At 35.6% G+C, this 114910-nt stretch overlaps 12 protein-coding genes across 24 annotated transcripts; 4 read left to right on the top strand and 8 right to left on the bottom strand.

Moving 5' to 3' along the window:
• Positions 1-4327: 4327 nt before the first annotated feature.
• LOC122277219 (cardiolipin synthase (CMP-forming), mitochondrial) lies at positions 4328-9195 on the bottom strand. Of its 3 annotated transcripts, none has more exons than XM_043087146.1 (8): positions 8599-9193; positions 7233-7299; positions 7065-7139; positions 6886-6937; positions 5821-5906; positions 5629-5703; positions 4859-4953; positions 4328-4776 (listed from the first exon to the last, which is right to left on the bottom strand). In XM_043087146.1, the coding sequence occupies exons 1-8, from the start codon at positions 9099-9101 to the stop codon at positions 4683-4685; spliced, it is 1047 nt and encodes a 348-aa protein (XP_042943080.1). In that variant the 5' UTR covers positions 9102-9193; the 3' UTR covers positions 4328-4682. The 3 variants fall into 3 exon arrangements, 2 of the variants coding, with proteins under 2 accessions (XP_042943080.1, XP_042943081.1); XR_006228958.1 differs by lacking the exon at positions 4328-4776 and adding an exon at positions 5418-5505 and having other exon boundaries at positions 4907-4953; positions 8599-9195; XM_043087147.1 differs by lacking the exon at positions 4328-4776 and adding an exon at positions 5418-5554 and having other exon boundaries at positions 4907-4953; positions 8599-9195.
• Positions 9196-9496: 301 nt separating this feature from the next.
• Positions 9497-12095, top strand: LOC122275091 (probable serine/threonine-protein kinase PBL23). Of its 2 annotated transcripts, none has more exons than XM_043084039.1 (5): positions 9497-10062; positions 10311-10492; positions 10604-10793; positions 10902-11281; positions 11585-12095. In XM_043084039.1, exons 1-5 carry the CDS (start codon positions 9900-9902, stop codon positions 11834-11836), a joined length of 1167 nt encoding a protein of 388 aa, XP_042939973.1. In that variant the 5' UTR covers positions 9497-9899; the 3' UTR covers positions 11837-12095. The 2 variants fall into 2 exon arrangements, with proteins under 2 accessions (XP_042939973.1, XP_042939972.1); XM_043084038.1 differs by having other exon boundaries at positions 9507-10062; positions 10890-11281.
• Positions 12096-12640: 545 nt separating this feature from the next.
• Positions 12641-12970, bottom strand: LOC122276778. Its single transcript, XM_043086684.1, has one exon. The coding sequence runs from the start codon at positions 12968-12970 to the stop codon at positions 12641-12643; it is 330 nt and encodes a 109-aa protein (XP_042942618.1).
• Positions 12971-14474: 1504 nt separating this feature from the next.
• Positions 14475-30769, bottom strand: LOC122275811 (phospholipase A I-like). 2 transcript variants are annotated; one of them, XM_043085080.1, is made up of 18 exons: positions 29855-30764; positions 26875-27022; positions 26682-26760; positions 26400-26553; positions 26090-26299; positions 25750-25995; positions 25497-25659; positions 25069-25329; positions 24777-24898; positions 19187-19348; positions 18849-19041; positions 18568-18704; positions 17984-18122; positions 17106-17312; positions 16533-17004; positions 16222-16438; positions 15840-15929; positions 14475-15218 (listed from the first exon to the last, which is right to left on the bottom strand). In XM_043085080.1, the coding sequence occupies exons 1-18, from the start codon at positions 30395-30397 to the stop codon at positions 14775-14777; spliced, it is 3987 nt and encodes a 1328-aa protein (XP_042941014.1). In that variant the 5' UTR covers positions 30398-30764; the 3' UTR covers positions 14475-14774. The 2 variants fall into 2 exon arrangements, with proteins under 2 accessions (XP_042941014.1, XP_042941015.1); XM_043085081.1 differs by having other exon boundaries at positions 15052-15218; positions 15815-15929; positions 29855-30769.
• Positions 30770-41295: 10526 nt separating this feature from the next.
• On the bottom strand, positions 41296-43262 carry LOC122277569 (cytochrome P450 77A1). Its single transcript, XM_043087599.1, has one exon. It carries the CDS (start codon positions 43209-43211, stop codon positions 41679-41681), a length of 1533 nt encoding a protein of 510 aa, XP_042943533.1. The 5' UTR covers positions 43212-43262; the 3' UTR covers positions 41296-41678.
• An 11077-nt stretch (positions 43263-54339) lies between these two features.
• LOC122276461 (RNA pseudouridine synthase 6, chloroplastic) lies at positions 54340-60076 on the top strand. 4 transcript variants are annotated; one of them, XM_043086203.1, is made up of 9 exons: positions 54340-54725; positions 55237-55365; positions 55485-55739; positions 55816-55897; positions 56230-56345; positions 56454-56508; positions 56761-56872; positions 57824-57993; positions 58518-58655. In XM_043086203.1, the coding sequence occupies exons 1-9, from the start codon at positions 54496-54498 to the stop codon at positions 58602-58604; spliced, it is 1236 nt and encodes a 411-aa protein (XP_042942137.1). In that variant the 5' UTR covers positions 54340-54495; the 3' UTR covers positions 58605-58655. The 4 variants fall into 4 exon arrangements, with proteins under 4 accessions (XP_042942137.1, XP_042942139.1, XP_042942136.1 ...); XM_043086205.1 differs by lacking the exon at positions 58518-58655 and adding an exon at positions 59623-60076 and having other exon boundaries at positions 54341-54725; XM_043086202.1 differs by having other exon boundaries at positions 54344-54725; positions 58613-59371.
• On the bottom strand, positions 59720-65494 carry LOC122276460 (beta-glucosidase 46). 3 transcript variants are annotated; one of them, XM_043086201.1, is made up of 13 exons: positions 65172-65492; positions 64960-65059; positions 64794-64852; positions 63226-63301; positions 63048-63122; positions 62817-62904; positions 61906-62158; positions 61507-61622; positions 61171-61426; positions 60996-61098; positions 60799-60907; positions 60404-60614; positions 59720-59849 (listed from the first exon to the last, which is right to left on the bottom strand). In XM_043086201.1, the coding sequence occupies exons 1-13, from the start codon at positions 65325-65327 to the stop codon at positions 59844-59846; spliced, it is 1608 nt and encodes a 535-aa protein (XP_042942135.1). In that variant the 5' UTR covers positions 65328-65492; the 3' UTR covers positions 59720-59843. The 3 variants fall into 3 exon arrangements, with proteins under 3 accessions (XP_042942135.1, XP_042942133.1, XP_042942134.1); XM_043086199.1 differs by having other exon boundaries at positions 59727-59860; positions 65172-65494; XM_043086200.1 differs by having other exon boundaries at positions 59727-59860; positions 64993-65059.
• A 4157-nt stretch (positions 65495-69651) lies between these two features.
• On the bottom strand, positions 69652-70700 carry LOC122276777 (glutathione S-transferase T3-like). The gene is made up of 2 exons (XM_043086682.1): positions 70272-70700; positions 69652-70194 (listed from the first exon to the last, which is right to left on the bottom strand). Exons 1-2 carry the CDS (start codon positions 70698-70700, stop codon positions 69652-69654), a joined length of 972 nt encoding a protein of 323 aa, XP_042942616.1.
• A 4556-nt stretch (positions 70701-75256) lies between these two features.
• LOC122276444 (probable LRR receptor-like serine/threonine-protein kinase At3g47570) lies at positions 75257-79207 on the top strand. Of its 2 annotated transcripts, XM_043086166.1 has the most exons (3): positions 75257-77251; positions 77339-78283; positions 78587-79207. In XM_043086166.1, exons 1-3 carry the CDS (start codon positions 75598-75600, stop codon positions 79054-79056), a joined length of 3069 nt encoding a protein of 1022 aa, XP_042942100.1. In that variant the 5' UTR covers positions 75257-75597; the 3' UTR covers positions 79057-79207. The 2 variants fall into 2 exon arrangements, with proteins under 2 accessions (XP_042942100.1, XP_042942099.1); XM_043086165.1 differs by having other exon boundaries at positions 75258-78283.
• Positions 79208-79708: 501 nt separating this feature from the next.
• On the bottom strand, positions 79709-83154 carry LOC122276445 (glucose-6-phosphate/phosphate translocator 2, chloroplastic-like). Its single transcript, XM_043086167.1, has 5 exons — positions 82325-83154; positions 81816-82041; positions 81497-81719; positions 80476-80689; positions 79709-80070 (listed from the first exon to the last, which is right to left on the bottom strand). The coding sequence occupies exons 1-5, from the start codon at positions 82838-82840 to the stop codon at positions 80059-80061; spliced, it is 1191 nt and encodes a 396-aa protein (XP_042942101.1). The 5' UTR covers positions 82841-83154; the 3' UTR covers positions 79709-80058.
• A 6137-nt stretch (positions 83155-89291) lies between these two features.
• Positions 89292-95954, top strand: LOC122275815 (polyadenylation and cleavage factor homolog 4-like). Of its 3 annotated transcripts, none has more exons than XM_043085087.1 (7): positions 89293-89826; positions 91132-91233; positions 91328-91582; positions 92407-93198; positions 93744-94709; positions 94875-95423; positions 95725-95954. In XM_043085087.1, the coding sequence occupies exons 1-7, from the start codon at positions 89479-89481 to the stop codon at positions 95770-95772; spliced, it is 3060 nt and encodes a 1019-aa protein (XP_042941021.1). In that variant the 5' UTR covers positions 89293-89478; the 3' UTR covers positions 95773-95954. The 3 variants fall into 3 exon arrangements, with proteins under 3 accessions (XP_042941022.1, XP_042941021.1, XP_042941019.1); XM_043085085.1 differs by having other exon boundaries at positions 93741-94709; XM_043085088.1 differs by lacking the exon at positions 95725-95954 and having other exon boundaries at positions 89292-89826; positions 93741-94709; positions 94885-95095.
• Positions 95955-97180: 1226 nt separating this feature from the next.
• On the bottom strand, positions 97181-100101 carry LOC122275374 (tryptophan synthase beta chain 1-like). Its single transcript, XM_043084400.1, has 5 exons — positions 99609-100101; positions 98700-99056; positions 98155-98588; positions 97725-97819; positions 97181-97635 (listed from the first exon to the last, which is right to left on the bottom strand). The coding sequence occupies exons 1-5, from the start codon at positions 99993-99995 to the stop codon at positions 97463-97465; spliced, it is 1446 nt and encodes a 481-aa protein (XP_042940334.1). The 5' UTR covers positions 99996-100101; the 3' UTR covers positions 97181-97462.
• Between the last annotated feature and the right edge of the window lie 14809 nt (positions 100102-114910).

Below are 114910 nucleotides of genomic sequence, written 5' to 3'. Positions count from 1 at the left end.
AACAAACGGTGTTAATTTTAACGGAAAAACAAGAAAAACCGTTAAAACAAGATTTTCCGTTTCATACACACTTTTTATATATAGAAGATGTTCACTCTATTTAATATTTTAAATATTAAATTTAAATATATTACATAATTAATTTAAAATTATGCTACATATAAATATAAATCACGTGTTAGCATATCCCTTATAGTAGAATTTATTATAATTAAAAAAATTAAAATATTGATTAGTTTTTAGTATAATTGATGAACAAAACTTGCACATTAGTAATATATTGAGTGTGAAAAAAATAAAATTTTTAAATAAATTTTTATAATTTTTTTAAAAAATAATTTAAATTGTATAACTAAATTTAAGATTCACTTAAAAAAATAATAATTTGAACGGTTGTCCCTAGTCTAAATTAGTTTTGAGTGCTCGACTCGAGACCGTGGCTTTAAAGGGAGGGTGGGGATTGGGAAATGCGGTGATTTGAGTGTCACGTGTTGCAAGCGAGAAGATGCCGTAGGAGATTACTCCACTGGGGCCGACACACAACACAGCTCCAATAAGAGGGCAGCACTAGGAGGAGGAGTACTATTATGACGGTAAGGTGACAGGAAGCTTCTTCAATGGATGACGTCAATGCCAGGACGGTTAGTCGGTCGTGTGGGGTCTGTGGTATGTTTGTTCAATGTTCACGATTGAATTTGAGTCAGATCGATCAGACGACGTATGCACTGTTCATAATAACTTCCTTTTTAAATGTTTTTTTTCTTAATTTTTATTTATTGGTCGGCAAATTTATAAAATACAAACAACAACGTCACCATATTTAATGGCTTAATGTTAAAAAAACTGATGCATCTCCGCAAAAAAAATAAATAAATAAATAAAAAATAAAATAAAATATTTAACTGTAATTTTATAATATAACACTAATAGATTAAATATTATAATACAATATTCAAGTGGGCATTGTTTCATATACCGAATCCATTTATGGAAAAGTTCAACATGAGTGGTGAGAGATATAGGCTTTATTAACCATAATTGTCGGCATGCATATATAGTTTGGTAATTCTACTTTGAGAAGATCGGTTTAGGAAGGACAGATATGGTTAATGTTGTAGTCCCTAATTTCCTAAGTAGCAACTACCGCTCCGCCCACGCCGCACGTGCTTGTAAAAAGGGCCGCTTCCTCTCATTTTGACATGAAGCAGTAGCACGCACTATACTTGGTTTGACAATCCTTTAACTTCTTTTGATGAGTATAGTTGATGTGTAAAATTTTCACATCAGCATTTTGTTGTGTGCGTAAAAAGTAGGCTTATAAGTAGCTTTTTTCATCTAATTATATATTATGAGTACTGCTATAATTATAAATAAATTATATAAAAAATAATTTCATAAATTAATATAATTTTATATAATTTTTTAGATATATTTTATAATAAAAATAATTTTATAATTTGATGAAATACATCATGTCACGTTAATTTGTAAAAACAATTTTATATAATTTATTTATGATTCATAAATTTTTCGTAGACTATTTGTTAATAGAAGAGAATAAATTTATGAAGAAACGAATGTCACTTCCTTTAATCCTTATTCCTTTATATTTATACTTTCCTTAAACTCACTATCAATTGTGGAAAGGTCGTGGGATTTCAATCCCAAATAATAAATATTTGATGTGGTTTTATGTAATCTTTTAGATATATTTTAAAATAAAAATAATTTTATATTTTAAAATAAAAATAATTTTATAAAATATAAAATAATTTTACAATTTGATAAAATATATCATATTATATCAATTTATAAAATTATTTTTATATATCGGTTAATATATTTTTCATATACTGCATGTTTATGGAAGAGGACAAATTTCTAGAAAAGCGAATGTCACTTCCATCAATACTTATTTCTTTATATCTTTATGTCCCTTAAAATCATTTGTCAATTGTGGAAAAGTCGTGGGATTTCAGTCCCAAGTATTACGTACGTAAGGTGGATTAATGGCCACTAGTTTAGAGAAAGAACGAATATTAGTGGAATCAGAACAGTAGTGTTTTCAATCGCACGTTTGGAGAAATGAAAATCCAACATTGTCCGGCTTCTGAGAGTCCGCGTGCCGCTCCATTCCTTGATCCTCGTCCTTTGATTATAAGAAAAATGAGTTTTTATAATTATTATTTTAAGATCAAAATGACTATTTTGAATAAAAATTTATTTATTTTTAAATCCTTTATTCATATTATCGTCAGAAATAATCATTTTAATTATAAAATAATGATAACAAAAATTTATTTTTCTTATAATAATATATAATTCATTAGACCGTCAATTCATTCAACATTATATTATTTTTTAACGTAACGGGGAAACTAGCAACTAGCAAGGTTTGAAATGCTGGCAGTAGTGGCATCCGCATGAATATCAACAAATATCTAATTGTCAAATATATCATCTCACAACCGTGCTTCCCATTCCATATCCAGAATATTTGGCGGCTTTGACTTTGAGACTAAAACTAACTAATTTTTTAAAAATTATTAAGAATCATATTTATTTAAAAAAATGGTTAAAAGTAAGATTACTAATTAATTAAGTTTGTCAAACTGTAATTTTTTTTTATTATAAAGTAAATATAACGCCACACGTCGATTTACATCAACGTATGTTTTTGTAAGATTCTAAAATAACACTTATCAATTATTAAATATCCTATGGTGACTGGTGAGGCTTTAGGGTTCGAGTGTTTTAGATGGGTGAGGGAGGGGAAAGAGATCTGGCGAGTTTTTTTTTTTTTCCTTTCCATGGGTTTTTTATTGTGTGCTGTAGACCCATTGCATGTTAGCCTCATGGGTGGGCTACGTGGCAGGAAGATATTAGAGGCTGTTTTCAGCCCTTGAGCGGCATGATTGGTAGGAAGATATTCTCTAATAAAATACATCAGATACGCTCGTAGAGTGAGTTGATTGATGCCCAAGTCAGTGGACTGGTAATCCTTAAGTCTTTTGAAGACGGAATACAGTCTATCCAAATTGTTCTCTTGGAGCAAATGACATTGGAGCAGCATATCTAATATGGAGAAACTTTCCAGTATTTTGGTGTTGACAAGATCATATCCCTATAGTGGCCCTGACCCATAGAAGAAAGTGACATTCTGAGCTTAGTGCTCTGTGTACTCTCAGCGACAAAGGTGTTCATGTTATATCTAAGATCACTACTCAGTTGGATGAGAGAGAAAGGTAGTCTCGCTAGCTGCTTCTTTCTATTTTTGCATCTCGATCATTGTTAATGGATTATGTATATATAAAGAATATTTTTTATGAATGTAAGATAAATTTAGATTTTAGATATTCCATTATATAAGTCTCTACATTGGAATAGCTATTTTTTTTATTATATAATAATAAAATAATATGAGATGAATTTGACTTTGACTATTCACATTAAATTATCCATTTATTCATTACATAGTAATGAGTAATTAATAATTACAAAAATATTTAATTTTTTTAATTATTAATTTATTTTATTTTATCATATTTTATTATTCTACCTATTATATGTTAATTAGTAATTATATTCTAATTAAATTATCTAGATATTTGTAGATGTAGGTGGGAAGAAGAGAGAGAGTTATAAAAAATAATAAAATATATATTTGCCCATTCAACGGTGACCATCAAATTTGTCTTTCCATTTACATATACTGTACCTCAAACTCAAATAATTTGAGTTTGCCTATCCTATTGTGAAACGCTTTTCATCTCTAATGGCTAAAACGTACACTATTTTTACAAATCCATAATCCGGTAAGAATCCTCTTATATACATCTTTCCCATGCATCAGGGTTACGCCCGTTTTGCTTTTCAATTGGGTCTCAAGAGTCGATACTCGAGGATAAATGTAAAAGTCCGGAAGCTTATTGAAAGCGCACAAGCGATTATGCGAATCGAAGAGTAAAGCTAGTCAAGAATTAACATTAACGTTTAATTCATTTAACACGACATCGACCCAGTTGGCTACAAATAAATATTAACAAGCACCTTAAGCCTAAGGATTGCCTGCAATCGGCTTCAATCATGGCAGGAGAATTGAAGCCGATTTCATTTTTATAAGTACAAAACACTAGTGCTGAGATGACGAAATGCAGCAGACAAACACTCTTTCAGTTGATCCCCAGATATTCTAGGTAGCTTGGGAACCGTACTCATTTGCTAGTAATCATTGAAAAGAACCATCCCATCAGCAAGATTTAAGAGACTCGAAACGGACGTCCTGTTTATCATCAAAGGTTCAGATTGATTGTAGTGGTCTGCGACATCAAGCAATTCGAAATTCACCTTTTTTAGAACAAGTCCGAGTCAAATGGCAATTACTGGAGGAACTTCTTTTTACACTGTTTCAAACTCTTAGGCTTTGAAATCTTTAAGAACTTTCTAAACAGAGAAGAAAACCCTGTATCTTTTATTATCACTCTTTTCATACAATGCCGAGTACATAATTTACACGCACATATTTCTTTGTTGGCAATGAGAATTGAGCTCCCCCTCCAAACACTCCCAGCTCCCACAGATGCTGCTACCGTTACTTCGTCCTATCTTTAAATTGTGCTGCCCATTGAAAGATTGCAGGACCAATGGGTGTTCATCAGTTCTTTACAACGCAGAGATCCATACTAAGATTTCCTACTGATCATGGCAGATCTGTTCCGCATGTGTTGCGCTCCATATGCTGCAGTGGAAGCCAATGTTGTTGAAGCCACTAACCAACTGCATCAAATTGAATGGACATAATGTCATCAGATTATCAAAAGAATCAAAATTCAGCGCGCCAGAATGGAGGCTGAACTACCTCAAATACGTGATATATGTTTGAGTATCTTCGGTTCCAAACTCAGGTTGAAGAAGAGCTCCAGCCACTAAAACCAACTGGAGCACTGTATTAACCTGTCACGATTGGGATTACTCGTTAAGCAACCTGAACGAACTCTTTAACAAAATTAGCCTAGCCTACTCTGTGAATTATCTTTTCCTCCAATCTATGAAGCCACCAGCACAGAGGTGATCTCTTAAAATGGTTTATGACATTTCATACTTTACTAAATATTTTCTTTTTCATTGGCACTGGATGTCCAGGAACAACGTCCCGACTAATCCCGAGGATGCACAGGCTCTTGGTAAGGCGTTTCCCGCAAGTACACCTCAAGTAATTCAAAGAGAAAATCTCCTAATCAAAAATTGTTTGCACCCAAGGGAATTTGAACCTTAGACCTAGGGGGAGCGGCCCAAGGCCTTTACCACTTGAGCCAACCCCTAGGGGTTACTTTACTAAATATTTCATTCATAACAAAGAAAAAGAAGCAGATTATTCATCCAAGAATGGGAAAAAAAAAAAGGTTAAAGAACTTCACCGAATAACCTATTTCCTGTCTGATTGTCAATTTCAAAAAGATTTTTTGAATGGTTGTCTCACTGTCCATTTTGTGACCCGTTGTCTAACTGTCCATTTCAAAAAGATCATCATCATAAACCCCCTTTGACCTTTGACCTAACCAATTTACACATACCATATTATTACTACCCATCCAGCACATAAGTAGATTGATGAAAGTCGATGCGTACCTTGCTAATAAAGAGAGGCTCGACCTTTTGGGGACGGGAACCATCAAGGTTGAAGAAATCAAACCAACTTTTCCACTAAATGAGGAAGAAATTAAACAACATCCATCAAGATTTCAATTAAATTACTAACAGGACTGTCAACTGGAGTAATATAAGTAGTACTAAAACAAAGTTCAAGTTAGGCTATATTACCTCCCAACCAAAGTTATTGCCTCTTTGATATACTGCACCACCGATGAGAAAAACATCTCGCAACACAACAAGTCCAACAAGTCCAGCTTCACAATCCAAAAACCAAATAAGATTCATTTTCCCCAAAACATTTAAATGATATATTGTGGGTTAATGATAATAAGTCCAGATTCTCTGTGAATTCCTATTATAAGGTTTTAAATAGTCATTGTAATAAAACATACCCCTGGAAATGCATTTGGAAAGCTAGAGTGCCCAGTAAAGTTGCATTTTTCTGCTGGTTGGTGTCGCTGGAGAAAGCTTTAACTACTGATAATTTGAGGAAAAGGGGTTTATATGTGATGGATTGGTGCTTCATGTATAAAAAAGATGGTGAATCTGTTAACCACCTGTTTCTTCATTGTGAAATGGTGACTGTTTTGTGGAATGAGTTATTCGCAAGGGTAGGCATTGCTTGGGTGATGCCTTTTCATGTGGTGGATTTCTTGGCTAGTTGGGAAGGTGCTGCAGGTTATGGAGGCAATAAAGCTGAGTGGAGGATGATTCCTTCGTGTTTGTTTTGGTGTTTACGGCTTGAGAGAAACTGGAGGTGCTTCCAAGATTGTGAACGCACTATGGGGGAATTTAGGGATTTTTTCTTTAGCACTTTAAATTTTTGGGTGAACAATCTAGTGAGGGATATGAATATTTGTAATGCAGTTCTTTAATTTTGTTTTGCTTTAGTTTTTATTTAGGTGTATTTTCTTGTACACTTCCTATGTACTTGGGCTATGCCTATTTACTTGGAATAAAATTTCTTATTACCTATCACAAAAAACATTTAAATGATATATTTGCATTCAAATCATTCTTATTATAAGTGCACATGTATACTGCCATCTGACATCCATTAAAACCAATCATTTTTCATAGTAAGACAACATTGTTGTCGTAGCCTAATATAACATGTTCAAATACAAGGGCAAGACCATATGCTTATACAGGCACTTTTGACTACATTTTTTTCAGCAATGTGCTTTTTCTTTTCCGGGCCAGAAGGGTCAGGGAATTTCCGAAATTACTTACGGTGCAGAAGATCCTTATGTACCATTGCCAAAGCAACACATCCAATAAGAACCTGTATTAAGAAAGCAATAATAAATAGACAATATTCAGCCACAAGGAAGGTTAATGAACCAAAGACAACCCCCAAGGAGCAAACAGCCAAAACCATCAAGCTCAGAAGAAAAGGCTTGGAATTTTACCTTGTCAGCGAGGGGATCAAGGTAGGAACCTACTACAGAATCAATTCTCATCTTCCTGGCCACGTATCCATCTAGCTGCATGATGGATGAAGAAAATGAAAAGCATTTAACCTCTCATTTTTGTAAAATTGGGTTGTCTTCCATCAAATAATAAGAGGCGTGCCATACCCAGTCAGTTGCCCCTGAGATAGCCAATCCCACCATTGCCGCAGAATACCACTCATTCGTGATCATCCTGCACAAAGATTGGAAATCACAATTACAGTACAATACAATTAAAAGTATAAATATAAGTTTTTAAGGATAAGGAAAAGGAAAAGGAAGGATTGAGGACACAAGCACCATACTTAAATTAAAATATGTTACATATATAAAAACTAATTAACTCACGATCTGAACAAACTAAAATCCTAAAGTTGTCAGGATGGGCAAAGATGCTGAAGACTGAAGAGAAAGCACACTGCAACTCAGAGACAGAGTAGGCAAAGGACTCACAAAGTACACAATGGAAGATCCTAGCTAGAAAGAACTGTCTATCCTTCAACTTCAGGGCATCCAAAGGACCAAAATTAGCAAGATAGGAGAAGACCGATCAAAATTTGGGTTAACCACGTTCGAGAAAATAAAAACTGAAAATTGCTGCAGTTTGTAACAAAGTCCTCAACAATTTTTTTTTTTTTTTGATGAATAAGACAAAGTCCTCAACAATTGTACTATTCTTTTCTCAACTTCCCCATTCAAGACCTTACATAACCACAAATTTCACATAACGCAAGTTAGGCCAAGTCAAGAAAGAGCTAGTAACCATTGTATCACCTTCCTCCTTGAACACACATCACACGCTACTTTTAAAATTGGCCGTAATACCCTATATAATAAGGGTAGGTAGTTAATGCATTATTTGAGAATTAGAAGTTCTTGCTCTTTATAAAGTTTCAATATGGCTCCAATTGTATCACTGGCGAGTCCTTTTGGAATATATATTATGTGGTTTGAGTATTCCATTGGGGCTTTACAAATAGCATTAGATTCTATTCCAACAAGAAATGTGGGATTTGAGTATTGCCACCTATGAAGGACAAGCCCGACAAGGACTACGTGAATTTAAGGGGAGATTGTGATTTCCATAAAAGTACGTAATAAATAAGATCTCACATTACTTGCGAATAAGGTTTCAATTGGGCTCCAATTATTTCATTGATTAGTCAATCAATGTCATTTTGAAGTATAGGCCATATTGGAGCCTTACAATGACTCTTGATAAAGTAATGGCCAATATGATCCTCTATCTCTCTCCGCTTTGATCTTACACTATTAAAAGTCGTGAAAGAAAATGCAAATTTTCTAATTTGTTCAGTTGTGCGCCCCCCAATATTTTGTTTAAAAGAAACTCACTAAATCAAAATGAAAGTTTTCTAATTTGTTCAGTTCTGGACCCAACTTCGTTGCCCAAGTTGAACCTTTTTAAGAGCTTAAGCTACACGAGCCAAACAGAGCATCAGAGAGAAAAAAAAAAAAAAAAAAAAAAACGCACCATCCAAGCACTGGACCGGATAACAACCGACTCATGGAGATCAAATTCGGCAAGTTCACGAAACTCTCCACAAAAGCGTCAGCATGCTCCTTGGACGGTTCGACCCGATCCAACACTGCCTGCCCGGGCGAGGCGGACCCGAGGCCCAACTTGATGGGAAAAGCGGTCCTACTTCTGAGAAGATTAAGGTTCAAGTTGAGGGCCTGGACCCTGCGCAAAACGACAGCGTTTCCCTGGAGGTAGAGAGGCGTAGCGGACTGGGAGAGTTTCCAGGGAGGGAAAGAAAGGAAGAGAGGGCCATGAAAGGGCGTGATCCATTTGGAGAGAGGGGAGAGGAAGCGAGAGGGAGTCGAAGAAGGCAAGCGAAAAAGAGGGTGAGAGAGAGAGTGCGAGAGAGGGAAATACGGGAGCGGGATTGTGGAGGCGGCGGCGGTGGCAGTGAGGAAAGTTCTGAATCTCTTGTTGTTTTTTATTAGGGCTTTGAAGGACCTGAAAACCACCATGTTTGTAGTAGCATTTCTCGTTTTAGGGTTTTGCTGGGGGAGCAATGTCACCTGCAACGTGACTTCCTACAGTCCCTACAATATCTCCAACTGCCACAAAAGCCACTCGCCACGTGTTTATGTAGCTGACTTGGCAAATTTTGTAAAGAGTAATCCATTATCTTAATTTTGATTATTTTTTTATGATATCAAATGATAAAAAAATAATAAATTTATTATTTAATTAGAAATTATTATTTATTATATTTTATTTTATTTATAAACTTATTATTTAATACATTAAATGATAAGAAAAAAAAATTATGAATAGATATTTTTCTTTACAGAAAACTTACGTCAATGTAAGACTGGAGGAACGAGGTGAAGTCGATTTCGGGCCAGGCCGGGGTTTGAGTCAGGAGCTGAGCCTAGCCCGAGAATTGAATATTGATGTCGGGCCAGAGATCGCTGAAATGAGCATGGGCTCTCAGCTCTCTTGGTAACTGAAGAAACAAAAAAAAAGAAAAAGAAAAAAAGAAAAGAAAAGATAGTGATAGTTGGTTACTCTACCAAAACAGCCTAACCACTTAAGTCTAAATTAAGCAGAACTTAAGCGAGTGGATTGGCTCTGGTAACCAAACTGTTATATTGTCTCCCGACAAAACCTCAAAAGACATGTTCCTTTTCCCCCATTAATGTCTTCGGTTTCTCCAAATGCCATAACAGCAAGTATAATATCCGGAGTCATGTTGTCTCTTTTAGTTGTGTACGTGCATGTATCAGTTGGGGTTTGAAAACGAAGTCAGTTCCTGAGGAGTTATGAAGGAGTTTGCAGATCAAAAGGGTTTGCAGGAGATGAACTGCGTGTCGTGCTGCAGATCGCATCGACCCGAAGTTTCTTGGAAAAAGAGAAACAATCGATATGATGCTAACGGCCGGCACACATTTGCCTCCGTTGTTGCCAACTTCTCTATGAAATCAGGTATTGTCCAAGACTTTTAGTACTAACTTTTTACATTAATATTACGTACATATATACGTCATTGCATTTTAAATGATTATTCAATTTTTCTCTGCATTAAACTAATAATTAAATACATGGTACGTACTTTCATTAGATCTTGCAGTTGCTTCGAATTGTTTCGGCTGAATTATTGATTTGAATCGTACTGCTTAAGAATCCTATTCAGATAAGATTACACTTGCATTCCCATTTTTATCTACTCGCAGGAAGCAGCAAGTATAGGAGTCTGGCTGAAGAGATACTAAACGTCGGACATGCAAAGATTTCTGCACGGATTTTCACGTTTTATGAATTGGCTGCTTCAACTGACAACTTCAATCCCGGTAGTCTTTTGGGCGAAGGTGGATTTGGGAGGGTGTACAAAGGATACATAGAGAGCATTGATAAGGTCTCCGATCTTTCTCTCTCTCTCTCTGACATACACTCCCGTCCTTGTGCATGCAAGCGCATCCTCCCAAAATTACATCTGCAATTTCATGCTTTGATTTATTGTGTTCAGGTTGTGGCTGTCAAGCAACTTGACAGGAAAGGATTGCAAGGAACTAGAGAATTCTTTGCGGAGGTTCTTATGTTAAGTCTGGCTCGTCACCCAAATCTTGTTAACTTGGTTGGCTATTGTGCAGATGGCGATCAAAGAATGTTGGTTTATGAATTCATGGCCAATGGGTCTTTGGATAATCACCTTCTAGGTATTCCCAAGCATGGCTTTAATTCATTTAATTGAATCAGGGGGCTTCATGACCAATCTTGTGGAACAATACCAATTAATTGATCTAATTCCACAGATTTATCTCCAGATGAAGAGCCTTTAGATTGGTACACCAGGATGAGAATCGCTGAAGGAGCAGCTAAAGGACTAGAATACTTGCATGACTTTGCCAAACCACCGGTGATTTATCGCGACTTTAAAGCATCTAACATACTATTAGATGAGGAATTCAAGCCAAAGCTCTCTGATTTCGGACTTGCTAAGATAGGTCCAACAGGAGGCAAGGACCATGTATCTACAAGGGTGATGGGGACATATGGTTACTGCGCACCTGAGTATGCTTCAACAGGTCAACTGACTACAAAGTCTGATGTTTATAGTTTTGGAGTTGTGTTTCTGGAATTAATCACAGGTAGAAGATCTATTGATACTGCAAGACACACTGAGGAGCAGAACCTTGTGACTTGGGTACGTTCATAAGCAGAATTTGAATCCACAAAACTTTTTGGTACTACTTATCTACTTGTGTAGACAACTAACATCTTTCCTCGCTGGCTGGTTAGAATTAAATTCTTTCCCATTGAAACTGAAGGAAAAAATTCCTCCCAATCGATAACTGTGTAGTATTCATCTGCTAGACCTTTTTCTTCTCTCTTTTTTTCCCCCGAATGACAAATAGGATGTTAAGTTCCTTGCAGTTTGTTAGATTTTTGAGGTACGCAGTTTTTTGTTGAATAACAACTCAATAAAATCTTAATTTTCATCTTGCAGGCACAGCCACTTTTTAGTGACAGAAAAAAGTATATATTAATGGCCGACCCACTGCTAAGAGGAAGGTACCCGGTAAAGGGCCTCTATCAAGCTCTAGCAGTTGCTGCAATGTGTCTACAAAAGGAAGCTGACACCCGACCTTTGATTGGTGATGTTGTAACCGCTCTTGAGTATCTATCCAAGCCGAGGAATGATGAGAAATGTGCTAGGGATTCATTAAAACAAAACAGAACTAAAATAAGCCTCTACTAGGATGCGGACACCTGACCTTTGATGGGTGATATTGTAACCGCTCTTGAGAATCTAACAAAGCCTATAAATGATGGGAGAAGTTGCTACGAATTCAGCAAAATAAAATGGAACTGCAATAGACCTCTACTTCTGTTTGTCTTTTCTTTTTTTCTTTTCTGGTACATGAAAACATTGTACGAATCAAATAAGTTATAATAGTTTCAGTCCTAGTACAGATCAAGTGAAAATTCATTCCTGCATGGGATGAGAGGTTCACAGACTTAACAGCTTTTTGCTATAGCTCACAATCTCTCTGAACGCCATATCAATAGAATCAAGCAATCTAGATTTGATTCAATTCTTTTTCATTGTGTTGGAAAATTGTGCTGATCCTTGGCGGGAAATTCAGACACAGTAACATTGTGGGCAATTAAAGCTTTTGAGTCATTGCAAGCTTTCATCCATATAGGAATTACCAGGATAGTTGTTGATTTCGCACACCACAATCTCCAAGAGAAAACAAGAAACTCCAGCATTTGGTACCATACCACTCCAAGAAAGCACAATCTTTGAAGATTATTATCAGATTTAGCCATCAGCCTTGGAGCATCAGAAACAGCATGATGTTCAAAAGGCTGCTTAATGGATCCTTACGCTCACTCTGACACCATCATTCAAAAAGATTGCACCTAACATAAGTGGAACTGATGAGAGTGATATAATCCTAGAAGGTCTGGATTAAAAACATAGGAAAAAAGAAAAGAAACGATAAACATAGACAAAAAGCATTGTTTAGCCATAGAACAAAAGCTTAGGAAGCATCATCTAGACATGCAAGTCATTCTTGAGGATTTTGTAATTGTAACCGGGGATTCTGTTCAGCCGATTGCTTTCTGCAACTTCAACAACCGAGCACATCCTTGGCAGGATTGCATTAGTGCCTCTCCGCTTCTTCCTTCTCCATGTCATAATCAAGAACCAGAAACTTGGCCTGGAATGGCCACTGGTGGAAGCCACGTTCACAATCTGCCCTTGAGGCTTTCGGGAGCTTCCATATCGATCTATCTCGAGGTTTCTGAAATATTCAATTTCCTTTCTAACAAGTGATCCTACAGTGCCTCGTGTGCCTATTGCAACTGGAGCAATTGCAGCCATTTTCTCAGGGAATTGAGTGGTAGTGGTGGGGCCTTGATATTGCATGCTGTAAGGTTTATAGACTATAGAGGCTTGTGGATGAAGAAAGTTGGGTCCTGGGTCTTTATCAGATTGGGAATTGCTTTGAATTTTGTTGGGGGCTGGAGCATCTCTACTTTAGCCACTCAAACATGCACTCATTCAAATGCTTTTATGTCAAAGTGGACAGCATGAAATCTTGCATAATTGAAGTTCTATATAGGGACATTTTCATCATAGCCACCTTGTGTTTGCAATGAAAGCATGACTTTTTCCCGGGTAAATTCTTTAACCCTTTTGACTACTTTAGGCTGCATACTTTTGTTAATGATCGATCTTTCTTTTTCTTTTCTTTTTATCTTTTTTTTTAGGTACGGACGCGGCAAGTTTTCTGAATTTTTATTAGGAAAATGCTAAACTCCTCCGATTTTCTAAAGTTTTCTGAATTTTCTAAACTTTTTTTGGTGCCGATGCAATTTTTTTTTTTTTTACTTCGTGATTAAAGAAAAATTTTTTTATTGATATTGTAAATTTTTAAAAAAATTATATTTAAAAGTGTTAAAAAAAAATACATATTAAAAACATAATAAAAATATATATTAAAATGAACTAACGGTAGATCCGGAGCGGTGGCTGTAAAGTCTCCCTTTTTATTAATGTCTGCCAAAGCCCAAAGCTATGTATGGACAAAATAGAAATACCTCGTGCTTTTAATTTTTCGGTCATCATCTTTGTTAGGTTAAACGTCTTGCCCTTTCCATTTCGCTATCTTGCCCGAGTGCTTTTTAGGTATGGGGTCATTCTCTTGCTGAATATCTCTATTTCATTCTTTTGCTTTTTGATTATTTAGTATCAAAATGTATGGAAAGAGCATCTTTTTTTTTTTTTTCTTTTTTTTTTCTTTAATATGGAAAGTGGACTGTGTGGTTGTTTGAGTAAAGACCACTTTTCTTCCACGTTACGTGGGTGCTCCTCATACTGGCAATTGATCGAACTCATTCAGTGCAGTGAAGCGACATAAATGATTTAAGATTTTCTTTGCTTTAAAAATAGAATAATTTTCTTCTTAGTTGATAGAGTTGAATAGTATTGAAAAAGTATTTTGCTGAATGGTTTATTCATCCACTTATTGATAATGCTTAAGCATCTCAATTTAAGAATGTTTACACACCCCACTTTGGGTAGGCCAGATTGCATCTTTAAGGTCAATTTCAATGGGACCATCTAAGACAAAGGAAACCATTGGGTATATTATTTTTTATCATCATCAGGTCAACTACTCTCATTCTCTGATATTAACAGCTTCTATTTCAAATAGCAAATGTACGAGGAACTGCACTTGAGAATATTTCATCATTGGATAATTCATAATTACAAACCTGTAAAAACTACTTTTATTTGGGAGAATATGAGTGAATTATTACTATTGTAGCCATTTCTTTCCTTGTAAAATCAAATCACATTGCAACACTCGAATAATGACAACTAAAGACAAAAAGATCAAAGGCTCTCTCATAAAATTGAGTCAAAGAAAGAACAGCGCTTGGGGAAATTCAAAGTTCAAACCCATGTCTGTACCATTCAAAATGTAGACAGCTATATTCGTGTTCATGAAATCAGTTACAAACAACAATTTTTATAAGCCAGCCTCAAAATTGGATGTTCTCTCTTATTTTCTTATATACCTCTAAAATATGCTCCCCTAAGCCGGTTTTCATTTTTGCTTGATTTATTTTTTGTTGACTACGAGTTTGATTTTTATGCATGGTGTTTATTTAACAACCAGCTATATACTGGGGAGATGGCAAGAATACCTTAACCTTCGATGTGTGGCCAGAGCATGTTGCAGAGCAACATCTACGCTCTTACCATCCCGGAACAATGAGTCATATAATTCACAGACAAACCGCGACAATTCATCCTCATCTTCATCCCAAAAAGCTGTCAAACGGTCCACGCTTTTCTCAGGGTCGCTATCTTCCCAATCACTCACTGGACTGGCAGGTTCAACTTCTTCATCTTCTGCCTCTTCCTCTCCAATCTCAAACTTCCCATTTTCAAAAGTATCGAACTCCCCTGATCCATGAAAGTTTGTCAGCTGCATTTCAGGGGGTTCAGCTGAAGAACATAAAACAGCTTTGGCACCAGAGTCAAGAAAGGCCTTGATCAGCGTTGGGTTTAGCCCATATGTCCCCGTGCAAATTATGATCCTATCCCTCCAAGCTCCAACCTACAATTATTCCAGAAAAGGCATCGGTAGCTACATCAACAAAAAGATAATATTAATGCAACATTGGCACTGCTACATTAAAAGAGTACAAGCTCCAACAACTAGCCAACTCAGCCTTAAAGGAGCTATGCTTTGTCTGGGCAGAAGGGAGTGCCCAGAAAGATTATAATCAACATACAGGGAAAAGAATAAACTTATTATCTTTTTTATGACAAGGAATCCCAGAAACTGTGCAAACACAACATATCTTTTACCCAGTTAAACCCCATACCCATGTAACGCATCCCCATCGCACAGATCGGGAAAATCATCGGCTTTTCAATGATGATAAGCGACCCCTGGAAATTGTTTGCACTCAAAGGTTTGAACCTTAGACCTAGAGGGGCATAGCCAAGACCAAGGCCCTTACCAAATTTTTTTAGCCCTTTCCACTTGGAGACAACTCCTAGGGGTTAAAAGAATAAATTAATTCTTAAAATCAACATCTTTGTATTGCATATTGGTGCTTGCCAAGAAGTACATGATGCTTCAATCAATAGAAGAACGGTACCTTTGAAAGCTCAACAAGATTTTGAAGAAAAGGGCAAAGTATTTACATGTGAGTGAAAGCCAAGAACATACCATCCAACGAACATCATCAGGAGTTAAGTGCATAGAAGGGACTGTTCTACGAAACATATATGCCCCAATTTCTTGGTCATCTTCCATGACCTTCAAAAAATATCAAACAACGATTAGACCAAGTTCAGTAATTTGATAACTTCCTACTAGCAATAAAAGAAAGGGAAGTGCTACAACCGCAATGAGATCCCACAAAAGCAAATCCAAAAACTGATATGGCTTCATATGATACGTTAGATCTACTTTATAATAAAAATAGTTTTATAATATAATGTACCACATTAAACCACATTACTTTGTGGGTTTACTTTATGCGGAATCTCTTTGTGGCTAAAGCATTTCTCTAAAAGAAAATATTAGAAAAACACTAAAGGGCACATACTTGGGTTTGGCATCCTACATAACGGTGGACGATGCCTCCAATTTGGAAGTATGGTCTTAATGCAACCAAATCAGAAACAGTTGAAATATTGCTAAGAAGTGATGTCTCCTGTTTGCTACGTCTCCGCATCACAGAAAACAAGCTCAATTTAACACTTTGCAAAAATTTATCTGCTAGCTCTCCAGGTTCAGCAACCACAAATACATCGTTCTGCCAACTAAAGCAACAAGTAGCCAGTAGGTTAGGAATAATAGACAGATGCAAAATCAACTTGCACAAAATTGAAACCGAAGTAACAGGGGCACATTTACCTTAATATAGAGCCAATAGAATCATTTTGAAGGGACAAATGTATTATGCCCACTTGCGGCGAGTTCTGTAATTTCTTGTGCAGTGATTGTACAGGTAAAGAAAGCTGTCTAGGCCCTGGAGGAGACTTTGGCGGCGATGCAGCTGCCTTTCCAGATTGGCCATCTAAGCTTAAAGGTGGGACCATATCAATTCGGCCAACCCTCTGAGGGCCAAAATCAGGACTGTATAGAAGTGGGCTCGATGGGAAGCTTCCAGTGAACAGCGGTGATGTAAAAGGTGTTGGGAATGTTGTTGCTGGCACTGTGTTCACAAACCCTGAAATCCCTTGGATGAGGGACAGCCGTATTCCAGTACGGGAACAAAACGACTCTAGTGCTCGTGCATGGTGCACAGTTCTTCTTGAATCTGGACTGTGTGAAGCTTCGACAAGGAGTACATTACGCCTCCAACCCAGAGAAGGTCCATTCACATCTAGCACAGCAGAAGACCGGAAGAACTTTAAGTTCTAGAGAAAAAGTTCCTAAAAAGATCAGTTTCAACTGACCCAACTACAAAAATAGTATCGCCAGTACCTACACTTGACCCCTTTGCCTTGGGGTAATGCTGAACTCTCAAACTCTCTGACCACCTCTCATCATTTTGGTAAGGAAGAAGTAGTCTCTCACAGACATTCTTGAAGGCCTGGGAATTAGTTTGGATGTATTCCTCAACTGCAGCTTCCAACTTCAGCCAGACAGCTGGATCAGTCTCATCCAGTTCCATATCACAGCGTTCATCAACTGCAATGGTAGACCAAGTCCAATAATGATTTGAGAATCAGAAATTTCAGTAAAAGGCTATTCAAGGATAGTAATAAAACAAATAAGAAAATCTTTTACATCCATGAACAGGCTGCATAACGGTGGCCATGAGTATTTGACAGCTCGAGCTCAGCTCAGCCAAAATTAAGGGAGCTCAAGCTCAGCTCCAACTGGAATCAAAGCCATAAAATTCTAGATCATGTTGGCTCAGCATACACTAACTAGAATCACTAGCTTCTATGGCTCCTCTCATTAAACAAGTTAGAATGCTCAAAAAGGATCACAGTGAATCCGAAAGTCAATTCTCAGCTGCTGAGCTCTAATATTCTATAAAGTCTGAGAATTCAGATGATATAAAAGACAGCACCAACATGAGTTTTTTCTTGTTGTCTTTTCATGCAAATTCAAATTCAATGGATTAATCAATCAGCAATACCATGGCAGCATAGTGAGCTTGCCAAAACAAACCCTGAAGCACAAGTGGTAAATAATTATCATTTCATGGAGGCTCACAAACCAACTCAGATATGGCTCAAGCTTGGTTTATTCAATAATGGCCAAGTGAACTGAGGCTTCCAGGCAAGTTTATCCCATTTACAAACCCACCCCTTTCTTTGAAATTATACAGAATCCCAACATAAGCAATGTACCAGGATTAAACCGAAAATACTGTATTTCAGGAAGCATAGGCAGCAATGCGCTTAGAGCTTCCTCTACCCGATCTACAGAGCATGCACTCTCAATCAACACTTGTCCAGTATCCAGATAACGCCAACCACCTTTCCGCACCTGCAACAGCCGGGATATATGAATTAATAAGATAAAGCAAGTCTCACAGAAGGCTAGCGACAATAATAAATATTTAAAGATCAGAATAAACTAGTATCAACAATTTTTTTGTTACAGTACTCTGAAAACAAAAATATTTTAAAAAGCATAGTACTTCTGAGATGGCATAATTGTATAACGGTCCTCACCTGGAAAGGTTTCTCTTGTATCTTTTCCTTTTTCTTTTGTTTTTTATTTAAAAAATCAGGAGTGTTAAGAGTTCAAGCACTTTCATTTGGCAATGACCATGATGTTCGGGTGTTTTATATGTGCTAGGTGCAGATGAAAATGAAGCTTCAATAAGAATGGAGTTCTAATATAACAAATTTTCTCTAGCCCTTATTTTTTTTAAAGCATAAAAAATAAAAATAAAAAATAAAAAAATGAAGAAAAAGTGAGCAGTTACCTTTGTGGGGACAGAACCACACCCAATGGAAACTAAGCAGTCAATTCTTGTGTCAGGCCAAAGAAGTTGTGCTTCTCTTATGGCAAAAATAGTAGGATTGTTTGCCACTATTGCACCATCTTGCCAGCGTAGTACATCTACAGAAATTAGCAGGAAAAAATGATACAATCAAAAGAAAATTGACAATAAAAGTGAAAATTTCCAATGCACTAGTCATGAAAGGAATGGTGGCAAAATAGCCAAATGATGAGTAAAGTAAAACAATTAAAAAGAAAGAATACCATCTGAGAAATCATCAAGATAATATGGAGCAGCAGAAGATGCTCTTATAGCTTGCCATACTTCATGCTTACAACTTCCAATAAAAGCACTGCGCTTATAGCCAACTTGAGCATCCATAGCAGGCATCACTTGCATAGAAGTTCCTGAACTTTCAGAGATTGCGATAGGCACCTCTAGTGTTCCAGCCGGGTACTGCAATTTAGGATGGAAAAAATAGATGATTCAGAGAGATTACCAAAAACAAGGCCACCTAGAGATGCAACATAATTCCCAGCTACCGCCAATATTAAAGTAATAGTTGATCCAAATGGAATAAAACGGGGACTCTTAAGTATACCTGATAATTACGAAAAATGAAAGGCTGAGCTGGTGCAACATTCACTAAGGTAGCTACAACAAAAACTTTGGGAATGTTTTTCACTGCAGACTCTATTAGAAGGTCTCCATCATCATCAGCACACATTTCCTGTAACAACCTCTGGAACTGATCTGCACTGTGCTGCAAGATAAAGTTTTATGGTGTCTTTTTCAAAGGTCTAAGGGGTAATATAAACACTTAACATAAAAAAAGCATAAATTTTAAAATATAATAAGTGGAACTGTTTCAAATAATGAATTTGATTCATCTAATAAAATTATAAAATCTGGAGAATCAATGTGATTCACTAAAGAAAAAATAATCAGAGTTGTAACACTGCAAATTATTTAGAGAGTCAGCAACTTAAAGAACTTTTTTTTTTTTTTTTTCTTTAAAGTCTATTCTCTTACACCTTCCCACCCCAAAAGAGAGAAAAACCCAGTCAAAGCATTCTGAAAGATACTAAGCATGTTTGCCTAACAAAAATCTTGAGAATTTTGAGATTTGTTTTGTTTCTGTGTTTGTAAAGTAATGAGGCGCATTGAAACAGGTTTGGAATAACTGTTTTGTGAAACGTGTGTTTTTTGAAGTTTGTGAAAGTTGTGGGGCCCACTAAAAGTAGAAAATTTATGCTTTTTTTTTCCTTTTTTGGTTTTTTGTTGAAGTGTTTTGATTATTTTGGGTTTTTGTTATTCACTAGTTTTTCTCTCTTAAACTTTTTCTCTCCATACATGTGCGAAAAAGTTGTTTTTTTGTTTCGCCGTTGAGGATGGTGGTGGTTAGTTTAACTGCTGTGTCTATGTCGACAGTGGTTTAGATGGGCCTCGAAATAGAGCTTGTTATTGAATCAAAACTTTTTGCAGTCGTGAGAGAAGGGGGACTGATACATATCATTGAGAGAGGTAGGAGGTTCAAGCAGTAGCTTTTATTGGGGCTGGGCACTGCACAATGGCTTGAAAGAACTATGGAGGATTGTGCGAAAGATGAAAGGAATGACTTTTATACGTCAATAAGGGAGGGTTACCAGAGTGTCATAGCTCAGCGATGTTCGAATAACCACGGTAGATTCTTGGAAGTGGCAGTTTACGGTGATGGGGGGGGCCATCAAAACTTTATTCTTATTCCTGAAGAGGAAGGGGGTAGGGGGTAGAGAAGAATGAAGGAGGTGCTGTTGGAGGTTACCCAGACGAACAAAAACCAAGTGGGGTCTGTTGGTGTCAAGCAGAGGAAGCCATGGAAAGAAACAGAGGGGGGTCGGAAATTGTACAAGGAAGCTCTAGCTTCGGCAAGAGGTGGAGGAGGGACTAGTAAGGGGTACTCTAACTGTAATGTGCATCAAGACCCTCGCGGTCATTCTCGGGGGAGAGATTATGGCAGAGACGTGTACTGCATGTTGAGGGAGGTGAAAAAGCAGTTGGGGCATTTGCAAAGGGAGATGGCGAAGGCGGTGAGAAGTGTCGGGGCTTAGAAGGAAAGGGATGAAACAGTGCGTGCTGAGGGAGGAAACGGTGCGTATAAAGGGCCTTTAAAGGCTTCAAATAGTGGGCTGGGCCAACAGGCCCATGGGGTCTCAAATGGGTATAAAACGGGGAATGGGTTCTTTAAGGATCCTAACTTTTTTTTTATAAGTTCTTTAAGGATCCAAACTGCAACGGAGGTCGGGTTGGTGGCACAGGAGAAGCTGTATACGTCGTCAGAGATGGTAGAGGTTCTTCCACCACCACCGTGCGTCAGTCTACCTTCGAGGAATGGACAGAAACCGCTGATGGTTTGTTTGGGGGGGGGGGGGGGGGGGGGGAGTTGATGGTTCGGCAAGTCTCTCTGAGATGCACAGTGAAGATGAGGTGGAGGAAATTAGCAAGGAGAACCCTGTTTTGGGTGTTGAAGACTCAGTCAGTGATGATCTCTTCCTCTCAGACGAGGAGAACCCTGTAGGGGAAGTGGGTTTTGTGCTCGGGGATGAGCACTTGGAGGAACAGCTGGAGTTCAGAATACAGAACCCGATACCTTTGAACTATTTGTTTCCAGATAAGTCAAGTGTCTCAGATTGGGTGTTTAACACGGTAAAGGACATACAGGAAATTGTGGGTTTGAAGTGTGAAGGATATGAAGAGCAATTCATGACGTTACTCACTACCACTGAAGCGGGTCACCAACAATATAGGAAAAATGACTCAAAGAAACAGCATGAACGAAGTAGGTTAACCTAGTCCATGAACTCTAAAGGTAGTACTAGCAGGGACAGGTCTAAGGGCAAGGGTTTGGCCTATCCCAAATGAATCCAAAAATTGTCTCATGGAATGTCTGTGGATTAAATGAGGCCAATAAGCGTCGACAAATAAGAAACTTGCTGCGAGGGTGGAAGGCGGACATCGTTTGTTTATAGGAGACGAAGCTGAAAGTAATTACTACAAAAATTGTACAAAGCATATGGAGTTGTGTACATGTGGATTGGGTATATTTGGTAGCTGATGGGACCTCAGGAGGTGTATTGGTGATGTGGGATCAACGAGTGGTGGAGAAACGAGAGGAGTTCATTAAGCTATTCACAGTAGCAGGCTCTTTCAGGAGTGTCAGATGGTTATTTGTGGGCTTTTGCAAGCGTTTATGGTCCTAATTTAGACACTGATCGTAGATTATTGTGGGATGAACTAGTTGGAGTACACAATTGGTGGGATGTTCCTTGATGCATTGATGGAGATTTTAATGTAACAAGATTTCCCAGTGAGTGCTTTGGTAATAGAAAAATGCGACCAACAATGTCAGATTTCTCGAAATGCATTTTCAAGTTGAATTTAGAAGATTTACCAATGGCGGGGGGTACATGCATGTGGGTGAATAATCAAATGTGATCTCGATTAGATAGATTCTTAATATCCCCGAAGCGGAAAATTCACTTTCAGGAGGTTTGGCAGAAGAGATTGTCTCGGCTATATTCAGACCATTGACCTATCATGTTGGATTGTGGGGGGATTCAAAGAAGACGCTGATATTTTAAATTCGAAAACATGTGCTTGAAATCAGAAGGTTTTGTGGATAGGGTCCAACTTTGGTAGTCATTCTACCAGATTCAGGGTACTCCTAGCTTCACTTTTACGGGCAAATTGAAAGTTTTAAAACAAGATTTGAAGTTTTGGAATAGTCAGTCTTTTGGCGACATTGGGGAACACAAGGAAAGTAAGTTAAGGGAGATTCATGAGCTAGAAATGTTACAAGAGTCCAGGACTTTTTAACACATGAAGAATTAGTCTAAAAGCTAGTGCTGGTTGCAGATCTTGAAAGGATCATTCTACTAGAAGAGATTTCGTGGCGACAAAAGTCTTGAGCATTATGGTTGAAGAAATGAGACCGAAACACTAAGTTTTTCACAGCGTAGCAAACTCTTACAGGAGATCCAATAATATTGAGATGCTGAAGATTGATGGGGCTAATTGTAAGGATGAGCATGTGATTAACAATCATGTAGTTGGTTTTTTCGAACAACTACTAACTGAGCAGGAGGGTTGGTGGCCTAAGCCTAATGGTTTGCTTTTTTATTCTATTGGGCCTATAGATGGTATCCGTTTGGAGAGGCCTTTTGAGGAGGCTGAGATTTCTGATGTAGTGAGGAAAATGGTTAAGATAAGGCTTCGGGTCCTTATGGATTTTCTATGGATTTCTTTCAAACATGTTGGGATGTTTTAAAGGTTCATCTAATGAAGGCGTTCCAGGAATTTCATTCGGTTGGAAAATTTGAGAAAAGCCTAAGCGCTACTTTCTTGCTTTGATACCAAAGAAGGTTGGAGCTGCAGAGACTAAGATAGTAGATTGAAAATGAATGTCTGGATGGTAGATTGAAAGCTGGCAAGGCAGGGATTATAAGTTAGACATGGAGAAGGCGTATGACCACGTTAACTGGGATTTCCTTCTCGACCTTCTAGGAGGTGTGGCTTTGGAGAGAAATGGCGATCTTGGATCCGTTGGTGTATATCTTCGGTGAAATTCTCAGTTCTGATAAATGGAAGTCTAACAGGTTTTTTCAATAGCACACGCGGTCTAAGACAAGGAGATCCGTTGTCCCCTTTACCCTTTATTATTGTAATAGAGGTTTTGAGCAGAATGACTTCAACCCTGGTTGCCAATGGGCGGATGATTGCTTTCTCGATTAGATCCCCAAGAGGGGGTTTAATTAATATTTCTCATTTATTGTTTGCAGATGGCACTCTAATCTTTTGTGAGGCTGACCATAATCAGGTTCAATTATTGAAGGCTCTCCTACTTTGTTTTGAAGCAGCTTCGGGGTTGAAAGTGAACTTGGACAAATAAAAAATGTTGCCTATTGTAGGGATATAACACCTCAGACAGTTGGCTAATACTCTGGGGTGTAAAACTGCCTCACTCCCTATGTCATATCTTGGCCTGCCGTTAGGGGCCGCCTCGAGAGCAGCTTCTGCGTGGGATACAGTGATTGAGAAAGTAGAACATCGTTTAGCAGGCTAGAAGAGAATGTACCTGTCAAAAGGAGGTAGGATTACCCTGATAAAGAGTACATTATCTAACCTACCGACCTATTTCTTGTCCTTGTTCCCTATTCCAGCAAGCATGGCGCTCTGTATTGAGAAACTACAGCAGGATTTATTGTGGGGTGGAATAGGTGAGGAATTTAAATTCCACTTAGACAGGTGGGCAAAGGTTTATAGTCCTCTCTCTAATAGGTGAGGAATTTAAATTCCACCTAGCAAGTGTGGCGCCCCTCAAAGCAGATTTTTTTGTGTGGACCACTTCCTTAGGTAAGATCCTCACAACGGATAATTTGAGAAAACGAAAGGTGATCATTGCAAATTGGTGTTGCATGTGTAGGAATAGGAGTGAATCGGTGGACTATCTTCTACTACATTGTGACGTGGCTAGAGGGTTATGGAACGAGGTATTTAGTAGACTAGACTTGGATTGGGTTATGCCTGAGAAAGTAGTGGCGGTTTTGGCTAGTTGGACAGATCTAAGAGGCAATCAACAGATCAAAGCTGTATGGAAGATGATTCCTATATGCATCATGTGGTGTGTGGCAAGCGCGCAATGATCTGATGTTCGAGGACAAAGAGAGATCGAGGGAGGAACTTATAGCTTTTTTTTAAAAAAACTCTTTGTACTTGGGCCACAGCCGTTATTGTTAATGGCCAAGATTTCCATGATTTCCTTATATCTATGTTCCCTGCGTAGTTCGGGCATTCTTTGTACTTCACATGGCTTTGCCTATTCTTTTATTAATACACTTTTATTTCTTATCCAAAAAAAAAAATATTTTGGGTTTTTGTGAAAGTGGCAAGTTCTACTATATGATTGGATGAAAATTAGGCTAAAGAGACGAAAATTATTTTGGGGGTTTACAACATATTTGCATTGAAAGTTGAAGGTAAATGAAAAAGAAAAAAAAAATTGTTGGCAAGATTATAATTAATTTTCTTTCAAGAACTCTTACCTATGCACGCCTCCACATAAAAATAATGTCATAATGTTCATGAGAAAAAAAGGCATATTGAAAGAAAATATCAAGCAAATAAAGCACAAATGAGAGAAGAATAACACGTACTTTTGATCCATGTACAACCACTCTAAAACTCTGTGATGAACTCTTATAAAGCTGATCCAACTTTTCTCTCCAAGTCGCAGCTTCATTGTCCTTTGGCACAGAATCAGCAAAGACAAGTTTTCCTAAGATTCCATAAATTCAAAATGAAATAAACAAGTTTGCCTAAGATTCCATAAATCTAGAATGAAATAAACAAGTTCAAGATTCCATAAATTCAGAAGGAAATAAATAACTTGAAAAAAAAAAAAAAAAAAACTTTATACGTACTCCTTTCTGAATTTAGTATACTCACCAAGATTTTTGTATATTTCCTCACACTGTTCCAAGGTCATTAGCTTGATACCAAGGGCAACAGCTAGCATGCCACCAGTTGATGTTCCACAAATAAGGTCAAACATCTCATGTATCCGCTTTCCAGTTCCCTTCTCAATTTCTTTGAGGATCTGTACAGTTGCCATACCCTTCATGCCACCTCCATCCATGGAGAGTATGCGCAGTCCTTGCTTTGCCACCGGTCTCCCTTTTATCGAGCGCCGTAGATTTTCATTCTCCCCTGAACAGACACAAAATGAACACACCTATCAGGTTAAACAAACTAAAAAACAGAGATGATATAGATGCAAGAACAGGCAAAGCAAGGTACAGAGCATAGATGATATAGATGCAAGAACAGGTGAAGAATTTCCAAAGTACAGAGCATATTAGATAAAAGAAACGGACCAAGAATTGCTAATGCACGAGCTGCAGCTTTATTCACACGTGATTCAGGTGCAACTGTCAAGCGCAAGAGAAGTTCCCGCAAACTTTCAGAAGTAACCAGAATACGGCGATTCTCCAAACAGAATGCCAAATTCCCAACAGCTAACAAAGCTAACCTTTGTATCTAAAGATAAACCTCAAGTATTAGTTGACCATGAGATAGAATTCAAGCAAGTAAACCCAATCTATTATGAGAAGTAAACAGAGAGCTTGCCTCCGGGTTTTTATGGGCACATAACAATTTTAACGACTTCAATACATCCTTACTCAACATCTTCTGAGCTACAGTGCCAGATGCAAAAGCTAACTTTGCCACAACTTGCAATACAGATATTACTTCTTCCTGACCGATAGATTTCAGCACTGTTTCAATGGGTTGCATGATGTCAGCTTTTATCAACTGCATTGCAACAGAAACATCAGCAGCAAGAGATGAAAGAGCAGAGCATGCCTGTTCAACCTGTAAAGACGTAAGAATTATTAAGACAATGCCAAAAAGAGGAATATAAACAAATGAAATTTTAGTTGCAATTGCAAGAATTACCAAAACATACCACATGATGGTTGTCACTACTAATCATACTTATAAGCTGCCGCACTGCATTCTCATCTTTTCCAACAACTACACGGTTTCCTTGGTCTTGCATTATCTTTGCTAGTGCAGATGCTAGTAGAGGGTGATGACAAGAAGAAAAACGGAATATAAGAGAGAAGAAGGCACTTAGCTTATGTCTAGATGCAACAAAATAAGAACCGTTTTCCATCTGCAATTAACAAAGGAGGTAAATATGTTCAACTTGATATGTTATCTACACTTGAAAGATAAAGCCAAAAGACCTCCATTAGAGCTGTATTCATTAATACCTCTATTTGAACATGCACTGATCTTAAATTTTCATCTGCTTCAATTCTGATATTTGCAAGAGACAAATGGCGAAGTTTGTGCAATGGCAAAATCTCAGGAAGGAATTCAAGAGGATTACCAAAAAGCCTTAGAACCCGTAACTCAGCCATTGCCCTACCGTAGAAGAAAAAGTAACATAATTGAACATTAGCCCGGATAAAAGTTCTAGGCTTCTACAACTTTTCAGACCAGAAAGTAGAACAGAGTGTGAACTGAATCATGCTGATTTTATATAAAATGACCTGAAGTCAAGGAGTGGCCGAACAAGCTTGTTATGTTCCAATGATAGTTCCACTAGTTCAACGCACTGTCTTAGCTCGACTGCTCACATTCCAACAAAAAATGCACTATCTGAGGTCAATTTTTTTGTTCTAAGTGGAAATTTACATAATTAAACAAGTCAATAACAGATATACAAAATAATTTCACGCATACCAGGTACAGAAACCAGCATGTTGTAATCAACCCTAAGTGCTTTTAAACTTTTCAGCTCACCGAGCTCTGATGGCAGAAGTGTAAGTTTGTTGTTATCAAGGTATAGCTTCTCAAGATGTGGCAAGCGACTTATCTCTACCGGGAATACCTGTCAATAAATAGTTAGTAATATGCTCAACTCATTGTTTTTAGAAATATGCTCAACTCAAATAACCAAGTCCCAGGAAAACATAGAGTTTGACCTCTGTATTGAGACACATGAAGATTCAGACTTATCTCAAAATAAACAACCCAAAGTTATCTCAAAGGACAACACAACTGACATACAAAACAGAGAAGATAAAGGAACTGATGATAAGATCAAATGACTCAAATTTGTATTTCAAATGTAATCTATCTCTGTAACAAACCTTTGTAATCAAAACTCAATAAATTCAATGTACAGCTCCCAAAGATTGTCATGGGAAGCATATTCAAACTAAACTTCTTTATCAAGAGCCTCTTGAACACCGTCTCTCATGTCAACTAGTGGTTCTCTCTCTTCCTCTCCCATCAACCCGACTCACCAAATCACTCTCAAACTAAATCGAGATAATTACCTCCCCTAGAAAGCTCAGCTCCTACCACATCTTTGTGGCCCGAAGCTATTTGGCTATTTTCATAGCAGCAAACCTCAGCCACCTCAATTCCTTCCCCCCACCTCATCTTCTCCTCAGCCCACTCCTAGTCCTGCCTATGATTTGAACCAAGATCAACTCATACTCAGCACTCTCATTTCCTCTCTTGTTGAACCTCTTCTTACTCAAATATTTGGCCTGCAAACCTCTTGAGAGGTGTGACTTGCCTTAGAAAAGATGTTCTCATCAGCTTCTCATGCTAGAATCATGCACACCCTATACAAGTTAGCCACCTTAAAGAAAGGAAGTATCTCTATTCAAGACTACTTTCAAAAAGCTAAAAATCATGTTGATATTCTCTCAAGCATCAGTCATCAACTTAGTGAGTCCAAAGTCATTTCCTCTATTCTTGCTGGTCTTCCCACTGATTATGATTCTCTTATCACTTCAGTCAACACAAGATTAGAACTTATGTCCTTGGATGAACTATTTTGAAATCTGTTAACTCATGAACTGAGGCTTGAACAGCTTGCTGCTTCTCAAGATCCCAGCATACCATCTGTCAACATGTCCACTCGAGGCTCCTCTTCCACAGGTCGTGACAATTCCTCATCCTGCCGTGGCTCATTTTCTGGTAATCATCACAGAGGACAGGGGCGTGGTCACAGCTCCAACAACAACACCAACTCTCCCAGGCCCTTCTGTCAAATCTGCATGAAAGCTGGACACACAGCTACAAAATGTTGGCATTGATTTGATCAGGGATTTCAAACACCAGCTCCTTCGAATACTATACAAGCTTACACTGCTACAAATCAAACCTCCACTGATCAAGTATGGTACCCTGACATCAGCACTACAGATCGCATAACTTCCCATCTCAGCAATCTCAACTTGCATACTGATGATTACAATGGACAGGATCAGATGCTTGTTGGAAATGGCCAAGGTTTGAAAATTCATCATATTGGTTTCTCTATCTTTTACTCCTCTTCCAAATCTTTCTTTCTTCACATTGTCTTACATGTTCCTCATATTAAGAAAAACTTACTCAATATTTATCAATTCACAAAAGATTATCATGTCTACTTCGAATTTCACCCTTCATTTTTCTATGTTAAGGATCTATCCTTGGGTGCTATCCTCCTCCAAGGCAAGAGTGACAATGGTCTCTACCCATTGCACAATCTCTCCAGAATTTCCTCTCAGTCTGCTGCTTTCTTGGGTGCTAAAGTTCCAATCACTCATGGCACTCACGGCTGGGTCATCCATCCATGCATATTGTCAACCAGATTATCAATAATCATGCTTTAGCTGTGTCCAATAAAAGTTGCAGCAATGTTTTTCATACTTGTCAACTTGGAAAAAGTCATCGTTTACCATTTTATTTATCTCCTTCCATATCTAGAGGTCCTTTAGATTTATTACTTATTTATGTATAGGGTCCTTCCCCAACCCTTTTTATCAATGGTAATCGATATTATCTATGTTTTGTCGATGATTTTTCCAAGTATAATTGGTTATTTCCCATGGCTTCCAAATCTGACATCCACTCCTTATTTCTTAAATTTAAGGCCAATGTTGAAAATATCTTTGGCCGTCCTATCAAGCCATTACAATCTGATTGGGGAGGAGAATTTCGAAACCCTTTTCTTCTATCTCATGGCATTATTCACCGCATCACTTGATCACATATTCATCAACAAAATGGCTCCCTTGAAAGAAAGCATTGCCACCTTGTTGAAACCGGACTCCCTCTCCTTGCAAATGGCTCTGTTCCACAATCTCATTGAGATGATGCCTTCCTTGCTAACTAAACTTCTTTACTCTGCAACATTTGCGAGCTTTAGTTTGAACATATACTTCTCTAAAAGATGAGTCAGTGTTTTATTCAGCTACAATTACCAGCAGCACATTTAATTATTGATATTAGTTAGAATGGCAACATTGCTCAATAACTGTAGGGCAAGACAAGATCTAGCACCTGCAAAAAAATAGGAACTTGGAAGAACTATAGAATCCCATTCTCTACTTGAGACCACATATTGCCTCTTGCACGACGGCCATATGCCAATTGACTAAAAGAGGGAAATAATAGATTCTGTTATTGTGTCATCTTAAAAAACTCCGCCTTCCACGCATTTCAAAGTATATCAAAGAAAACTGCCTAGAAAAAAATATAATACATTTCACAAAGTGTGTTGGTTTCGCTTTGCTCACGTAGCCCAAAAAATGAAAAGATATTGAATCATAACAAGTACAATCAATGATGAGAGACATAAAAAGAAGAACGAAGATCCATCATCCCACTTATGAAAAAGCAGTATTCTAGACAATTCCAGAGGAAAAAAATAAAGGCTCACCGACAAGCTACAGCCGCACAGACTGAGCACAGTGACGCTCTTCCAATGCTCGCCGCAGGAGACACTGTCGGCCACCCCCGGAGTCTGCGGGGCGAGATTCGACCTTAGCAAGCGCGTCAATACCCCGGTCCCATCGCTCTGCTGGCCCGACCCGGCCGACTTGGTCATCGTCACGACCCGCAGAGGCTCTCTCCGCTTCAACACCCTCATCTCCAAGCATACATTTTCCGCCGCCTCCGTCTCCGCCTCCTGGGGCCTCAGCTCCACCTCCACCATGTCCTGCGGCATCGGCAGCGCCACCATGAGCTGCGACTGGAGCCTCAAAACCACTTGATCCTCGTCGTCCCCGGCAGACCAATCCAATTCGATCCGAAAGCCCAACTCCTGGTCCTGAGATACGATCGACGCCAGAGACGACGAAGAAGAGCTCGACGAAGATGCCGAAGACGTACGGCCAGACGTCTCCCCGGGCTCTTCATTACCGTAATTCAGCCTGAGGTGGAAGATCTCAGAGGATCGCTTCCAGCCCAATCCCCAAGACATTGTGAACTGGATCGGAAATTAGGGTTCCAAGGCGATCTGATCGGACGGTCGCGAACGGAGATGAAGTGGCATTTCGGATATACTAGCATAAGATCAAGATGATCAATTCTATTATTGAAACAAAAAATGGGATCCAAGATTACGAGTAATGAATGGGTATTAGGGTTAGGGATTAGAGAGGAAATGGATGAGGTTAATGGCGGGAGAGAGAAGCCAGTGCTGAAGTTTACAGAGAGAAGAAACGGAAAACGAAAACAAACTTGCAGGTCTTTCCGTCGTTTTGGGCTGCAGGGAGGGCGTCGTACTTGTTGCGCTCGTTATTAATTCAGACGGATTTTATCTTATCTGTGGAATACAAAAGAAAATCAGAATTTTTTAAAAGCTTTTCTTTCTGAATTTCAATCCAAATGTAAAGAAAGACTGATTGATTAAATTTTGCAAAAAGAATGAAATTAAATTAGAGAAATTTAGAACATAAAAATAAAAACATTTTAAACGATGAGATATTATTTTCAAGAGGACTGATATATTTACTATTATTTTTACAATTATTTTCTTATTGACATCGGTGCCTAGAAATTTCTCAACTAATATGGAGATGTATAGTCCCTCTCGGCAATTGCCGAATTTTTTGTAACTGTATAGCGGATAATTTAAATAGAAAATCTTCCAGTCGGATAATTTTAGAAATTATTTACATTTAAAAAGATTTAAACTTTAGATTGGGAGAGCATATTTCCAAATTTAAGACATTTACTGTTTAAGTCAACTCTTATGAATTTCTTTCATATAACTATATTTTAAAATAAAAATATTTATATAAAATAATGTTATTTTCATAAATTATTTTATAAAACTAATCTTCATTTAAAACATAATTATAAAATTATCGGACTGGAAGATTATAAAATTATAATTATAAAATTATAAATTATCATTTTCCTATTCTCAATAAATAACTTTTGCTCTGTGTTAATCACACAAGTCTTATGACTAATTATCGTAAAAGCCGCGCCATAAAGCACTAAACACGCTTTTCTCCATACATTTCATGTTCCCTAGTAGTCAGTACCTCATGAAGTCCATACTGCCGTAAACAGAATAAGGTAATGCATTGGTACTGATTTATTTTGTTTGATCCTGTCTAGAGTTTGAAAAATGCGGGATAGGTATCCGGATTTTATATGCGTCGTAACATGTATTAATTAGATAGATATTCAGACGATATTATAAATTCGAATGCGAATCTAGATATCCTAATCCATAGATAGGTTTACACTCTTGAAATAAAATTATTCCTATAAACCATATCTTAATTTCCTACTAAATTGGGTGATTGGTATCGTTTTTGGAATTGGCTCATTCTTTCCAAGTAATTATTATGAGAAAGATTATCAAAATGTGCTTTGAAAAAGACCACCGAGGCAAAGATGGATGATCAAAAACACAAAAAGAGGTAGGATATGCATCTAAATGCCCACCCTGCATAAAATATAGTTGATGGAGTACATTGGTATCCAAAATATTCTAATAATAGGACTAAACCGTTCACATTGCTATAGATGACTGAGTTAAAAATAAATCACAAAATTGAAACGTACGTGGTGAAAAGTACAGACACAAGAGGTCCCAATAAGAAAACAAGAATGGGCTGAAAGATACAACACGAGTTTGATTCACTGAGCTAGGCCCGATCGGCTGTCTACAACATATGATCGATATCTGTGCCTACCTAAGGTTTGGGCCTTCAAGGGTAACAAACCAACAGGAAAAATGAACTCCTAAGTTGAGAGCCCCATTAAATTCCAGGGCAGGGCTTGCTCCTCGACAAGTTAGCCTTCACTACCAAACAAGTTCAAGGAGCGCAGCTTTGGGTTATTTCTTATCTTTTCATTCATTGCATGTTTTTTTAATCAAATGTAAGGTATCAACTTTAAATATACAAATATTATATAAATTTTTTGTAAAAATATGGGTCTCATCAAGAAAAAGTTCATAGTGGAGTCCACATTTTTATAAAAGGTTTACATAAAATTTATACATTTAAAACTTGTATATATCATTTCTCTTTATCGAATTATCTTTCAGATGTAATCTCTCCCTCTCTCTCACATAAGCGATCAAATATTTTCTCCACTGCATGGAGACAACTATAGTTTTGTCGGGGAAGTTCACATGAACACCAATACTTGCCCTCTCTTTTTTAAAGCAAGATGAGAAATCCATGATTAAAAATTTGGATAGATGATGGGATCGCTTTAATGAACAAGGGAGTTATAAGAAGATTAGTCCATTACCGGGGTTGTGAGATCAGAAGAAAATGGTGTTGGAGGTAAAATGTTTGAAATAGAAATACTTCTCATAATACTGCGGGAGTTTGACTGCCTAGCAAGATTGTGTACGAGAGAAAATGGTATTGGATGTAAAATGTTTGAAATAGAAATACTTCTCATAATATTGCTTGACTAGCTGGCAAGATTGTGTATAAGATGACACTTTTTATAGATTTTGAAAAAAGAAATGATATTTGCAGTTTTAGAACATGCAAGTTCTGTACATTCTCTTTGAAAAAAGTATGTAAATCTGAGACTCATATGAAAAAAGTTATTCTTTTAATAATAGACTCTACTTTAATTTTCTTTAAAGAAAGTGTGAGAAATTTATACATTCTATAACTATATTTAACATTACTCTTTTGTAAATAAGAGAGATTATTCAAGACATTATGACGTATATGTGTTGAATGGCCGCAGTGACAACATCTAGTAAATGTCCTTAATTTTAATATAATGTTGTTAATTCATTCCTCATGCTAGGATATTCTAATGCATGGTTGGGAGTGCTGCTTTTTTTGGGGATCGAATCTCAGACTCATGTGAAAAAAGTATACTCTAAAAGTATACAAGTTTTAGAGTATGCAAGTTCCATACATTCTCTTTGAAAAAAGTATGTAAATCTGAGACTCATATGAAAAAGTTATTCTTTTAATAATGGACCATACTTTAATTTTCTCTAAAGAAAGTGTGAGAAACTTACACACTTTATAACTATATTTAACATTACTCTTTTGTAAATAAGAGAGATCATTCAAGACATTATGACGTATATGTGTTGCATGGCTGCAGTGACAACATCTAGTAAATGTCCTTAATTTTAATATAATGTTGTTAATTCGTTACTTATGCTAGGATATTCTAATGCATGGTTGGGAGTAGGCCTGCACATTGGCCTACCCAACTACTGTTTTGGCCCGACCCAACTTTGCCCGCAAGAATTGTCACTAAAAGCTAACTCGACCTGGGTCGGGTCAAAATTAACGAATTTTTTATTATTATTATTTTTTCCCCCAGAATCACTGCCCTTCGTTTAATCATTTGAGGACTTTCATCAAAACACCAACTGTGCATCCATTTTCTCACTTCTAGCATTTTGTTTAATTTCTTCTTCACCATTTACATTACAAATAGACTGTAATACATTAAAAGGGAAGATTTCTAACCATAAATAAATAAATAAATAATACTGAAGAAGATTAAAAAAAAAAAGAGTCTACTACTGCACATAAAAAAAATACCAAAAAATTTATGGTTCATTTTTTAGACCAAAGAGAAACATAAGCACAGATAGCATTCCAGAGTACGAACGAAACCCACTTTTCAAAAACAAAACAACACTTCTTATGTGGAAGAAGAAATGGACCCAAAGTTCGACAGTCACATTCCTGGAAAACAATATTGCACCAAAAACACAGTAACCCACAAATTTATATTTGGTATATCATCATGTTAAACATCAAACTTTTCATGAATGCCATCTTGAATCCATTATTTATTTCAAATATGATTAATATTCTTATTTCCGTTGATGTACCTTTTGATGCTCACGGTCATCCTCTTCTTTATTGTCGTCTTCATCAGACGGAGGAGAAGGGTTGAGACGAGCTGCATCCTTGGCCCACCGAATCAACTTCTCCTTTTCATCGTCATCATATGATGATATGGGACCCACAAAATTACAGAAATAACGTTGGTAGAAGATGAAGAAGACGATGACGAAAACAAAAAACCCTTGAAAGTAACGAATCTAGTAAAGAGCTCATCACCCAAAACGGCCTTCAATTCCTCATCCTCCGCACCAGCAGAAGCAACTGATAGAGTCAATTTCTGGGATTGAGACAGAGATATAGGGAGGGATGGTTGGGATTTGAGGGATTGGAAACAATGCTCGAGATCGGTGTGGAGGTAGTCGAGAGGTACGCAGGAGACATGTGGGAGTCAAGAGAGATCAAGCTTAAGAAGCAACTCGTCCTACGCTGCTTGAAGTAGCTCTTCAACCTTCTTCTCCTCTTCGTTTATAATTACTGTCCTCTTAACTCTTCTCCGTCTTTCTTCCTTCTGTTGGGTGTTGGGTCAAGAAATATTAGGAATAAAATCGTGTTTAGTTGGTTTCGACGGGTTCAACTTTGTTTCAACCCAATGTGCATATTTTGACCCGACGACTCGTCTTCAACAGGTTGTTCGGACGAATCAGGCCTAGACCCTACATGCACAGGCCTAGTTGGGAGTGCTACTTTTCTTCGAAATAGAATCACCATATAATTCTCAATCCTCTTGTAACAACAATTTTTTATTTAACTTTTAGAAAAACTTATCGCCTCTCCATAACGATTACTTACGTAGTTTTTTTTTTTTTTCCTCTCCCATAAATGAAGAAATTTATAAGCTCAACTCATATCATAAAATTAGTTCAACAAAAGAGGTTTGCACATAGTTTATAAACATATCTAAGATCTTGTCCACAAGTAATGTGAGATTTCTTCCTTAACACTCTCCCTCATGTGCAGGCCAGTATTTTTACTGATCTTTGTCACAGAATAAGTAGTGTGGGCCGCCATTCGCCCTGTGGCTGGCTCTGATACCATGAAAACATTTATGAATCTAATTCATATCATAAAACCGTTCAACAAGAAAGATTTACACATAGTTTATAAACATATCTAAGACTTTATCTATAGACAATGTAAGAGTTATTTCTCAGCAAAACAATCGAGGGATCATGAATATATACGCGATGGCGTGCGCCTTTGTGTGAACCAAATTGCTGGGAAGTGATGGGAATGGTGCTAGACTGCTAGTGAGTAGTGATATTTATGGATAAGAACTAAAGCATATACGTACTGTTCCATATTAAGTAAGAACATGATGTTATGTGAAATATTTAGGGGTTGTATAGATTGAGAAACCATCTCATCTTATTATTTACAAATTTTTTTTAAATTTTCACACAAACTATAAAAAAAAAATTCAATTTTTTCAAATCTCAATTTAACTTTTTCAAATCTCAAAATATTAATAATATTAAAAAATAGTATTCAAATAATATTTTATTCAACTTTCAACTAAAACTATTTCATCTCATCTCAAATTTCATGGAGAGTACTACATGATGATATTAATTACATCTTTTGGCTAATTTAAAAATGCAATGTATTAGTTTTAATAGTAGTATATATTTTGTGTAAATGTAAAATGTTTTGTTAATTAGTTATCGGATGGAAAATATATACCTTTCCATTCTTGTCACTCAAAAAAAAATGTGTTTTTTTTATTTACAAGCCGTTGTTGGGTAAAATATGTACTGTATGACAAGCCATTAATTGCATAACCTATTATAGACTTGTAACATTAACTTCTACCATAAATTACTTCACCTACCCAACGTGCCATTTGCCTTAGCCTCTCCATTATTCAAACCTACATTTCTTTTTGGTTTTCAACTGCGTCCACTAGATCTCTGACAAATTCAATCCATGCATGGTCCTGCCATATCAGATTGGTATGCATGTTAAGGCCACGTTTGTTTATCCAAACTTAATTTATTTCATCTCATCTCATTATTATTAAAAAAAATCTATGATCTGATTTGATCTAGTTTTGATATGAACAAAAAATTTTGATCTATCATTTTTTTGGACCGGACATCCCTAAGGACCAGTCCGGTCCAGTCAGTCCAACCCTTTTAAAAAAAAAAAATTGATTAATAAAAAAATTATTTAAAATACTAAATTAAAATTAAGTGACTTATTTAATAAGAATTACATAATAAATTATACAATTATTAATATATACTAATACTATATATTATAGTTATATATTAAAGAATATAATATTTATGTGATATTATGATATATATAATTAATTTATATAATTATTTATATAAATAATATATTTTTTTTTTAATTTTTTCATTCGATCCGATCCGGAAAGAAAAATCCCTGAAATGCGAGCCGGATAGAATGAATTCGATCCTTCCATTTTTAGAGCAGATCGGACCAACCAATTCAGTCCAGTCCGATCTAGTCGGTTTATCCGATCCAGACTGGTCGATACTCTATCCTAATTATTATAACTTTTTCAAATCTCTATATAAAATAATAAACAATTCAATTTGTTTAAATCAGAAAATAAAATTAATATTAAAAAATTATATTAAAATAATATTTTATTTAATTTTTAATAAAATATTCTATTTTATCTCATCACATAGCGCCACTGCAATCCCGAAGCCTTACACCGTACAAAAACGCTTCCAGCAAAAGCAAACTTTGAGAAAAGATCATAAATCATCGTGGCCTCCTCTGATGAGATTCCCAGAGATGACGGTGAGGAGGATTTTTCAAACGGGTCTTCTCCCTTCAATGGGGTTATAGGGCTAACCGGCTAAGAGCAAGTAAAGGAGATTTGGGGAAGAACCAAGTAGACTGAGGTGTGGGAGATGTATATTAGATCCTTCTTTGTCCCTAATGATCCGTGACGTACGTGTCTCTTAAATCGGGTTCGCCACGGAAGGGTGTGTGGTACTGTGCGACCATTAAAAGACCATACTCCAAATAGGTTTTTTTCCAAGTACATGTACTTTTTCCCCCTACGGCATATTGATAATTATATGTTAAGCATGCAACTGTAGTAAAATAGTATCTCTATTTTAAATTTGAGAGATACTTTAGTTATAAAAAAAATTCATAATAATTAATATGATTTAATGTGTTATATGATGATTAGATTATAAAATTATTTTTATTATAAAATAGATCAAACAAATTATTTAAAATTATGTAAATTTATATTTATGAGATTTTTTGTAACTGTAATAGAGTGGTACTTCTCTACAAACAGCTGCAGCAGTGAGCAATATTAGTTTCCCTTGCTGGTATTAAATAGGCAGATGAAGCCGATCCAGTACTGTGCTCTATGAACATGCAAAATTTATAAAGAACAAAGCACAGCTGGGGTCTATTCCTGAGGGAAATAATTACGGGAGCCTTTAATTTATTACGTGTTCTTTATGTACAGTGCTCTAGGCAGCTATCTAGTTTCAGTAGCTTGTTCGAGAACTTCTCACTTGTAAGAGGATTCCCATCCACGTGTAAAATATTTTACTTAGGTAGAGATAGCGTAAGAATATAATAAATTTATAAATTTATATAATTATTTTTATTATAAAATAAATTTAATAATTAATTAAGTAAAGTAACGTTAATTTATAATTTTTTTATATAATAACTGTACGTCTTTAGTACTTTTCTATAATCATTTATAATGATTTAGCCGATCAGTTTGAATTCTCATCGAAATTAATAATGATCGAGACAGATTAAGGTCCTGTTTAATTGTTAGATTGTACTAAGATGAATTTAATTCAGTTTAATTTTAAATAGAATTTAACGTTTAAATATGTAATTTTTAAATTATTAAATTTATATCAATTTAATATCTATTTATACCTATTTATACGTAAAATTTATAATATATTTTAATTTTTTATAAATAATATTAAACTCATCTTAATATTTAAATATATATAAATTTATTTTAAATAAATTTTATAAAATTTATTTTACCATCTCAATTTATTATTATTCATTAAAAAAAAATTAAGTTTAGCTCGATTCAACTTATCATTTAAACGTAGCCCAATAAATGCAAATCGCGCCATAAGTAATAGCCATTCATTCAGATAATTAATTGACCAGGTGATCGGCCTATTTAATTAGAATCGGGGTGGGTGTAAGCGTGCAAGGGTGTAATAAAAGCATTTTGTGATGGTTGGTGGAATTAATAGCCTTCGAACGGCCACCGCGCGCGCGTGCATCGATCCCAAATTATTTTTATACCTATATCATCAATAACTCAATAGGCATGAGATCGACAAGACCTGCGGCCTGCACCTTAATTAGCAATTATCATTTCACAATTACGTTAGTTTGATAGTGATTTCATGTCGCGATCAAAGAGTATATACTTATGATAACTTACCAAAAAAGTGCTGATCAAGAAGTATATATAAAACTCGGTCGGCCTTCCCAAGTTCCAAACCCGTCTCGATCGTCCGTGCATGCGTAACGAATGATCATTTGGTCATGTTAAAATACATGAATGGATGATCGATCAGCTTCAAATATATACGTATTATATACGTACATATATATTGATACATGATCATTCTATATCATAGATAGCTATATATCATGATGCTTATAAATTGTCTTCTCAATCCTATTTGAAACAAAGCATTAATTAATATGCATGCAAATATATCCAAAAGGCTTATCCAAAAACATGCAAATATGATTGCTTTCACGCGGCCATTCACATGCATGGAAGAAGGCCGCGTACATCCATCCATGGATCGAAGCTGCCACCGCGGTTCCTTTTATGGTTTTAACTTCTAGTTTGCTTGGTTGATTGGAGGGGATTAATGCCAATTTGTGCACTCAACATGTTTTTTACTTTTTCCTTTCTTTTTTTGTTTTGTTTTGTTTTGTTTTGTTTATAGAGGCCGTAAGTGAGAAAACACGTTGGCCTATATCCGTGGCTACATATATATATATATATATATGTATGTTAAAAACCTCCCTAAGTGTGAATGCATAAATTACATAGTTGCTGCACATGCACCGTCTTACAACATCGAATGTTGAAACTTGTACATATATGTTGATTTTCAACTAAAGCTGCTGCAGCTGGAAGTTAGCCATCAATTACGGTTGATTGTTGGCAACTTATTTAGGAGAACTTATCCTATAAGTAGAAGAGTTCTGATATGTAAATTGAGTGAGGGAAAAATAGAGAGAAAGAGAGGACGTGAGAGAATTTATTGAATGTTGTAATCTCGTGCAAACTCAGTAAAAGAGGCTACAGTAGACGTAAGCAATTTGCTGAACTACTTAAATATCCGCTTGTGTGATTTTGGACAGGCCAGAAGCACAACAATTAGTATTAGAGCTTTGGTTTACGCTGTCTAGAAATTAAGTTGATCGAAATCAACTTTTGACAACTCCAGAGTGTTTCTCGCGTCAAGACAAATCCGTTGCCACAAACGGAATTGAAAACGAATGTCAGAAGAGCTCACACGCACTCCAAGAAGCCGGAGAGTGAGTCCACGCGACTCACTCGCGGCTGGAGGTTGAAGACAACTGAACCACTCTCCCACGCGTCGCCAGAGGTTGAAGATGCGTGACTCACATGCCCACGTGCCCTAGAGGCACTCAGCGCGTGTAAGACGCGACACAAACATCTGATGTAGCGCGTGTATCTCACGCGCCGGATGATCAGAACCGTTTGTTTTTCTAGATCCATTTTAAGCTTAATTTAAGCTATTTGTAATCCGATTTCAACGATAAAATAGTACTTTCTAACTATTTGAATCATTCTAGACTCATCCGTATGGTTAGAATTTTAAAAAATTTTGTCTAAATTTTCTAAATTCAAATTGAATGATCTGGAAGAGATAGGAATTCTGGAAATGCCAATAGCTCTAGGCGTCGGTTCACAGTGTCAAATGCTAAGTTTAAAGTTGAAAAGTTCGATAGAACTAGCAACTTTGGCATGTGGCAGTGTGAAGTCATGGATGTTTTGATCTAATAAAAGTTAGATATTGCATTTGAGCACATTCAATAGTGGAAGTCTCTCATGTCAAAGAGTGAGGTGTATTCATTTAAAAAATGAATCAATTTGTAAACAGCAAGGTATAGCACACTTGATGGATAGAGTAATTGTTAAAAACCACCCTAAATGTGAATGCATAGATTACACAGTTGCTACACATGTACCGCCCTACAACACCAAATGTTGAAACTTGCACATATATATTAATTTTCAACTAAAGCTGCTACAACTGGAGATTAACCATCAATTATAGCTGATTGTTAGCAACTTGTTTAGGAAAACTAGTTCTAATATGTAAATGGAGTGAAGAAAAAACAGAGAGAAAGAGAGGACGTGAGAGAATTTATTGAGTGTTATAATCTAGTATAAACTCAGTAAAAAAGATTCTAGTAAACGTAACCAATTTGCTGAATTATTTAAATATTATCTTGTGTGATTTTAGATAAGCCAGAAGCGCAACAATATATATTTATATATGGACGGCCATGCATGTAGTACTTTTCATTTCTAAAAAGTTCTTTCAACTATATTATATATATTTTTTTAATACTCAACCAATCACATCAATAAAATATATCAAAAAATATATAAAAATAATTATATATTATATTACTCGTTATAATCTTAAGGCAACAGTACAACTAATGCATGCGGAAAAGTATTTCTCCAGCGCTGTTTCTTTTGAGACGAGTGGTGAAGCACTGAAGATCAATCGCCTCGTCCAGAAATTAAACCCAATTATACGAGACTTTTTTGTATTCTTCAACGAACGAACGAGCAAGAACCCATGATATAATGAACACATTAATTAAATCTTTCTGATCAGAATGTCGACGTTGTACGTACGATTCCCAATTACACCGACAATTAACTCAGGATCCTCACCTAACATTTGGTAGACCAACAAGAAAATTAAGGTACGTGCATGCATAAATATATATATATATAATATAGTCTCCACAAAAGCATACCATGCATTTGTAATTATGATCGATCTTGAAATGAGCTAATAATAAACTTCGATCTACAGTGTATAGTGGTAATTTTAGGGACAAACACTCAATATTAATGCTCTTTTCCCTTCCTGATCTCATTTATAGAGAGAGAGAGAGAGAAGCAATAATTAACTAGCTAGTCTAGTCGATCTCTTTCTTAATTTTTGGCTAAGTAAATGCATGCCCACGACTAGCTTAATTCCGAAAAGCTTATTCATGCACACAAGATGCTAATTAGAGGGCCAGGCGCTAGCACTAAACCCTGGTCTGGCCATGGCCACCAAACAACATTATCCTATATCAAACAATAGCAGCTAAAATGCAAGCTTAATTAACCTTTCACACCCTAGGCAAGATCATAGCCTTGAGAGGGTCCTTCATCACCACAGTAAAAGCAAAAGTTTCTGTCGGGTCGGGTGGGGCTCCGGGAACAGGCAGCCACTTGAAAGCATGCACCATCCTAGCCAGCAGCAGATTCACATGCAGCGTACCCAGCGTCATCGCCGGACAAATCCTCCTCCCTGCACCGAATGGCACCATCCTCACGCCCCTCGTTCCGGTCACGTCCACGTCAACCCCATCACCGTCTAAGAACCTCTCCGGTCGAAACTCGTCCGGATCTTTCCACATACTCGGATCCTCTGTCAGCCATGCTGTGTAGAATTCCACGCTCGCGTCCGCCGGGATCGTGTAACCGCCGAGCTTGGTCTCCTTTGTCGCCGCGTGCGATAGCACGAAATGGCTCGGTGGGTGCCGCCTGAACGTTTCTTTGACCACTGCCCCGAGATAACTCATCTTCTCTACGTCACTCTCGGTTACCACCCCGTCTCTCCCAACATGTTCAACTATTTCCTCGTATAGCTTCTCTTGTATCTTTTGGTTCAGAACCAAGCGAAGCAGCGCCCACTCCGCAGTCGTAGCGCTGGTGTCTGTCCCGGCATTGATTGCTTCAGAGCACAACGTCACAAGCTCTTCTTCTCCTAACTTGCCTCGACCCGGCACTTCCAAATCAAAAAGCGAGTCTATATAGGCAGCTCCAATGGGGCTTGCCATCTCCGGGCCACCATCACCACTAGGTTTTCCACCACTCTTCACGAAAGCCCTTCTCCTCCTTACCAGTGGAACCAAACACTCCAGCTGTTTCTTTCTCAGCTCTTTAGCGTATTTCAGGTGCTTGCGGAACAACGGAGTGAACACGGGCAAGAAGTCCGGAAGCTTTGGTAGGGTCACCAACATTACTTCCTTTAGTATGCTTTCGATTTTTTTAATCTCATCTTCGGAGATTTTCGCGCCAAAGCAAAGACATATTAGGACGCTGCATATGGTGAGCCTGCAGTTGCTCATCACCTCCACGAAGCCTTGCTCTGAAGCCTCTCTCTGGAGCCTTTTCTCGTGGTTTTCGAGCGCCCATTTCCTTATCCAACTGCACTGCTTTATTCTCATCGGGTTTATTAGCTCGGTCACGAAATTTCTGCGTAATGTCCTCCAGAGAGGCCCATACTCGGCAGAGTTGATGGCGCATTTACCGACGCTGAAAAATAGACGGATCGGCGAGTCAGCCGGCCTGCTGGCAAATTCCGGGCCTCTCTGTACTAGGGCTTCGTGGATGAGCTCGGAGCTGGTGACTATCACGAGCGTGCGTTGGCCCATTTGCATGGTGAAGATTGGGCCATATTTCTCACGTAAATCACGCACGACAAAGATGAATGGACGGCGTTGGAGGACGACTTGGCCGAGGTTACCCAGAATCGGCCAGCCCGGCGGGCCGGGCGGTAGGTTTTTGGACCCACCACCAGTGACGGACCAGTACGTCCACCAGAAACGGAGAAAGATTAGACCTAAGAAGATGACAAAGAGATCCAAGAACTCCATTCTTAGAGGAGAGAAAAGGAGGAAGTTAATGATCTGGTATATAGAATAAGGTGGCGAAGGGAGGGATAGTATTATATAGATCAGGGAGAAGTGGGCTGGGTGGTTGTGTGTGAATGAGTTTGGTGTACGAAAACAGCTTGTCGTATTGAATTTTAAATCAGATGCATTGATTACTTTGAAATCAAATATGCACCAGTCATTTATGGGACTGTTTGATGCTGAGATTGCGTTGCTGTACACGATTATTTAGATCTTTGTTTTTTTTTTTTTTTTTTTTTTTGCGAACTCATGTTGTGATGGAAACTTCACAGAGTTTTGGAATCGAGAATGCTAAATGTATTTAAAAAAATTTATAAAAAATTTATTTCTTAACATATCAATTATTAATATATTAAAAATTATAAAATTTAAAATTATTTTAAAAGGATTGATAAAATAAATTTTATAAATAAAAATGTAAACACATGTAACAATCCTCTTCTAAAATTCAGAAAAGAAAGAAATGTTTTGATCCATATTTATGGGGCCGTGAAGAACTAAGAATGGAGATGGCCGGACAGGTGGCTCGAGGTGGGGTTGGTTGTGGTTGAGATTCAATTATAGCGTAGCGGGCCTATTAAGAGCTAGGTGGGTAAAATATATATAGAAAGAAGAAAAAAAAGTGAGAAATATTCTCATACCTACTGAGGTGTAGAATATTAATGGCGGAGTCACGATATTAATAAATAACGTCGTACACCTTGTATTGACACAAATAATTTGAGTGAAAATATATTTACAAGTATAATTATATATTAATTTATATATTAATATAATATAATTAATTAAAAAATAAATTTTATTAAAAATAATATTAATTTAAATTTTAAACATAAATAAATCAATATTAATATACAAATTAATACGTAATTATACTTATATATAACAAATCTCGTAATTTTAACTCTTATTTTCTTCTTTCTTCCCTCCTCCCTCTCGTCTAATTTTCTTCTTTTCTTTTCTTTTTTAGTTAAAGTTTCTTAAGCCATTTATTTTTCAGACAAACGAAAAGTTTTACCGAACGACACTACATGTGAACCACACGCGTAGTCTAAAATGGGTGCATGAAAACTATGTGTCACTGTTAAGATGTTTTTTTGTCATCACGCACGGTATTTTTGAATTCACTCTCGGTTATTTTAAACCTCACCGACCGTCATATTTTTAGAGTGGCGCATGAGCAGATTGGTATATGACTTTCACCTACCTTCACAATTATTTTATTTGTAATTTTTTTTCTTTAAGATTAAAAATATAGATTTATATTTTTTTAAAATGTAATTCATTTTTTCATGTATTTTTAATTTTTATTTTATTTTTTATTTTAGAAAAAAATACATAATTTCTTGAATTTTTATTTATAGAATGTGTCTTTTAGACTTTTGTCGATAAAATATGTCCTCTACTCTATTTTAGACAGAGTATGTGGTTGTTAACTTTATATTAGATAGAATTGTATTGTCTCTCAGATGGTAGTTTATAGAAATTTATAATATGGACTAGACCGACCATATCAGTCACAGTTATGTACTATGAAGTTATTAATATTATAGTTAACTTGTAATATATGTTTTAAGTCAAAACTGTAATGTCCATTATTATTAATGAATGCATTATGTTTTATTAAAAAAATAGTTTTAACTCAATAATTCTGAACTTAATTTCATCATCGTCAAGTTTCATATCCATCCATCCTTCCAAGGTCCGATCTCGAACATAAATAAATCATGAATATAATTTATATCTTTGCAGATACAAATATTAAAAATGATGTCAGGACCCAAAGGAAGCATTGATTTGTAACATTTAATGACTTCTACGTGCATACAATTTGTGGAAAGGCCACTACAAGAAAAATAGGCAATTGCGACCAATTTATAACAACGAAAAGAATATTAGCAACTAATTTTAGTTGCTAATATTCTTTTCGTTATTATAAATTGATCACAATTGCCTGTTTTTTTTTATAGTGGACACAAGTAATGGTGGAAATTTGTCTATTTTGCTTGCACACTGTACCTTTAGATGCATTCTGCCATTCAAGCAGAACTATATATGTACACAAAAAAGTGATGAGAAATATCGTTTAAATTACATTTTGTGCAAATTGCGCCCCTAGCCTGTCATTAATTTATATTTCTTGAGAGTTTATAACGTTTCATGCGGCCAACACAGAGATATTTATGAATATTGCTAGCTGATTCGATTCGGGGCGTGAGCCAGTGATCATCTGTTTCGTTGATTGCAGTTTAGAATTGTTTGAATGATTATCCTTAAATATAATCGATATCAAAGTCATTCTATTAATGTCATTATTAGACAAAGTGAGCCGATATGATCATATGTGCTGCCCAAGTCATATTGTTAGTCATATTTTGTAACAGCCGCTAGAAATTTAATTGTGAAATTTCTATTAATTTTAAGAACCTCGTAAAAATCTCATAAGTTTTCACGAATCCATTAATCGTATAGGTTTTTGTCTAACTACATAGGTAGTGTTATTATTTACTATAGTATCAGAAGTGTGTTTTTTATTATTGGAGATAGTTAGAAGTGTCAAAATGTATTATGGTTTGTGCCATTAGACTCGGAGGGTTATTTAAAGTCTTATGGCGCAATAACATTTTCTCATATTTTCGGACAAAATGTCTGTTCAAAACTGTAGATATTATTGGATAAAAAGAAATATCTTGAGATAATTTTCATGAATATTATTGGATAAAAATATTTTGAATTGATTTTTATAGATATTATTAGATAAAAATATCTTAAGTTGATTTTTGTAGATACTATTGGATAGAATATTATGAGATAATCTTTTATAGATATTTTGGGTAGGAGAAAACTACACTCAACTCTCAACTCTAGCCTCATCTCTTCCATATCTCATCCATAAATATCTCCAGCCACCTCTCCCCACGAAATTATCTTCATTTACACTTTCCATTGAAAGAATATCAAATACTCTCTCTCGGACAGCTTTTAGAAGGTCTTTTGCATGCCCATTTCGAAGCTGTTATAAGTGTTTTATTATAAATTATCCTTCATATAAGTTGTTCTTTTTTTAGTTTAGTTTACATGGATATCTTATTTGCCACATTTGAAGATCATTTGGTCAGTCAAATATTGTGTAAACTATAGAAAGGTCATTCTGGAAGATAAACTGAAAAATATGTTATAGTTTGGAGTTTTTGACCAAGCTAATGGATAGATATTGGTCCGAAATTTTTATGGAGTATTGTTAACATGTTTATATGACTATTGGTTGAGGATTTTTGCATGATTAAAGGTTTTGATGAAAGATTTTTTTAGATTTAGAAACTTAGAAACTGGAAGAGGAAAAACAGTTTCTGTTTTGAGAAAGTTTAACTCTTTGGCGATCTAAACCTATTCTAATGACTTTGATAATTTTATTGGAGGATCCTAAACATCTTATATACATGTCATATTATTATTTTGAAGATATTTGATGTTAGTTTCAAAGATATGAAATTTTATGCAAAGAGATATTCAGATAAGCCAAAGTGTGGATATTCTTGGCTAAATTTATGTTTTGGTTAATTTCTAACCATGTGATCTTGAATTAGAAGCTTATATATGTTTTAGGACATCTTTTTAAACCATGTAATGGTTTGGTTTGAAGATCATATATTTATAAGTCATAGATCAAGAGATTTATCAAAACTAGTTGAGAAAAAAGTTTCTGTTTTTGGACTAAGTGTAAAACCAAAAACTCCAAATGTTATTTTGTGATTTTGGTGACTTTAGTTTGATGATTAAAGCATAGTTGATGTTAGGATGATATTATGAATATGTTAGAAGTAAGATTTGATTTTTGAAATTCTTGGAGATGTTTTGATTTAAGGTCAAAACTTGTGATTCAAGTGTTTGGATCTTTTTACAAAAAAGTTTGGTGTTAATTATTAGCTTTTTCTAAATAGATGTTTTAAGTATGGTCTTGAACTTAGGATTGGAAGATGTTTGTTGCAAAATTTTGGTTTAAGCATGAGTTTTGAAATTGGAAGGATTTGCAACAAAAATCAAGGAAAATGGCATATGGATGTTTCGGTCATAGTGTGTTCTTCATAGTTGTGTTTTGTTTTAAATTTTTCTAAATTGATATTTAAGTTTAGGACAAAATTTACATAAGGAATGTAAATTTTGGAAACTTTTGGAGTTAGTATGCAAAATCCTTAAGTTATGGGTAAAACGGTCATTTTCCCACACGTAGAGAGTAAAATGAAAATTTTACTCTTTAAGTTAGTATTTTCCATATTTTAAATTATTAGTGATTTAGTTCTAATTTTTAGAATCACTAATTACAGTTCCTCGTGATCGCACTTGAAGTTTTATAAGAAACGCGGAGATCAAGGTAAGTTAGCTTTTAACTTACTAGCAGTCTACTAAGTATGTGTGCTAAGTAAAGGAACTACAGTGTATGTATGTATATTATCATATATGTCATGCCATGCCGGGTTATCACATAATTGTCTATTATACAGAATTTATTTTGTCATCAATTTTTATCTGTTACATAATATATTCTGTCATGTATTACTGTACATTACAAGTATGTCATGTTAAATATGTTGTCTATTATATATTATGTCATGTTACGAAATGTTTTTATCTCAAGTTGGTCATGTATTTCAAGTTATGTTCAAACCATGTTATGTTACGTCAGGGCTCCAGTCCTTTCGTTTTCCAGTCACATTTCATCTTGAGTACATTCAGTTTGTATAGAATACATAGGGCCACAACAACTGTGGAGTATGTATTTAACTGCATTGTGATGTGTAGAATACATGGGGTCACAACAACTGTGGAGTATGTATTTACATGTAGAATACATGGGACCACAACAACTGTGGAGTATGTATTTTTCATGTTAAGTCAAGTTTGCGTAGAATACATGGGGGCACAACAACTGTGGAGTATGTATTTACACGTAGAATACATGGGGCCACAACAACTGTGGATTATGTATTTTTCATGTTAATTTAAGTTTCAGAGCAAGTTCATACTAAATCAAGTTTCAGATCAAGTTCATGTCAAGTCAAGTTCAGTTCATGTTTCAATTTAAGTTATATCAATTATGCTATGTTGTACGCTAAGTTATGCTTTAATTATTTATGAATTTGATTATGCATTTATGCTTTTACTGTCATGCATGCATCATTAGCTTGTGTGGAAGTTTTTTGTTAACTTACTGAGATTTGTAATCAAATCTCACTTTAGTAGTCTCAACTACCATTCCCCCCGAATGGTAGATCTTGTTACAGGACCTGAATGAGAATCAGGAGCTGATCAACTAGACACAGTTGACTAAGCGACGGTGCGACGTCAATGTTAATATAGTAGTTAACATAAATTACTACTTGTACAATGGAGTTACATCTTTAGTATTTTTTGGATCATAATCATTTTGGACTAGTGTTGTGATCTACTCAATGAGTCTTTATGTATGAAATATGTTTTAAGCATTTGGGATATTTTCAATTTGGTGCATAGTATTGCTAAAGAAAAAAAATTATCCGCTGCGAATATTGCATAATGTTAGATGCATATTAGAAACATTACATCTTATATGTCATGAACGGGAACAGATAACTTTATATTATATGTCTCGATATTTCAAATATTCGTTTGATTCCAAATAAAATTTGGGCGCGTTCCATATTTTATGTTATATCCATGCCGAGCCAATTGCTTAATACTCCTAGTAACTTATATATTGATATAGACAGTAGGACTTGACACACAGGGCTTCACCTTTTAACGAATTCTTTCTGATCATCTAAATATTTACACGAAAGATCTAATCCAACGACATGCATTATATATATATATATATGGCGAACCCGGCCGGCAACGTACGGGAGTACTTTCTCAAGTTACGTTGACATGTGTATGATTTCCGTCACGGGGATCGTGCATTGCTCTCGGTCCTTTCACGGGGTAATTGGCAGTACGATCTATTGCAGAAGCAAAGTCGACCTCGTGCACCACAGGCCATGAATAATTGGTTCGCTTCCCGTGACATTAATATTTGATGCTATCGATCTAGTATCTACCCATGCATGTTAGTCAAAATTGTTAGGAATGTTACACAATCTTTTAATATTATATATTTTATTTTTTTAATTTTTTAATATTTTTTTAAAATTTATTTTTTTAAATTAATTTAATTTTTTTATTTATAATTTATATATTAAATATTTGATAAAAGATAAAATAATAAAAATTAAAAAAAAATATAAAGTGTGGAATATTGAAAAGTTTTAAGATTTTTTCTTAAAATAAAACCGAATATTTTCCTGCAGCAACGTACTGATCATCCTGGGTTCAATCAAGTAGCCAGTACTGCGCGCGACACGGTTGGGAAAATGAGCTAGAAATTTACGAAGCCTTGACTTTAAGCTGACACGGGCGAAGAAGTCATGCGTTTACATGGTAGAAACTTCTCCAAGTGGTGTTCAGAAAACTTTTTCCTGAGCTGAGCAGTACTCTGAGATTTGCATCCACGTGTTGCTGACAGTGGTGCAAATTAGTCCCAAACCACGGCCATGGACCACTGCGTATACAGAGTCAAGAGTCAAGAGGTTCATGAATGGTACTCTGCATTCTGCATCCACTCTGTACTCTGTATGCTTAAAAACACATTCAGCTACTAAAAAATTAAGATTTAGGGGGATAAACATGAGTCAAAGGAGCTGAATCCTGACATAAAATTAAGTACGGTTTATGAGAGATAAGGATACCATGGTTTCACGAATCCCATTGATCTATTTTCTGTCTGATTAATAAATTAGGAAGATGAGTAATTAAAATTGTGTGTAAATAGTGATGCTATTTTAAATATTTTGTAAATAATAATAAAAATATTAAATAATAAACAAAATAATAAAAAATGAATAATTAATAATAATAAAATATTCTCAACTACCCTTATCAGCCCTAAGTCTATACTATTGGAAAAAGTGTTATTAATAATCCAATAGCTACCACTACATCTCTTGAGGGATATTACCAGAATTTTCATGGTAGAAGGTAATTTTTTATTTTTTTAAATATTTTATTTTAAAATAAAATTTATAACATTATTAGAAAATATTTCTTTAATTATTAAATAAAAAAATTAAAAAAAATTCAGAATACAATTTAGACCCCGAGTTCGAGACCAAAGCATTTCTCTAATCAAATACCGTTTTTACATGTCAGAGGCAGCCTGAAAGCATTTACTAATTACTTTAATTTATCTTTTTCTTTGGAAACTTTACTACTACAGTCATCGATCCAGTTTTGCTGTGCTCACTTTTTTTTTTTTTTGCCCTTTTAAAAAAAATAATTCGATACCCTAGGGCTATGCTTCTATGGACCACAAGCCCTACTATATAGACTGCATTTATTGTGGTTTTGCCAGCTTGAGACCCCTTCTCGAAGAACTCTGGACTGCCACATTAATGTTGCCGGTGAGCGTTACAGTACGGTCCCCCTGGCCATCAGTCCAGCTTTCAGATCAGGTAAATTATTATTTTATTAATAATATTATATACAATTTTTTATATATTTTATTAATATAATTAATTCGATTAACTTTTTATAATAGCAACCAATTTTATATACCCATACTCAGCTATTCATTGCATGTGTTTTTTAAAATTACAATAATACCATTGCTAATGATCATCTTTTTGACGTGACAAGGACAATGAGTTTTATTCTTGTTCGAACTAGATTTGACAATGACTTAATTATAAGTCAAACACAAATTATTAGTGTTACCGAATTGAGAGAGAAAAAAAATAATAATACCACGTGATCTGTCTTTAGGTGTCCTGACATTTTCTTTTATTTCAAGATACTGTTTACAAGGAACCTACCCTAAAATGTATTAATTCACATGTTTAATCTATAAATTCATGTCGCTGTTATTAAAAGAATAATGCTATAAGCCTATAATATATTTATCTTAAAGTTTATTATTTTTAATTATATATATTATGCATTAATATGTTTTTAGTATTTTTTTCCCTATTAACCATTTAAAATATTATGCTATATCATTTAGGATGACAACAATTTAATTATTTTGTAACGCTCAAGCCTCAACCTCTTTATTTAATCACATCTTTATAATATGAAAAATATTTAGTTCATTAAAACATCTCTTTAAAGTAAAATTACAAACCAATGTAATCTAGTATAGTACATGAGATTATATAGTTTTTTGGTTATTGTACAGTAAATCTAACTTATAACATGATCTTCATTTTTTTAAAATCTTCTTGTAAACCCAGTATTTCTAGTTCACTCATCTTTAGGCTCTCTCGTTTTGATCCCAACGATATTAAGTATTTATTTTTTATGGAAGCTGTTAGAGACACAAAAGGATCTCACGTACTGATGTAGCATACAATCAGTGTATCATATGTCTTTTATTTTTTTCCTCTCTTCCCATGTGTTTCCCTCCTCCCCTTTTGCTCTCTCTTTCTCTCCCATTTCCCTCATCGCTGGCTCAGATTCCGACCACCACAATCGACCATGCAAGCCGTCAGCTCAAACCAAAGCCAAGGTGGGGAGAGGGCATGGGGCAGGTTAGGGGGGGGGGGGAATTAAAAAAATGGAGGACGAGACAGCGAGGTAGTCCTAGCCCATGAGGTGGTCCCTGAACACCATGGCCAGTGTGGGGAGAAGATAGGGGGCAAGCATGGAACAAGGGGAGAAAAAAAGAGAAACAAAAAAATTAGAAGGACATGTGGTACATAAGTAATATGTTACATTAGTGTGTGGGATTCCTTTGTGGAAATTCTTTGTATCTATAATTTTTTTCATTTTGGATAAGTTATTTATGAGTTTGTTCGGTGTTTCTCCTTTTTCTTCCATGACTTTTATTTTATTTTATTTTTAAATATTTCCAACTTTTGATTTTAAATTCTCTCTTTTGCCTTCAACACATGCTTAGTACTTGCCCATGGTCATGAAAAATGGAAAAGAATAACTTTTCACTGGTGTTTCCTATAAGCTGGATTTATTGGAAGCCAATAGAGTAATTCCACGTAAGAGTTACAATTTCAAACTTATTCGCCACGCTGCAGGGGGTTTACTCTCTCCTTCCTTATCGAACTCGAACTCCCCTTCCCTCCCCTCCCAAACTCTTCTCTCTCTTGAACTCTCTCTTACCTTCCCTTTGTCTCCTTTTGTCTCTCTCCTTCCCTATCCTTCACAAAAACCTTAACCGTGACTTGGTAAGAGGCGCCGTGATGAATATGAGCGCAACCTATAGGAATCCAATTGCCACCCGCAACAGATCAAGAGGGCATTCTTCAACCTATGCATGCAATATATCAAATTTTAGGATTTAGAGAATGACGATGTTGATAATCCAATGGTAGGTTTGGATTAGATTTAGAACTAGCTTTGACTTGGGTTTTAAATTTATTGGTGCAATCTTCAATTTTCTTCACTGCTTAATTCTTAGCAACTAGACTTGAGATGGGGGATCATAAATATTGAATAAGTTTGAAAAGATTGAATCCCAACTGAACCAAACAAACCAACCACTGATCTCCATGCCACCAAACAATTATCAATGTTGAATTCTATAGTTGTGTCTATGTGTGTATGAAGAATCTGCGGATGTGGAGTTGTCATTGCGATTCGCATCAAACACTGAGAACCAAGCAACCAAACAAAATTAAGAAAATGCATCAAACACTGAGAACCAAGCAACCAAATAGAATTAAGAAAATGCCTGGCTAGCTAATTGTTCACTAATTTATTGATTTGTCATGCTGCTCTCCATGTAGATCAGTTGCAAGAGTCTCCTCTATGCTTCTACGAAAGATATAAAGCAATTTTTTTTGGAACCCTATTATTGATTTGACGAAATTAACATTGCATTTTCTGCAAATTTTTTAGTCTTCCTCTAAAAGAAGTCCTTTAGTTCCAACACCCTCAAGTGATCAGCTAAAAGCACAAAGGCGAAAGAGAGGGAATGAGAGAGACAAAGGGGGGGGGGGGGGGGAGAGAGAGAGAGAGAGAGAGATTTGATCCGTTGCTATGCGTCGAAACCCAATTCTTGAAGAATCCCTTATGTGGCAGCTCCCTATTCGTCTTCGATAACACCTCCTTATAGGACACATCAGCCCAAGGTGTTCTAAAAGTGGAAACACAAGCCTTCATGAGCTAGGGCAGTTAAATTAAAAAAAAATAAAAAAAATAAAAATAAAAATAAAAATAAAACTATCTAAAAGTTGTAAATCGGACCAGTGCATACTAATTCCTACTTAGTAAAATTAGTTGAGACCCGGTCCAATTTTGGTTTTGAAATTTAGAACAGAGACTCGAATCAAAACCGGATCGTACATATATATAATATTTTTCATTTTTATATTATATATAAAATACTTTTTTATATGATCTTCTATATTACATTATATGTATTACATGTTAAATTGCTAATTAATATAACATGATATTTTAAAATCTTATTATTCATATCTATTAATCTTGTAACATAAAATTAATCTTATAAAGCTTAATATAATATTTGATTATGATGTAACATAAATTAATCTTATAATTTTTAATATGACATGTTAACTTTGATATAACATATAAATTTTAATTTTATACCATTAAATTAATATAACATTAATATAACATAAAATGAGGGAAATGAGTCAATCACTTACTAAAATTTTGTTGAAGTATGATTTTATTTATCCATAAAACCGAAAAAATCGAAAGTTTTGATTTTTGTGGTGAACTCGATTTTTAAGTTTTTAAATTGATATGTACTAGTTTGGTTGTAAAAAATATTTAAAATTGAACTGAATCGGACTGATGAGACCCCCCTAACTTCAGCACATGTAGCAACCATGGTGCTTCTTTCCCCTCCTCATGCGTGAAGGGTGACCATCGTTTTGTGGGCCGTGAAGACATCTCTCCTGCGGCCCAAATCTACTCTGTTGGGGAGAGTTTCGATTGTCACGCTTGGTGGGAGAAGATTCCTCAAACGACCCGGCCTACATTTTCCTATTATTTTTTAAGGGCTTCTCTTCTCCCACTTTCTTAAAAGAACTAGTTTAACGAATCGGCCTAATATCTTCCGAATGCCGTTCTGATCCATTCTTCGCGGAAGCCCTTACTCATATAAACCCGCCCGTATCCTAAAACCTGACACCGACCAAAATCTCCGGCTCCGCTAATACCTCACCTCAACTCGCACAGGACCCCGAAGATGGGCTCCGCGAGTTTTGCTTCAATCCTAGCCAATGGCTGCCGGAGTTTCAGTTTGCCTATGGCTCTTGCGCGCACGTTAGCAACCTCCCACGCTGCTTTCGTTAAGCACTACGACAACAAGAACGTGACGGCTTGGTCTTCGTCTTCTGGGTGTTCACAAAGCAACGGCAGGGTGTTTGCATGTGCATCCTCAAGTTCCGGCGTTACCACCGCAGCTGCCGTTAAATGGTACTCAGGATGTCACAATTGACTGATCGTATATTCTTGAACTAAAATTGGCTTACTATTTTTCGGCTGCAATCAATTTTACTTGCCGTCGATTGGTTGCTAATAAAACTGAGGAAAGCACAAGAATATGAAGTTTTTAGTGTTATACATAACTTATACGGTTTCTTTCTTAACGGACAGTTCAAATTTTCCATAACTACTGCTTAAATTTGTTGACTGTCAAAGATTGGCTTTTTGCTGGTTGAAATTATATTTTCAATCAAGTTATTTGCAAGTTTTTCCGGCACCCCCTTTTTTTTGGTGAGAAAAGGCTTGAGAAATGAAGTCTTTAATCTTGTTTTTATTTCGCCACACCATCTACTGTTTGATGTTTTTTTAATGAACCTTCTTGGTCTTATTTTTCTTTTTGATCTTCATAAGTTTGATTTTTACTTACTTTTAAGGATTTTTACTTGCTTTTAAGTGCCTGTTTATTAGATTCCCGACTCTAAGACGTAAGTTTTTGTTTAAGCTACCCTGAATATGATCGGTTGCTTCCGTGTCCCTCACATAATGGCCCCCCAAGAGTTGAACATTTGGTTGTTTCGGAAGGAGGGCCTGTTCAGGAATATATCTGTAAAGCTCTGGATCTTCCTCCTCTGTAAGTGCTGCTCTGATTTCTTTTCATTACTTTGGAATTGACGTAATGTTGTAAGCCTTTTCATTGCGTGTTACTAATCCGGATGAAGTAATAAATAGAGACAATTTCATTCTTTGAAGGTTTGTTGCAGATCTCATCCATTTTGGAGCTGTATATTATGCCCTTGTATGTCCGAAGCCTCCTCCAAGTGCTACCTCTGAGCAAATAAGAATATTTGAAGAAGTAACAGCACCATCAGTACTGAGAAAGAGAGCTTCCATCAAAGGGAAAACAATACGAGAAGCACAAAAAACTTTTAGGATAACTCATATACACCAGTTCGTTGAAGCTGGAACATACTTGCGAGTGCATGTGCATCCAAAACGCTTCCCAAGGTTGAGCATAATGTTTGGCAGAATGTACTATCATTTTTGCTTGCATGATACTGGTTGACATTTGAATCATCATCAGGTGCTATGAAATTGACTGGAAATCAAGGATCATAGCTGTGGCCGAGTCCTATGTGGTTTTGGACAAACCTGCTGGAACATCAGTATGTGACCAATCCATTAATTTTTCAATTTTTTTTTGTCACTTCGCCTTAGTTTTGCCTCAAGAATGGATCTCCTTTAGCATTATTTGTATGACGGGAAATCCTTGAACTGAATAGTTACAATATAATTCTATACTTTTGGTTTTGGCCTCTCTCCCAAATAAAATGAAATCTAAGACAATGAATAGTCGAAGTTTGTTAATTCTAGTGCTCATTATCATTGATATGACGTTTCTGTATGTTTGTGATTAGTTAATTGATTGCTTAAGGCTTTTATGATTTTATGTGAATTTTACTTATCAAAGAAATGATTCTATGTTAATTTTTATCAGGTGGGAGGAACAACAGACAATATTGAAGAAAGTTGTGCAACCTTTGCCACTCGTGCCTTGGGTTTAACAACCCCTTTGTTGACTACCCACCAGATTGATAATTGCACGGAGGGCTGGTAGTTGCATATTATAGTATATATTTACAATAGACCTTATTTTCCTTTTTTTCTATGCACTTATTTTCCTGATTTGCTAATAAGTAATGGCTTGTAATTTACTTGCAGTGTTTTGTTAGCAAGGACTAAGGATTATTGCTCAGTTTTTCATGGTAAAATCAGAGTAAGTTATATAATATCTTTTTAAGGTTTAAACTGGACTCTAGTAGTCCTACTCATCGGAGCCTCCAAGTACCCTGGAGCTGCAAAGGGCCCCTCAAGTGGTGTGCCCCGCTCTGTGAGGGTGCCCTCCTCACAGAGTAAATCTACAAACGGAATTCATTTCTATTTTCTATACACGGTATCTCTAATTGACATTTATTTGCTTTTCTTCTTAGGGTGTTATTCTGAACTATGTGATTCTTCCTGTCGCCAGGAGAAAAAGGTGAAGAAGCTGTATCTGGCTCTTGCTGCTGCATCTGTACCAATTGGAGTAATTACCCACTACATGCGTCCAATAAACATGGCTCCAAGACTCATTTCAGAAGGTAGTCATCTCAGTCAAGCATCAAAGTGGTCATAGGAAATTGGTTCAAACCTTTGATCAGTTGCATTATGTTATCTCAAATGCGCATTAATCACATAACCTTTTGATGCTATAGTATCCAAGAGGCATGCAAAGACATGGATTCAAAGTTACAATTTTCTTTATTCTCGTCTCTGGCAGATGTTTCCAAACCAGTTGAAATGAACAAGATGAAGAAAGAAATAAAAAAATCTTCATATTTTCTTATATTTTCATAGCAGTGTTTTGCTCAAATGGCACTTTTAATCTCATGAAAACTACTCTTGGTTTGAGCCAGAAAGTTAAAGAAATATATCTTTTTTTTGATGAATGGTTAAAGAAATATATCTTGTGAGCTACCACACATAATTTAGACGATGAAGTTATTTTATCTGCTTTTCTGAGCTGTGTAATGAATGAGAATAGTAGTCTAGTTGCTTGTATCCGCAGAAAAAGGAAATGCTCCCAAAAGGAATCTGCAGATTATATCAATTGGTTGGACCGTAGTCTAAGCGTTTCACTTAATTGGCGAGGTCAAGGATGGCCTAGCTGTGCCAATGAAAAGAATATAAGAATCATTTAATTCCTTCGTGCATGATTATATTAATTGGTTGGACCATAGGCTAAGTGTTTTACTTCATTGGTGAGGTCAAGGATGGCCTGGCTGTGCCAATGAATAGAAGAAGAATCGACTCCTTCATGCATGCTCCACCTTCACACTCTTGTAACATGTTCACTCATTTTGGGAGGATACTTCCTGCGCAAACTCCAGTTTCTGATACATTTTTTTTTTTTTTTCCTTTCAGTAACTGTTTTGGGAAGTCCATTCTTAAATCAATTATTTCTGCAGCTTGTATGGTTAAGAAAGTGTTCTATGACGTTCTATATGGGTTTATATGGTGTGGATTGATCCCAAAAAGTTTATGGCATGCAGATTTTATCAAAGGATGGAACTTTTGTCAACTTGAGGTCTTGGAATGTAAAGAGGTTCCGTGGCCAAATGCTTTCATTGAAAAGCAATATTGCATTGAAGATTGTGGCTGGCCCTCCAAAGATATTGCATATGAGTGTAAAATCAACCTTCTGACTGGCCGGACCCATCAGGTTTTTCACCTGTCTCTTTCGTTTCTAATTTGATTAGCATTTTTTGCATCAATCCTTTGGACTCCATGACATTTTAGAAATAACTAGTAGTTTTTGCTTAATCAAAATTTCCCATCTCCTGTGGAGACAACAGGTAATTATTGCCTCTGCAAATTTCCTGCACTCCCAGACATATGTTTCTTTTAGTGTTGCTTTGCTAAAAGTACCCTTTGATTTGAAAGGAAAAGTTCAAACTTACCTCAAAAGCAGAAATTTTCATGGACTATAGGATTTGAGATTCAGGGGATATCGTCCAAAGACTTTTAAATTCAGTATTTTGATTAAGCTTTTGAATGAATTGAGTCAGAATATCTGATGGCGTCCACACGGAAAAGTTAATTCATGTTGGTAGACCAGCTGTTCTAGAACTTTGTTTTTGTCAATTTTATAGTTCTTTGGTTCAAATAAAGAAGCTATTGAAAAGTCAATATTGAGCAGAATTTATGGCAGTTATATTTATTTACGAATAGCTTTGTTGGTATTAGATGCTATCAAAGAGAGGGGTGTGGAAAGGATCATTTGATAATACATGCGAGAAGATTAGATCTACTACCATGAAAATAACAGACTGAATATGCAGATTCGAGCACAACTGGCTTCCTATGGTGCACCATTAGTTGGTGACTCAATGTACATGCCAGCTGCAATTGCGGAGATGAATAATCCTGGGCTTAATCCATTTGGAAAATACAAGAAACATTATACAAGTGAGACAGATGAAGCAATGGCTGTTATGGAATGGATTTCACGACATGGAAAGGAACCAAAGGTTGCAATTGGTCTTCAAGCATGTCAGATCTCGTGGGATGCCGGTGAACTCATTTATAAGGCTGGGTCTCCTTGGTGGAGACATGAAATAGTTTAGAATAGGTACTTGGTGATGAGGTTCAACTGCAGGGCTCAGTAATTTTCTTCAGATAATGGAGGTCCATGTTCCTTGTCACGGATTATTGAAAGCATGACTCAATCAAATGAAGGATGAAAACCGAAATGGTCCCTGTTGTGGTGTTCACTTCATCTCATGAGATGACTTTTGGTAGGATTGTAAGGAGAAACGAGAACTTGGTTAGTTTTCCTCTAAAAACAGTTGACATTGCAGTAAGATAGTGACATTATTAGGGAGAACATCTGCTTTTCTTATCGCCTCTCCTCCCCCCCCTTTCCCCGGCAACATTTTATTTTTATCAAGAGTGGGATTCTTTTTGTGTGCTCGCCCGAACATTTTTACACCCAATTTCATCTGAGGCTTTATGGACATGGTCAAATGTAGGAACTTGGTTTTAAGATGCACATACCATTATCGGTGTATTAATTGATGAAAGTTTTGTGTTGGGTCAAATGCCATCGCCTATGGAATTATACTCTCTCTCTCTCTCTCTCTCTCTCTCTCTATATATATATATATATGTGAGTGTGTGACTTCGATTAATTTCTATCCTTTCCCCAGCAGTGTCTGCAATGGAGGTTGGGTATAATTTCCTTCTCCACTTGCCCTCATTGTAGACTATTATTTATTGACAAGCTTTTCCATTTTCTTCCAAGTTAAATACGTCAAGAATAATGTCACCTTATGCTTTGTTTATTGTTCAGAACATGAATACAAAGTAGTGTCAATATTGGCGCTGTTGCTGATTTTGTCCTGGCATTAAGACCTTATGCTAAGCGATGAACTGCTTGTACTGACTTGCTGAGAATATTGGAGTTCTCTTTAGTTTGGCATAATCAACACGAATCACGATGAAGTCCAAACCTTATTGTGTATCCAAACGTCCACTGCAAGTTGACAAGCAAGGACCAGGCAAGGTACACCCTCACATCTGCTCCTTTTCTAGTATCAGAGAGAGGAAACAAGAAAGACGATAAAAAGGCATGTGTTCGTCGTTCTCACTTCTCTTGTATCAAGAGCAGGCACTCTCACTATGAAATGATGCATTGCCAACCCGAAGTACATCTAATTTTATCTAAAAAAGACTCGAGAGAATATGGTATCAATGTAAAATGACCATTACTTGTCGAAGTGGAAATGTGGCATGCACTTGATCTCTTTGAGGAACGTTGTTGAAATCTAAACTGAATGAGTGAGTGGCACATTGGCTAGTAATACAAAACTGAGTGGGTGTTGTAGTATACTTGGGTCCAAGCACACATGTATGGCTTTCCCAACAATATATTTGCCTAAAAACTTTTTTGTGCACTTTGACATGCAATGGTTTCATGACAAAAACTAGATATAGCAGTAACCAAATTTACAGCAGTTGCCCACAAGCCCAAAACTTAAGATACAGAAAATCAGGGTGCTATTTCTGGTGAAATTAAACTTGAAAATTGTACAAATTTAGTTGCTATTTATTCAGATGCCCCATCTACTTACCTTTTTCTTGATTAGAACTGAGCGAGCACTAGCATTTTGTGCCTTATGGTTAGCAATGAACTCTTTATACCAAGTCGCTGATAGTCTTGGAGTTCTCTTGAGAGTTGCATAATCTACATGGTGAAGCCCAAACTGAAGAGTATATCCAGATGTCCACTCAAAGTTGTCAAGCAAGGACCAAGCAAAATACCCCCTTACATCTGCTCCTTTCCTGATCATATTTACCAAATCCAATACAAATCTATTGAATAAGTGAAGATATTCAGTCCCAAGTATTACTAATGTGGGATTCCTTAACAGTAAGCACCTCGTAATTGTTGTTAGAAGTTGATAGACAATTCAAGGCATAAAGGGAAGTAAAACCTCTAGTGCTAGCAATAGTTGTCTTTTAATACCTCATAGCTTTTGCTAGAGCTTCTAAGTAGCTGTTCATGTACTCCACTCTCTTGACATCATGAAGTAAAATTTCCATGGTGGAATTGGGATTCTCATTCTCGCCAAACCCTACAAGATCCTCTAGATTTATGTTAAAAGCTTCTCAAACACACGGAGGAAATTACTGAAGAAGCTTCAACGTTGGTTTTGCACTCACCATTTTCTGTTATAAACATTGGAATGTTGTTATATCTCTCTTTTATGTACGTCACTATCTTTTCCATTCCTTGAGGATAGACAAATATCCAGTCAGCTGCAGTCTGTGTTAGTACGAAGTCTTAGTAATTTGGGAAAACGGAAGTTTGGTGGTGTTGATAATGGAAATTACATACCGGCTCTCCAATGAAGATGCCGTTCTTTTGAGCAGTTCGTAGAGCAAAACCTTCCGTTTTAGAAGCTCCTGGTCCCGGTTCACAAGGAGAAAATATGCAGTCTTTTACGTAGAAACTGGTGTAGTGATTAATGCCAATGAAGTCCAATCCATTCTTCAGCTTCTCCAAATCGTGCTTGGAAAATGTAGGCAAATCAGATCGAAGAATTTCACGCATTTCCAAGGGATATTTCCCGTGTATAATTGGGTCTAAGAACCTGCATTGAACTCTTAGATTAAGTTAGAGCTTGCCTCTACGGACGATTGTGGATATCAGTTATAGATATGAATTGGTTACCAGTTCATGTAGAAAGATTGAGCTCTCCCAGCTGCTACCTTGTCTTCTAAGGAGTTGCTGATGGGTTCGTACCATAAAGCATTCATCACAATTCCAATGCTACCTCCTTGCTTTTTCTGGATGTTGAATGGGAAACATCAGTGTAGAATACTCGAGGTAGCGTTTCATTAGGGAAATGGTCGGTTTACAAATGAATGTTACAAAAGTAAACTTATAAATTGAAGTAGTTTGACGTGGTATATCACATCGAGTTATATCAATTTGTAAATTTCCTTCAGTAAGATTATTTTATAGACGTATCACTTCTCTTTTATTAATCAAATCTGCTTTATTTACAAAGTTGACAGAAATCATCCTTAAGCAGTAGGTTTTAGGACGTGATGACATTGAATTATATACCTGGTATTTGGTTCGGTAAATATCAACAGCAGCAGCATGGGATAGGATCATGTTATGGGCCGCAATGAAAGGCTCTTTCTCTGAATCCCCACTGCTACAATTCCCGAATGGGTGGGAGCAACGAGATGGTGGGTAAATCCCTGATCTGTAACCACGAATCGCTACTACATTCGGCTCATTGAAAGTGACCCAATACTTAACCCGGTCCCCGAAGAATCTGAAACATACATCTGCATAATATTTGAAATCCTCCCTGTAAAAATAAAACTGACATGTTATCCCTCTAATATTCGTTGATTGCCAGATGGTACACTCGTCTAATTATGAGCATTAAGATGGATAAAATATAGGTTACAGTAGATGACTTAATACGATTTTAATGATTGAATTTAGATAGAGATACGGTTGAGATTGCAACTCTTTGATAGTTAGATGGTGCAACTTGTTGAGTGGTCTTGGACCTATCTCAATCTTAAAGTTAGTTCAAGAGGTGAGGTTTTCTCACACTTATAAACTGACTATCAGCCCATTCCACAATCGATGTTGGACAACCCTAATAAGCTTCCCCTCACACATTGGGCCTGGGTCGGAGTAATGATAACCAATTTCTTTTGCAGACAGTTGAGTCAAGATTATTGGTAAATTTAGGGTCTAATATCATTGTTGGATAGTCTTGGGCCTCTTTCAATCCCAAAAGTTAGCTCAAGAGTTAAAATTTTTCCTCACACTTGTAAACTAACTACCAGCCTCTTTTACAACTGATGTGGGACAACACCAACACAACTGACACAGTTTAAGGTGCTAAGTGTAAGTACTTGGTAACTGAACATGAAAGTGTATTTTTCTCTAACATGAGACACATATGGCCTAAAACTATTTTAGGAATAAATTCAGAAAATATTTCCACTTACTGCACTTTGGAATTCAGCCAAGATCCATATATATCTTCCATTTCCTGAGGGATGTCGTAGTGAGTCAATGTCACAAAGGGTTGGATGCCTGAAACCAGAAAAACGAGAAGGAAAAGAAAATATTAAGGAGAGGAAATCAGGAAACATATGTTTTCCAATGTAATCACAACGAAACCATCAAGTAAAAATGAGTTGGATGAGCGTTATACAAATGTTGCAAGTTGAACTGACCTTTACGCAGAAGAGTGTTTATTAAGTCGTTATAATGCTTGATGCCAGCTCTATTCACATTTCCAAATCTTCCGTCTGGTTCAAAGATAAGAATGGAGTGAGTGAGAGGTGGAAATACAAATACCAACCTCTGCAATCAAGTTAGAAGGATATCCCTTTGAATGATTGAAAAACTTACTTGGAAGAATTCTTGCCCATGATATAGAGAAACGATAGCTGTTGACTCCTATATAATCCATGAGATCTACATCTTCCTGTTTACTCACATCATAGCAAACCAAGTTGATCAGATTTTCTATAACATTTTCTACTTTGATTTTTTTTTTTTTAAAAAAAAACATTTTGTAGCCTGAACTACTGCGAGTCTGCGACATGTTCAATCTGTATCCTTAACTATTGGCACCCTAAACCACCAAATCGTGGTGATCTTAACACCCAGATTTTAATCAATGTTCAAGTAGCTAAAGTTTGATTGCTAAGGTTGTCAATTGCCGGTTTTGATTCTTCATATATCAATAAACCAAAAGCCATAACACAAATATTTGGCAAGTCCCATTATAATATGGTAAGGCCTTCTCCTAATGGCAAGACAAGACAGGACAAGACTATCCGATCACCTCAAAATGCTTTTTTTTTTGCATTAAGAAAAATATTTCTAACAGTTACGGAATTTTTTTTTTTTTAAATACATTTCTTAACAATTAAAAAAATAGTTGTGAGAATGGCTCGGTAGACCATCGGTCATTTTTCATTCTAAAGTAGTCCATTAGATGGTGAGAATGGTTCGCTTTATTCCTTGTTATATTAAGGTACTGATGGTAGTCTAATCGAAACAACGACGGATGCTGAATTGTCTTGGCTGCAATAATGCTACTTTAGATTTACATGTCATCATGGCGTAAAGAAGTTTCCAGCTCTTTCAAAACACGCAATTCATAGATTGTTATCATTGCATCCTTTTCTATTAGCCGACCCCTCTAATCTCCTGGAGATTGGCAATTGACATCACTTCATAATACGCAATTGCAGGAGAAAACCGCCCTTATTGGCTCAAAGTCAATAAGGTATTGATAGCTACCAGAAGCAACCAAAAACGGACCTCTGATTGGAAGAAATTATATAAGATATATATATATATATATATTTATACAGTATCATATTTTGTTTTATTTAGATAGTTAAAATATTTCATTTCATCATTATAAATTTTTTAAATTTTTATATAAAATATAATAAATTTTTTAACTCTTTTTAAATCTTAAAATAATAAATAATATTAAAAATAATATTATAATAATATTTTATTTAACTATTAAATTTTATTTCAACTCACTATACAAAAGACATAAAATTACGTGACAATGACACTTGTGGTTTATAACTTATCAATTGACTATTCTTAGCTATGCACTTTGAGAGGTTGATCAGGTCCACATTTCAACAGTTTAGTACTTCATTTATTTGAAAAGACTCAGATGTATTAGCCCCAGCACTCTGCAGTTAGCACCAATATCACAAATATGTACATTTATCTAACTCATGATTTTGTGATTGGTTGCAATGAATTCAAGTCTAACTCCGATTGGTCTTGTGCTTGAATTGAGTTCTAAGTTTTAAGGACACCTTTCTCATCTCTCTTGCGTTATCTATAGATAAGAACGAATTGGATTACTAATAATTGCCAACAGAAAGAAAGTAAAAGAGGAAGCTCATGAAGATTAATTCTCAACGTGTCAACTTAATTACCGGGTACCGATGGTAATGATCATCAGCAACATCTCCATTACTTCCATCCTCTATGTTACCTGCAACAAACAACTCAAACCACAAGAGGAAAAGATTAGGGACAGGGGAAGAAAGCTGGAAAGACGGGGGAGGGTGAAGGGCATCAGAGCAGCAAGACATATGCTACCAGGCCTTTTTTTTTTTTTTTTTAATATGCTACCAGGCTTATGAGTGAAAACATCCCAGTTGTTGAGGCCTTTGCCATCACTTAAGACAGCACCTTCAAACTGCAAATGAAATAGAACATAACAATATGTTGGTAACCAAAACAGTCTTGATTCTCTAGTGTGCTTAAATGAACTTGAGAGAGAAGGGAGTGAAACTGAAAGGCAAGGAAACCTGATAAGAAGAAGAAGCTGTTCCGAAGAGGAAGTTGCTTTGGAGTGGACATGAATCTGCACTTCCTTTTAGAGAGATGGGGTCACACGAAACCATTAGAATTGAAAAGCAAGTCTTGAACACAAAGAAAGCACGCAACAATAACGATAGCTCCATTACAAGAAGTGTCCTCTGCTCCTGATAGAATGGAACCTTTAGAGAAATTATGAAGTTTAAGGCTTGCGAAGGTGAAGATTTTTGTAGTTTAAATGCGAAGTGTCATGGTTGGAATCTAAACCAGTAGCAGAAGAAAGACTTTCTAATAATTGATAGCAACCTATCATCAATGATCGAATGCATGACTGTTGGAAATATTTTCAAAATAATTAATTAATGAGAACTGCTATAGATATGAAGAAATTACACAAAGTAAACTCACAAACTGATATGGTTTTATAAAATCCATTAGAACTACTTTATAATAAAAGTTACTTTATAATTTGACGTATCACATCAAACCACATCAGTTTGTGAGTTTATTTTTGTGTAATCACTTTGTGGTTAAAGTATTTCCTTTAATTATATATTATATTTATTAGTAATAGTAGTTTGTGATTGATTTTGAAAGTTGTGAATTATTTTGAAAAGAGAGAATTAAGGAAAGTTTATAAGCAATAGGTATGACTATAATAATTTGGGTGTACTGTTCGGGTCATTGTTGGTAAGTGGTATTGAGCACTACTATATCTACCTTGATGATAGATATTGGAGCCACACCTCTGTCAAAGAGAATTTTAATTATGATGAATGTTACTTATCATTCTACAGTATATATTTTAAAATAATTATTTTATTTTATTTTATTCTTATTAAATTAATTGAGTTGTTTTACTTATCACCCATATACTACATATTTATTATATAAAAAAAATTAAAATAAATATAATATGTGAAGATGATAAGTAAAATTATTATTTAATTATTTATAGAAAGAATGGCCCTACCATGGGCCTGGGCGTGATCAACCCAACCAGCACGAGAGCGCACAGCCCGGTTGGCCCAAGGAAGCAGAGCAATTGTGGTTTGCAATTAGTAGGAGTGCTACCCGCACCATACGGTGCGGGGTAGTCCCCTCCCCGCACCCCGCCCCACATAGTGCAGGGGTGGGATTTTCCTCCCCGTCACCTGCCCCCGCATCCCCGGGGCGGGGTACCCCGCCCAGCTAAGAGGGATGCCTTATTTTCACTTCAAATATTAATTATATTTTATTATTTTAAAAAATTATTTATAGATGTAAAAGTGATAAAAAATATATTTTTAGATCTAAATTGTAAATTTAAATTTTGTAAATATGACTATAATTTAAAAATGATGTAATTTTTAAATTTGCTAATGTATATTTTGTGTAAGTTGTAGTGTAGTAGTTTTTAAATTATATAGTTTTTAAATTTGCTAATGCATAATTTGTGAACAAGTTTAACAAATTATAATATATATATACACAATTTGTAAAATATAAATATATTTATATATAAACATATATTTATGTTTTTGTATATATAAATATTTATGTTTATATATATATAGGTGAGGGCGGGGCCGGGTTGGGCCCTCCCCGCCCCCCGCCCCCGCTAGGGGGACTAGATGCCCCGCCCCGGCCCATGCGGGGCGGTGTACCCCGCCCCGTCATGTGGGGGCGGGGCGAACGGAGGCAGGGTAGCGGGGTGCGGGGCCCTGCTGCCCACCCCTAGCAATTAGAAGGCAAAAGTCGCACTTGTTGGATCTCAAATGTAACAACCCGCTAGAAATTCAATTGTGAAATTTCTATTAACTTTAGGAATCTCGTGAAAACCCATAAGTTTTCACGAATCCATTAATCGTATAGGTTTTTGTCTAATTACATAGTTAGTGTTATTATTTACTATGGTATCAGAAGTGTGTTTTTGATTATTGGAGATAGTTAGAAATGTCAAAATGTATTATGGTTTGTGCCATTAGACTCGGAGGGTTATTTAAAGTCTTATAGTGCAATAACATTTTTTCATATTTTTGGACAAAACGTCTGTTCAAAACTGTAGATATTATTGGATAAAAAGAAATATCTTGAGGTAATTTTCATGAATATTATTGGGTAAAAATATTTTGAGTTGATTTTTATAGATATTATTAGATAAAAATATCTTAAGTTGATTTTTTGTAGATACTATTGGATAGAATATTATGAGATAATCTTTTATAGATATTTTGGGTAGGAGAAAACTATACTCAACTCTCAACTCCAGCCTCACCTCTTCTATATCTCATCCATAAGTATTTCCAGCCACCTCTCCCCACGAAATTATTTTCATTTATACTTTCCATTGAAAAAATATCAAACACTCTCTCTCGGACAGCTTTTAGGAGGTCTTTTGTACACACATTTCAAAGTTTTTGTAAGTGTTTTATCATAAAGTCTCCTTCATATTTTGAAGGCAAATTCACTTATAATTCATGTGCATACTGTTATTGATAGAGATGAATATTATTTTAAGGAAAGTAATATTGTAACGTGCCTTGAAATGAACTTTTCTCTCATTATTTTTTATTTTGCAACCCCTTTGCACTAACAAAGACATGCATGCACCTTCAGTTCTGGTTAGGGGTGGAGGGCAGGTCACCCTTCCGCCCCAGGCATGGTGCATGCGAGTAGCTTAAGTTTATAATTCTAAGCGGGCGGGTTTTGGGTAGGGTACCCATCTACTTGGTTGTTACTCCGCCCACCCGCATGCCTACCATTAAAGCATAAAATCTAGCGGCCATGATCGCGGGTCGCTCGAATTAGATCTACGTTTTCCATTTGTTTTTTGTCTTTCATGTTCTCGACCTAGATCTGAATTTTCAACGAGGGTCGGCCACCATTGTGGGTCTTGATTAGTGATCATTGGGTCTTCTATGGATTCCTTCGAGGCCCATAAAGCCGTTGGTCTACAAATTAAGGTTCGAAAAAACAACTCGATTCAAACTGATTTGATCGAATTTCCATCGCTTGGAATTGAACCCATTTTAGTACATTGATTTGAACAATTCAAAACTGTATTTCTTTTTTTATTATGTTTGAGAAATGAGTTTTATTTTATTTATTTATTTTTATTGAAATATGATAAAATCAAACATATATTAACTTTTTCATCCTTATACTCAATAAAAAAGAAGGGTAGAAAAAATTGAAAAATAGAATATGAAGTTCTTTATTTTATTTTATTTAGTTGCACCGTTAAAATTAGAATATGAATAAATACATACTTATTGAAATCATTGACATTCATATCATAATTTTATTATCATATTTAAAATCTTTTATACAGGATAAATGTTTAAATTACATTATGTATATTTTAAAATCTTTTAACGAGGCATTTTTCGATTTTTAAGTTGATTCTTATTATTTTTAGATCCGTATTCTATGGGTTCAACGAAAACCGAGCAACCATGTCTACGACTTTAGGGAAGGCCGCAAACAGCAAGTCTTCGAGTTCTTCAATGGAGCTGGAGGACTAGATGATCAGCTCATCAAACGGTCGACAATGCAGCACTTAAGATTAGTCACCAGCTACTCCTACAGCGAACCAGGGCAGAAAAAACAAATTGAATACCTACTCTATTTATTTATTTAATTTTTCATATTTTTATGATCGCCAAAACTATAAAACCCAATTGCTGTTCGAAGGCATCCGTTGTTAGAGAGAAAAACCGGAAAGAAGAATCCATTACTATTTCCCAACGTTTCTATGTCTCCAAACAAGATCAATGAAGCTATGTTCATTACCCTTTGCATATTTGCATGTCTTTCTACTCCTTTCTTTAACCATATCATGCTTACAATCGATCACAACTACTACTACTGCTCCGACAAACGAGAGTGATCGTTTAGCTCTGATCAAAATCAAAGACTTGATAAACATGACCTTCGTAACATTTTGAGCTCCTGGAGTGAATCTCTCCCCTTCTACAACTGGTACGGAGTTTCTTGCAGCCATGAGCATCAACGGGTCTCTGCCTTGCTCCTACAAGGCTCTGCTTTGAGCGGATCCATATCACCTTAGGCTATTGCCAAGTCTAAAATTTAGCTAGAATATTGTGTTTTAGCTATAATATGGACTTCTAGCTAAATTAGTCCACATTGGACTAGCTATCCCCAAGTCTAAAAAATAATATAATAATATTTTTTTTATAATATTACCAAAACAGACCATTATAACCAAAATAGTCCACTATTACCAAAACAATCCAAATAATTAGAAATACAGTCCACTAAAACAGTCCAAAACAGTCCAAAAATTATCAAAATAGTCCACTATTACCAAAACAGTCCACAATCCTACCAAAACAGTCTAGAAATTTACAAAACAGCCCATTAATCAGTAGATTAATTTAGTTGCTACCCAGCCACATGTTTATCTAGCCTACATGTGGCTGGGCAGCCACTAATAATCTAAAAAAAAAAAAATCAAAGCTACCAACATTAGACACCTCCATAAGGTGTCGAAGGAGATGTAGATGTACCCTCGATTTTCTTCCTCCATTCCTCTAAAATTTTCCGTTGAATATAGCCAAAATATTCTTGTTGAACGGCATTCAGGCTACTAAGATCTAGCAACATCATCTTTGCCTCGAATTTCTTCTTTTTTAGTTCAAACACTGCCGATCTTTCTAGGTCTGCCTTCAGGGTCGCATTTCTACGCTCTTCCATGGTCGTCGCTCTATCCTCAGTCATTTTAGCTAAGGTAGTTTTGATCTCACCATCGTTGCCTTCCATGGACTTCCGCTTCCTCTCCCTTTCTTTCTCAGCTTTTTTGCCTGTAGGTCTTTCAACAAGAACCTCTATGTTTTCCTCAGCATGGTCAACATCAATAACACCGAGAACTTTTTCAGGTGACATTCTCTTCTTACCAAGGGTGGAGATGTGTTGCTGCCATTTCGGTTGGTGTCTTAAAAGACACCAACAATGCTCCATTGTGAAATTACTCCCTACTATCTCTTTGTACAACACCTTCGCTTTCTCAATCTATAAAAGTGAAAGAAATATTTGTTAATTCACAAGTCTATTACAAATTAAATGAAAATAAGTTTTAGGGTACATACCTTGTCTTGCTCCGTTGCACCACTTGGGTGCAATGACTCTACTTGTGCTATATATGCACAAAATTTATTTGTCAATTTTTGAATCGTGGACCACCGATTCATCAAAGAGCCCTCAGAACGGTTGGCAATGTTCGGTTTTTTATATTCATGATAAAATGTGGTAATTCTTTCCCACATTTGAGTGGACTTTTGATCAGTACTCCTTATCGCATCGATGCTAATGTTGAGCCAAGCTGAGACGAGGAGGTTATTCTCTTTAACAGTGAAAGACGCACCTCGTTGAACTTTTTTTGAAAGATGCCTCTTTTCACCGTCAATTGAAGTTGCTTGGACAACATTATCATGTTGCGTTGGAGTGCTATTATAACCTCCTCCTCCACTTTGTAATAGAGTGGTGAAGAATGGGTCATCATCAAAATGTGTGTCCATTCTTGAAGAATATTAAATTTTCAAGGAGTCAGACAAGTTTCCCAATAGTCAAGTCCAATATAAAACCCTCAACATCATATTGTTGAGAATTATAAAGCATCTCAACATCATATTGCATTATCTCAGTCCATATATCATTTAACTCAACATCATTTGATAGAAACCGAAAGAGAACAGCCCAGGCGAAAACCAAAGGAGAATTAAACAATTGATACAACCAAGGAATTAGCAATAAATAATTATTAAGTGGTGCCAGCTAATTTAGTTTGCAAACCAACTGAAAAAGCACATGCATTGAAAGAGAATAAGAATAACAGTTCATGTAGCCAATAGTTCAAGAACCTTGGTCCATTCAAATAAAAGGTGTCTCTATCGGATCCTCTGCATCCATTCCTTGGGTTAATTCAAAAAATATTTTTACTTTCTAATCCTGAAGTTCTAAAGGACTTCTTTGATTGGACTTACTTTTAAGTCAAAAACTTTTTTCCACTGAAGAGAGATATGAGAAGATCCTAGAGATGCAAAGGGTTTAGAATTTTTCATTTATCTAAGGCGTCCAGATGCATTAGATTGGACTAGGAGATATTTAAGGTAGTTTTGTATTTCTACAATTACTTTAGATTCTAATAATACCTTGGTAATGTGTTGTCTGGTTATAATGAGGTCAATTAATTTTACATTTTGATGCAGTTTTATTAAAATAGTGAATTTATTACAACTGGGGCTTCAGAAAATGTCTCTGTAGTTGTTCCGAAAAGCTAAACAACAAAACTTGCTGCCACTAAACAATGAAACTTCCTTGGATTTGATAGTAAACAAAGCCCATTTGAGAAGAAGAGAGTATTAAAAAATGGTTTTACCTTCTACAAAAAATTAAACTAAATAGCTTCTTTTGATATTTATTACTCAGATTATTGAAATGTTCCCTCAGTTCAACAGATGCAGAAATCAACAACTTGGCAAAAAGCTGTTTCATTTATTCATCCAAAAGAAAGGAAGGAAGATTTCATCAATTTGAATGAACCATAAGTATTAAACACACACATATATATGCAGTCCAAAGTGATGCAGTTTTAGCAACAATGTGTTAATAAAATAGTGATGCAGTTTTATTAACAATGAATTAACACAGTGATGCAGTTTTATTAAAACTGTATATTAACACAGTGATGCAGTTTAATTAAGAATGAATTAACACAAAAATCACCATTGTACATGCCACAATGTACAATACAATCTGGAGGTCGCATGAGAGAAAGTAGAATAAAACATTGTATTCCACAATGTTTGATGGAGCACATGCCAACTCCAAGAAAATAAACACAGAAATCACCCAAGTGTTCAAAACCTCAAAAAAAATTTATTGGCAAGGTTTTATACAATATAACAATACATATATCTATGTAAGTCAGAACCCCAAAACACTACAACTATAAAGTCCAATAATTTAAGAAAACCATAAAACACTACAACTAGAAGATCCAACCTCACCCTCTAGTTCTGCACTTTTGTAACTGTAAGCCAACCCCATTACCAAACACCAACAAGAGAGGACACAGAAGAAACCCTTTTAAGGCCCTAGGCTTGGACACCACCATGAGTTCATTTCCCCAACTACAGACCAACAATTGAAGAACACATTGAAGGAAAAAAATAGACAAACAACATTCCACAATAGACAAACAATATGCCAAAACAGATCAAAAAATGCAATACCATTTCAATCGATTCAATACGTAGATATCAATGTGGAGACCATAACATTTCAGGGAAAAAAATGTAATACACCAAACAGCAAACAATGAATCATCTTTAATATCATTTCATCCTCAAAAAAAAAAAAAAAACAAATAATTTACCGAAACAGATGCTACCGGTACACTGCAGATTTGTGAAGGAAGAAGAACCGTTTCAGTTCGTGGAGCAAGAAGAACCGTTTCAGTTCGTGGAGCAAGCCTATTTCAGAAAAATTAGTCTGACCTTGCAACACAAAGGAGATAAAATCAATCAATGAAGAGAAAATTATAACGACGACAAGAGAGAAGAAGAAGAGAAGAGAGGGGAAGAGAGACTTACACGGAGACGACGGCAACCGCTGGAGAAGGCGACCGCTAGAGAGATTTAGGGCTACGGGCTGAAGAACGGCTACGAGATGAAGAAGATGGGAGTTTGGGACAGAAAGAAAGGAAAGAATGGCAAGGAATTTGGGATACCCAACGAGAAACCGAGGGAAATGGATGGGGGCAGGTAGTAAAAAACCAATAAAATATAATTTACTCTTTACACAGTGTCTCGCCAAACATGGAGAGGGCTGAAGCTTCACTGTAGCAGTTATGTCAAACCTTTGAGTTTTAGCTAGGCTGTTGCAGATGAATTTCTGCAAATTTGTGCTTCATTTTGGACTTGCTCTTACATTGGCAACTTAAGCTTTCTCATGAGGATCGACTTCCAACACAACTTCTTAGAGCATTGACAATGGCTAGCAAGTCCATAATTTAGTTAGAATGTCAACAAATCTATCTAAAATAGATTTTTGGATAGATTAGTCCATATTAGACTAGTTATCTTGAAGTTTAAATAATAATAAAATATTATATATTTTAATGATATAATTTTTTTTTTATATTTTATAAATATACTTAATATATTATTTAATAACTTTATTAAATAAATTATTATTTAACTATTTAACTTCAAATTATAGAGACATATTCAAGTAGGTGTAAATCGCATATGAAGGGAAATAGGTGAAGGAAAGATGATCATCAATACATATTCATGAGATTTCAAAAATTGAGGGGTAGCATTGTATAGTTTATATTTTCCTGATGATTAATACATATTCATGATTTTCATTCCTTTTACCAAATCCTCCTTCCCAAACCAAACAGGCCCCATATGAAACCAGTCTCTATTTATGCTCTATTTACATATTCATAGAGGCATGAACCAACTGTCAAAAAACCTAACTGAACTCCTACTTTGTAACTTTAAACATTGACAAAGTCGAAACTGCAAATTAATTCAAGAGAGGTGTAAAAAATAGATCAATTTACTCGTGTATGTCTCCACTTTTTCACTGCCATTTCAGGACTGTTAGGTCTACCAGCACGAGTTCATGCCAACAACTATAGACCAAGAATTTCCCAACACATTGAAGAAAAATAAAAGAGCCAAACAACAGTCCATTTACAACAATGTCAAGCAAAAACCCCAAACAACATGATCAAGCAACGTCAAACACATCTCAGAAGAAACCAAGCACTTCCAGATTACACTATGCCACCAATTTCTCGCCCAAACGCAGGAAAAAATATAAGCAATGTGGACTACCGTATACGATTTCATCTTAAAAAAAAAATTAAAAAAAAAAATTCTATTACCCAAACAAGGGCGACGGTAGTGTCGGATTCGTGGGTCTTCGAACTGCCGGCGTGAATGGTGGAGCAAACCGATGCCTTCCAATCGTGGAGCAAGCCGATGTTCGATCAAGTGATTCGAGCTAGCTGGGCAAAATAGGGCACGAAAAAATACTCAGTAAATCGGAGAAGAGGGAGAGAAGAGCGAGGAAGAGAAACTTACCGTCGAGTCGTCGACAGCTCAGAGACGATGGCATCTGCTGGAGAAGGCAACCAGTGAATTTGATTCGTGGCTGCTGGACGAAGAAGGCCTAATGGGGGGAGAGCTTCGTTTGGGAGAAGCTACAGAGGAAATATTGTGATTTTGGGGGAAAACGATAAATCGAGGGAAAGAAGATAAAGCCGGTACGAGAAAAATAATAAACTCTACAATGGATTCGGTACAGTAGCTCTTCAAGTCTGACGAGGACCCAACAGTTACTGTAGCGTTTATGTCAAACTTTTAAAGTTTGACTAGTCCATTATAGATGATTATTGTATAAATACTGGCTATTTTAGACTTGCATATGACAATGGCCTCGATATGGCAATGGCCTCGATGCTCTTACAAGGAGAAATTCATCTCATACATGTTGCGTTCCTATTGGTCGGTGTGAAAATAAGCATTACACGTTCTGAGCTTTTCTTTGCCCAAAAAATACGATGTTCAATTTATTGAATCACCAGACTCGAGGCATTTTCCAATTCTAAATTCGATTCGTAGTGCATGTTTGAGATTATGATAAGAAATATATAATTTATAGTTTTAAGATTTATAGTTTGTAATTTAAATAATAAATTCTATATTTGAAAAGTTATTTATTGTTTGATAAATATATATTTAAAGTATTTTTAAAATTAGTTCTATTAATTTTTAAAAATATACAATTATCTGCAAGAATTTTTCAATAAAAGTTTTAATTTAATACTTAAAAAAAAAAAAAAAAGTAAACTTTCAACTTTTTGAGATGATTTTTATAAATTTATACAACATATTATTTTTTCTTAAAATTAACTTTTAACTTTTTAAAGTGATTAAAATACACTTTTATAAATTAATAAAATATATCATTTTTTCATTAAAAAATACTTTTAAACGAATAAAAACACTTTTTCAACTTTCAAACCCTATCTAAAACAGGCTGTCAAACCCGAACATGCTCTTATTGTTAGATCCGCATTCTCCGACTGGTTCAACGAAAACGGAGAAACCACGTCCTCTTACGACTCTAGGGAAGACGGCAAGCGCAAACAGCGTCCTCAAGCTCTTCAATGGAGCCTGGAGGACTAGATGATCCGCTTATCAAACGGTTGACAATGCAGGGGGAAAACAAATTGAATACCTACTCGATTTATTTATTTAATTTTTCATATTTTATATACAAAACCCAATTGCTGTTTACTTTGAAGATCACAAAGGCATCCGTTGATAGAGAGAGAATCTGTAAGAAGAATCCATTAATATTTCCCAGCGTTTCTGTTTCTCCTAACAAATATCAATGAAGCTTTGTTCATTACCCTCTGCATATTTGCACGTCATTCTACTTCTCTCTTTAACCATACCGTGCTTACAACCGATCACAACTGCTACTGCCGCTCCGACAAACGAGAGTGATCGTTTAGCTCTGGTCAAACTCAAAGAATTGATAAACAGTGACCCTCTTAACATTTTGAGCTCCTGGAGTGAGTCGCTCCACTTCTGCAACTGGTACGGAGTTTCTTGCGGCCATAAGCATCCAAGGGTCACCGCCTTGCTCCTACAAGGCCGTGCTTTGAGCGGATCCATATCTCCTTACATTGGCAACCTCAGCTTTCTTAGGAGGATCGACTTCCAAGACAACTTTTTACAAGGAGAAATTCCAAAAGAAGTAACTCTTTTGTCTCGACTGCAATATCTTTATCTTAGGAATAACTCGTTCACAGGGGAAATTCCAAGAAACTTGACCAATTGCCCAGAACTCAGAGTCATGGATTTGGAAGAGAATAAACTAACAGGGAGCATTCCTGTTGAGCTAGCTTCTTTGAGGAGGCTCGAGACGCTTATAATTCGCTTAAATCAGTTGACAGGAGGCATCCCACGTTCTCTGGGAAATATCTCTTCACTCCAACAACTCTCTATCGCAGACAATAATTTCTGGGGAAATATTCCCGATGAAATTGGCCGTTTGCCGAGGTTGTCTCTCTTCATAGTTGCAGCCAATAATCTGACCGGTACGATCCCTTATTCCCTATACAATAGATCAACTTTGAGTAACATCCAAACCGCACGTAACCGACTTACTGGCACACTTCCGGCCAATATAGGTCTCACCCTCCCAAATCTCCAAATTTTGTCCTTCTCTACAAATAATTTCTCAGGTCCAATCCCAGTTTCACTATCAAATGCTTCTCGACTTGAAGTACTTATCCTCTCCCGGAACAATTTTGTGGGACAAGTTCCAGCTCAGTTTGGAAACCTCCTACATCTCCAAGACCTTCGTGTTTCTGGAAATAATCTAGGAAGTAACTCTGCTATGGATTTGGATTTCATAACATCTTTGGGAAACTGCACCAAACTGCAATTTCTCTATTTTGGTGATAACATTTTTGGAGGTAGTTTAGCCAACTCTATAAGAAATTTCTCGATGCAACTCATGGAACTGTATATGGCTGGAAATCAGATATCAGGAATTATTCCTGCAGCATTAGATAATCTCATCAATTTATACATCCTAGACATGTCGCAAAACTTGTTCGAAGGCACCATTCCTACTTTTTTTGGGAAGTTTCAAAAGCTGCAAGGATTGCATTTGGATGGAAACAGATTGTCAGGACAAATACCGTCCTCTATTGGCTACCTCACTGGATTAGTCCAACTTAACTTATCAAGAAACAAATTGGAAGGAAGCATTCCATCGAGTCTTGCAGACTGCAAGAGCTTGGAGGAGTTGGATATTGCAGAAAATAACCTTAGTGGAGCCATACCCAAAGACATTATGTCTTCCCAGTTACTAGTACTCAACTTATCACAGAACTCATTATCTGGCATCCTGCCTGTGGAAATAAGTAATTCAAAAAACATTTACGGATTGGATGTCTCTAAAAACAAACTTTCTGCTGATATTCCTAATACTCTTGGAGATTGCTTGAGCCTGGAGTATCTTTACTTGCAGGGTAATTCATTTCTAGGAGCCTTACCTCAATCTCTGACTTCTTTGAAAGGCCTTAAGTATTTAGATCTTTCACAAAACAATTTTTCAGGACAAATTCCTAAAGATCTACAGAAACTACCAGTTTTGGTACATTTGAATCTTTCTTTCAATAATTTGGAGGGCGAGGTACCGACTGAAGGAATCTTCCATAGTGCAACGGCAATATCATTGACAGGAAATCAAAAGCTTTGTGGAGGTATTCCTGAATTGCATCTGCAAGCATGTGGCATCAAAACTAAAAAGCAAGGAAAATCCCATGTTTTCAAATTAACTCTCAAAATTGTTACCGGGTCTTTATGTTTCCTTCTGTTTTCATCCTTGCTTTATTATCTTTATCGGAGGAGAAAATTAGAAAAGAAATCATCTTCTGTACCCTCAAAAACTGACCTGCTTTCAAATGTTTCGTACATGGAGCTTTATCAGTTGACTGGCGGATTCTCTCCCAGCAACTTAATTGGATCCGGTAGTTTCGGTTCTGTATATAAAGGAGTTCTTCATCATGAAGGGACGATGGTTGCTGTCAAGGTCTTGAACCTTCATCAAAAAGGAGCTTCTGAAAGTTTCTTGTCCGAATGCAATGTGCTAAGAAATATACGACATCGGAACCTTGTTAAGGTTCTAACATGTTGCTCCAGTGTAGACCACAAGGGTGATGAATTTAAAGCCCTTGTTTTCAAATTCATGTCAAATGGAAGCTTAGAGAAGTGGCTGCATCCAGATACAGTCAGTGAAAATCAATCTAGAAACTTGAGCTTTCTTCAAAGACTAGACATCGCAATTGATGTCGCTTTTGCACTGCATTATCTGCATGACCACTGTGAAACACCAATTATTCATTGTGACTTAAAGCCAAGCAATGTTCTTCTTGACAATGACATGGTTGCTTATATTAGTGATTTTGGTTCGGCAAGGCTTCTCTCTCCAAAAAATGACCTTTCTCAATACCAAACCGGCACAATTGGAATAAAGGGTTCTATTGGCTACGCTGCTCCAGGTAAACATGTATTTAGATCTTAGATTTTCCTTGCTGGATCCTGTGTCTATTTTTATCAATAAATATATAGAAGAGAGAGCTTTTGGTTTGTGAAACTTAATGAATAGTGGCCCCTTTTATCATAAAATTTCCCAAAAAGTGTCAAAGTTTTGATTTTAGAATGCAGGCTCTGTGTTCCGTTACTCTCCATAGATTAAATTAAACATGTATCCTCTAAGTATTGAATCCACTATATTTAAGAGCATCTTTTTAACAGAAATCATCGTCACATTAACCATGCATATAAAATGTATGATTTTGCAGAGTACGGGATGGGTGGTGAGGCATCAACACAAGGAGATGTCTATAGCTATGGCATATTTTTGTTGGAGATGTTCACGGAAAAGAAACCCACACATAAAATGTTCTCAGACAGTTTCAACCTTCATAACTTTGTTAAGATGGCATTGCCAGAAAGACTTGTAAATGTTGTTGACCGAAAGCTTCTCCCCAGAGAAGGAAATGAAATAGCGGTTGCAACCAAAGATGATTATAACTCCGACGACCAGGATGACATTGATGTCGAGGCAAAAGGAGAAAGGTGCTATATTGGGAATTTAAGCCAGATGAATGATAATGTGCACAAGTGCTTGCTTTCAGTTTTGGAGATTGGCCTTTCTTGTTCATTAGAATCTCCTAAAGAAAGAACAAGCATGGGGCATGTCACCAACGAACTACATCGGACCAAAAATGCTTTTCTTGGTATTGAGATCGATGGACGAGGAACGAGGTAAATTGCCACAACACATTTTAATTTGGAAATTTAGCCAAACACAACAGTGATTGAAGATGTTCAATGCTATAAAGCAGATAATTATTTCAAACTGCAAGGACAAGACTTCTTCTGTAATGTCACTTGTTAAGAGAATTCTGTGCGTTTTTTAATTTTTGTCGTCAGTTCTTTTTTCTTTTAGTAATTTTTAGTGATTTATTTTTAAATTACTTCTCTGATACCAAGTTCTATCGAGATTAATTTATTTCGAACGTTTATTAATTAAGTCATAATCCTACAAGCCTTATGACCCAAGATAAAATTTGGGAACAAAGAAAATGATAGTGGGATTTCAGAAGCCTCAACGTTGCTGAGGAAAAAACAGACGAGCCTCAAACATTGAAATTCATATAAGTTTGAACTAATAAGTAGTCCAGAGGATACATAGACCAAAGGAAGGTTTAAGAAAGGTAGGACCACAACGCCTGCCCCCGTTTGATTACGTAGTTTAGATAAGATAAGATGAGATGTTTTGAATAGTAATAAATAAAATATTGTTATAATATAATTTTTTAATATTAATTTTGTATTGTGATTTGAAAAAGTTGAATTATTTATTATATTTTGTATGGAAATTTAAAAAAGTTATAATGATTAAATGAGATGAGATGAGATTGTTTGGTTTTTAGTAACCAATCCGGTAATGTTGCATTTCTTTGGTAATCTCATTTTCAGCCCGTGAAACATTGACCCTACGTTATCTACTACAATACATTCTCAACTCCTGAGCAGAGGAAAGAAATGGAAAACTTTCATCTAGAAACCATTCTTGCTATAAGATGATCAAAATGCGTCATTACTATGATCTTCAAGGAGAAACTCTGCCGAGTCCAATTGACCACTGTCTAATATCTGTGACTCTTAATCAAAAGGCAACACTAGCACCTGCAGTTCCAGTCCATGCTAAATCCTCTCCTCTCTCTTAACCCATGTTACATGATTATTATGGAGTGTTCAAACTTCCTTACTGCTTGGCCTGCTCACAAACATGATGGAAAGTTATCAGCACATGCCAGAATCTATAATAACACTAATTCAAGGATCTATGCAATAATTTGATGAGAGGTCACTATGAGTATCACTAAAATGTACCCTCATACAAACTAAATGGGTTGAGGCTCAAATTCTCTTGGGTAAAATATGAGAGTTCCATAAGCAAGAAAGATGACCATCCTAGGAAGTTCCCGCCCTTTTGTTTAGTGACCCTTTGTGAGATGCAAAGGCTGTTTTGCAGTTATTGTCCGTATACAAGCAAGTTGCATATTAACAATGCAAACAAAAAGAAACTTTGTCCATACACATCATTATGCACTTTGGTCCCAATAGAAATCTCAAGACCCCTAAACTATCAAACTTAATCCGTAAGGAGATGAGATATTACCTGCGAGTAGAGGAAGGTGCCAAGAATTGCGATGGCAGCTCCAATAGCATTGATTGGTTGGATAGGTGTGTGGAAGATTATGATGGATGTGACTATCACGGATATCCGCTTCATTGTGTTTCCTATGCTAAATGTCAAGGGAGAAATTTGATCGAGAGACATGTATGAAACTTGGTTATATAAGTGGTAGAAGACACTCTGGGCTGCCAGCCACCTGCAAAAGTTCAGAACCACATAGTATTCTTAGTCAAACATCAACAATGAAAGCGTGCTCATATAGCTAGCGGCAAAAGATCACAGCCATTCAATAATAAGAACCATCAAACCAACATTGCCACTTCAAACATCCAATACCTAGGAGGGAACAACATTCCCACTCATCAACTGACATAAAAGAAAATCCTAGATATTGACTTCGTTTCATGTCTGGTATATAGTGGTCATGACATTAGATATTCCACCAAGAGCTCGATTATAATGCAAATTACAACCAGCAGGAAGTTGATCTAAAAGCAAAAATAGTAATAATAACCTATTGATGAAATAAAAGATTTCTCTGACTATCATTCAGACCTGCAGATAATGATACTAATTCAATCGGTGGACATTTCTATTCAAACCACTTCAATAAAATCAGAACACCCATAACAGCGTTCCAAATTTAATATTTATAGCTGTTTTGAATAAACCCAATTCCCCCAGCAATTGAAATGAAGGTTAAACCTCTAAGTTCCTATAAGAAATTGACTAGACTGATCCTAGATTACACAACTGAAACATCTTAATTGCGTCTTTTGATTTATCTTCTGCAAGCCCAAAACAAGGTGAAATTACTTTTTAAGAAAAAAAAAATGCGTCCATTTGGCATAGGAATCTACCATCCTAAACTTGGTAACCTCCAAGTCTTACTTGACAGATGCATCAAACCAGGTGAAAAAGATCGGACAATTGAAAAGTACAATAGCTTAGATGAATAAAAAACTGTAACAATTCAATGAGTCTAATAGGCAAGTAAGATTACCATACGAAATGTGGTCCATTCTGAGAGATGGCTTTTTCCCATCCAACAGCCCACATCTTGGGGCCCTCGACGGCAATGGCAAAAGGTGTAAGAATCAATAGCGACAGCATAGACAGACAAGCATAGTAGTTCATCCCACTAACAGACTTGCCCTTCATCCCTTTCTTTGAGAATATGTTCCGAAACACAAATGCTAGATTTGATATCATCGCCCCCATAAACCCTGAAAAATATTGCAGAACATATTTGAATTCAGAACACTAGCCAATCATTCATCAACATTTCCATGAAATCCTATCCGCAATTGACGTTTTCTCACCAGTCATGTTGAAATTGAGCTCGGTCGCAGCGGCAAGAGCGCATCCTCCAATAATTGGCAAGAGTGACAGATAAACCTCCACCGGGAACATCTCACCTAGCAAAAACCTGGAAACCAAGACGCTGAAAGCAGGCTCGCCACTCTTTATGATGTGGGTGAACGAAACCGCAACTTTCGACATGCTCACGGTCGCTGCTACATGCCCAATTGTGTGTGCCACAGCGACCTACAAACAAGAGACATAAGCAACTCAGTAAAAATTAATCGGAGTCCCAAAACCACCAAATGGTCTGTTTGGTGCCAAGAAAACTAAGAAAAAGCACGCAAAAAAAAAAAAAAAAAAAAGGGAACAAACGCCATTACGTTTATTAAAATGGTAGCAATAATGGGAGATACTTTTTTTTATATTTTCGTGTTCTACTCTAAATTTCACGAAGCACGATTCATTTTTTTTTTTTTTTAAATATTTGTGTGTGTATAATTGATTCAAAAGTTACGAGCTTTCTTACCGGCAACAGAGTCTTCCAGAACTCCATATCGGTTTTGGGAGCCTCGGCGATCCTCGTGGCCCACGATATCAGCATCATAAGCGACCCAGTTGCGAGCGAAAGTGTGGAAGTGAGCCACGGGTAAGGAAAAGCATTCAGAACCATCTTGTTGTATATATTGAAAACCACATTCAGAGCCCACCAGGTGGCGAAATATATACCAATTTTCAGCTTCTGAGCCGCCTCGAACTTAGCCTGATTGTCTGGGAGCTCGATGTTAATCTCAAGCGGCAGAGACCGGTCGGCTTCGTAGGCCTTACACTCCGTTCCGCGCTTCTGGGTTTTCATCGGCAATGCGAATTTCTCAATGGAAGAAATGTAAATGGGTTTCTGGGAAAAGACTGCGTGGTTAAAGCTCCATTTACCATTTTGAGCATTTGGTAGTGAAAGAAACCGAGGCTTTGGAAGAGGAAGCTTTCGAATTATGGAATCTGAGGCCGGGAAGGAGGAGGCTGTGAGCTTCCCTGAAGAGATCATGATGTCTGTGTATGCAAAAATCTAAAATGAATCCGGAAATCTAGATTGGAATTTAATAACGCAGGAAGTGGAAGGGATGGTTCAAAAGACTTTCCTCTGGGTGTTTATCTAGTGAGAAAATGTGAGAGCTTTGAGAACAGAGGAGATGAAAAAGAAGGATGGGCTGAAGGATTGAGAGGTTGCTGAGTCTGAGAGAGAAGAGAAGGTGTTCTGAGAACAGAGGAATCTCCCTGTAAAAGTGAGGGAACGTAGGATATGGGGAGAGTTTTGAAACCGTCTTTCCTGGTTAAGAAGTGGAAAGCAGAACAAGTATACATATAGGTCGACCGAGGCGGTCTTGGGGAAACTTATTTTATTTTATTTTGGACTCGTTGTAATACGGTCAGTGATGACCTACAGTTTTTGTTGTTTCTCAGCCTAACAATTTCTAGTTTGCTTCCTTTTAGAATTTTAGAAACTTGGAATATTAGAAAGAATGAAAGTTCAAAATTAAAATCTTACCAAGATAGTTAATATTAGCGTCTTGATTTCTAGTTTTTGTTTAACATCTTTGCACTCTCTTCTCCTTTTCCTTCAACATTCCAATAATAGAAATCCAAAAACTTAATACGTTTGGACACAGAGATGAAATAGTGTTTTCAAAATTTTAAAACTTCTCTTAATTTCATGTCTAAATATCGTACAAAATACTTTTTAATTTTAATTTAATTATTATTTAATCATTATCCAAACACAGAAATTAATATAGTTTTTACAAATTTCAAAATAAAATATAAAAATCAATACAATTTTCATAAACCTCAAAATTAAAATTATATTCAAATAATTTTTTAACTTTATAATATTTTTATTTAATTTTTCTCTCTCTTATTTTCTAAAACTTAATAAAACATATTAACTTATAATATTTCATTACTATTAACAGAATTATTAGATATCCGAAGTTTCTAAACAAGCCATTAATTTAAGAACAGAAACATCAAAAGTGCTTTAATACATCAAAAGTGGGGATGATGGTATTATTTAGTATAAATTTGTACCCAATTGTTAACATCTATCTGCAATAAATACAAACTGAACTTTGGTGATAATGTTTTAGGAACATTTTATTGAATGTCGGTCAATTTTTCGTGACAAATTCTTGTTCACCAACTTGGTTTAGTATGATCAATTCAGGTTAATTTGCTGGGGAACAGACATACTTCTGTCTGATATTTCCCTCCTCCTTACCCCCCCCCCCCCCCCCCCCCCCCCCCCCCCCCACCAGTACAAAAAACTATTGCCAATAATTTCAAATTATCAAGATTTTCTCTTTTCCAAAACTAGTTGCTTTATTCAAGCCACCAAGATTGATGGAACTGCAGTACGTGACGTTCCTTTTAGCACTGCCAATTCTTCACCGCAAACTATTCCTCGTAATCATATCTTTATTTACCAAACTAGCTAGTTGCATCATTCTAGCCACCAACATTGATGGAACCATACATGACACGACGACAAACCTTTTAGCCTGCCAATTCTTCACCGTGAAAGACTACTACAAACGACAAGACATTGAGTTCGTTGATTGATCGGGAGAAGAAAAATCTCACGAAGAATATGAAATACATATTCCCCTGGACTTTGTCTGTGAAGGGCTCGGGCAACCAGTATTGAACGCATGCCAAGTTGTTGCTCAAGAGTCAAGTACGCGGTGATGCTCATTTCCAACTCTTCTCACACGGCAAAATATTCCATGTTTTTATTTTGGAGAGGGTTTTCGAAGTATTTTTTTGACGGCTGGAGATGGATGTGAATTGGGTTGGTCCAGTTGTTATTGACAATAACAGGTCTGTCTTGTCTCCATGCACTTGTTCTGGATGTCTTCATTTCGGAATTGAACCCAAGCCCATGATGATATAGGCATCAGGCATGTGTGCATGTGTCTGATTGATTGTTCGTTTTGTCATTCTAAGCGAGTAGATAGGCATGTGTTTGAGTTGTGAATCAAGGTTTGCATAGGGGGACCATGTTGTTAAGGTCGTTGTTATGTTAGGTGGAGATGCTTGATGCTGCTTTAGGGCACGTGAAATCCAAGGCTGAACAAAGTGGCCTCTCTCCTCCTCACTTCTTAGAAGCCGGCGACTACTATTTCCAATCTCGTTTATTTTTATAGATAAGATGAGTTGAGATTAAAATTAAAAATTAAATAAAATATTATCAGAATATATTTTTTAATATTATTTTTATTTTAAGAATTAAAAAAATTAAATTTTTTATTTTATTTTATATGAAAATTTGAAAAATTTTTAATGATAAGATGAGTTGAGATAAGATAAATTAAGATGGTTTGTTTTTTCAACTTATCTCATTTCATTTAATCGTTACAAATTTCTCAAACTCTTATATAAAATAAAATAAACAATTCAATTTGTTCAGATCTTAAAACAACAATAATATTAAAAATAATATTCTAACAATATTTTATTCAACTTTCAACTTTAATTTTAACTTATCTGAAAAATTGAACGAGGCGGTAGATGATGAAGTGGGATTGCAAAACATTTATAACTATAAGATGAAATTTTGTCAGACAACATATTATTAAATATAAAATAGTATGATATATACTTTATATATTTATCTTTTTCCAAATTTAGGTAGTGAGATAATCTCAAATGATCTATGAATAATAATAAAAATAGTGATAAAAAAATTAATAATAAAATATTGAATAGTAATAAATAATAATAAATAATAATGATAAAATACTAAATAATAGATCACTCTACTGCCCAATCACAGCTTAGAGTTCAGTAAAAAATTCTAAGACATCTCTATCAATAGTTAGCTACTGTTAAGTTTTGATACAAAGATGGTTTTAACTCATCTTAACTTTTTCATCTCATTATTACAACTTTTTCAGATTTCTATACAAAATAAAATAAATAATTCAATTTTTTCAAACTTCAAAATAATAATAATATTCTAATAATATTTTATTCAACTTTCAATTTTCATCTAAAACCATCTCATCTTATCTCACCATTCGACGCTCACATGCTTTAATTGGGATAGAAAACTTAATTCATTAGTTAACAGCTTAATTATTTTTGCTAATCCCTTCTTAAGAAAACCATCATAAGACCGGATGATTATAAATCTTTTCTTTTATGACATAATTCTACATATATAAGCGTACAAGTAAGATGAATTTAATTAAATATGGTCAAGCTTCAACACTCGAAGAATTAAGGTTTTGAGATATAGTACCCAGCCCATCCTTGTCAGAATTTCTGAAATGCTGGGCCAAAAAAACTGCTGCTGAGTTGAGTAGCCATCTGAAAAGCTAACGTGCCTAAAGTTTTAAGATCTTAAAATTACCTCGAACGCTTACAGTTTTGAAGTAACATTGCAGACCTAAGAGTTTGCTACTTCCAAATTCTTCAAGCAAGTCTTTTCTATGACAGGCTCCATTAGTTAAAAGAACCAGCAGCATGCTGTAACGAGCCTTAGATCTACCATGGAGGAACGGCACTGGAAACTGCAGATGAACTCTGTGGAGAAGAGAGTGGACGTCGAACTGCCCAAATCAAAGGCTTCGGGTGCAATTACAACACGGGGTCTGGGGAGCTGGGCTGGGCCACGTGCTTTGGGCCTCACTATCTTAAGTTTAACTCAGTAGATTTAGTTCATGCCTGGAGTGTGTTCCGTGGGCCAACTATCAGTTATGTATTTAGTTCGGACTGGCCTTTCGGCCCTTATCTAGTTATGGCCCATGGCCTTTATGTTTATTGCCCTTTAGTTAGCCGAGGGTACCTGGATATATGTACCTGAGGAATCATTTTGTATTTTCATTGTGGAATGTTCAAGAAGTTATTTCATTTTCTCTCATTTTTTATAGGAGCTCCCTTGAAGAGAGCAAGTTATTTTTGTTTACTGTTCAGTGTTCACAAGGGATCTCTTACACATGCATCCACAATGATATGTAATAAGAAGCCTATTAATGTTAAAAAATCACACAACAGGCTGAAAGGTAAAAAAGAGTCATTTCTAACCCACTGCAACAATCTAGACCTCAATTAGTACGGTTTGGAACCTCTGGCGATGGTCTGGTGTGGCTATGTGGTGTTTGTACATATATCCATAATAGTAAACAGGAAATAAATGTAGGAAAAATAAAATAGGTAGAAACACAGACTTGCCCTTCATCCATTTCTCTGGAGCTCTTGTTGCCATGTAGAAGAAGTTAAAGGAGAAGTCAAAGTAGCAGTCTAGCCTCGTTGAAGTTGTCTACTCCCTTCCTTTTATTCTCTATCCATTTTTTATTTATGTCACATCTCCTCTCCTTTATATCACATCTCTTCTTTTCTTCCTGACACCTATTTCCTTCTTTAGCTTTTTGTCTCATCCTTCATTCTCTCTTAATGAGACCCTCAACTTTGGACTGAAAAACCACTTTTGATTTATCCCCTCTACAGCCAATACAAATACTCAACAAATTAACAATCAAAGACTGCATCCTAGATGAAACTGAATCAAGGGTATCAAAGGAGAAAAAATTAAAATACTGAACACATCAAATCGTGCATAAGCTTGTAGATTGTAGATTGGAGGTCAAGGCAGCAAAATCGCCACAGTTCTTTCAAGTTCCCAGCAGAATGAAATAAGTAGCCTTACTTCTTCTTTACATCTTCCAATAAACAGGAATTTATGGCTTTCATGAGGCTTTTGAAAGCTCATTTCAAAACCACCTCACAATTGTTTTGAACCTTTAGGTAACTCTAATAACTGTTCACAAACTTTCGCTTGCTTTGTAAGTCCCCTGCAGAATGCTTCATGCACAATATAACTATTATTTAATTTCCAAGACAACTGCATTTCACGTCCATCAGACCCATAAACTTTAATGCACTTGAGGTGTACACCGAGGATGGAGGCGCTGGGTGTGGTATTCGATCATCTTCCTCGCAATCGGCCGAGACTAGAGCAAATTACATAAAGGTCCATTATAGTGCGGGCGAAGTACCTCAGAAAAGGTCAGAGCCCTAAGACTGTGTAGCTAAAGGCAATTACGTAACTTTCGGTCTCTTATATATAAAGGCAAAGAACATCAATGTTTGCCTTTTCCACTGAGAATTGAGTCATAAAATTAGCAATAGTCGGTGAATAATTCACCCATGTAATCAAGTCTTCTGACAATTGTCCCAAAAACTCCAATATTGCTGCTCATAATCGGTTCCGAGGACTGCTGGGCCAATATTCGGAGCTAGCAGATATACTCACAACCTTGACAGCGTCTTGAGGACTGGAAGACCAGAAAAACGCTGTTATAAGACTTCTTTAAAATAAATAAAGAAATAATATATAATAATCCTTAATTAAAATAAATAAAGTAGATATGACAAAAAACAAAACGCCCTTATTGCCTTTACTGTGTTTGATTTCCTTTTCTGCTTGCAGTTTATAAGAGGAATAATATTTGTAGTCGTGATTGTATAAGTGCTGTACTGTTTTTTTGAAAAAAATAAATTAATACAGAATTCATGTAAAAAAATTAATTTTTTAATTATAGACTATTTTTTTAAAATAATTATACAATATTTATACATTTCACGACTTTATTTAGCATTACTCGTTTTTATATATATATACAGTTACATCATGCCTTATGAGCCAGCTCCAAGTTACACCTCAACCTTAGGTATCTAACTTTTTAATTATGGACCTTACTTTTTTTCAAAACAATTACGTGACGTTTACAATTTCACGATTGAACATAATATTGCAGATAATAGTAACATCTACTGTAGTCAGCATCAAATAAACTTCAAAACGAAACGAAGCTTTTAATTATTTTCTCTGACAAATACCAAAATTCGAACAAGACCCACGAAATTCAGAAACGCACGAATGGATGATGGGGAGAGAGAGAGAGAGAGAGATCTGACATGGGATAGCACTCCTAGTTTGCAGCTAAATTTTAAGAGAGCCATTTCCTGAGACGACACGGACTTCCTTCTGTTCGGTTTCAATGAGTCGGGTTCCGGGTGGGTGGGCCGGTGGGGGCTATTTACACGCAAGGTTAGTAAAGCCACGTGTCAGGTAGTACTACGATTGTAGGTTCGATTTAGAGAAATAATAATTCTCGTAAATGTGTAAGACAAATAATTATTTTAAAAATAAATAAATATAGCAGAATTTATGTGAAAAAAATTAATTTTTTAATAATAAATTTTATTTTTTCTAATATAATTACATAAAATTTACATATTTTATAACTGTACATAATATTATTTATTATTATATAATATTACTCATTATATAAACCGTTTAATATTTCCATTTTTAATGTTTTATTTCCGTGTGGTTGCTCACACCTGAAGTTTCTTGCTTCCTGGCAGATTCGGTGGGCCCAAGCTCAGAACCATCTTCCTAATATTGAGCGTTCGATTCTTGATGTTATATAGATCACAAAGATAACGGTTCCCTTTCTCTGTAAAAATCTTAACGAGAAAAGTACCATAACACTCTCTCTCTCTCTCTGATTTCTCTGTGTTTGTTCTTCTATCTATGGTGGGAACTAGCCCTAATTCGATTCTCACCCTGACGTGGTGGGACAAAACCCTAGCCGCAAATTTCTGTCCTGTTATTCTCTGATGGCCTCCATGGACTCGGAAAAGCTCTTAGTTAACAGAGAAAACCTAAGGAACCAATCGGTGGCGAGGGCAATGGCCAACGAGCTCGCGCCACAAAAGTCACCCCAAACGATTCTTGATCGCTTCAGGTCTCTGCTAAAGCAGCGCGACGATGAGTTTAGGAACTCGGCCGTAGACGATGCTGTCTCTCCGCCGAGGGCCGAGGAAATCGTTCAGCTTTACGATCTCTTCTTGTCGGAACTAACGTTTAATTCGAAGCCCATTATCACGGATCTCACTATAATCGCCGGCGAGCATAAGCAACTCGGCAAGGGCATCGCCGACGCCATTTGCGCTCGGATTCTCGAGGTTCGTTTCGGTGCTTGTGGAATCTTGGGGAGGGAAGAGGGTTTCGCTGAATTTGTATAGTTATGGGATTTTAGGGTTTTTGTATTTCTCATGTACGCAACTTGGTTTTGTGTAATTATTAAGCTCTTGGAAGTGTGAATATTAAAATTTTGTAGCAGTTTGATTTCCGAGAGGGGTTGGGGGAAAGAGAGAAATTTCGAATTTTGATACTTCGTTATTTGGGGTATTATCGACTAAACCTCCATTAAATTTAGCCAAACTAAGTTTTGGAATTCAAAATTTTCCGTTCCCTTTCGTTTATGCCCTGATCGGTTGCTGGAATACATTTCATTTTAATGCAGTCTTAATACTCACAAATGGTATATTATGGTAGACTCCCCGGTGTCTAGTACTATAATTTGCAGCATTCTTTGCAAGTTAATGGCATTAATATTGTGACAGATTTTTAAGAACCGACACTGGTTAGTACGAGCTCTCTGAAATTGAAAAATACACGATTCCTGTATCCAATGGAAGATTGGCCATAGCTGAACAGGATTAAATCTGTAATTTCAGCCTCTGAAGAAGTCTGAATGTTGCTTGTAATACTTCTAGATTCACAAGTTTTATGGTCCGTGTCATATTAGCACAAGGATTGGAAGTAGGTATCAATATGATTAATAGTACTACTAAATATGTATATGAGTGTTACCTGGACGTACTAAGTTCTAAGATTCATTGTTTTAAGGGGTTGAACTTGTGCGGTATCTCATGTTTCATTGCTGTGAAACAATAACTAAAATCGTCTTACCTTGACGCGCTATGATACTGTGGTAGAACTTGGAAGAGTAAATTGTTACCATCTCTAATCATATCCAATCCTTGCCATGACTCTTGAACTTATTGAAAAGATAATTACTTTGTAAAAGTACAGATTATGCCATAAATCAATATTCTTTTTTCTTTTTTAATAAGTAGAGAGCATGCTATAAATTAATATTGTCTCTCAAAGTCTAATCGAAATTTTTTTTTTTTTTTTTTTTGGGGGGGGGGGGGGGGGGGGTTGTTATTTGGACCCTATAGTTGTATAGTTTAATTTGAAAACAGAACCTATAGTGTTCCAAGTCATTCCTCAACTGGCATGATAAATGCTTGGAGTTTTAATTTTTTCTTTCTTTTTGCTTTATCCTTCAAGTACATTTGTCAAATTTTTATCTTTCTTGGTAGGGTTTTGGTTGGACCTATTTTTGGGAAAATAGGGGGAATTGTTGAATATCCTATGCTATCCTTATATCATCCCTCATAATTTGAGACCTTCTTCTGCAGGTCCCAGTCGAGCAAAAGCTGCCTTTATTATATCTTTTAGACAGTATTGTTAAGAATATTGGCCGGGATTATGTTACGTACTTCTCTTCTCGACTGCCAGAGGTGCGTTTTGCACTATCTATCATGTATTGTTTCATAACTCATTATTTTGTGAATCACACAATTCTTAGAAATTTTTTATGTCATCTTTCCAAAGGTTTTTTGCGAGGCATACAGGCAAGTTCACCCTAATCAGCATAATTCCATGCGCCATCTCTTTGGCACCTGGTCAGCAGTATTCCCACCTTCTGTCCTACATAAAATTGAGGTACAACTGCAATTTTCTCCTTCGGTAAACCAGCAATCATCTGGCTTGAATCCCTTGAGAGCTTCAGAATCTCCTCGACCAAGCCATGGCATACATGTTAATCCAAAGTATCTGCGGCAGTTTGAACATTCAGCTGTGGACAGTGTACGTTTTTTGGTCGAATTCTCTATCTTCCTCTGTTTTTCCCTCCCTTTAAGACGCAAGGATTAGACTGCTACCTTTACTAGTTTAGTTCGTGAAAGTCTGCTTACTCAGATAGCATACTTATTAAAGATGCAATGAGATATCTGTACTCAAATGCTATGATGCATTTTCTATTGACCTTATTGCTGGACTAGTAGAAGGGTATGTTTGTCACCAGAAGTAATCTCATTGGAATGTACTAGATCTATATATATCTTTGATTTTTATAAAATTTGTAAGTTGATATCCAGATTTGTTATAGGGGCTGTGACCAACGATTGTTGATTATGTGGAAGTATTTTCTTCCGATACCATAGTTTGGTATAACTAATTTGATATCTGGAGGGTTTCAATGACAGAGAAGAGTTACAATGGCATTAAATGGTGTTGAACATTTCCCCCTCCTTGCTTTCCATCATAAAAGGAAGTCTAACTTGGTGGTTTGAGTGAGGAACATGCCGCTTTATATTTTTTTTATTGGTAAACAAAATCTTATTGATCATAACATGGCCTCGTTATATTTTTATTCTAGATGCTAATCAAGTCTAAATATATATATATATATTTTTCTACATTGGTTCATAAATTATACCTGTTTTTCTTCAGTCAATAAGAATTTTATTAATGAGAACTAGGCATAGGCCAGGTACACAGGAGTTCATCTTATTTTACCTTAAGCTATAGAACCTGAAAAGATGATAGATGTGTTTATTTTGTTATCGATTTGTAAGTAAGGTGGACACGTTTTTTTTTCTTTTTTAAAATGTTTAATCTGTAACTTTCAGAATATCCAGCAAGCTAGAGGAACTTCAGCTGTAAAAATGTTTGGTAAAAAACCTGCCATTGGATTTGATGAGTTTGATTCTGGTCAGGCAGAGCTTGTACCCTCCCAGGTTGGAGCTGAAAGATTGAGCTCAACAGGAAATGCAGGTAATGCCCCTTTTGCCTTTGGGGCTAATAAGGTGCGTCCACCTTCAACCATCAGACTCGGGAGACCCTCTTCGCCATCAAGAACCAGGCCTGATAGGTCCTTGTCGTTGGCAGTTGAAGAATTTGCTGCAGACCATTCTCCTAGAAGGTTTGTTGGTGGGGGCTCTCCAGCGCATCCCGTATATGAGTATGGACTAAGTAGAGCAACTGCTAGAGATGAGGAAATGAGTGGCCGGCAGAGAAAACATTATTCCGATAATAAGCATAACCACTTTGAAACTAAAATACTACACAACCTTAGTAACGAACGTGAGCACCAAGGACCAAGAGCTCTAATTGATGCCTATGGAAATGACACAGGGAAGAGATCTTTTAACAATAAGCCTCTGCAGGGTCAACGCCTTGACTTAAACAGTATAGACAATAAGGTTGCTACACCATCATGGCAGAATACTGAAGAGGAAGAGTTTGATTGGGAAGATATGAGCCCCACTTTAGCAGACAGTAATAGGAGTAATGATTTCTTGCCAAGGACAAGGCCTGGTATTGGAGTACAGAGTGCTTCCCCTCTGAATGCTGGTCAGGCTCATCTTCCTGCAGTGGATGATTCTTCTGTTAATGCTGAAGATTCAGTCCCCTTACTAAGTGTATGCTTTTCAACTTGTTTGCTGTGCCATTCTTTTTTCTTTTTTCTTTTTCTTTTTTCTTTTTCTTTTTTGATAAGTACATTCTTTTTTCCTTTTTAGGAAGCTTTGTTCGATGATATGGAATTCAAATAATATTTTTGGCTGTAGTGTATTCTTTTTATAGATTATAAATCTTTTCCTTTGTTATAATTGGACTAGAGCACTCCTTTATGGCTGTTTCTCCACCTGGTTCTTTTCAGCCACTTGAGATCGTATTTAAGGGTCTTGAATTGAGAACTTATTTTTATTTTTAAACCCTAACTTTATAATTCAACCTGTACCCTCTTCTTTCTCCTTTAAGAACCTGAAATCACTGATTTTCATATCTTTTACCCACCACTAAAGTCTTGGTAGAAAGCCATGATAATTCTCTTCAGTGCAGTCCAACATCATTTGAAGTTTTTGCTGTCAAGAGTATCATTTTCTTTTAATGTCTAAACTATTAATTTATTCTGGGAAATGAATTTACTGCCTTAACATGGGAAGTTCTGATATTTCTACAGCAGTTCGGTCGTGGATCAATGAGGAAGATATCTGGATTCCAAGCTGAGAGAAATCAGATTCTTGATCCTCGCTATCCTCATGAGGCCTGGAATTTGCCTCCCCATCTCTCCAAAGGAAGAGGAAGGAATTACAATTTGCCCTTATTGGCAAGTCGTATATCTTCATCAGATGGTGACAAAATGCCCTCTCTTATTGATAAACTTCCCGATGCCGACCCACAACTTCATGGACCTCCAACTATTATATCAAGATTTGGTTCTTCCAATCTTGATTCTATTGGTGTTGAGGCTCGGTCGACTGTTCTACCAGCATCTAGGGGTGTAAGGCCTTCTCTAAATGTGCATAACTCTCGCCCACCATACCTGCAGCATATTTTTCCACAGCAGAGAGTGATGGGGGGCCAATTTGAGTCAATAAACACTAGCAATGCTGTCAATAATCTTGGTCCCAATGGGTCTTTACATATGCCCGAGCTGCAGTCGGATGGTTTTAGAAACAGGGAGCTGAGTTCTACAAAGCTGCCACAACTGCCTAATCAGCATCGAGGACTAATTCATGTGAATCAGCGAAACCAGGTTCAAGGCACTCCTTTACAGCCACAATTTCTTCCATCTCAGGAGGCACATCCATCTTTAGCAGCTGTAGTGCAACCTCATTTAGTGGCACCACCTTATAATCGTGGATACAGCCCACAAATGCATGGTTCCACTGTTAGCACAGTTCTGTCAAATCCTGTAACTGGTATTCAGTTGATGTTACCCGTTCAAAACATCCCAAGCTCATTACATTTACAGGGGGGAGCCTTGCCTCCTTTACCTCCTGGTGCCCCTCCGACTTCGTCACATATGATACCTTTCACACAAAATGCAGTTCCTGCTGTCGCTAATCAACAGACGAACATTTCTGGATTGATTGGTTCTCTCATGGCTCAGGGTTTTATCTCATTGACCAAACAGACCCCTATACAGGTAAATACCACATTGATGTTTCCCTGTATGCTTTAAATGTTGAAAACTTGGGTTTTTCCCTTTGATCAATTTTTAGATTGTTTCTCAACCAAGTAAATTATATATATGTATATATATATGTATGTATAAAAGAGAGAGTTTCTGAACAAGTTATTCAATATGAAGGATTCTGTAGGAGTTGAGTTCAATGTGGACCTTCTCAAGGTGCGTCATGAGACTGCAATAAGTTCCCTGTACGCCGACCTCCCAAGACAATGCACAACCTGTGGCCTTCGATTCAAGTGCCAAGAAGAGCACAGTCGTCATATGGATTGGCATGTAACCAAGAATCGTATGTCCAAGAACCGTAAGCAGAAGCCTTCTCGCAAGTGGTTTGTAAGTTCAAGCATGTGGCTCAGTGGTGCGGAGGCATTAGGAACTGAAGCAGTTCCTGGGTTTTTGCCTACTGAGATCATTGTAGAGAAGAAGGATGATGAAGAAATGGCTGTTCCTGCCGACGAGGATCAGAATGCATGTGCATTATGTGGAGAGCCTTTTGATGATTTTTACAGTGACGAGACAGAAGAGTGGATGTACAAGGGGGCTGTATACTTAAATGCGCCCTGTGGCTCGACAGCAGGCATGGATAGGTCTCAGTTAGGTCCTATAGTGCATGCTAAGTGTCGGTCTGAATCTAGTGCGGTTTCTACAGAAGGTTTTAGACAAGACGAAGGGGTATGGATTTCTTGTTCAGCTTTTTATAAATTTTACATTTTTACAATCTTCAGAAAATCTGTCTCTGTTTGACTGTCATTGTGATTAGTATTTTGTTTGAGGTCTTTGTTCTTCATTCTGGAACAATGCAGTTATGTTGACATTTTCTTCCTTTTTTTCGTTGTTATTTTGCTTGAATTCTACTTCGATTTTCTATGGTTATTTTCGTGTTTTCTTTTCTTCTTCTCTTTTCCTCATTATTCTTATGTGTACAATTCTACTGCTATTTTCTATATTCATTGTTTCCAATTGTCATATTCAGGGAATTACTGCAGAGGGTAGTCAGAGCAAACGAATGCGGCTTAGTTAGATCAACTTCTTTGTTGTCTGTAACTTAATGTGATTTTCTTCATGTCAACGGTATGCTCTTAACTTACTTTTACAGTAGCATTGGAGCTTCTTGGCTTCATGCCAGAATGTTGTACATGTATAGGTGAACTTGAACCATGCAAAATTATCTTGCAGCAGAGGTTACAATTTCTTGTGTGTTTACCTTCTGGCATTATTTTCCTCTTTTGCTGTCAAAACTTCGTGGGGCATTAGAAACATTGGTTTATGTTCATCAATAGTTCTGCTTAAGGATCAGTTTGAACCATGTCAAAAGGCTTATTTAAAATAGAACAAGTCAAAAAGAAAGAAAAGATAGCAAGGCAATGGGGATGCGGTCAGCTGCCAAAGTATTGGGTCCACTTTTTCCACCCCTTTTTTCTGTAAACATTCTGCAGGATGAAGCATGAGCCAGTTCTATCTACAACTGCAAACTAAGGCCTCTTGTGCATATTTCTCATCAAACCAATAGATCAACGGAAGTGATACTCTACAATTGCTGTTCAAGCCACGGATAGGTTTCGAGCCCTGCTTCCAATTTTTGGTTCCCAGGATTTGGTTTTGGGTCGTTTATGATGTAATTAAGAATTTTTTTCTGTGAGACTGTGGCGGTGGTTGTGCGCTGTTAGCTTTAAGACTTGTTTTCAGCTCGTACTCTTATTCTACTTTTTTTATTTTTATTTTTATTGCTAAGTTGTAATCTAACTTCTATGAGAAGTGCTAAATTTCTAATTCTGATTCAAACAAATGTATTTTTTTTTTGTTCTTTTTGAGTGAACAAATGTACTTGTTGTTATTAAGTTGAATGAAGTAATCTTCAAGCACCTTTCTCATGTCTTGCAATTCAAGGTTGCAATGTGTATATAATACCTTCGATGATAATGATAGCCTATTTCCTTCGAAGCTTGCAAACCATGACATTCACTCTGCATGTCTTTGCTTATGAATGGATCATATTCTTTTTGCCGTCCTACTACTGAAAATGAAATAATGACATCTTCTTCAGTGGATCAGGAAATTACTTGTAATAATGGCAGCAGTTAGATGTTTCTGCTTCATTCTTATTTAGCTGATTCTTCTGAATAATTCTGCGCCGTTGCAAGCAGCAGAACAAGTGTGGTGTTGGTCAAAACCTTTTTTTTTTTCTTTATTATTTTTAATTTCCTTGGGCAGTGGTTATCTAATGCTTGAGGAAGATCACGAGATAGATCTTATTTACTGCAGTATATCTTTTTTCATTTCCCTTTCTGAAATATAAAATTTTGTAATGTAGAATTCAGTGTATGATGGGAATTTTGTTCCTCCCCCTCACTTGACACTTCAATAGTTGAATTGAGCTAATGCTTCTGGTCTTTTCAACAGATTGTTGCAAGTGTATCATGAACTCGAGATGAAAAAAATAAAAAGAAGCTGATTTACCAGGTATTGGTTAAATCACTTATATCATCCAAAAGAGTAGTGATACATCTGCCGAGGATGTAAGAAACACTCGACCAATATTTCTTACAACCGTGTGTACATATTGTAGGCATTTCCAAAACTACTAGTCTAAAACATAGATTCCAAGTGTTCAGATTTATGAACTAAAATGGTACTACTTTTCTCTTTTTGGGTGCGTTACATACATTTGCAAGTAGTTAGAATATGGGCAACCGTTGCTACATTAAGCAACATCAATGGATGGAATTGGAAAGCGTCGCAACATCCTTGTCTCCACGTCCACTACAACTTACTACAACCTTTGTGCCAGCGGGTAAAGTAGGACACAGTTTATTTAGAAACGCCAATGCATGAGAGGCCTCCAATGAGGGAATTATACCTTCCAATCTACATAAAAGTTGGCATGCTGCAAACAATACGGAAGCAAATTAATGATTTCAATTTTAGAAAGTAAATAATTTTCTTTCTTGAATGTATAATTGCCTCCTGGCTTACCATCTAGGGCTTCCTGGTCTGTGGCAGTGTAGAACTCCGCACGCCCACTGGCTTTGAGAAAGCTCAGCTCCGGGCCAACCCCAGGGTACTGCAGTCTGCATGTATTAGTGATTAGGCACATATCTTCCTAACAAAAAGCATTTTCATTCCTTTAATTTTCATTCCTTTATTTCTGTAATCAAATGATTAGATCTCAAGATAATAGAGGCTAGGATTACCTCATCATGCTGTGTAGCCTATAAACATATGTCCCAATACGTACCTTTTTCTTTTTTGGTAACCAAATGATTCTTGTATGTGATTTCCAGTTTTAATATTAATTTTAGAATTAACTACTGAATTTGAAGTGCCACCTTGCCATGTTGTGAGGGTATTTGCAACGGATGGTAAATGATTTTATGCAATAAAAATCTGATGGTTTTTCACTTACCCCACAGCAATAGAGTATGGTTCCAGAATTTGTCCTTCCTCATCTTGCAACAAATAGCTCATGGCTCCATGATAAACACCAACATCCCCTCTAGCCAGAGTTGCAGAGTGCCTGCCACTTCCCAAGCCAAACCCTGCACCCTCAACCCCAATCAACCTCACATCTTTATCTTTAACAAATTCATGGAACAACCCCAAAGCATTAGAGCCACTCCCTACACAGGCAAGCAATACATCAGGCTTTCCAACCCATTTCTCCATTGCTTGCCTCCTCGTTTCCTTTCCAATCACCGATTGAAATTCGCGTACCATGCTTGGACATGGATGAGGCCCCACCACGGTGCCAGACAAGTAATAACTGGTTTCTAGATTTCCTACCCAGTTCCGAATGGCCTCCGAACTTGCATCCTTAAAACTCCCATCCACGGATTTAACCTATGACAGTATGAGCATGATATAAAAATAAAAAATCAGTTTATCTAAAAGATTATATTTTTTTCGTAAATTGAGAAGAGTTTGGAGCTATTTAAAGAAGCAGTACAATACATTGGCACCCAGCAACTTCATCAAGTGCAGATTAGAAGACTGTTTTTCCATGTCTTTGGTACCCATGAAGATGGTGCACTCCAAAGAATGTTTGGCACAAGCAGCAGCTGTTGCGATACCATGCTGCCCAGCACCGGTGGCTGCCACCACAGTTTTTCGGCCCAAGCGTTTGGCAATCATCGCCTGTGCGATGGCGTTGTTCATCTTGTATGCTCCGCCATGGTTGAGATCCTCTCGTTTTAGATATATATGGGGTCCTTCTCCGTTGCTGTTCTTGTAGCGATTTGTGAGCCGCTGGGCAAAGTAGAGAGGTGTCTCTCTCCCAACATAGTCTCTTAGTGCTGTTGCGAGCTCTGCCTACATCAATACATCCATAGCAAAGAAACTCATTCTAGCATTTTCTTAATTTCCTCTCTATCATGTTGGCCGTAAAAGGTAAATAACGAGTAGTACTTTCCTAAATACCGACAAAAAGTTTGGGTTTTTGAAGATAATATATTAAACTGTTCATAGTTTTCAGGGGATGGTTGGTTCTAAGGTCTCCCACCTGCCCGAGGACAATTGCCCAGTCCTCCTCAGATAGATCCTTTTCTGCCTGTCTCCTGCATGTGTTTTTTGTGCTTTTTGCAAATAATGTGTGCAATGGTAGGGCACCCCAATCCGTTTGCCCATGTTTTTATGCTTCGCGGTAGAAAGTGACCTCAAGTGCTCACGTGGTTTTATTTGTACATGCAACTTTTTTAAAATAATTTTTATAATTTAGAGAGTCATGATCCACAACCTATAAATTATCTCGCAATATTTAATAGTGAGATACATACTATTAAAGTGCATCATTTGGGTATTTCTGTCTCATTCTCAAGAACTAAAGATGTTTGCTTTTAATTAAGGACACTAATTATTAATTACCTGAAACTCGGTGTCTTTTAGAACCGAGTTGAATTCGGATTCAAGCTGGCTCAAACAAGCCATCAAAGTCTCAGGCACGTACTTCCCTCCAAACATCCCAAACCTTCCTTGATCATTACCATCATCATCATCATCATCATCAGTACTGACCTTCCTTTTCTCGGTTTCAACTACTCGTGGAATTGGCGTCAATGGCGGCCTCCTCAGTATCAAATTGCTCAACCCCGAAACCTCCTTAACCACAGTACTGCTGTGATCAACAGCTACCGCACGAACCACCTCGGCATTGCCATTTCTTGATCTGATCTTAACGCTCAAATAGCCACTACTGTATGGACCTATTTGTGCACTAAGAAACTCAGTTGACCTCATATTACAAGCAGTCATATATATTAGTTTATATATACGAATGTGCTCTGAGAGAGAGAGAGATTTATATATAGGAGAGTTAATAATTTCTTGGGTACTTAATTATTGCTGAGATTCTTAGAACCTCTGGTGTTGAGGTTATTATATACTAGTGAGAGATGGTCTCCACCACTCAGAGAAGTCATTTTCTCGAAGGAATCGTCAGAAAAACGAGGAACGCATGAATGGTGCCGTGCCAAGAAACAAGAATCACATGAGGGTACGAATTGATGTTTCCATCTAGGAAGATTCCTCTCGCGGGCCAAGCAACTTCTGGGCGAGGTGGTGGAAATCAAATCAACGAGGACACTAGCATTGGTTTATTTATTTTCATATTTAAAATCACATCTTTTAAATATTGATTTTGAAGATAAAGAAAAATTTCTATATTAGATTATGTATTTTTTGACCAAATAATAAAAAAATATTATTATATTTTTTTTTCTTAAAATCTGAATAGTTCAATAAATTTAAGTCAAATTTAATATCCAAATCTAATAAATTCAATCTACCATATATATATATATTCAACAATATAGAAAAATCTACACATATTCTATGTGTGGTCTAATTTCATATAAATTCATAACTTAAACAAAGAAAAATAATAAAAATAATGTTTGAAAATGGAAAAAGATATCTTTAAATATAAATAATAACTATTCTTAGTTATTGAAAATTATAAATATAGATAAGTTAATATAGATGATTTTAAAAAAAAATTTATTTAAATTTATGAATAAAAATAAAGATAAATAAGTCATTATTAGTGCTTTGACACGTCCAAAATAAGGAGGCTACTAGCTAGGGTGACCGACCACGGTTTACCGATTAGTGTATTTGCTTTTTTTAAAAGTCTTTGCATATGTTGTTATAATGTTTTTATTTTTAAAAACGTGAAAAATGCTATATGTCATCTTAGTATTCCACCCCACAGCCCACACGTGACCTGATGTGACTTTTTATTTCTATTTTTTTTTCTAATGTCAGACCATCAACTCATTTCTCTTATCTTCCTCTGTTTTTCTTGGACCCTCTCTTCCCCTGAAGTTGTCTCTCATAAAATCCCCATCTTCTATCTCTCTCCCTAAAGTTCTCTCTCATAAAACCCTCTCTCTCTCTCTCGAGCCAAAAAAATAAAAATAAAAAATAAAACCCTCTCTCTCTCTCTCTCTCTCTCTCTCACTCTCTCCTCAAACTCTCTCACTCTCCGACTTCTCTCTCCCTCAAAACTATTACACTTTTTGACTCCGTCCTTTTCTCCTCTTTTTTTTTTTTTTTTTTTTAAGTCTAGTTACAAGCACACTTTTATATTAATATATTTAATAATTTATTGTGATTGATAAAAAATAAATTTTATTAAAAATAATATTAATTTAAATTTTAAGTATAAAAAAATCAATATTAATATGCAGATTAATATCTGACTTTATTTATACGTAACAAAATTCTTCTTTTATTCCTCTTTAAATTTTCGTCCACCCGTATCCTTTTTATTGATAAGTCTGACTGTCACATAAGTTGTGGGTGCGTAAAATGACTTAAAAAACTGATGAGATAAATAATTCTAAAAACTAAAAGAATATGAATACACTTATCGGTATACTTAGAGGCACACAATGATTTGGGTAACTAAATACGATCCCCTAAATAAAGCCACTATTAATTAAATTTTTTACATATTAAACTTACTTATTAAGGAAAAGTCTGACATTGCTTAGATGAAATCTTTCTTCCCATCATGATCTATTTACAAAGCAAATGCGAAAACGAAAAATAATTGTTAGCTCGTATAGATGTTGAGGATGGAATATTGTCTTTTATATATAAGTATTGTCATAATTATTAATAAGATCTCCAAAAATGAAATTTAGAGAGATAAAAATGTAAAAAATAATGCTAGATACAATTTTCAAGCACACAAGTCCTACATATTATTTAAAAAAAAAAAAAATTTATTATTAAAAATTATTTTTTTTCACGTGAGTCTCAACTTTACCTACTTTTTAAAATTAGAGTATAAGTAACTTGCCTATCCTAAAAATGTAAATTTCATGTCTATAACACGAGTATCTACGTGCATCCTTGGATCATGGTTGATGGCTTGGTAAAAATCTTCCACGTCATATCAAGAAGATCACCATTCTAGAAAATTAAGACTTGTTTGAATATTAAAAATATTTTAGAATATTTGTGAATAGTAATGAAATAGTTTGAATTAAGATATTTTATGGAGTTTTGAAAAATGAGAGAGAAAATTTTGAATAAAAATATTATAAAATTAAAAAATTGTTTGAATATAGTTTTTTTAATATAATTTTTATTTTGAAATTTGAAAAAATTGTATTCCATTTTATGTTTTGTATAGAAGTTTAGAAAAGTTGTACAAGTAGGTAATGATTAGATGAAAATGTTGAATATATAAAATTGAATTTTTTTTTTTTTTTTTTTTTGTATTAAGTGATGTTAATTTGGAAATGAAATATTTGAGAATATATGAGATCGAGCGGTTGTGTTCCCAAATGATCATTAGTGAAAGTTGTATGAGTTGATAATAATTAGATGAAAAAATAAAAAATTTGAAATTAAAAAATATTTTGATTTAAGTGATGTTAAGAAATAAAATAATTGAGAATATTTGAGAACACTTTTGTTCCCAAATGGCCCTTAGTGAAAGTTTTGAACAAAAGTCCACTTACCATATAAAAGAATATAGTTCTTTATTGTTTCCTTAAATAAGAATTCTTGTCATTGTGTTATTGTTAGTATCTCAATATCTTGCTAAGGCATTTTGGACTAGATGACATATGGAAAATCTTTTTTTCTCTTGATGTTTACCTAGCCATCAGTAATTTTGGTATTCGATTTTAAGTATATTCATCTCTGATTTTATTTCTTTTATTTTATATTTTTTTAATCTTTGCCCATTTTGCATAACCATACGATATCCTCATTGTTGCAATATTCTCGTTGCCATCTTTTTTCTAGATTCTCGGTGACATAAAGCCTAGAAATTATGTTATACACGTTGAGTATAAGTTTTGTGCTATTATGATCATAATCATAAATAAATTAGTGAATTACATGAAGTGTTGGTGGGGATGTTGGATGGATTTGGAATTGTAGAGGCTAGAAGTTGCTTGGAGTTTTATTGGGTTACGTTTAAATAGTAGGATCAATAAAGGAGTTGTTTTTCTTGTAAGTTGCTGGTCGGATTAATATTGTTGGCTGTTTTGAGTCTTTAAGTGGCTGTTTTGTTGAGATACTGCAGTGTGTATAAACACATAATAGATTGGAGTGGACGAGTGATTTCTTTGAAATGTTATAAGTTACTTTTGAGAGTTTTTTTTTTTTTTTGATAGGTATGCTCAAAGGTTGTTTGAAGCGAGACTTATATTTATTCATGAATATTTGACTTTGGTTACATGTCAAGAGTAAGTTGGTCAACTAAGAAATAGGAATTTTCACTTGAAGTAAGCATAGTCACAAGAGTTGGATTACGTGACTGCTTGTTTGACTTATTTATGTATAATAATCAATAGAATTAGTGGTGATGATTTTCGATCATTAAAACTCAACAAATATTTTTCTGATCTAGGTGGTGAAACACTTAGAGGTTGAACTCAAGGCTAAGTTAATGCACTGCAAAAGTGAGGTAAGTGAGATTTCTACACTAAATTTTGCATAAAAAGAAAGTGAAATGAGGTTGACTTTTGAAAATATGCATGTTTGTTTTTTAAAGGAAATCTAAAAAACAACATCAAATATTTGTTTCGGTATTACTCATAAACTTTGTATGAAAGAGAAAGTACTTTTGTCATAAATGGTGCATACGTGAGCTTATTTTGCATATTGCTTCTGAATTTTGTAAAAATAGCGAAAATGAGATTTTCAAAATTTTGTTGTGGTTAAAATAAAGATACTTTGATTTTGCTCTATTGAATATATAAAATGATTTGAAGCTACTCAATATTTTGTTCTGATATGACATGTAAGCTGAAAAACTTTGGCATGAGTTTCTAAATATGATCTGTTTCTGATGGTATGTTTGTTCTATTTTTGTTAAAGCCATACCATAGGTATAATAGTGGCATAAGGCCCTGCCATGGGTATAACAGTGGCATACAACCCCACCATGAGTATAATAGTAGTATATGGCCCAGATACGGATATAAATGTGATTTATAACCTTATCATGGTGGTTAAATATGGTATATGTCCCGGTATGATATTCCGATGTAATATAAAGATGAAGTTTCAGTTTACGATATGCCAAATGATTTTTGGAATAAGAAAGTTTTTCTGCGAACTTCGTTATGATATTTTGCAATATGTTTTATTTTCTACATTTTGAAAGTATTTGTTCAGATTCTACATTTTGAAAGTAAAAGTTTTGTTATGAATTTTAAACTCTGTAAATGCTTATGTTTACATACTAGTATAGTTTCTTTGCTTACTAAATTGTTGATAACTCACCCCCTTATCTCCATAACATTTTTTAGATGACTTTAATGATACAACTGAGGAGTAATGGAGTATGTGGCAAGAATAGTTGAGGGTTGTGATTGAGTACCTTGGAGTACAAGTGCTGTTGGAAGATTTATTTATTAAGCAATTTGATTTTAGTATATTTAGATGATTATGAAGACTTATGTATTATTTTAGTTCATTATATTAATAGAGACGTGTAGAAGTTGTTTTCTTTAATTATTTGGATTATGGTATTGAGGAGTCGATGGATTGATATGTGTAGTTAATTATATTAGAGGAATTTATGTTTGGTTTTGGAGTATTTACAAATATATTTTGGATACGAAAAATATGATAGAAGTTTGTGGAAGTGCTTATCAGGTTATAAGAGCTTAACTCTCCAAACCTCCGACATCGGGGTATTACATCTCTAAATGAGAGAATCGGGTTCAAAACCTTCCACCTCCTATATTAAAAAATATATATAAATATCTTTATAATTTATTATGCAATACCTATTGGTTATGAGGCTTTTTTTTTTTTTTTTAATTTAATTTTTCATATGAGTAAAATTCTTCTCCATTGGAGCAAAATTAGCGCAAGTGAAGATGAAAAAATTAATTGAATAATGAAATTAATTTATAATTTCGTTAACAAAAAAGAAATCATTATTTTCTTTCAATTTAATATAATACTCACTACTCAGCGACATGTGTAGAAATTAATCGACGTGTTTGATAAGAATTATTCAATTTGCGTGTGTTGTGTGCCGAAACAATTAAGAAATGGGATTTTGCTACGTATAAGTAGTCGCATACTAATTTGTGTATCAATACTGATTCCTATATATTCAAAATTTAAATTATCATTATTTTTAATAAAATTTACTTTTTGACCAATCACATTAGATTGGTGCATATATTAGTACGTAGTTGTGCTTGTAATTAGATTTTTTCTAAGAAATGTAATTTTATAATAAAATATAACAAAATTAGTATAATTATAAAGATATTTTATAAAATTAAATTTATAAATTAACGTCTAATAATGTAGACAGAACGACTTGAAGGCTTAGCTATGGGAGTCTGCCGCCACGCTTGTATAAGTTAAATTACAAAATAATTATAAATAAATTTAATGTATATATAAATATGAAACGTTTTCAATTATAAATTTATTTTTATAAAATTTATTCCACATAGATTACTCGTGGCATGGTCTCGTGGTGTACTTTTTCATCACAACCCTTCCAACCTCTCCTGCATGCATGGCACGTCTGACTGCGCATTTAACACTTGAGCCGTGTAGTACAAGATTAATTTCATGTTTTATACACTTAAATAATTAAAAAAATAAAAATACAACATTATTAAAAAACAAATGATTAAAAAATCATTAGATTAAAAATTCATAATTATCATGTATTTTTATGGTGTATATTGCCAATTGGTATTCGTAAGTACTTGACGAGAGATGTACACGTCATTTTGACAGAGTTCGATGCATTTTTCAAATATTTATGTGCTAGAACATTGAATGCAGAAATTTTAGAACTATGGAATGAAAATTGCTATAATATTTTATAAGTTGGAGAGTATTTACCGACCGTTGTTCTTCAATATCATGGTTTATTTAACCGTTTATTTTCTATGTAAGGCTCGACTCACAGGACTAATCCAATATAGAGGGATGTATTCTATTGAAAGGTTCCTTGAAAAGTTGAAACACACAGTGGGTAACAAGGCTCGTCTAGAAGGGTCAATTACATAAGCATATATTGACGATGAGTGATATACATTTCGTTCAAAGTACTTCCATAGAGTTGACGTGAGGTTTGATCGGTCAGAAAGAAATTTTGATGTCAATCAAGTATGACAAAAAAATGTTATTTTTGTATTTTTCCAACACGTAGATCCACTTAGTGCATAATGTGGTTATGATTTGTTTGGAAGAGATTTTGAAAAAGCTTAATGGTATGCGTTAAACAATTGTCTTGAGATAAATAGACACTTGAAATAAGTTGTCCTTATTTAATAATTGATATTGGAATCTGCTTAAAAATTTATGCGAGTTATAAATTATTTACTATATTTCTATTTCAATGATCATATTAATTTGCTCAAAGAACAATGAGCACTTGATATTGACAAGAAACAGGAAGAAGAGCTCCCTAAGAGCATTGGCATTGGCTTCATTAAAAGCCAAGCCAAATGTATAAAATGATGAATATGTGTAAATCATAGCTGCATTGGATTCATCAAATGAGAAATGGGGAGTTTTGAGCTATAGTAAATCTATAGTTTCCTTCAAATTTGAAGGGTTACTATACACTCATCAACCAATTATTTTACTACTTTTAATTCCCAACTATTGTACTTTATTTTTCCTCTCTCATTTTTTTTCCCATGCAATCTTAGTTTCATTTCAGTTTTGGATTTATGATCAGCCTCAAGTATAAAATTAAATTATTAATGTACCTATAGTTAGTTTAATTGCTAAAAATGAAAAAAAATATTATTATTAAAACAATAATATTATATTATTATTTTGATGAATTCAATAGTTAATCCAATGTGGGATTATGGATAGGAAGGTTTTAGATTTATGGAAAACTTGTGCTTTTCATCAAATTTTGAAGATAACTTTGATGAAGCCAATGTGAATGCTCTAGCATTGGCATTGGTTTGGCCAAATTCATCTTCAAATTTGACCAATATCTAGGAGTGAAAACCGATCATTCGGTTTCGATTTTGGACCAAAACCGAAACCGAACCGATATCTTTAAAAGAGGAGAAATCTCGACCGAAACCGGCCGTTTAAAGGGGAGAAAACCGTCTACATCGATCTCGGCGTCACTCCGGTCGGTTTGTCGGCATCTTCGGTGGCGACAGAGCTTATTTTCAGGCGATGATGCCGCACTGCCGACTGGGTGAGAGAGGACGCCGAGAGCCAAGAGGTGCGAGTCGCGACACTGCGATTTGAGAGTGAGAGAGAGAGAGAGGCCCTCTGACCTGCCATGCTGCGCCGTGAGAGAGAGAGAGAGAGAGAGAGAGAGAGAGAGAGAGAGAGAGAGAGAGAGAGAGAGAGAGAGAGAGAGAGAGAGAGAGAGAGAGAGAGAGAGAGAGAGAGAGAGAGAGAGAGAGAGGGGGGGGCGGCGTCTGATGAATAAAGGAGAAGAAAATCGAGGAAGAAGATGGAGTTTAGTTTAAACCCTAAAATGAAACGGCACCGTTTGGCTTAAGCCAAACGGCACCGTTTCATTAATTTTTTTTTTAACTGCAGATCTTAAACGACGCCGTTTCACTTAAGTGAAACGGCGTCGTTTAAGTAAGATATAAATCAAAATAATAAACCTTATTAAGTCGGCCGATTCAGCGGTTTGAACCAGGGTCAAACCGCTGCCGAACCGATATTGGTCGGTTTTGAAGAATATCTGCCGTCCGCCGATCGGTTCATCGGCGGTTTCGGCCGGTTCCTGACGCGGCCGGTCGGTTCCCGTCGGAGGCGGCCGGTGGCGTCGGTTCCTGTACACCCCTACCAATATCAACACTTTTTTACATTTGGCTACTCCATCAAAATTCAATTCCCATATTGGATTAGCCATTTATTCTCTATATAATAATAAAATATTATTAAATTAATAAATTTTTTATTTAATTTATTTTCTTACATTTTGTAATTCTACCAATTAAATGTTAAAAATAATTATATTCTAATTATATTAATATTAAAAAAAGTATTATTAAATGTTAATAATAATAATTATATTATATTACATTAATATTATTATATTATAATTAAATTAATATTAAAAAATTATTATTAAATGTTAATAATAATTAGAATATATTCTAATTAAATTAATATCAGAAAAAGTATTATTAAATGTTAATAATAATTATATTATATTAAATTAATATTACAAAAAAGTATTATTAAATGTTAATAGTAATTATATTCTAATTCAATTAATATTAAAAAAGTATTATTAAATGTTAATAGTAATTATATTCTAATTAAATTAATATTTAAAAAAGTATTATTAAATGTTAATAATAATTATATTCTAATTAAATTAATATTAAAAAAAGTATTATTAAATGTTAATAATTATATTATATTATATTATATTAATATTACAAAAAAGTATTATTAAATGCTAATAGTAATTATATTCTAATTAAATTAATATTAAAAAAAGTATTATTAAATGTTAATAATAATAATAATTATATTATATTATATTAATATTACAAAAAAGTATTATTAAATGCTAATAGTAATTATATTCTAATTAAATTAATATTAAAAAAAGTATTGTTAAATGTTAATATTAAAAAATATTATTAAATGTTAATAATAATTATATTCTAAATGTTAAATTTTAATTATATTCTAATTAATTTAATTTATTTGTTTGGAATGAAAAATTAATATTTTAATGTTTGATGAATGAGTAGTGGTCTTCCATCTTTAGCCAACCACTATAGCAAAAGTCTAAATTATTTTAGATTTTTCCAATCCAATGTGAAGGATTTTTGAGCCAAATTATGTAAAATTTGGCCAAACATCTCATTTGGTTAAGCCAATGTGAATACTCTAAATGATTTGAACTGCGGGTAATGATTTATATTATACATTTTTTTGGTTAACTTTTTTATCTAGTAATTGTTTAGTTATATATACGTTTATACTCTCTTTAATATGTTGGTTGTATAAATGCATAGTAGAAATCCTAACGATATCTTGGATGAATTGTATGCATTAACGCGTGGTCCATTGAGATTTGCAGTTCGATAATCTGTGCTTATTTCTTGGAGAAGTAGGTATCACACAATGGATTGAGAGTGTTATAGAAAAACTCAAAATAATGGTGTCCTAGTCGAAAGAATTCATGAGTGAGAGAACATTGATTTTTATGGTGTTATTGTAGATATAATTGGATTGAAATATTTGGGAGAGCTTATGATATATCTATTTAAGTGTGATCAGTGGGATTTAAACAATCCTCGAAGGGGAGTGCGTGATGATGAATATTTCTTAAGTATTGATATATCGAAAAAATGGTATGATAATGATCCTTTTGTTATAGCTTTTCAAGTATCTCAAGTATTCTACTTATATGATCTTGAGTTAGGAAATAAATGGCGAGTTGTACAAATGTATTTTCTAAGAAATATATATGATGTTATCTCTAAGGCAGAGTGGCAAAATGAAGAGAAAGATGATCCCTACACACAAGAAGCATACCAAGAGAGTTAGGTTGTCTTCAACTTGTTTGTAGATTTAAGTCAATATAAGATGATTCCTCTGCATAAAGGAGGAATCATCTCATTTGTAGATTGAGACTAGAATTGTTGATGTGATAAATGGAAAAAATGTGGATTCATCTGAAGTATCTACAAATGAGGAGAGCGAATGGTTCACTGAAACTGATGATTGATGTGTTTTATGTTCACATGACACTTTATGAAAAATCTTTGATGTGATGTATCTATCAGTATTTTGAAATTATGTCACCCAAGAGGAAGGAGGTTCCCATTCCATCATCACGGATGCCTAGCTCTCCGATTGACTCATCACTGAAGATTAACTCTCAAAACCAAGGTAAAAATTTAGTATAATATTATTTCAATTAATATAAATCACACATAAGCATACTAAATTCTAACTATCATTTCTTTCATGTGTACATTACCATATGTTTTTTTTAAAGCTAAACGTACAATTTCATCAAGGCCGAGGCACTGTTGGAGGTGTAATGTTTGAAAAATATCGTAAAGTTAGTAAGATTAAGGTTAGCATTTTTGACAATCATACCAAAAGCAAAGAAGAACCAACGACTTGGCTTACTTCTTATGTATGTGCTCTTACATGGATTTATGCACCTTTGGCTACGAATGTATGGCATAAAGTTCTCCAAGATGTCAAAGGGTTTATTAAGAAGCATTGCTTGGTAATTATTTAATTCAATTATCAAATTATTTAGTGTATATGTAAGATATATAATATGCAATTAATTTGTTCGTGAGTCCTATTTTCAATGATGACTTTAAACTAAATTTTGGTCAGCATGAGTTAGTTGCCCAATAAGTTGACTTGGAGATGCAAATGAAATAACAAAAAAAGCAATAAGTAGAGTTCGGGAGAGAAAGACAACTCCAAATGCAGATGCTTATGTAACAATTCAAGCAACTAATTTAATTTATAGATTATATTTCCAATTATCAGTTTTTGTATTATGAAAGCTACTATTTTATTTAGTTGGTTTGTATTTATGAGACTATTTTTATATTTGTTGAACATGTACTAATGTATTTTAAGATATTATTTATGTGTATTCTATTTTAAATTAATGGGTTGAAAAATATTATACGATTCGAACAATAAATAAGAGCCAACCATTCAAAAGTTGTACTGAAGACATTCGAATGTAATGCATAAACTGCGTTTAAACAACCATCGAGCAAATCGAACATTACATAATTGTTCAAATAATACACTAAGCATTCAAACAAATTTGAATAGTAAACTGTTTGAATATCAAAATTGAAATTTAAACTATCAACTACATATGTTCGAACATTAATATCTTTACTTCAAATATTTAACTATATACGTTTGAACAATATATGACTTTCAAACTTAAATTTTGACGTTCGAACGTAAAGTTGTTCAAATTGAAGTTATTTCATCAAACAAATAATCTAACCCGTTTAAATGTGTAAAATTTACCATTCGACTGAATTTCTGATACAAAATAAAATCTTCTCAAAAAATTTTGTTCGAACGCTCTCGAACGGTTTTTTACAATTTCTTCCCAAAAATACTTTTTTGGACAAAGATAGAGTTTTTGTCTCAAAAAGCCTTTTGGGACAGTGGTATTGGGATGAATTTGTGATGCTTTTTTTTCGTCCCAAAAACTCCTTTAGGATGAAATAGTATCTTTTTGAGGTGAAAATTTTCATTCCAAAAGAGACAAACTGTTGTAGTGCTCACACCATGCTTTATACATAATGTTTTTATTTTTTTAATTTTTTTCTCTTACTAAATGTGTGGTGTATGGATGATAAGTAAAAAAATTCAACTACTTTAGGAAGAATGAAGAATAAAACTATTTTTTTTTTAAAAAAAATGTAATATACATGTAATGTGTGGGATGACAAGTTACAAAACTTAATTTGTATACGTCTCAAATAAATAAATTTTATATAAATTTTTGTAAAAAAGTGTATTCTATTTTAAAAAATTATTTATTTAGTGGAATCCGCTATTTTACAAAAGACCTACATAGAATTTGTCTATTTATATCTAACATTATCCTCATCAAGAAAATATCTCTCGAATTTGTCATACGAATGTGAGGATGTCAAGGAAAAAATATATATATATATATCAATTAATGGGTTATTGATATTAAGTGACGTTGGAAATATTTATTATTATATAATAATAAATATTGTCAAATCTATTTTATGTGTTTATTTCATTTATTTGAAACTCTCAAATTCAAACAAAAACATAAGAAAATATTAATCGTTCATTTTGTTTGAAAGAGGAATAAATAATATATCACTCAAGCTCTATATTTATACTGTAATAAATTGCATAAGTTCCAAGTATACAAGTTTTGCATTGGTCTTTTATATAAAAAAAAAGGTAAATTCCACTATGACGAAGTATATAAAAAATCATTTTCCTAGTGAGCCTATTTTTTAACAAAATACAAAATGCATCCACAAAACTTACGCATCTAAATCTAACATTACTCACATTTATTTAAAATAGTAATTTTTTTTTTAAAAAAAAAAAACCAATTTGCCAACCTAGATCTCTATGAGCCAAGCAAATTTATGAAAGGTTCGTGTACGTAACCATTATATATCCAACCCTGGCCTACGTACATAGAAAGTTAGATTTAGTTCACCATCAAAACACAATACACATGCACTATTAATGAAAGTGTTGCCCCTCCGGCCTCAAATTAAACCAATGACAACAACTTAATTTATTCCCTGATCAAACATGTTTGCCACACATCGTCAACGGCGTGTCTCGTTTCACACCACCGACTACTTTGTCACACAAGCATGCATTGTCGACTGGCTTAATTATTGGCTTGTATTTTTTCTATGGGCATCCATCTTGTCTCAAATATGTGCCAGTTAGTAGCCCTTTGTCACATATACATGACCTTTTGGGAAGTCCTTAATATCTGGTTTCACCATCTCGACAAATCAAAGCTTTTTGATCTAAAGGTGAAACCATGATATGCATTGCTTCCATCACAGGACATGGTTCCCATGTGTTAAAAAACTTATACGTACGTCACAGAATATGTGCGATTCTTCTACAAAGAACACTTGCAGTTATCCATTACTAGATGATTCTTTTGCTCTCTTTGGTCATCCGGGATTAAATTAAAAGAGAGTTGTGTTTTGGGGGGGGGGCGCGCGCGGCGCCCTTAAGAATTTTGCAGGCAAATTCTGTCCCCAGCTAGTGAGCAAGCTCGAGTCTTTGTTTCCCTTTACCGTGCGGATCGAACTTGGCCTTTGAAACCCAAACCTGTCATGCGGAGTTGGGCTTTGGTTGAGGCATCTCATAACCCAACTAATGCATGCGTCCATACGACAGTAATAAGAGTAATGATTTATTTTTTATAATTTTTTTATTACTCGTTGATATAATTTTCGCCCCGCTAGCAAGATAGAGATATGATATTTGTAATTTTAAAGTATGTAAATTTTATATGTTTTATTTTAAAAAATAAATAAATTTGACTCACATAAAAAAAAAAAAAATTAATTTTAATTTTTTAACGGTAGATCTCATTTTTTGCAAAAAAGACGTGTGAGACTTATACATTCTAAAACTATATCTAATATTCAAAATATTATTATTCTTCCTTGCTAGCCGTTATGGATGATTTGTTGGTGGTGTTGGATTCAAATACTTCTATGCATAAGTCAATTCTCATATGGGTTCAAAATGAAGACAAGAAGTGAACGAAGAGGAATTCACCTAATCTTTGCGGTTTGGGTATTATTTATAGGCTTCCAAAAGACAAGAATAGATAGCCACCACTGTTTGCCATGCTATGGTTGATCGATTCCATGTCTCATATAATGTTTAACATGCTTTATATCTATAATAATTTAACACGCCTTCAAGTCACTTCTACATTAAATGTGTTTTCCTTATTTATCTATCTCATTTATTCAAGACAGTTTCTTTTTAGCAGACACTATAGGATGATATTCCTCCTCAATGAATGCTTTTGGGTGAGATTCGTCACGGATGACTAATTTATGGCGAGGTTCCCTCCTAGTTAGGACTGTTCATACGGGCCGGATTTTATCCGATTTGAACCGGATCCCGGACCGGATTCCGGTATATCGGTTATACCGGAATCCGGTTATGGTTTTCGGCCCGGATTTAATCAGGGCCGAAATCTGGATTTCAAAATCTGGATGAATCTGGGCCGGGTTTCGGATTTAAATCCAAAACCCGGATCTAAAACCCGGTACCCGGGTTTCTTAAAACTTTCCCTACCCGTAATTGCCCTAGCCGCCCCCTCCCCCCCGAAATCACTCTCAACTTCTCTCTCTCTCTCTCTCTCTCTCTCTCTCTCTCTCTCTCTCTCTCTCTCTCTCTCTCTCTCTCTCTCTCTCTCTCTCATCCACTCATCTGCTCTCCCTCTCTCTGTGCTCTGCGATGGTACCTCTCTCTCTCTCATCTGCTCTCCCCCAAAACCGTTCAAGGAACTCACGATTGACTAGCAGCGGGAGTGTACCAAGAGTTGATGGATACCTCTCTCTCTCTCAATCCGAAGAAACCCTAGCCTCCCTCCCTCACTGCCGATCGAAGAAGATAGCCTCCCTTTCTCTGTGATTTGGGTATGTTTTAGATTTGGTAGATCTGGGTTTCTTGTTATTTTGTTAGACACGTATAAAATATATGCTGTTATTTTGATTGATCTGGGTTTTTTTTTTCCTGTTAAACATGGGTATAAAGAGAGTGGGTTTTTTTTTTTTTTGGGTTGTTTTTTGAATCGTGGAGATGTTTTAGGAAAGGAAAACAGATTCTCAGGAAAGGAAACTCACGACAGACTCCATTTCCCGGGGATGAAGTGGAAGGTAGTGAAAACAGGGCACCCTTCGAGAATTCACTTTGACATTTAGGGTCATGTCACTCTGGTATCAACAATCAGTTAGCATTCGTTATATCTGCGTGTTTAAGACTCTCTTTCGTATTTTAGTTCTTTTCAGCGGGTGCATTGAGGGCGGGGAATGTCTCTACCCGAGTCGTGATAAAGGAACTTCCTTTCGTTTTAAATTAGGCCAAAGTAAGTGTGGTCTGACACTCAAAGATCCATGGTGTTGAACTAGTTAGTATTTTCTCATTTTCCTATATTTATCTTAGTT

Source organism: Carya illinoinensis, chromosome 9 (genome assembly GCF_018687715.1).
Source record: "Carya illinoinensis cultivar Pawnee chromosome 9, C.illinoinensisPawnee_v1, whole genome shotgun sequence".
In the NCBI taxonomy this organism is placed as follows: Eukaryota; Viridiplantae; Streptophyta; class Magnoliopsida; order Fagales; family Juglandaceae; genus Carya; species Carya illinoinensis.
Note: the sequence above shows the minus strand (reverse complement) of the source record. Positions and strands in the feature narration are given on the sequence as shown.

Coding starts and splice junctions, on each gene's coding strand:
- LOC122276777 (XM_043086682.1), bottom strand. CDS start 70,700: ATGGACACACATTTTGATGATGACCCATTCTTCACCACTCTATTACAA. Junction 70,195..70,271: donor GTGCAACGGAGCAAGACAAG/GTATGTACCCTA, acceptor TCACTTTTATAG/ATTGAGAAAGCGAAGGTGTT.
- LOC122276444 (XM_043086165.1), top strand. CDS start 75,598: ATGAAGCTTTGTTCATTACCCTCTGCATATTTGCACGTCATTCTACTT. Junction 78,284..78,586: donor TATTGGCTACGCTGCTCCAG/GTAAACATGTAT, acceptor ATGATTTTGCAG/AGTACGGGATGGGTGGTGAG.
- LOC122275091 (XM_043084038.1), top strand. CDS start 9,900: ATGAAGGAGTTTGCAGATCAAAAGGGTTTGCAGGAGATGAACTGCGTG. Junction 10,794..10,889: donor TTTGGATAATCACCTTCTAG/GTATTCCCAAGC, acceptor CTAATTCCACAG/ATTTATCTCCAGATGAAGAG. Junction 11,282..11,584: donor AGCAGAACCTTGTGACTTGG/GTACGTTCATAA, acceptor TTCATCTTGCAG/GCACAGCCACTTTTTAGTGA.
- LOC122277219 (XM_043087146.1), bottom strand. CDS start 9,101: ATGGTGGTTTTCAGGTCCTTCAAAGCCCTAATAAAAAACAACAAGAGA. Junction 5,907..6,885: donor ACATAAGGATCTTCTGCACC/GTAAGTAATTTC, acceptor TGGATTGTGAAG/CTGGACTTGTTGGACTTGTT. Junction 5,704..5,820: donor GCAATAACTTTGGTTGGGAG/GTAATATAGCCT, acceptor TTCCTCATTTAG/TGGAAAAGTTGGTTTGATTT.
- LOC122275374 (XM_043084400.1), bottom strand. CDS start 99,995: ATGACTGCTTGTAATATGAGGTCAACTGAGTTTCTTAGTGCACAAATA. Junction 99,057..99,608: donor TAAAAGACACCGAGTTTCAG/GTAATTAATAAT, acceptor GTATTGATGTAG/GCAGAGCTCGCAACAGCACT. Junction 97,636..97,724: donor AGACCAGGAAGCCCTAGATG/GTAAGCCAGGAG, acceptor TATTGTTTGCAG/CATGCCAACTTTTATGTAGA.
- LOC122276461 (XM_043086202.1), top strand. CDS start 54,496: ATGGGCTCCGCGAGTTTTGCTTCAATCCTAGCCAATGGCTGCCGGAGT. Junction 55,740..55,815: donor CATCCAAAACGCTTCCCAAG/GTTGAGCATAAT, acceptor AATCATCATCAG/GTGCTATGAAATTGACTGGA. Junction 56,346..56,453: donor GATAATTGCACGGAGGGCTG/GTAGTTGCATAT, acceptor ATTTACTTGCAG/TGTTTTGTTAGCAAGGACTA.
- LOC122275811 (XM_043085080.1), bottom strand. CDS start 30,397: ATGTCTTGGGGATTGGGCTGGAAGCGATCCTCTGAGATCTTCCACCTC. Junction 25,660..25,749: donor GTGCCCATAAAAACCCGGAG/GCAAGCTCTCTG, acceptor GTTTATCTTTAG/ATACAAAGGTTAGCTTTGTT. Junction 15,219..15,839: donor CTGATGATGTTCGTTGGATG/GTATGTTCTTGG, acceptor GAATAATTGTAG/GTTGGAGCTTGGAGGGATAG.
- LOC122277569 (XM_043087599.1), bottom strand. CDS start 43,211: ATGGAGTTCTTGGATCTCTTTGTCATCTTCTTAGGTCTAATCTTTCTC.
- LOC122276778 (XM_043086684.1), bottom strand. CDS start 12,970: ATGGCTGCAATTGCTCCAGTTGCAATAGGCACACGAGGCACTGTAGGA.
- LOC122276445 (XM_043086167.1), bottom strand. CDS start 82,840: ATGATCTCTTCAGGGAAGCTCACAGCCTCCTCCTTCCCGGCCTCAGAT. Junction 82,042..82,324: donor TCTGGAAGACTCTGTTGCCG/GTAAGAAAGCTC, acceptor TCTTGTTTGTAG/GTCGCTGTGGCACACACAAT. Junction 80,690..81,496: donor AATGGACCACATTTCGTATG/GTAATCTTACTT, acceptor GAACTTTTGCAG/GTGGCTGGCAGCCCAGAGTG.
- LOC122275815 (XM_043085085.1), top strand. CDS start 89,479: ATGGCCTCCATGGACTCGGAAAAGCTCTTAGTTAACAGAGAAAACCTA. Junction 89,827..91,131: donor TTTGCGCTCGGATTCTCGAG/GTTCGTTTCGGT, acceptor CTTCTTCTGCAG/GTCCCAGTCGAGCAAAAGCT. Junction 91,234..91,327: donor TCTCTTCTCGACTGCCAGAG/GTGCGTTTTGCA, acceptor ATCTTTCCAAAG/GTTTTTTGCGAGGCATACAG.
- LOC122276460 (XM_043086199.1), bottom strand. CDS start 65,327: ATGGAGCTATCGTTATTGTTGCGTGCTTTCTTTGTGTTCAAGACTTGC. Junction 63,123..63,225: donor ATGGGCAAGAATTCTTCCAA/GTAAGTTTTTCA, acceptor TCTTTGAACCAG/ACGGAAGATTTGGAAATGTG. Junction 61,099..61,170: donor GCATCTTCATTGGAGAGCCG/GTATGTAATTTC, acceptor GTACTAACACAG/ACTGCAGCTGACTGGATATT.